At 38.0% G+C, this 143,580-nt stretch overlaps 3 protein-coding genes across 5 annotated transcripts; 1 reads left to right on the top strand and 2 right to left on the bottom strand.

The window, feature by feature from the left end:
• Nucleotides 1–7,600: 7,600 nt before the first annotated feature.
• mmp23bb (matrix metallopeptidase 23bb) lies at nt 7,601–18,795 on the top strand. The gene is made up of 8 exons (XM_067389654.1): nt 7,601–7,934; nt 10,532–10,674; nt 10,987–11,126; nt 11,251–11,418; nt 13,718–13,882; nt 14,121–14,231; nt 14,442–14,568; nt 17,164–18,795. Exons 1-8 carry the CDS (start codon nt 7,854–7,856, stop codon nt 17,357–17,359), a joined length of 1,131 nt encoding a protein of 376 aa, XP_067245755.1. The 5' UTR covers nt 7,601–7,853; the 3' UTR covers nt 17,360–18,795.
• A 1,464-nt stretch (nt 18,796–20,259) lies between these two features.
• Nucleotides 20,260–30,497, bottom strand: pcyt1ab (phosphate cytidylyltransferase 1A, choline b). Of its 2 annotated transcripts, none has more exons than XM_067389653.1 (9): nt 30,287–30,497; nt 27,768–27,868; nt 27,566–27,662; nt 27,372–27,485; nt 27,008–27,159; nt 23,988–24,066; nt 23,740–23,882; nt 23,452–23,640; nt 20,260–21,545 (listed from the first exon to the last, which is right to left on the bottom strand). In XM_067389653.1, exons 1-9 carry the CDS (start codon nt 30,348–30,350, stop codon nt 21,348–21,350), a joined length of 1,137 nt encoding a protein of 378 aa, XP_067245754.1. In that variant the 5' UTR covers nt 30,351–30,497; the 3' UTR covers nt 20,260–21,347. The 2 variants fall into 2 exon arrangements, with proteins under 2 accessions (XP_067245754.1, XP_067245753.1); XM_067389652.1 differs by having other exon boundaries at nt 20,266–21,545; nt 27,372–27,488.
• Nucleotides 30,498–35,778: 5,281 nt separating this feature from the next.
• LOC137022555 (spectrin beta chain, non-erythrocytic 4-like) lies at nt 35,779–128,089 on the bottom strand. 2 transcript variants are annotated; one of them, XM_067388945.1, is made up of 36 exons: nt 127,945–128,089; nt 126,872–127,023; nt 124,249–124,422; nt 117,181–117,272; nt 116,975–117,055; nt 116,765–116,880; nt 116,488–116,600; nt 116,217–116,404; nt 112,995–113,112; nt 111,474–111,632; nt 111,082–111,384; nt 109,935–110,085; nt 108,060–108,930; nt 105,210–105,347; nt 101,057–101,813; nt 98,006–98,208; nt 94,093–94,183; nt 82,758–82,904; nt 58,193–58,456; nt 55,791–56,015; nt 55,611–55,700; nt 52,448–52,726; nt 51,837–51,967; nt 51,358–51,562; nt 51,032–51,277; nt 47,797–47,931; nt 47,427–47,671; nt 45,158–45,332; nt 44,651–44,735; nt 44,371–44,567; nt 42,366–43,159; nt 39,178–39,238; nt 38,842–39,101; nt 37,796–37,966; nt 37,658–37,700; nt 35,779–36,169 (listed from the first exon to the last, which is right to left on the bottom strand). In XM_067388945.1, exons 1-36 carry the CDS (start codon nt 128,087–128,089, stop codon nt 35,936–35,938), a joined length of 7,839 nt encoding a protein of 2,612 aa, XP_067245046.1. In that variant the 3' UTR covers nt 35,779–35,935. The 2 variants fall into 2 exon arrangements, with proteins under 2 accessions (XP_067245046.1, XP_067245047.1); XM_067388946.1 differs by having other exon boundaries at nt 45,158–45,296.
• Between the last annotated feature and the right edge of the window lie 15,491 nt (nt 128,090–143,580).

Raw genomic sequence — 143,580 nt, 5'->3', positions numbered from 1 at the left:
TTGTCTTCATTTGGTAACTTTGTGATGTTGTCTTAATCCTAATAAAATGTGTAATCAATTACTCTTAGTGGAGTTGGTGTTTTTTTTTTTTTATATTATATGAATATTGTTTCATTTGTATGCCATTTTAAATAAGGTATTTAAGTCTTCTCTCAATCATTGTCGTGATTGACAATTAAGAATTCATCAAATGTTAGGTTTGTATCTACTCCACACTTTCTTTTTTCAGGATGTGAATCCATTAGAAATCTATGGAAGCTTTTTATCTCAAAATTCTAACTTTTTCTCAGAATTATAAGTTTATATCTCACAATTCTGACTTACTTTCTCAGAATTGAGATGTAAAAAAATTGCAAGTTATAAAGTCTAATTTCAGAGGGGAAAAAGACTGACATTATTTTTTAGAATTGCAAGTTTATATCTCAATTCTGACTTTCTAACTTGCAATTACGAGTTTAGATCACAATCCTAAGAAAATTCAGAATTGCAAGTTTATTTTGCAATTCTTATATCTCCCAATTCTAACTTAAACACAATTGCAACTATCATGCAATTTTAACGTTAGAACTCGCAATTACTAGTTTATATCACGATTCTAAGAAAAGTGTCAGAATTGCGAGTTTACATCTCACAATTCTGGCTTTTTTTCTCAGTTGTGAGTATAAGATCAGAATTGCATGATATAGTCATAATTGCGAGGAAAAAAGTCACAATTACCTTTTTTATTTTTGTTATTCAGTGGCAGAAACAAGCTTCTATATACAGTGGGTACGTAAAGTATTCAGACCCCCTTAAATTGTTAACTCTCTGTTATATTGCAGCCATTTGCTAAAATCATTTAAGTTCATTTTTTTCCTCATTAATGTACACACAGCACCCCATATTGACAGAAAAACATTTATTAAAAAAGAAAAACTGAAATATCACATGGTCCTAAGTATTCAGACCCTTTGCTCAGTATTTAGTAGAAGCACCCTTTTGATCTAATACAGCCATGAGTCTTTTTGGGAAAGATGCAACAAGTTTTTCACACCTAGATTTGGGGATCCTCTGCCATTCCTCCTTGCAGATCCTCTCCAGTTCTGTCAGGTTGGATGGTAAACGTTGGTGGACAGCCATTTTTAGGTCTCTCCAGAGATGCTCAATTTGGTTTAAGTCATGGCTCTGGCTGGGCCATTCAAGAACAGTCACGGAGTTGTTGTGAAGCCACTCCTTCGTTATTTTAGCTGTGTGCTTAGGGTCATTGTCTTGTTGGAAGGTAAACATTCGGCCCAGTCTGAGGTCCTGAGCACTCTGGAGAAGGTTTTATGTCCAGGATATCCCTGTACTTGGCTGCATTCATCTTTCCCTCGATTGCAACCAGTCGTCCTGTCCTTGCAGCTGAAAAACACCCCCACAGCATGATGCTGCCACCACCATGCTTCACTGTTGGGACTGTATTGGACAGGTGATGAGCAGTGCCTGGTTTTCTCCACACATACTGCTTATAATTAAGGCCAAAAGGTTCTATCTTGGTCTCATCAGACCAGAGAATCTTATTTTTCACCATCTTGGAGTCCTTCAGGTGTTTTTTAGCAAACTCCATGCAGGCTTTCATGTGTCTTGCACTGAGGAGAGGCTTCCGTCGGGACACTCTGCCATGAAGCCCCGACTGGTGGAGGGCTACAGTGATGGTTGACTTTTTACAACTTTCTCCCATCTCCCGACTGAATCTCTGGAGCTCAGCCACAGTGATCTTTGGGTTCTTCTTTACCTCTCTCACCAAGGCTCTTCTCCCCTGATAGCTCAGTTTGGCCGGACGGTCAGCTCTAGGAAGGGTTCTGGTCGTCCCAAACGTCTTCCATTTAAGGATTATGGAGGCCACTGTGCTCTTAGGAACCTTAAGTGCAGCAGAATTTTTTTTGTAACCTTGGCCAGATCTTTGCCTTGCCACAATTCTGTCTCTGAGCTCTTCAGGCAGTTCCTTTGACCTCATGATTCTCATTTGCTCTGACATGCACTGTGAGCTGTAAGGTCTTATATAGACAGGTGTGTGGCTTTCCTAATCAAGTCCAATCAGTGTAATCAAACACAGCTGGACTCAAATGAAGGTGTAGAACCATCTCAAGGATGATCAGAAGAAATGGACAGCACCTGAGTTAAATATGAGTGTCACAGCAAAGGGTCTGAATACTTAGAACAATGTGATATTTCAGTTTTTCTTTTTTAATAAATCTGCAAAAATGTCAACAATTCTGTGTTTTTCTGTCAATATGGGGTGCTGTGTGTACATTGAGGGAAAAAAATGAACTTAAATGATTTTAGCAAATGGCTACAATATAACAAAGAGTGAAAAATTTAAGGGGGTCTGAATACTTTCCGTACCCACTGTATCTGTGCAAATTAAGGAAAAAGACAGTTTGGAATGTTGACGAGCAACAAAAAAAAAAAAAAAGACTGTTTTTAGTTTTTCTAGTTCAGCAGGTCCCGATGCATCTGCAGACCTCTTTCTGAAAGTTTTATGGATGGGTATAAGTATTGATTTGTATTGGGTGCAATGTACTGTTCTACTCTAGATGCTTTTAATCAACTTTGCCAAAAATTTTCAGAAAGAGGTCTGCAGATGCATCTGGGCCTGCTGAACTATAAAACCTCCCAACGCTTGTTTGGAATGGCTAGTTCCAAGCATCTTTTTTTTTTGCTTTTCATCAACTTTGCCAAAATATTGAACATGTGAACACACAAGCTGCAAAGAATGTGTAGAACCTTGTGAATCGTTTAAGTTCTCAAGACATCTGTGTAGGAAAGTCGAATGACGTGGAAGCTACATCAACCACCCAAACCCTCAGCATGAGTGAGACTTGTGACTGAATAGCTTTCAGTATTTAATGGCTTTGTTTACGAGTAAAGGAGCTTTAGTCAAACATATCAAGAGTTATGTGTAGCATCAATCTGTTTGGATGGGTGGCACAGAGCAAACTGTTACTCAAAAAAATGATATTTTTGATCAAATAAATTCTGTTTTGGTGAGAACTTAAAATAACAGAACAATATTCCAGTAAAATGTCTATTAGGAATGCATACTTTTTGTTGTGTTCGTCGCATTGCTGGTGGTCTGAAGACGCGTTTTGTTGAACCGTTAAAGCTGGTTTGGAGCTCTTTTCCTGCAGTAGAGATGGGCAGAGTGTGTTTGTGTGGGAAGTCACTCATTAGTGCAAGTATTTAGGCTGACGTCATGGCCAATCATTAAGTGGGTGCAGGAGCCAGAGGACCTACTGATGGATCGATGGCCAATTAAACTCTCATCTCTCAGGGCCCCTGAAAGAGAATCTCCTGTCCTGCTACTCTTTTTCTCCTCCGTCCTTCCGTCTCCCTCTCCCTTTCTTTTTTGCTCTTTCCCAGAGTGAGTGACAGCGAAGGGTCAAGCAGCCCCCGGTTCCGCAGTCACCTGGAGTGCAGCCAAAGCCTGGGCCTCCAGCCAGATTCAAAACGACTCGCAAAAGATATGAGGCTGCCTTTCAGGTGCCCTTCTCCAAATCCATGTTTCTCTCGGCTTCAGGAATTCCATACTTTGTTAATACAGCGGTGTCGCTGCAGTTTGACTGAAACTGACTGAAAACCAACCGTCAGCTCACTGAGTAATGTAGAGCTGCAGCTTAAATTGAATTCTATAAAAACGTTTACATCGTAATTTTACTAGGTCATTTTTTTTGGAAAGCATAAGACCCCACCCTCCCTTCAGAGCACTCCAAAGCCACGCCTCCTTCAAAACACATGAACGCGTACAGCAAACAAAAGCGTTAAGAGAAACTGCGCTAAACTACCTCATGTCTCAAAGAACATAACATTACAATAAAAATGAACATAGACAACTTAAAGAGCACTGACCTGTACATAATGAACCGTTATGCTTTTATTACCTTAGAATCATCCATTTCTATCTACATACACTGCGGGTCCCCTTACATGGAAGTCGCAATTTGCACCGGCATGTTTCTACAGTAGCCCTAAACAGACAAACTGCTTTATAGTGCATGTTTCGTCACTTTGTTGTTGTTGTTCTTCTTTGTTGGTGTTTTTAGAGGCTGCTTGCATCGTCACTGCGTTGAATACGCACAAAGTAGTAGTAGTAGTAGTAGTTGTCTGGTTTATTAGAAGCTGAGACCGTTCTTTGTTAGAAGTAAGAAGAAACCTCATTGCTTGACTGGCTACTCTCTTCTGTCTCAGACGATGACATCTTTGTCCTGTGTCAGGCACAGTAGCTTCTCTATGTGCTTCGAAAGGGAGGGGTGAGCGCTGTTGATTGCAATTCACAACCACACCAGTAGATGGCGCTAAAATCACTGCACCTTTAAGGGCTTGTTTACGCCGAATGCATCTTTGCATCTAAAAAACACAAGATGCAGTGCTCAGGAACGGTTTTTAAAAAAACGCAGTACATGGCCTCCTCCGCCATGTTGCCATCGTATAAAACAATTACCATGCCAACTTGCTGCTGTAAACAGAAGCTTGCAACGCTTGCCCCGCCTCTGAGTTCTTCTGATTTGTTCACTGTAATGGAACTGACATTGATGAGAGGAGCTCTGTGTAAAAGTTGAACTTTACACTGCATCTTAAAAACACGGCACTCATGTGCGAGGTGCTGCAAAAGACATAAGACGTGAGCGTAAACGTCATACACATCCGTCTAGGGCGTGTTTACATAGAAAAACAATGGGAACGTAGCGCATTGGAATAGAAAACAGTTGCCACGCTAACTTGCTATTGTAAACAAAAGCTCACAACACTTGTCCCGCCTCCGAGTTCTTTTGATTGGTCCACTATTTTGGAACTGACATTGATGCGTGTAAAAGTCGAGATGCAAGCGTAACGGTCATACACATCTGTTTAGCGCATATTTACATAGAAAAACAATGGAAAAGTAGCGCATTGGAAAATGTGTTCTGCGTGAGCAGATTTTAACTCTGCATAGCATGAAACGCGCTGATCACGTGCACGAACAGGGTGCTCGAGGGTGTGTAAAAACATACCTTGACAGGCAGGTAGGACATCCTATCGTATCCCACGGACCGAGGGATATGATTGGATATGGTCCTACGCCTTCCACTGATGATATAAATACATACATTTATTGCCTCGTTTCCACTGAGCGGTACGGTTCGGTTCGGTACAGTTTGGTACAGTTCGGTACGGTTCGGTACGGTTCGGAACGGTACACCTTGATCAGGCTTGCGTTTCCACCACCAACAGTACCCTTACTTGATAGGCGTGGTGTAGCCGGAAAGTAGTGATTGCCGTCATTGTTGCGCGAAGAAGAAAACAACACGGTAAACAACAATGGAGGACGCCAACATTCGATGTTTCAGAATACCAAGGTCGCAAAGTTCAGATGTCCATGCAGCAGCACCTACCAGCAAGCGGAGGAGAAAACCCGTGTAATTTAAAAACTATTTTACTGTCATGAAATTTTTCAGGGGAGAATGTAGTTGTTTAAACCTAAAATCTGTGGTTTATTTATAAAGATAGCGCCTATTTGAAAATTTGATCTGACGTTGGAGTTGTGAGATCCAGGCGATCACCGGGCGCTCAGTGCTCCTGTACCCGGCCGAGAGCAGCTGCACCTCGGCTAATCCTTCTGACATTCGCCGTTGGCTCTGATGTCTCTGTAATGGTTAAAAACAAGATATCATTCATCTTGTGTATAACGGGCAATCTTTGGTCTCATGAATTTATAATTTGTTCTCAGACAAATCGTTTTTGCTGAGGTCAAAGCGAAGTTTTTAACTTTACCGTTGTAGTGCACTGTACGTTTGACTGAATTGTTTGCTTGTCTTTATTTCTTATTGTATAGCTTGTCATATTTTATACTTATACTTTTATAATGGTTATTATTGATAATTAAAACTGACTTTTAACAAAAAGGGAAGGTTGTTTTGTCTTATTTCATTTTATTATAGGCTACATTCAGTGAAGATATGTCCATATGCACATATTGCCTGAACCACACATTAATAGGTTTCATATTTTTTTTAAATAAAAACGAAAAGAGGCAGGGTTGTGTTTTATATTTTGTTTTGTTATATAGCCTACATGAAGTGAAGATAATTAATGCACGCGTTGCCTGAACAACATTTGTGTGTGGCGCCTCTTGTGTTGTCATTCCCCTTGTTGCACGCAAGTGACGATTCTCTGTCAACCAATCAACGTTCTGCAGAGTGTAGCTCCACCCTTTTGGTACGGTACTGTTGTGCTTGGTACCCCAACGAAAGGGTCCCAAAAAAGTGGTACGGTTCGGAATTAGGCTACCATTCACAACTTTTGACAATGGAAACGGCAAAAAGTGCGTACCGAACCGAACCGTACCGCTCAGTGGAACCGAGCCGTTAGACTACTTAACTTAGTGATTTTTTGAAGCAAATCACCTACCCTACCTTTAATGTGGAGCTGCTTTGAAACAGTCTGAACTGTATAAAGCACTATATAAATAAATGTAACTTGCTGTCTTCAGATTATGATTAAGTGTAGGACCTTACGTATATGTTGTAATTTGGTTTTAAAATATTAGATTAGCAATTTGCGGCTGAATGGGTGCCCAGCCTTTGTTTGGTAACTTTTGAATGCAGCGTCTACAAAAAGCTGCCTAGTGCATCTTGAATGTGAAGCCAAACAGCACTGAACAGCCTGTACACTGACCCTGCAGGTCGAAGAAATAAATCCATCATAAGCGACTGACTTCTTCTCTGAAAGACTGACTTCTCTCCATAGTGCTGTGAGAGTTAAAGTAAAGCTCTGTGAAAAAACCCAGGCTGTTCCTGAACCCTCTGAAGGTCAACCAGACTAATGAGGTTAGGGCTAGAGACTGAGGGCCATTTGGCCATGAATGCCATGTGTTATGCCAAAATCTGCAATTCCACACAATGGATTTTTAATGAGCGCAGCTTAAGCATGCTTAATTTGTGGCTCTTTCAAAACGCTCCCTTGCATGTTGACTTGGATTTCTAGCATGATTCCAGTGAAACTGCAGGAATGAGGACAGTCTTTTGGTGTTGAAAGTGAGGGAAGCTTTCCTACTTTGTCTTTCTAATGATTTATACCTCTTGCCAAATACTTTTTTTGTAGGCACATGAGGGGGAAAAACTGTTGTGACTTACTAGGGGTGTGGAGCGGGAAAACAAATCCCAATTATCGTTTCCATAGGGAAAATCAAGAGGAATTCACAGATTTTATGTATTTTGGCCAGTCAAAAAGACATTTATTTTTTGCCCTACAACTGAATTTTGCTGAAGAAATTACTTTATTTAAATTTTATGATTTTTATTTCATCTAATTGAATAGATTTTCCATTGGCGTGGTGACGTCACTCAGGTGACGTGATCTGAATATTGGCGTTCCCGAACTTGCAAAGCTGAAATTACCTATATATTATATAGATGTGAGGGGAAAATGTATGTTTTGTGCAAGACGAGAAAACAAGGCGCTAAGTCATATACATGTTTGCAGCATTTCAGATAATTATGTTAATGTGAGTGGATAAACAGAGGCTACACATGCTGGAGTAAAGGGAGGAGATGAGATCAGATTGGAGCAGGGCGGCGCTTTATGCTCCTGCGGGATCCTTCCTGCACCCCAGAGAGAGCGAAAGTTCAGAGCAAGAAGCAGAAGTGCACTAAATAAAGTCTGAACACATTCAACTGAAACATTCGCGCGAATCTGTCTGTCCGGAGGCGCGCGGACACATCTGTCTTCAGCACGGGTGCGCGCGCGTCTGGATGCGGTTAGTTCTGTGGACATACTTTCTTGCTCAAGAATTTATGGATGAAACACAAACCCAAAGTGGAAGGTAAAAAAGTGGAAGTTGTGTGTGTGATTTAAAGATGCGCTGGGTCCGTTTCTGTGCGCTTTTGCTGATGGTGCTGGATAACGCTGTGGCCGTGCCTGCGAGGACAAAACACACGGTAAGAGCGCAAGATCGTGTCAACTTGATATCATGATCTTTGCTTTTTGGTGTAGTCCTCATAAAATAACTGAAAGTGGAGAGCATAAGTGTAACACTGACATATGAAATGCCTGTATGTCATCAAAATGATTTTAAGCAACATTTACATGCATGCATTTTTATGCATGGAATATATTTACTTTTAAAAAATGCATTTGTCCCACAGAGGACTATTGAAGTGAATCAGAAAAAAATATCTTGGAAGAAATGGTTGTGCCTAAAAAATGCACTTTGCTTTGTTTAATATATATGGTGTAGGATTTACAAGCAATTTTCATTCAAAAAATTGCTTGCAAATGTAAAAAATAATTGCAAGTAACACATGAAATAGTATTTTCGTGCTCCAATAAAAAGTTTTATTTACAATTTCGAAAAAAACTGTCTTAATCTACAGTATGTTTGACCTAAAATCTTGATGATGTCACACACAAACGTGCATTCACTTGCATTTTTTTCTGGAGAGAGTTGTAAAATCTTTGCAAAGATCAAAAGGAGTTGGAAGAGAGAGAGGAGCAGTGTTGAAGGTCATGGGGGAGGGGGAGCGGGACCTTCACATATGGGTGACAGATATTCCAAACCTTTGGCTGCATGGAGCACTGACTACAGCTACTGATATGATGAGCAGCTAGAAGAACCCAAACACAGAACAGCTGAACATCTGAGCAGAATTAAGAAGCAGCTGTCATTAGCTCTGCTGATTATTATTTGCTTCTCTAAAAGTTCACGTCTGAGATTAGATTATGGAAAATAAGTACACTTTAGCACACTTTTTAAAAAAAGTACTTTAAAATAATATACTTAAGTTGCAACTGAATGTAATGTTTACAGACACTTAATTGGACACTTAAAGTTATTAGTTATGTACTTGAGTAACAATTGCTTCTATTGTCTTTATGGGTAAAGTGTTCAGCCTAAAGATCTTACAAGCATACAACGTGAATGTAATTTCTCTTGAAAGCTGTATATCATGTTTTAAAATATATTTACAATTACACATTTTAATGAAGTTGCAATTTATTAAATTTCTATTGTATTAACTTTTAAATCAAATAACAAACTACAGTTAAATTATAATCAAGTACTTTAGTATGTTAGTCAACACATCATAAAGTGTACTTCTAAACATGATAAAAGATTATTAAATGTACTTTAAAGTAAAACTTTTCATTTGACATTATTAGAAAGTGCATTTTTTAAAAGAGTATACTTAAGTGTGTTAAGTGGCCTTTTATTTCATTATATTATATGCAAATGGGCTGTTTATGAATAAGGTTTTTAAAAGTGTAAAAAAAAATGTAATAGAGATATCATTAATTTTGAAGTTTTGTTAAGTGTTAACAAAGAGATTATGTGGTTTTTTATAATCAATTAACACTGCTTTTGTCATTTTTTACAAGATGGGCAAAATTTGTCACCAAAATTTTCGGTATTACAGAATGACACTTTTGGTTATACCGAATGACGATATTTTCAAACAGTGCTAACAAGCTGTTATCTAGCTAGCTAGCAAAAGGACAATTAAACATTTTATATTTAGTACAAGTTTTTAAAACATCACAACGGATTTTGTAGCGGTTGTACTGAATGACCTGATGTTTCAGGACATGCATATGAGCAAGTGAAAACATGAATTTTTCAAATAGTTAAAAAGAGAGTTTCTTTGCTTTGCGTCCACGTGGTCCTTTGCAGGTGTCTGAATGATGTCACATCCTGTCACATGATACTGACCACATGACTTGATCCAAAATGGTCCCTTTATGTTGGTTACTCCGAATGACATCAATGAAATTCATTTTTCCGGACATTCTTTCTCATAACAAAGCAACGACTTTAATACCATTTTGCATTATGTTGATATTTGATGTTATAAAATCATGCCAGAATAAAAATATATACATTTATTACATTTAAAGATAAAAACAAATGAGATGGCTTTATTGGCCTATGGATGGTTAAACCAAATGACATTTTGACACTTCAGAATCTTTAAAATACCTTTATATGTAGCAAAATATAATTAAAACCTTTTATATACTTCTAAGATTTGAAGTGCTCTACAAGTGCACATTCAATACAATTAATCACACTTCTTTAATAGGGATAAACTCTCTGAGCACCTGGATGGAGATCTAGCTTCCTGCAGCGTTTCATTTGAACACTCTTGGTGTGTTCAAGTCATGTCGGAAAGATGGCATTTAAGAGCTGAACGCACATGAACGCCCAGTTTACACTGGCTTAATTAATTAATTAAATCAAAACACTCCTGATGCACGTTCTTTGTTCTTCATTTTCAAGAAGTAGAGTTAAAAAACCTTGCTATATTTTTGTTTAGTTAATTAAGAGAAGGTACATCACCATCTTGCTCCATCTTAAACGCACCTGACATCGTAAACACGACTTCCCAACTCGTCAATACGACTTGAACGCACCATCTCACCTGAAGATTAAACAGGTTATAACAGGGTTGGTGCTCAAATATCAAGAATCACCCCAAAAATATGATCAGAATTACTATATTTTAACAATGTACAAAATAAAACATCTTTTTCTGTCTAGGTGGCCAGTATTCAGTCGCATAAACCATGTGTGCAGGTACCGGCACCTGCGGACACGAGGTCTCATCGAGGTCCGGCCCGATCCAAGCGCTATGCCATCAACCCACTGGGATACAAGTGGGAGCATTTCAACGTCACTTACAAGTGAGAGAGACACACCAGGAAAATCAATAAAGACATTAATTTAATAATAGACTTTCTGGTGGAAAGCCTTTCTCTTAATGGCCATGGTTGGTGAATGCTTAAAGTGTGAACAGACAGATGCAGGAGGTTGACAAAAAAAAAAAAAAGTAATCTGGTGTTCAGATGATGATGGATATTTTGGGAGCAGCAGACTGATTTCAGGAGTGTTGGGTTTTTGTAAATGTGTTTTCTGATTGATAGCAGACACAAAGACCCTTTGAAAGCGTGTCATTGTTTTTGGCTGGAAGTAATTTACGCTTCTCTCTCTTAAAGGATCACAAAGTTCCCCAACACACTGAATAAAGATGATACCCGCAAAGCTATCAGCATCGCCTTCACGAAATGGAGTGATGTTTCTCCTCTGACTTTCACTGAAATCACCAACCCCAACAAAAGTGCTGACATCACTATAGGTAAATAAATCAGCAGGAAAAGAGCCAAAACATCAGGGCTGTGTACTTTGGCAGGCTGACAGATTACTTTCTGCAGTTTTTTAATCTCCCATTTTTGCATGAAACTCTCCTTTTTCTGAGACAGGTTTCTACACGTACAATCACACCGATTGTTGGTGGTCTCCGTTGCACCCGTGTTTTGACGGACTGAACGGTGAGCTGGCCCACGCCTTCCTTCCTCCACGTGGAGAGATCCACTTTGACAACCATGAATTCTGGATTCTGGGAAAGTCCCGCTTCAGCTGGAAACAAGGTGCTGATCTAATACATTTATTTATGAAAGTGGGTGGATGTGCTGCCCAGAATACAGATATCACTCTGCTTAATGATTGTTTTTAGAACTTTCAACTTTTGACAGATAGGTGGCGCTATAATGATTTAAAAAACAAAAAAAAATAGTGTTAATATGCAAAAGTGTTGTTGGTGCAACTTGCTTCCATTGACTCACTTTTGAGGTCCTTCAATTGTCTGACTTAAATCTGAATTCTGTCAATTTTTAGTGTGAAAAGTCAGTTTCAGACAAAAGATTATGGAAATGGAAAGCACCAGGTGATTTTGGGTAACACTTTATTTCAGTGGTCCACTTGATGGTAGACATTCTACTAACTATAAGTAACTTCTCAACTACATGTGAACTAACTCTCAGAGTATTAGTAGACTGTAGTGGACTGTTAGTTTAGGGTTAATGTTCAGGTTAGTAGAATAAATTGACATGTAGTCGCCAAATCACTTATAGTCAGTTTATCCCTTAAAACTCATCTTTGGTCACCAAAATAACAAATTTCCTTGAAAAAAAAAATGTATTCATGCCTTAAAATAGCTTGAATGTAACTCTGCACCCTTGCCTCATTTAGTATACACGGTTCTATGAATATGCAAATTAGCCCCACCTCCACTCACTCACTCACACCACCTCAGAGCTCCACTCATTGACGATCATACTTTGACTTGATTGGTTACAAGGTAGTTTGTGATGTCAGAAACACCAGTGATTTCAAACCATGTTTTTGAGACTGTTTTTGGTTTACTGCAGTTTTAAAGGGATAGTTCACCCAAAATTAAAATTCTGTCATCATTTACTCACCCTCATGTTGGTCCAAACCTGTACAAATTTCTTTGTTCTGCTGAACACATAGGAAGATATTTTGAAGAATGTGGGAAACTGTTTTGGGGCACCATTGACTTCCATCGTTTTTTGTTTTTTTTTTCTACTATGGAAGTCAATGGTGCCCCAAAACACCAGAAATTCTTCAAAATATCTTCATTCGTGTTCAAAGGACCAAAGAAATTTATACAGGTTTGGAACAACTTGAGGGTGAGTAAATGATGACAGAATTTTCATTTTTGGGTGAACTATCCCTTTAAGGAGAAAATACTCAGCAATGGTGTTGACTTATGAATTTGCACATAGTTTGTCCTAAAGCATATTAAAAACACAACACAGACGTATAAACAACATTAAAAAGGGTGACTTTAAGCAAACAGTCTACTAATACTCTAATGAGAGTTAATTGACATGTAGTTGCAAATTACTTATCGTTAGTAGAATGTCTAAAGTGGACCTTTGAAATAAAGTGTTACTGATTTTTGTTTCAAACCATATGGTTTGGTTTGAAATTTATTTCTAAAATGTACATACAAATTTGGACTGTAGATGGCGCTAGAGAGATTGAGATACTGAGGATTTCTCAGAACACTTTCAAGATGGCTGCCACAAACATTTTTTTAGCTTGAGCAGCCTTTTGTTAATGAGTTCACTTTAGTGATGGGAGAAACTAAGCTTTCACCTGAACCAGGTGCTTCGCAAAATGATTCACTGCTGGTCAAAATGTTGTAAATGCAGTGTAATCTTAGCCCAAATGTGTATAATGACACCTTTTACAAACCAACTGCAGATGTTTTCACGAAAGTGTTATCTATTAAACTTAATCTACAAATAAATAAATACCATTGAATATTAAGTTTTTGTAAAATGTGTGTTGTTGTATCAATGTGTAGCGCTTGTTTTGTGTAGGCTTGGTAAACTAGAATCAATTAAGTATCATTCTCCTTATTGTATTATACATGCATAAGTATTAAAAATCATAAAATAAAAAGGTGACCCAAGATACAAAATAGGTGTGCGTATTCAGAAAATGTATTTACAAAACGGCGCCACCTTTCAAGCAATTACATTGTGCCTGATGAAGACCTGACTGTTTTGTAAATAAATATGCTGTAATTTCACTGAAATCTTTTTTCAAGATAAGTTAAAACCAATAGACAATCAATGATCAATGTCAACTAGTGGCGAACCATTGAATTTTTGAAATGTTTTGAAACCACGCCTTGTTTGCTGAAATCATGTTTGATAGAAACTCTGAACCACTAACTCAAAACAGTAGATGTGTAAATGTTTCGAAGCTTCATGCAGCAGTGTTTTGAAAGCACCCATCACTAGTTCACGTTCAGTCTTAAATGTTAATCTCAAAAGTCACATATAAGTGAGAAACACTACATCCATTGTTCTTTCCATTTCCTCTTTGATTTGATGGCGTGTTGTCTCTGCACAGGTGTGTGGCTGAATGACCTGGTCCAGGTAGCTGCTCATGAAATCGGTCACGCTTTAGGCCTCTGGCATTCACAGGACCCTAATGCATTAATGCATCCCAATGCAACGTACACGGGTCAGCGGAACATCGCTCAGGATGATATCTGGGGCATCCAGCGCCTTTATGGTAAGCAAAATATAGGTGTTTGAAGATGCGATGAAATGGAAGTAGCGATTTCTTCCGTAACGTGATGTACATTGTGAGTGTAATGAGCTAATGAAAAAAAACGCTTAATTCTTTACATATGAGCACATTAAATAATAATAATTGTGTTACAGTGACAATGAATGAAAAACTCACTATTGAACATGTTCACATCTCTCTGGAGTTTTGGAGCTTACGCTCGTTTCTATCATCTGTTCAGGATGCTTAGACAAAAAGCGTGTGTGTGATCCTTGGGCCCGGTTGGGTTTCTGTGAGAGGAGACGGAGCTTCATGAAGAAAAACTGCCCGCAGCGGTGCGACCTGTGCTACGGTGAGACACTCAAAACATCCTCCTCCAACATCTCCTGCAGCGCTAACTTCCTATCCAAGTCCTTCCACTCACACACGATATTCTTCTTTATGCAGGTGGACAGACATTGTCAGCTGCTTTAGATAAACCATTATAAAGTAGATGTTAGTGAATATTATGGAGGAACAGACTCGTACAGATAACTCTTTAAAGTGCTTGTTTGCTCCTCAGAGCCTCTGGATGCCGTATCTACCCCGACCCCTCCTCCTGAAAATGTGAAGATCAAAATTGTGCCTCGTGGAAAAGTTGTGGGCTTCCGCTGTGGGACAAAAAATACCAGAGTGCCTCCAAAAGTCAGGTAGAGTATCCTGAACCCTATAAGCCTACTGGATCATATCTGATACGCAAAGATCTAAGGCCTCTAAATGATCAACATTTTGCTGAAAAACCTGTTGCACACAATGTACTACATGCCTTCTGTCGTCTAATATATGCATGTATCAAACGTGATCCGTCAGGGTTTTGAGGAACGTTTATTTGTTCATCTCTCAATCATCATAGTATTGCATTGTATTGGACAATAAAAACTACAGAGCTTTGATCATAAATCTAATCACTTAAATATCATCTTACTAAAACATTCTGTATTATTGTCGCAATTGCATGTTATAAAGTCAGAATTGTCCAAAAAACAGTTGCGTTATAAAGTCAGTATTGTGAGAAAAAAGTTTTCTTCTTCCCACTCCTTTTCAAGCTGATAAGATATCATTTATTTATAAGTGATCAGAGAAACATGTACCATACTTTGAAGATGTGTATGTATGTGTATGTATATATATGTATCTATATGTATATGTATGTGTGTATGTATATGCATATATATGTTCCTCCTTGTTACTTTAGGGAGGTGTATGTGTGTGTATGTGTATATGTATAGATATATCTATATATTTATCTTTGGATACATGCAACTTATTTTATTAAATGTATTTTTTTGTAATTGCGCAAAATAAACAAATAAAAAAATAAAATAAATAAAATAAAAAAAGTCAGAATTGCGAGGAAAAGTCAGAATTGCGAGAAAAATAAGTCAGAATTGGGAGATATAAAGTTGCAATTTCTAGAAAAAAGTCAATTAAAGTCAGTTAAAGCCAATTGCGAGGTTTTATCTCAATTATGACTTTACTTTTAGTTTATGACTTTTTTCTCAAAATTGCGAGATAACACAATTGTGAGATTTAAACTAGCAATTGCGAGTTATAAAGTCAGAATTATGAGATAAAAGTCAGAATCTGACTTTATAACGCAATTGCTAGTTTAAATCTCACAATTCTGAAAAAAAAAAGTCAGAATTTTGAGATAAAAATTGACAAAGGCTGTTTCTCAATATGCGTTCTTCAGCGATCTTGCGTCCTTGTGTTCTTGCTCTACGTCATCATCAACCGTCGAAGTTCATTCCAATACTCAAGAACGCAAGAACGGAGGACGCATGAAAGTACCCGGATGTTTTCTTGATATCGAGGATGCATCGAATGCAAACTTGAGGGAATCGAACCGTTAAAAATCCCAGAAGACGCTGCGGCGGTCGACGTACGGAAGCCTGTAAGCTTTGAAGTTCTCGGGAGATTCCAGCTACAAGCTCGCAAATACGTGACGGCTCGTGAAAGTAAACGGTTTGTTTTGCTTAATTTTAATAAAATGATAACCTGAAGAAAGCCTGCAGTATTTCTATTGACATATAAAAAAATTATCTTAACATTGACAAAGCATAACAGCCAAAGGCTACTCATTTTCATAAATACATGCGGTGAAATAAAAAGATAATTATATGAAAACAATTTCTATAATTATATGAAATATTTGAACAGGTTATGACATTTGTTTGTGATGTTATGTTGTATTTACTGTGCATTAGCCACTTATAATATGCTGGGACGGTCAGTTGGTCAGTTGAGCAACAAGATCGCAGCACATCTCAATTCTCAAATGATGCGTTCTCTGTCCTCGCGTCCTTCCGAGATCGTTCTTTCAAGGTCGCCTGGCAAGACCGGACTCCACGAGAACGCAAGTCCGTTCTCTGCGTTCTTGGAATTGAGAAACAGCTAAATACTTTTTTTTTAATTTAGTGGTGGAAAAAAGCTTCCATACCATATTCTCACTATATTACATTGTATGGGGTATAAAATATATGGGCCTCTGATGTATTAAAGGTTACTAAATTAAATGACACTCACCTCTCGGTCCCACTTTATATTAAGTGGCCTTAACCACTATGAACTTACATTTAAATTAATCATTTGATACAATGCACTTATTGTGTACATACATGTTTTTACATTGTACTTATATTTTAAAAACACCTGCATGTAATTACATCTGTAATTAATTTCTGTAATTACATTTATAATTACACTGTTGACCCATCCCTTAACCCTTACCCCTACCCTTAAACCTACCCATACCACCAAAGCTTTCCCTAACCTTATACCCGTATCCCAATTCAATAGCAGCAAAAGTGTTTTGCAATTCAATATGAACCCAATAAGTACATTGTACTTATTTTTTGATGTAAGTATATAGTAGTTAAAGCCACTTAATATAAAGTGGGACCCAACTCTTGTTGTTTTTAGAGTTTGTCTAAGGTTGAAGAAACTCTTCCATTTCATAAAAAAATAGGATTTATATGACTATTATTTCATGTCCTGCTTTACAAGATTAACTCCTAATGTACAGATCAAGGGATACATAAGAGAAAAAAGCTGTTATATAATTTTTTTTATTATTTAAATGATTTTTTCTTCTTATAATGTCAATCGTTTTTGTTTTTTTTCACCATTCTTGTGCAAATGTAGTCTTCTGTTGATACATTGATCCGTTTGATGTAATTAAGTTATGGAATGCGTCATATTTCAGGCTTAGTTTCAGCCAGTTTCTCTCTTTGGTCTTTCGGCAGCTGGTATAAGGACGGCGAGCAGCTGCTGACATCCATTCCTGGCTATATTGTAATTAAAGATCGGGACCTGCGGCTCGTGGCCAACGAATTCAACGAAGGCACGTACACCTGCCGCATCCATCGGCGCGGTAACGTGGTCTCTGCCAACTCCTGGGCCATCCGGCTGAAGCCAGAGCAGTCCTCCAACAACAGCTGATGGAGTGACTGAAGCTCGACATATTGACACTTGCTCTACCTCCAGGGATCAAGACCACTCAGACCCTTTTATCCTCCGCTGCAGCGCACACATCTCTGTTTGGCGGTCAGAGTCATAATGGACGACCTGCACAAGCAGTGGATCCTGACCTTCGTAACTCTAAGGTCCCATATTGTCCAAGAGAATATTTGGAAGGACCACCAAATGGATTTCCTGTTGTACTTCTGCTGCACAACGACAAAGGTGCTTGCTTTTTTTATTAACATGAATGGCACTTCTGAGGTATAATAAATAGTTTCATAGATGCTTAAAATTTGCCAATATAAACATTTTAGATCAATTGAGGGCAAAACAAATTTTGTTTGCAAGGGTACAATTTCATTCTCTGCAGTGAAAAAAGATCAGCAGTGCACGTGAAGTCCCTGATTTTTAGTAGTTTTAAGGGCTGTTCACACCAAGGACTATAACAATGTTTTAATAATCTTTCTAATTCTATGAGATTATGAAATTCCACACCACAGTGATAACGATAACGACACAAGTCAAACTCAAGTCAAGTCCAATGTATTTGTATAGCGCTTTTCACAAATACACATCGTTTCAAAGCAGCTTTACAGAAAATCATGATGTTAATGTTTATAATATCTTCATGCCTTGTATTCGCATTCAGCAGATTCCCAGCTAACAAGGAATGCTCTCAGAACTTTGGCTAATTTTCTGGCAAGGTTCTCTCAAAGATATGAACAAACATTATTCCAGTAACATTAATGTTCAAAATTATCTAGTCTTTAGAGGCCCCTTTTACAACATGTAATATAAGTCTCTTATAATATATGTTTCAGCTCAAAATACCCCACAGATAATTTTTTATAGCTTGTTAAATTTGCCCCTATTTGGGTGAGCAAAAACATGCTGTTTTTGTGTGTGTCCCTTTAAATGCAAATGAGCTGCTGCTCCCACCCCCTTTCCAGAAGAGGGCGGAGCTTTAACAGCTCAACAACAACAAAGCTGGAGAATCTCACGCAGGCAAAATGAGGATTGTCAGTAACGGTGTTCAGCCTTACATTGTTCAAACCGGAGTCGACACTGATGGAGAGACTCAGGAAGAAGTTACAACTTTTAGAATGAAACTGGACGTTTCAGCGATTAATTGATCCTCGTTTGTGAAGCAGTCCGCTGTAAAATGACGGCATGGCAACAACACTACTACAACAACTTTTCCTCTGTGAACAGCCTGTGAACTCTTCCTCTTCTCTAAAGCAGCCCAACATGGCCTCACCCCTTTGTTGTGTGTTCTCAGGGGCAGGATTTATGTAAATTTTAGGGTTAGTGATGTCAGAAACTCGTTGTAGTCCCTACCAGCCATTTGTTGTAGTCCTTAAAAAGTGATTTCTGTAAAAGAAAATATCTCCCTTTGCATTGAACTTTGAGCATCGTAACTGAGCATAAACAACATCGTAACACAGATGTTGTTTATGCTCAAACAGCAACATTACACACTAACTAAAGTTAAAAAAGTGAAATCATAATCAACCACCCCTTTAAATAGTGTTATTAAAAAAAAACATTAGCACAAAACATTTATACATCTTTCATGGAATGTTTTTTTTTTTTTTTCTTTAAATGTTTTACTTGGATGTTCATTCAACATTTTGCAAATGTAACTACTTGTTTTAGAATGTTTAGAGAACATTCAAAAGTAGCATTTCCATAATGTTTGCATTATGATAAAATAATGCAAACATTCGGATAACCAAGAAATTTAAAAAAAAAAATATTAAAAACAGGGCATTTTGAATGTTCAGAACATTCAGAAATAACGTTTTCATAACTTCATTGTTAATTTTTGTAACAATACAAGCAAAAAAGCAGGTGAGATTTGCTATATACTATATATCGTAATTGTACTGTGTGTATGTGGATAAAGTTAGATATAATAAAATAATTTATAACTTTATACAAAGAAACAATATAATTGGAATCATTCAGTTTTTTTTTCCAGCTGATGAATGATAAAAACTTTGACAGCCAATCAGAATCCATCTGACTTTAAAGAGCTGGAGCATTTAAAGCAGCAGATGACAAAACCGCAGAGCACTTACAAAATCCCGTTCAAGGAAAGTCTGTTCACTCAACGGCCATATTTGCAATGCCTCCAGGCAGCTGTTTTGGCCATTCAAGACCTATCTATTTGAATGGAGGAATCCTGAAATCTCAAACTGCTTGGCGAACTCACAATGAAATTACACATTCCAAATCAGCAACAAAATCTGACACGAACTGTCCCATAAATGTTTTTTTCTTATGATGTGTGTTGCAGTTTCTCCCATTCATAGCTAATAAGAGTGAACTGTCTTTCTGTATGTATAGTCATTCTTTGGCATTTGTAATTAACAGAATGTTGGCATGAATGCCATTATAGTTATCTTTCTTGGTGTGAATGGGCCTTTAACCTTCAATTTTATTATTATTATTTTAGTTTATTTCATTCACTCTATGAATAGGAGCCCTTCAGTTGAGAAGCACTTCGAGGCAGACATGGATCTGTGACTGACAGATATGAGAACTGTAGCTTATGAAACTTTTCTTACTATGTCATGGACTCATGAATGCCTTTCCCCAAGACATGATACATCTTACAAAGAGTTCAGACACGTGTCGTGAAGGGCCTGCCATCTACAGTAGGAAATGTGGCCTTGTTTACATGTGCTGCTTGATTCCTACTGTACACCTGGGGCGACTGAAGTGATGCAGCTGCTAGAACTAGTTATAGAATTTGGGAAGCAGAAATGTAACTGATGTTGACTGTATCTGATGTTATGCCCATTTAACTATTCAGAAATGAGAGGTTAATGTTAGGTTTTTTTAATCATTTTTTTCTAAAAGCTCACATTATTGGACATTAAAGGTTCATATTGTGTGTCTTCTTTCCCTGTAAATGAGTCACACCACAAGACAAATGTTGTATTCTTTCAATATGGTTTAGTGATTCACTGGCATTATTGTTCACAGTTCTTTTGATTCCCAATGATCATCTAAAACAAATCAAGTCTTAATGACGTTCCTGACAACAGTCATCTTGTTGTCTGCTGGCAAACATGTACAGTAATCCTACCGTCGTCTTCCTGTCCTACGCAAACATGTAAACAAACAGGTCCTCATAGCCTTTCGTGTTAACACTGTTCCTTCACTGGGCTTGGGTAATGTAAACATTCAGCAGGCAAGTCCTTTCCAAAAAGGCTGGGACCCGTGCCACAGAATAGCACAGGGTTTAAATGGAGGTGCCAGACGCTGTCACTGCCAGGCCACAAAATTATTACTTCACATCGGAGTCTGAGAGACAGTTCATATGAGGAGAAACCGCTAATGAACTTCAGCAGAAGCATAAAAAAGGACAGAAAGAAAAATGAATGTTCAAAACGTACGAGTGAAAAATAAAACTAGACTTTGAGACTAAATACAGTGAGAAATAACCATACAGAGACGACTGATCCCGGGATCTCTCCCTCATCCCGGAATTAGTCTCAAATTTGGCCCCTGTTCAAGTATGAAAAGATCTAGACAATGAAGGCAGGTGAGGGTGAGTTTTATGCACAACCGAGAATGAGATTATGCAGAAACAGACCAAAAAAAAAAGAGAAAAAGACGCACTAAAATGCATAATTATTCAAGGTCCAGGCTGAATACGAAATGTATCCAAGGAATAGGCCAACAATATGAAGCCTTTTGGTTTAGTGGTGTGTGGCAAATCTCTCTGAAGCGAGACGGAGACGTGGGATCAAAACCTTTAGAAAGTACGGGTGGAATAATTTGGTCACTATTGTGCATTTCGTAAACACTGGTTCAATGCATTTTCCTTATTCAAATAAATCTTAAGCTAGTCCATCCTTCATTTATATTCTTGGCTGTTCACAATGGCTTTAAGAAAGCATATAAAACACAAACGATGTGGAAAAACTCCAACAGCTGCTTTCTAGAAACACGCATCCTAGTCCTCCTCATCTTTGTCTGCGCCGCTGTGATGATGATGATGAGGAGGAGGCGAGAAGAATGGTGAAGAGGTGAAGAAGGGAAGACGGAAGGTGGGGGACGGAGAGCGCTCCTCACGTACGGGACTGCTGCTGGGGCTTTGTCTGGGACTGATGGCCTGTAACATCCGTCCTCTTCCCTCCTTCAACATGTGCTTCTGTTAGACACATAATACATGATATTAGAGAATTTTATCTGTGGACAGGAACATGTTTTAAGAAATAAGTGAAATGAAAATGTACTCGTATTTGTTAAAAAGCTTTTCTCCACTATAGCGCTTAAATTATATTCAAAAATGGTGTGTGACGTTGCTGCAGATATGACTCCAAATGTAATTAGCTCTTGTGGATTATCAGTAGATGACAACTCAAATTCTATTTGGGCTATTGTATGACTAGAGAAGATTTCTTTTTTTTTGGTCCTGTTTGGAGTAGTAAATAGTGCATCATAGGGCTGCAAGATGACTCGAATTAAAATCGAAATCCCGATATGGCTTAGTGTGATTATCAAAACACAAAGGCTGCACTTTATCTGAATAAATATCAGAGGCGTTGTGTTTTAGAGTGAAGCGCAGCACTGTGATCTTTTTTGGTTCAACCTTAATGTTATGAAGTGAAGAGAATACTCTTTGTGCACAAAAACAAAACGACTTAAGAGAAGAAATTGTTGAATAAAGTTATTTTGTTTTTGTGCACAAAAAGTATTCTCGTCGCTTCATAACATTAAAGGTGCCCTAGAATCAAAAATTGAATTTACCTTGGCATAGTTGAATAACAAGAGTTCAGTACATGGAAAAGACATACAGTGAGTCTCAAACTCCATTGTTTCCTCCTTCTTATATAAATCTCATTTGTTTAAAAGACATCCGAAGAACAGGTGAATCTCAACATAACAACGACTGTTACGTAACAGTCAGGATCATTAATATGTACGCCCCCAATATTTGCATATGCCAGCTCATGTTCAAGGCATTAGACAAGGGCAGCCAGTATTAACGTCTGGATCTGTGCACAGCTGAATCATCAGACTAGGTAAGCAAGCAAGAACAATAGCGAAAAATGGCAGATGGAGCAATAATAACTGACATGATCCATGATAACATGATATTTTTAGTGATATTTGTAAATTGTCTTTCTAAATGTTTCGTTAACATGTTGCTAATGTACTGTTAAATGTATTTAAAGCTATCATCATTTATTACTATATTCATGGAGACAAGAGCCGTCGCTATTTTCATTTTTAAACACTTGCAGTCTGTATAATTCATAAACACAACTTCATTCTTTATAAATCTCTCCAACAGTGTGTAATGTTAGCTTTAGCCATGGAGCACTATCAAACTCATTCAGAATCAAATGTAAATATCCAAACAAATACTATACTCGCATGATCCAACGCATGCATGCAGTATGCATGACAAACATCTTGTAAAGATCCATTTGAGGGTTATATTAGCTGTGTGAACTTTGTAAATGCACTGTATTATAGTCGAGAGCTCGGGGGGGCAGGGAGTGTGAGATTTAAAGGGGCCGCAGACTGAATCGGTGCATAGTTAATGATGCCCCAAAATAGGCAGTTAAAAAAATAAAAAAAAAATCTATGGGGTATTTTGAGCTAAAACTTCACAGACACATCCACCTTAGACTTCTATGACATCTTGTAAAAGTGTTACAACTGTTTGGTTACAGACATTCATCAAAATATCTTCTTTTGTGTTTAGCAGAAGAAAGAAATTCATATAGGTTTGGAACAACTTCAGGATGAGAAAATTACAGATTTTTCATTTTTGCCTAAACTATTGCTTTACGGCAGGGATTCTCAACTCTGGCCCTCGAGGTCCACTTTCCTACAGAGTTTTGCCCCGACCTTGATCAAAATCACCCATCTGTGACTTTCTAGCACTCCTGAAGACCTTGATTAGCTTGTTCAGGTGTGTTTGATTAGGGTTGGAGTTGATCTCTGCAGGAAAGTGGACCTCAAGAGTTGAGAAATCATGCTTTACATACTACTGTAAAACATCAATCTCTGTGATGTATGGAATAGCTGCACACATCCAGACTCACCAGCGCCCCATCAGGCCCGAACATCTGCAGGAAGTTCCCGATGAACTCGCGTGACTTCTCCTCCCATTTCTGAATGAGGTCGATACCCTTTTCCTCCACCTTCTGCACAAACTCTTTACTCTTTTCCTCCACATCTCGGACCTTCTGCTTCACCTTATCGACGTGCTCCTGAAGGTGGTACTTCTTCTCCTGGGAAAAAAGAGAAACAGAGTCAAGTTGCTTTCAGAAGAACTATTTCCTTTCAATGGCTTTAGTAAAAGATGTTAGTGTGTAGTCAAGCACACACACATTGATGAAGCTGACGTTCAGTTCTTTCGCAGTGTAGCCTCTCTGGAGGTTGCGGCGCACATAAACGTCATAGTCACGTACGATTCGTGTGATTATGTCGGATGTGGAGATGCCTTCTGTTCTCTGAGTTGGTGCGAACATACCTTAAAAAAAACAATTTCAAGAACAAATCTGGTGATTCTGTTGACAAATAAAAACTGATTTATTGTCTACCTTAACTGTATTATGCAGAAGTTTTTGATATCTACCTGCATCCTTTATATGTTTGTAAACATCATCACTTCCTGCTGAGATGTATGGAATGTCGTCATGGGCGACAAAGTCTATCTAGGGAGAACATGTCATCGTGTCAGTGTTTATTAAGACTATGGCTGCATCTGAAATTGCATACTTCCCTAGTATATAGTAGGTGAAAAACAGTATGTGACAAAAGAATTATTTCCGAATTCACAGTAAAGAGTAGGCAGAAAGTACCCAGATGACCTAAACATTATCCAGAAGCGCAGGTGTTTTCTTTGGGCCAAGGCTCATTTAAAATGGACTGTGTCAAAGTGGAAAACTGTTCTGTGGTCAGACGAATCAAAATTTGAAGTTCTTTTTGGAAGACAGAAACCCAAGTTGTTATCAGCGCTCAGTTCAGAAGCCTGCATCTCTGATGGTATGGGGTTGCATGAGTGCGTGTTGCATGGGCAGCTTACACATCTGGAAAGGCACCATCAATGCTGAAAGGTATATCCAAGTTCTAGAACAACATATGCTCCCATCCAGATGTCGTCTCTTTCAGGGAAGACCTTGCATTTTCCAACATGACAATGCCAGACCACATACTGCATCAATTACAATATCATGGCTGTGTAGAAGAAGGATCCGGGTATTGAAATGGCCAGCCTGCAGTCCAGATCTTTCACCCATAGAAAACATTTGGCGCATAATAAAGAGGAAGATGCGACAAAGAAGACCTAAGACAGTTGAGCAACTAGAAGCCTGTATTAGACAAGAATGGGACAACATTCCTATTCCTAAACTTGAGCAACTTGTCTCCTCAGTCCCCAGACGTTTTGCATACTGTTATAAAAAGAAGAGGGGATGCCACACAGTGGTAAACATGGCCTTGTCCCAACTTTTTTGAGATGTGTTGATGCCATGAAATTTAAAATCAACTTATGTTTCCCTTAAAATGATACATTTTCTCAATTTAAACATTTTATGTGTCATCTATGTTGTATTCTGAATAAAATATTGAAATTTGAATCTTCCACATCATTGCATTCTGTTTTTATTCACAATTTGTACAGTGTCCCAACATTTTTGGAATCGGGTTTGTAAGTACCTACTCAAGAGGGTATGCGATTTCGGACGCAGCCAATCTCTTTCCCACTGAGTTAGACAGTAATACTGAGCCACATACAAGTTAAAAAAATATTTATCTTAATGATTGGTAACGCTTTATTTTACAGTGCCGTAGTTACATGTTACTACATGTACTTACTATAGTAATAACAGTAAATTATGCATAATTACAGGTAACTAACTCTAAATCAAACCCTAACTGTAACTCTGTATATAGTAATACATGTAGTTAATTGATGATACTCATTACTTATGATTAATTACAATGTAACTATGGCACTAAAATAAAGTGTAACCTAACGATTTATTGTACTTTTGTTGTAAATTATTTTTAAATGTTAAAGAATAAGGTAACACTATTTTACACACTCCATGTTACACGATATGTGTACTTACTATGCATAATTACAAGCGACTAACCCTAAACCAAACCTAACTCTACCCCATAATAAGTAAATTTAGTTCATTAATATTACTCATTTCGGTAACACTTTATTTTAGTGTCATTGTTACATATGTTACATGTAGTTACTTAGTAATAACTATAAATTACGTATAATTAAATGCAACTAACCCTAAACCAAGTAGTAAGTACATGTAGTTACTTGATATTACTATGTACTTAAATGATTAGTTACAGTGTAACAAAGACTCCTTAAAATAAAGTGTAACCCACATTTGTTATCTGTGTAATCACACTGTAACAAGGACACATTCAAATAAAGTTTAGCCAAGGATAAAAGTTCTCTCAAACATGAAAATTCTGTCATTATTTACTCGCCCTTGTTTCGTTCCACACGTATAAATACGTGTATTTTTTCCTGTGAAACTCAAAAGGATTCAAATGGGTCATATGGATACTTTTTGGGGCATAAGAGGTAACACTTTACAATAAGATTCATTAGTTAACATGAACTAATAATGAATTGCACTTCTACAGTATTTATTAATCTTAGTTAGTTAATTTCAACATTTACTAATATTTGAAATATTATTAAAATCAAGAGTTGTATTTGTTAACATTAGTTAATGCATTGTGAAGTAACATGAACAAACTATGAACAAAAGTATTTTTATTAGCTAACACATCAGAACTTTTTCAATATTGTAACTGTTTGCTGCTAGGTCTCTTCTGGGAAGCCATGAACAAGTGTCTATAAGGTTTTTTTTACCTGATGTTGGATCAGTTCTATACATTGGTAGACATTTTTAAAGAAACATTTGTATAATATTATGAAGAGTTTAAGTTAATAGTCTCTTATTGGCCTGATTAACCAAGCTCTCCATAAAACAAAAAAAAAAAATTTACAATTTAATAAAATAACCCACATTTTACAGACACTTCATATTTAATGGTATTAGATGACTTGTTAATTGCATTTAATAGATTACTTTTTCAATAAAACATTTGACATTAGTTTGTCAAGGTGTATTTATGCATGTTTTGGTTGAGGTTTTGTTGCATTTACACCGTTCTGACCAGCAGGTGTCACCAGCGTGTGGCGTTTCGAGCGTTTTGAACAGTGAATCATTTTGTGAAGAAACTGGTCCAGTTAATTCAAACTTTCTCCCCCCACTACTTAACAGACGTGTTCCCTGTGAGTTGTTTTTGAATGGAAAATAACTGCAGAAAGATTCTTCACATGGTTGAGAAGGACATGAAGGCAAGTAAATAAAGAACACTTTTTCACTTTTTTGAGTGAACTATCCCTTTAACCCCAACATGTTAACAGTTACACACCTCACAATGTCATGTGGTAACCTTCATATTCATATTTGGAAGACGCTTTTCCCCAAAATGTTCAAGTTATATATGTTTGATCAATTGATGCATTCCCTGGAAATCAAACCCATGACCTTTGGCATTGCTGGTTGAGCCACAGGAATGGAAATACATCATTGCCATCTGGATACTCACTCTGTGCTCGGCCAGAAATTCAGGAGTCAGTGTCCACGGAGCGTTGCGGACCACCTCATCGACGTACCGACAGTGACTCACTGCGTCGTACCGTTCATCCTCGTTCATGACAGTGAAACCCTTAAATTTATGCGTCAAATCGTCGCTGCACACTGAAAGACAAACACATTACTGTAACACTTTACTCATTATTAGTTAATGCAATATATAATGTTAACTAATGGAACCTTTTCATAAAGTGTTACTTTTGTCATTCTGTTTGGTGACACTAGTGGCACAAATGAAACGAAGAGCTGATTTCCTGGTTGAATCACACTATTGCAGGGATGCACGTGACAAAAGACGGCCCTTTGGTGAAACTCACCGCCCACAATGAGATGGGTGTTGGGGAAAAGGCACTTGGCCTGCATCAAAGCACGAGCGTGTCCGGAATGGAACATGTCAAAGATCCCATCAGCATAGACGCGCACTGGACGGTCTTCTGAAAAGAGGAGGATTGAAGAAGAGAGAGGTCATACAGAGAACGTGTCAGTGTGGGTAAAACTGCTATTTACGCACCTGGAGTGCCACGACGGGCTTCTTCCATGCTAACACGAACGTATGGTGTTTTTGCAGCCACCAGCTCGTCAGAGAACGGTGCAGGTTCACTCAACCCCTGAAACACACACACACACACACCTCAAGACGAGTGTATCATTTGCACAGGAAATTATGTCATCGCACTCAATTGCCAACTGACAGCGACCTTCCCAACACTCACCAAAGTTCTCCGTGGAATTTTCCGGAAACACTCCCTGATCTCGCCATTCGACTCCTCTCTCTTCCTCTTCCTGCCGAGGCCTGAACTGTGCGCATCCATCCCTGCATAATTTTTTAAAATCTTTTATTTTATATTAGTGTTCTGAAATCATACAGACAAATTCAAGTATTTACTGAAAATCTTCCCAGCTACTTTTGATTTGTTTTAAGGAACTGGTAAAAATCGCAGTGCGATTTCATTTGGAAACAGCAGTAATTTAAACAGTAATTTCCCACGAGACAAGAAATATCCGTAAAGTGTGAATTAAATAAAAAAGGTGAATTATTAAATACATACATGCACATACATAAATAATCAGTTGAATTTTAACATGTTAAAGGGTTAGTTCACCCAAAAATTAAAATTCTGTCATTAATTACTCACCCTCATGTTGTTCCACACCTGTAAGACCTTCGTTCATCTTCAGAACACAAATTAAGATATTTTTAATAAAATCCGATGGCTCAGTGAGGCCTCCATTGACAGCAAGATAAATAACACTTTCAGATGCCCAGAAAGCTACTAAAGACATTTAAAACAGTTCATGTGACTACAGTTGTTAAACTTTAATATTATGAAGTGACGAGAATACATTTTGTGCACAAAAAAAAACAAAAAAAAAACGACTTTATTCAACAATATCTAGTGAGGGGCGATATCAAAACATTGCTTCATGAAGCTTTACGAATCTTTTGTTTCGAATCATTGGTTTGGAGCGTGAATCAAACTGCCATGTGAACTATTAAAATTTCGAAACACTTATGACGTAACAAAGCCTTGTTTACTGAAATCATGTGATTTTGGCAGTTTGATACGTGCTCCGAACCACTGATTCGAAACAAAAGATTGGTAAAGCTTCATGAAGCAATGTTTTGAAATCACCCATCACTAGATACTGTTGAATAAAGTTACGATTTTATTTTTTTGGGCACACAGAAAGTATTCTTATTGCTTCATAGCATTAAGGTTGAACCAGTGTAGTCACATGACCTGTTTTAAATATAATGTTAGAAGCTTTCTGGGCATTGAAATAGAAGATGATCTTGCTGGCCATGCAGGTCTCATTGAGCCATCAGATTTCATCAAAAATATCTTAATTTGTGTTCTGAAGATGAACGAAGGTGTGGAACGACATGAGGGTGAGCAATTAATGACAGAATTGTCATTTTTGGGTGAACCCTTTAAAATTGTGTGGTAAATATAGTGTGCAAAAGAATTGTTTTGTCATTAATATATATTACAAGTATTTATTAGGATAATAAATGTTTCATTTTAATCAGTAGAAATAATAAATATGCTCATTTACATTACCAAAGAGTGTTTATATTAGAGCAGGGTCTTGACAAATCACAAATCAAATCAATTTTAAATCAAAAGCTCTTGATTACATTTGATTCTGATTTCAATTCAAATTTATATTAATTCATTTCGATATAAATCAGGTAAAGTAGAATTTTAGATGTAAACCAAAGCTGTATTCTATACAGGGAATCATATCAGCTGGTACACTTCTTAAAACATAATATTTCAATTGCAATTTATTTTTTATATATAATAATCAACACTCAAATGAAAACTGATTTGTATACAAACATTACAATTGCACATAATAGTTTTTAGATCAACTTTTAATGACATAATTTTGTGTCTATGCCAATTCATTTTTGAAATATAAACAGTGAAGTTTAGGAACAAGTTGTATTTTCTGTAGTAATCGACAGTACAGTATGTCAACGATGCTGTCAAATGATTTTAACCAGGAATGTTCCTTTAATGATGGGTCAGTAGATACACATGGACAGTAAAGTGCTCGCCACGCTGACCCAGATCATCTAACATGATAATGATGATGATGATGTAGGACAGTGAGGGATGAGGCACTAGAGTGGAAAACAATCAATGTTTTCATTCCCCATTTCTTCCTTCTAAATTGCTCTATTGTTCACTTAAATGTCCTCAATATGTTCAGCTATAAACCTCAGACATGAATCCAGGGTTCCCATACCTCCGACCAATCCATTGTCCAGTCAACTGTAGACAATTACTGCATTTTTTTTTTTTTTTTTAATTAAGACTTTTAAAAATAATTTTAAAGTAACTGGACTCACAAATAGAGCAAATGTGCATTAACTGTGCATATTACTATGACTTTCTAGAGATTTGTTCATTTCTATTTTAAAATCCCCTGGACCTCAAAGTCTCTTTAAACTACTATGTTCAACTAACTTTAAAATAATTACTTTATTTTGATTAAAAAAACAACATAAACGTCAAATCAAAAACGCAGCAGATGCAACAAACTAACAGGAAAACAGTGTTACTGGACAGAAGTATCAGTATCTTAAGCGTATGAAAAGGACTTTTTCATCAATGCAGAGGAGAACAAACACAACTAACAGTATCACGTACATTTAAAGTCTTTCTCCAAGTAAGAAAGAGCATATTATATTAAAATATGATAAGAGATGTAAAGTACTAACCTCGATTCGGAAGCTGGTTTCCTCCTTCAGCGCTCCTTTCCTCAGTATCATGGGTTGAAGACATCACTTGGCTTATGAGCGCCTGAACAAGCCATTTCAGTTAGAAAGAGTTTATAGAGATGACACTCCATATGCTGCTGATATGACAGCTCTGCCTTCTCACTACATTAACAGCATCATCATCATCACTGCACTGTAACAACACGCACACTTCCGCTCATAAGTCACACTTCCGCTTTGAAACCACGACATCTAGAGGTCACTTACTGCAACAACCGCTAATAGAACTACAAAAAGCAGAGTCAGACCGATAATAACATACAGCTGCGTGATGGAGCCGACAGAATGCAGCTAGAATGCCTCTAAAATTCAAGATATTAGGGCAAATATGCTCCTGTATGAGTTTTTGTCTCATATTTATCATAACGAGTAACGAATATCACACGAGTGATGTTTTATCCTGCAGCATGAGTGCAAATGTGATATTGATTATACATCAGTTCAATAAATAAGAAGTTAATATTGTATATTTTGCACGCAATTACCTATAAAGCCAGAGCAGCACTATTGTGCGTCTTTGAGCAGCGCAACCATGTTTCGTTTCTGAATGAAAGCACGCTTTGAGCGAATCAGTCGGGTGAACCATTCAATGGCCCATTCACTCAAGAGAGTAATTTACTTCATTCCAGGATGAATCAGCTGTTTGAACGAATCGAATGAATGAATAACTCAATGACTTACTCGTTTAGACATTTACTGCCACCTATTGGCATGTTTAGTTTCTTATTTAGTGTATCATTTCATTAAAAAAAACCCGATTTGTTATATTTGGGGATAGTTTGCCCAAAAATGAAAATCCAGTTCATTTACATTTAGCCTACTCACTTTCATGTCATTTCAAACCTGTATGACTTTCTTCCTTTTCGTAAACATAAATATATATTTTTTAGAATGTTTTTGTCTGTAAATATATCTAAATTTACCAATTCAAATCAAACTCCCTTTAAGACAAGTCACTCGGCGGCCATCTTTGAAACGCCTCTCGGGCATCCTGGACATCATGCAATCTCTTTGAATGGGGAAACAAATTCTCCAAAACTGTTCGCCAACCTTACGATTAAATTTCATATTTGAAATCACCAATGAAATATAACAACAACCGGCTAATAAATTTAGTTTCTAAACGCTCGAATCATGACAAAAAAAAACTATTTTTCAGGCTGGATCAAGCTAATGCGCATGCGCAGACCTAAATGCGCGTCTCTTTGGAGGCGCGAGTCTGACTGTTTCTATAGAAACCGGTGATTCTAACGGCCGCTGAAGTGACGGGATGACTTTACCAGTCGGCGATTGGCTCTTATTTAGAAGGCGGGACTTATTCCGCCACAATACGAGTGGCACGTCTTGTGTTATTCTAGTCTTTGTTCAAATGCAGCTGAAAATAATCATGGCCGTAAAAGGTCATGTTTAATAAATTCTATGTTTAACCAAATAAAATATTTCTTTCTAAAACTACTTTTTGTAATGTCTATCTGATGCTGATCTCATTTAACACAATAATGACTTTAAATTATCTTTTGGGGGTAATTTCTCAGCCAAATTTAATGTGCGATTAATCTAATTAATCAATCGGAACATCATAAAATTAATTAGATAAAAAAAAATAATCAGTCGACAGCCTTAAATATAATATAATATAATATAATATAATATAATATAATATAATATAATATAATATAATATAATATAATATAATATAATATGCAACCTGCAAGCCTGCGACCTCGAATACCTTAATGCTTTTATAAAACGGTTACCACACAATACAAATATTAAAGCCAAAAATATGAAGCAATGTTCATGAAGTAAACTTTCACTAAAAGCCTTCCTTCCGCCGAAGAAAAATAGTCCCTGACCATGAATAGCAACAGAAGTTACATTATTACTCCATTAGATGGCGACAAATACTGTCTTTATGAGTGTGTCAGTCAGTAGCGAAGACTTTTACATTGAAAACACTGAATTGTTGTGAACACCGAACAAGACCAAACTGACAAATGCTTTGACTGGCGCTGTCAGTCACGGGAAAACCCCTTAACTGTTAAAAGGACAAGATAATACATAGGACATTTAAACAGATTTTTTATTATGAACATAGGACTGACCTGAAGGAAAATGATTCAATGAACAATAACAACTGAGAACATACAGTTTACGTTGCTAAGGGTGTTGTGTAGTGATACACAGAACGGTTGGGTGAAGCGGTCATAGCCGTGTTTTATCATGAATAAAACACTAGTGACCAATCAGAATCAAGGTCAGGAACTAACCGTTTTATAAAAAGTTATAAATATGGATATTTTTCTTATAAACACCCATCGCTTTGCTTCAGAAGGCCTTTATTAACCCACTGGAGTCGTATGGATTACTTTTATGATGGATGGATGTGCTTTTTTCTGCTTCAAAATCTCGTTACTATTCACTCCCATTATAAAGCTTGGAAGAGCCAGAGTATTTTTTAATATTACTCCGATTGTGTTTGACTCAAAGAAAAAAGTCATATACACCTAGGATGGCTTGAGGGCAAGTAAATTATGGGATAATTTTAATTTTTGGGCGAGCTAACCCTTTAACAAATTACTACATGCATAGTACTTGTAAAGCTGCATGATTATCATTAAAAGATGGCGATGAGTCGTTGAATCATTCATTTAACCCGATTAAATCGACTGCAATACTTTACATTTTGTCAGAACCTTTAGCAAATTGTTTTTTTGTTTTGTTTATGATTCTCAATTTATCCAGAATCGTGCAGCTCTAACTTGTAGCAAGGTCTTTACAAAGACATGAGGGTGCCAATAACAGAACAAATGAAAAATGAGACGTTTGACATATCACAAGCTGTATTTATCAAGGAATTAACTGTACAGAGTCAGTCAGGATCTGAATTATACAGCATTCATTCATTCACTGTTTCCATGTGTATTAGTGTCACCCTTGTACAGTGGCTGTGAGTGAGAATGACAGTGGTTTCATCATGCACAGCAGTACCATTACAGGGACAATGTTATTCATGCAACCTGAATTGCCCAGTTTCCTTTCAATTTCTTTCCTTTGAGCTTTGGAGAAAGAACCCCACTGATATTCAAAACTGATATTAAAACCCATAAAATGTTCTTATTTCACAGCAGAAAAAAAGAGCATTTTTTTTTTTTTTGTCTGTACAGAAGCGATTACAATTTGTACAGGTCATTGAGCTGCTGAGCTAAAACCAGTGGTGCTTAAGGGTCTGACACTACAGACAGGACAGGGGGAGTGAGATTCAGCCGTACCCACACATTTAAAGAAGATAAAAATATTACTATGATAGCTCATCTGCCAAAAAAAAAAACACATAACATGTGTGATACTTTATATATAAAAGTAATTAAAGAATGTTAAGAATATAAATATCATAATAAACCCCTAAAATATTAGAGCAGGTGCTGAAGTAGACAAATATTTTCTGCTGGGGTTGTGCTTTCTGTTGATTCAATGGATCAGATCCAACATTTTACAAACGTTTCCAAACCTGTACATCTCAACAGATTCATGTCCATCAACTGGTATGTGGTAGAAGCAGCAGGTATAAATGTAGTGTATGAATGAGAGTGTGAGTCGGGGGTCATTAGAGCAGAATTTTCGCAAGATATCTATAAATAAGTAGCTGAATTAATGCATTTTGTAGTAATGCTCGTCCCAGACCCTCAAGCACCAATCCTCTGCTCACAATAGCACTGTGCAATGGGGCAGTAATTTAGTGCAAAGGAAAAGTTGCATAAATTTTCTACTTGCAAGTGTATACATTATTTCCATTCGCCACCACGTTGGATACTTTATCTGCATACCCTCTGCCTGTATAAGTTATTCTATTGCATAAAAATAGGATTTTTTTGTTTTTTTTGTACCAAAAATTAGACTTGGAGAGAAAAACAAGGGCGTCAAAGGAAGAGAAATACAGACCCAGACACAGAAAACTCTTTAGATATATACAGTATACAATGCTTTGAGATTGTATAGAGAAATGAGAGCTGACAAGTGTATATTTCAAAGCAGGGACATTACAAAAGCATTTGCATGATGCTGTAAAGGAACAAACATTAACTTGCAGAGAGAAAACAACTTGTTGACTGAACAAAACTTCTCCTCCCTCTGGTTTACATTTCTAGGACCATTGCTTCTAACATTTTTTAGCCTTTTTTACATTTAAAGGACCACAGCTGACAGACTTTAGGACAATGAGGCACAAATATGATACCTGAAACCGTTACGTTTCCATTAAACATACTATGACATTTTAACCCTGTATGTTGCATGAAAAATCAGCTCATTTTCAACTGCAGTTTGTGCATGTGTATTGATGGACCTCAAAAGAACAAAATTAGATATGTGTCATCATTTGTCTAAAGCATATACCACTTTTCTTGCAATATACCTTGCATTTTTGCTAGCTATGGGCTTTCTATACTATTACCTGCAGAACTACACAATTCAAAGACGTATTTCACCCGGTTTCCGTCAATCAGGAAAGACGGTCACATAATAACATCTACATGGCATTCAGTTGTTATCTAACAAACATACATCACCATTTAAACGCCTGCATCCATTCAGTCCTCAGTGCAATGCTTGGAAATAATGTCGAGAGAAACATAATTTGTAGTGAAACTAAATGAGCTTCGGGAGTTTTACAAAACAATGTAAAAAGTTCTGTGCTTGGAAGACTTTTGAGTATAAATAAAATGATGTAAACCCGATCTCGCGTTCAGAATAGCTTGATGACGGATGCAATGCGTACATGCAGACACATACACAACTGATTTGGTCGTTATAAGAGCAAATGAACTCACACTCAACATTTAATGCATAATATGAGATTAATGATTGAGACTTGTACGAAACCAACAAACCCTAGAAATCAGATCTGAGAATACACACTCGCAGCAGATGAGCTGCTTCTCTTTATTTGAAACAAACCGTTCTTCATTTGAAAGTTAAACCTTGTAGGCATGCTCTGATATGTCATATGGCGTTCAAACATGTGGTCTACAAAGTGGCAAGACGAGAATCAAAATCGTGTGGAAGAGCCAATGAATACAAATCAACACATTAAATAGTATAAAAGAGCAAAACAACTTACAAATAAACAGACAAAACATGCTCTTCAGAAAAAAGACCAACCTTGAGAAAGAATTTGGCATATTTCCATTCTCTTCAGCGTGAGATTGTATAGAACTGATGTCGAGACGTACAATATACAAAGAGAAAGACGGGTACACATACATATGGGTCATCGTTTTCACAGACGGATTAGAAAATAATCTTCATGAGCTACTTTACTATAACATCTTTCTCTTTTATCCTCCATTTGCCTATGCTATCAGCACTTTGGCCCATATGGAGCTCCTGAATTGTCATAGTCCTCGGCAGCCACTAGAGGGCGCTCACTGACACGTGAGCTCCGTGCACCTCCGAGCTGCCTGATTCCATACTCAGCTGGACAGCAAGACATAAAGGGAGTTCACAGTGGCGCCTTCGTTTCCTGATTCCGTCAGAGCACTTTCCAGGATTTCCGAAGTCCTGGCTCCTGTCTCGCTGTTATCGGGAGCCTCATTTCTTCTTGCCTGTCTTTTTCTCAGGCTTTTCACCCTTGTCTGAACGCACTGATCCCCCGTCGGCTCGGTCTGACTTTTCGCCTCTTTCCGAACCGCCTGCCCTGCTGCCATCCCTGCGCGTTCCCTCGTCAGTAGATGAGGTAGTTGGATGGGTCTGCCCCCGTTTGGCCATCTCTTCATGCTCACTTATACTGGCGGTTATACTTGTGATCCAGATTTTCAGATCGTCCTGCAGGCCAAAGAGAGATTGAGGACTCAGAACATGTTTTCTCACCAAAAAAAGTTACCTGAATTGAATGAGTTACAACTCGAGACCTCCATAGAAAGCACAAAGTCCCTCAACCCTTGTGTTTTTCTTTATTAAATATTTAGTTGAATTTGATTACTGCTGTCAATAAGTAAGTAGTCCCTCCAACTGAAAGCAGCTTAACTTCCAGCTGGTCCAAGCTTGTCACTCAGGCCCTATTTCCACCTGGCATTAAGGTTTTGGTCGACGGGATCACAAGTGGAGGATGCTAAATACAAGTGTAAACAAAGCTTGTCCACTTTCAACCATTTCCAAAGGGTAGTCAAAAATGCATTCGACCGGATTGCTTTCGTAGTGTAAATGCTCACATGCTCACAAAAGACCACGTACTTATTTAATGCGTAAACATTATGGGAAGTGCGCTGGCCAGACAGAATTTAAACTTTGTCGGCTGAAGACCCAAGTTTGAAGATGAAAAATGTACCAAGCACAATGTTCTCTCACTATTCTTCATTTCTAACATGCATTCACTGTGTTTGCTGTGGTCAGAGCAGAAACGAAAGCTGCTGCTCTCTGTATATTTTTCTTCATCTCCGGTCATGTTCATATGTAAATTGCGTGAGCTTATTTCGTCTATTAGATCGAAAGATCTGAAAAAGCCCATACATTTACCTGCCCCTAGACCCTCCCCTTGAAGAAATCAGGACAGAAGTAGTTGAAAGTGGGCAAAAGAGACAGATTAAAACACCAGGTGCAAACGGGTATGCGTTTCCCTCTTCTACTTGCGATCCGATCAACCAAAATGCATCTTAAGCCACGTTTCCACCACAGGAACTTTCCCTAAGAACTAGGGACTTTGGGGTGGTACTCTGTGTGTTTTGACCACAGGAACCAAGATGAAGTTCTGGGTAAAAATTTACCCTTCTGAAAGTCCCTGCTCAAGAGGTAGCACCATTTTTAAAGGTTTGTTGTGGTGTGTGCAGTAAGAGTTGTTTGCTATTCGAATCAACAATGGAGTTTAAAAAATACGACAGATGGACCGACAATGAGGTTCAGGCTTTATTAGGAACTGGGCAGTCCTATGTCACCGGACTAATTTGCCTAATCTTCACGGTACTTTAGTCCGTGATGGAAACAGACAGCAACAGGTCTGGGTGAAAAAAAGTTCTTGGGACAAATTGTTCTGGGTAATTTCAGTAGAAACGCAGCTTTAATAGTAGGTGTAAACAGGGCCATATTCATTAGCTTTTCCAAGCTGCACTACTGGCTGGTTGGACTGGCTTGGCCAAGCTGGTAAACTACCTTAAAACAGCAACAGACCAGCTTCTACTGTATGCTCCAAAAGTGTACTTTGCAGAAAAGGTCTGCAGATCCCATCTAGGCCTGGTTATGACTAACCACTTAAATACATGATTTTTTCCCAAAAAAACAACAACATGTGAAACCAACTAGGATAATAAAGCAACTCACCTCATCTTTAGCATGGAACAGAAACTCACTTCCATCTTTAGTTCTAAAATTATAAAGCAAAATGAATGTTATGAAAAGTGAACACTACGCACATAGCCAATCTTTTTGGAAAAGCTAATAAAAAAACCAATGAAGTACTTAAGCGTGAAGACATTCTTCTTCTTTTTGTAACCATTGTTGATATCACAGGCACAGCGGCTCAGGTTGATAAGCGGCTCGTTGTTGTAAGGTGTGGTGGTGTTCTTCGCGTCCTTATAGAAGCCTAGCTCACCTTTATTCAGCACACAGTACAAGTTCACCCAAGATCTGCTGTAATGTGGGAAAGAAAACAAAAGATTTGGCCATCAGCAACCATCTGATACCATGTGCCCACTAGCTACTCACCTACCGAGTCTGGGATGGCCAGCCCATATGACTGAGCAAGACCAAACTGCTGCAGAGATCATTACAAGACCTTTAGACATAGATAGGCAGACCATGGCTTACCTTTGTAGAGAGGGAGAAGAACAGTCATCGGCAAAGAGAGCACAAAAAAGAAGAGAGATTTTGGTTAATGAGATATATACTGTGCTAGCATAAAAATGGCTTCAGTGGACAGGCAAATTATGTGCACATACATGCTACAAAAGAACAGACAGCCATTCTTTTGAGTTCTGTAAACTCCTCAAAGCAATGAATTGTTTTGTGACTTGTGCTGCAGAGGCGGCGTATCCAGTCTTGTACAAAATGGCTGAATAAAGCTGTGAAGGGTGAAGGCTTCATACCTTGCTAGCCATGGCTTCAGAAACCCAGCATCTGTTGGTCTTCTGACACAGCATCATCCACCAACCAGATTTTAGATGTTACCATGCAAGCAGTGCTAACAGCTAGCTATGTTCTGCCATTGCTGGATATGAAACTTGTAATCAGTAATGACAGCCAAACAGCTGCTCCTCAGTTTCATTTCAGGAAACATTTTAGGCTTGTAAAGCATTCAAGCATATCCCAGTTTGACTTGAATCTTGGTGAATGAAAATAAGAGCTGCCTTGTATTAACAAATGTTAGTGCTCTAAGCATCAGTACACAATGCTAATAACAACATTAGCATAGCTATGAATAACCAATCATACTGATTGGCATATTTGATTTAGCCATTTCCATGCTAATTCCATGCCATGTGCCCATCATTTCTAGAAAACCCCACCTGTTTGAACTCTTCTTCTGGCCATCAATGTCTATTTTGCGGAAGAGGAACCCTTCGTGCTGGGCCGTGTGGGTTGGTGGCAGGGGTACTGGTGGGCTGCTCTGGGCTGGCGCAGACCTCGAGCGTCGCGTTTCGCCAGCTGTTGTCTCCTTGGGTCGTGGTCTTCTTCTCGGTTTGGGTCTGTCGCGAGCCCTCGGCCGGTCAGGTCGAGAAGACTTCTCAGGAAGACCATTGGGTAGACGTGGAATCTCTCCTCGGGCCTGAAATATACAGCAATGTGCATGTGACATAAAATGTAGTTTAAAACAAAAGACAAACACTAGACTGTTCACACACCTGTGCTGCCTCTCTTTCCTGAAGCTGCTCCACAATCTCAGCTAGCGTGGACCTTTTTTCCCTGCCAACAAAAAAAGGGAAATCTGAGACCTGGAAATGCTATTTTGCATAAATAGAGAAAGTGCTGCATCAAAGGGAAGGCATTTACAATCGTTTTACTTCCTTAATGAGACATGTGAAACAGGATGTTCAACAAGACAATGTACACCAGGAGGTTATCATCTATTGTGAATTGATTGGATTAAGAGAAATACACGGTCAATGACTTAACACATGATTAAGGTATTTTTTGAACCTCTATTGCTGTGAACTGACTTGGTGACCAGCATGTCCCTTATGGAAAGAAAATATATTTCCCTATATATGAATGATCAATATAATACATGATTTAACAGTATATTTGAAAATATTCAGAAAAATATATTGCGTAAATATATTACAATATATTGAATAATGCATAAGGAATTGCCGCTTTTCATATATTGAAAAATATGTGATAATATATTTACTAATATATCATAATGTATGTACTTTTATATTCAGTAATATACTTCATGATATATAGATTTATATGTGATCAGATATGGTACTGCATGCATAATATATTGCAGATATATTTACTCATGCGGTATAAACATAAATATGGTAAAATATATTATGTAACACATTTCTTATATTTTATAATTATTTACATTTTAATTGTTTCATATTTTTAAGTTAGTAAGAGACTATCACTGTGCTATAGCGTGCACAGCTGCTACTCTTAACGGTGTTCAGCCAATCATAAACCTAACCACAGGCTCCACTCTTCAGCACAATGGTAACCCCAAAAACTCACACATACCAGAAAACCTTTTAAATTCCAAAAAACTAACAGATCTCCCCCTATATCAATATTGAGCAAAACACATGAAATAGCACTTAATTTTAACATTTATTCTCACTATTATAATACTTCTTTTTTAAAATCAAATCTTAGCTGTAACTTGATTTCAATAACGTTAACTGGAATTAAATTACTTCTTTTTACTATTGGCAAGATTGTAGAAAGGCTAAGAAGTAGGGGTGTGACGAGACAGTTAGCTCACAAGACAAGACAAGAAGACGAGACACGAGATTGAGTTCACAAGAACGAGACGATTTTTACACAGTAGTTTTAAGAAATCTAGAAAAATAGTCTGCAGGTGCATTTGAAATATTTAACTAATCATCTTGTAATGAATGTCATTTCAGATCTACTTTTTTGAGTATGAATTATCATGTGCAGTAAAAGACAACAATACTCAAGCACTGTAAAATGTTTTGCCAAATTCAACTGACTGGCTTTTCTCCTTTATAATTTCACATGACTCTCTTCAGACCTTAGAACTGTACATGATTTATGAGCTTCTACAACTTCTGACCTCCTAACTGAACTCCGTATAACAGTATAAATAAAAACAAATAACAAAGATTTTCCTAGTCTTTATTAAGTGCAAACAATACGTGCAACCATAATCAAAGTACTATCTCAATATGCAAATTCCAAATTTTTCTTCAAGCATGATACAGAGCTAAGAGATGGTAACAACTACACAGCCCAACCTAAGATAGCTTTCATATTGTGAGATATCTGGATGCATCAGGGAGCCGCTTTTGAATGCGGGGTATTGAAATCATGTTTGAATGCGTGTTCGCATTTTACTTTCGCTTTCAGGATCGCATGTACTCTGGGAATCGGGAGTGGTGGTGCTGAGTGTGCATTCTACAAGATCAGACTTTTGTCAGACGCTTAAGCCCGCAGTATACTTCAGCCGGCTGCACACCCTGTCCTCGCGCAGCCCAAATTTCGAGGCCGCGTGGACGGTGTGCGTGCAACAGCGCATGCGCAAGCAGGAAAGGAAAGTCCACTAGGTGGCAATACACACAATACTGACCACAGTGTGCAGTCGTCGAAGAAGAGTGTGTAAAGAACGATTCAAAAATAAGACAAGTAAACTCAAAAGCATGCCTTCATCGTTTTTGATTCCTGTTCTCTTGGTGTATCTTCTGAACTATGTTGCAATGGTGGCTGCACTATTTTTCTTCTCCAATCCTGCCTAGCGAATGTCCGGTTGTCTGGTAATAGTATAGAAAAAACTGCACTGCGCATGTGTCATCCGTGCACATCCTTGGTTTAGTATAGAGGGTATGCACGTGACGTCACCGTCGAGCGTTACGACTGCAGTCACGCCCACTAAGTGGCAAAAGACTGAACGGCAACGTTTGTTTTCAGCGTGAATGTCGCGAAAAACGCACAAAACACTTCCAAAACAGGAAAGAGCTTTTTGATTGACTGTACAAATAGCTTTGACACAAAACTTAAAAACTGCAGAAAGCAACAGAAAAATAACCAAATGGATCACTGAAATTCACAGAAACAGCAGGACTCCAGCAGAGAAACATGGATTTGCAGTTATCATTTTGTGTCAAATTGCTGGATTTTGAGGTAAAATCATACCGTATATATTGTATTGTTATATATTATGTTGACAAATCTTCAATTAAATATTTGCCATATATTCTGCATAATTTGGTGTTTTTAAATAAACAACACTGACAAAAACTATACTATAAAACTATATATGTTTTAAGGCTGGACAATATGACGATATAACATTGATATAAGTTATTACGCGGATTTAGACCTACCGATATTGGAGTTATATAAAATATTCACAGGGAGATTTGCTTTAAAATTACATCATGCGGATGGTGCACGAACGCGGACGGCTGAAGTATACCCCGGGCTTTAGGCTCTGTCGTGCAACGAATCAGTCATCACGTCACTTACTCTTGTCACGTGAACAGTGAACTCTGCTTCCGGCTGCACTACGTACAGTGCTGCAGCTTGTGATGTAATTGTAGTGACTATCCAACTGAATTAAATGGTTTTTATTTCTATAAAAAGCAAAGCAACAGTGTAGGCATAATGTAAATGTATTCTATCCTAATTTCACTCTCACACTCCATCACGGCAATATCACGATACAGCTTTTCACCTTGACAAGAAATCTTGTCACATTTTGATCTCGTCATACCCTACCAAGTAGCCTAAATCATTTTCTAATCTGGTTTGATTTGGATAATAACGGGTAAGATTAACTGATAGTCGGTGCATCCAAGGTGATGCTGAAAAGGTTTAAGGTGGTTTGTTTGCGGTCACTCACCCACCACCAGAGCGTCTGTCTGACTGCTCCCTGGCCTCATGCTCACTGCTCTCCTGTCTTTCCAGTCGATGTCTGTCCCTACGCCGCACCTCATGACCCTCCTGTTCACTAGATGTCTGCCTCTCCAGCCTCCTCTCTGCCCTCTCAGCTCGTTCCCTCCACACCTCCTGAGGCAGCTCGTCCCTCCTTGCTTGAATCAGTTGCTCTGTAGATAGTTGCCTCTCCAACCGCGACTCCCTCGGTGGGGGATGCTGCTCCACGAGAAGCTCTGAGCGACTGCTCCCGCTCCCTCCCACCACGCTGTTTAGCCGCTCCCTTCCTCCACCCGGCTCCTGAAGCACCACCTCTGCCATCACGTTCTCATGATACCTCTCCCTCTCTCTCTCCAGTAGGGGGTGGACCACCTCATGAATGTGTTCGATCTTCTGATGTGAGGTTTGAGCTTTGAATTCAGCTCGCAATTGGGTGACCTTATGCTCCATAGCAGTGCCCAGTCCTGCAGCCACACCAACAATCCCAGCATTCCTGGCTTCCTGAAGGCGATAAGTAGCAGCTCCATTCATGATGGGAGTGTAGTTGGCCACAGTAGAACCAAGTCTGCGGGCCACAGAAGAGGGAGAGGGCTGAGGGGTGATGCGCTCCAACCGGGCGTCACCCTGCTCATAAATGGTCTGTCTTATGATGGAGGAAGGGCTACTGCGAGCAGGAGAAGAGTCCTGAGGGTCCAAGAAAACTTTCCGCCCCAACAAAGGAGTTGGAGGAAGCTTACTCTGTTCTGCCTTTATCTTCTCTACCTAAACCATTAAACAAGAAAATTTGTTATACGCCCACAACTGAATTCTGTAAAATAATTGCAAAAAAGGACATTATGTTATACACATAATTCATTTCAAATTTTTTTGAGTTTCAGTAGGTAGACTATCGATGCATTTAAACCAGAGATGGGCAAACTCAGTCCTGAAGGGCCACTGTCCTGCAGACTTTTGCTCTAACCCTAATCAAACACGCCTGAAACAGCTAATCAATGTCTTTAAGATTACTAGAAGGCTACAGTCAGGTGAGTTATTATAAGGGTTGGAGCTAAACTCTGCAGGACAGTGGCCCTGCAGGACTGAGCTTCCCCATCCCTGGTTTAAACTAAGGTCAAATGAACGTTTTGTTAAAGTTTTTGACTTTAAATTGTTTAAGTTGAAAGTGACTGCCAGCTTCTTTTGCCTGACCACTGGAATGTCATGTTTAAAAACAAAATGGTATATATGCGTATATATGGTAAAATGGCATATATATGCGTATATATGCCACATATAGGCAAAATTGAGGTGCATATATGTGCATATATAGGAAATATAGGTCTCCTGTATTGCTTCTTCATATCCACATATAAGCCATATACATACAAGATATGTCTTCTATATAGCTAATGGCAGGATCTGGTCATTTTGTAGCTCATATCTCATTTTTGATGGTCATACATGATGCCTAGCTCATATTTTCTATTATCAAGGCAAAAACTAAGAATTAACGAAAAAATTATGCAAGAACTTATGTATGTGCGAACATGTGAAATTGGTCCCACATGGAAAAAACCTATATAAACATATATGTTTCAATATAGGTTTTGATATAGGTTTTTAATATATGTGACATATATAAAATTGGCCGTTTTCCTATATTATGTGTACATATATGTTTATATAGGTTTTTTCCATGTGGGATATACTGTTTGATATTGGTAAATTTTCTGAAGATGTGTGGATCTATTTTGTTGTTATGAATTTTGGCCAGGGGTGTCCAATCCTGCTCCTGCAGGGCCATTATTCTTGGAGTTCAGCTCCAATCCTAATCAAAAACACCTGAACGAGCTAATCAAGATCTTCAGGATTACTCAAAACTTCTAGCCACGTGTGTTTGGCCAGATTGGAGCTAAACTCAGTAAGACATTGACCCTCCAGGAGCAGAATTGGATGCCCCTGCCCCTTGGGTTTAGTTGGCTGGTTGCTGTTACCGTGGTAAGACGACGTAAAGAGCTAAAGCGCTCTTCCCATGTGGCAGCAGCTTTGCGGAAGGCTTCATGTCTGCGAATCAGCTGCTCAACCTCGTCCACACTGCCACCCAGTTCATTACTGCTTATGAAGGGTTCCTGAGCAGTGAGCCAGGCCTCTGCTACCACTGCTTCCTGAGCAAACTGATGCACCTCCAACACTGAGAAGACGCAGAAAGAGAGAGTGAGATGTTGGAAAGCGCATGACATTGATTACATGATGTTTGATCTCTATTTTACTAACTTTGCTGCAACTCTTCCCAATGTCTGTCCCATTTCTCAGTCAGTTCTTGCTGCTTGGCCAAAACCTTCTCCAGCTTTTCTTTGATCTGAAACATTCAACAATTCCATCATCAGGTACCGACAGAAGAGAGCTTGTAATATCATACAGCCATTCATCATCTCTTAGGCTGGAAACATCCCTTACACAAGTACAAAAACGTAGAAAAAAATGGTTGGCCAATGCACAACATACTCAACATGCTTTTTTGAGTTGCTGTGAAAGTAACAAACTGCTGTACTCAAGGGGGAATATACTCATTCAGGATGTATTAATCGTCAGGTAGCTACTTATAAACATGTCAAATTTAAATTTTTAAAAGAGAACTGACTGTAGAAGAAGAGTTTATGTTAATAGACACTTGAGAATGCAGTGGTCTGACAAATTTCGGATTGCAATTGAACATGCAAAGAGTATGTTTGGGCCTTGCAGTGATTTAAAAGTCACAAATGTGGCTGTTTTGTGCGTCACCTCTTCTGATGCAGGGTTACGGGCGGCCAGTAAAGTCTTGCCCATCTCGATACACTGTAGGACACTCTTGTTGCGGGCCTCCACCTCACTCTTGAGGCTCTGGTGATAGTTCATCAGGACCTCCACAGATGACACATCCCTGCAAGCACCAGAGAGCCCATATCCCATTAAAGCTCTGAGGAAAGAGCTGACAGTGAGAGGAGAGAGAGTTACTCGAGCAAGAATACATGGGTCAAGTCTGCCCACAGAAAGAAACAGCAACAGAAGGCCATTTTAATACGATGAAAAGTGGCTCCTGAGGTTTTGCAGTATAAGTTCTTTATTAAGACTTTCAATATATACAAAACCTAGATAAGCACTATAGCTGTGTTCCAAAACCCATTGAGCTGCCTCCTTAGACAGCATTTTAACAGCAAAAGCTGTTTCAGAAGACAGCAACATTATGCTGCCTTCTAAGATAAGGTCTTTTGGCAAAATACTTTCTAAGGCAACAACGCATGTACCCTTTGCAGAGAAGGCCATCCTAGAATGCATTACAACAAACTAAGTGGTGGAAAGATGGTAGATGAATCAAGAAATTTGTTGAATATAAATAGAATTCATGCAATACTGAGAATTATCAATAAAAAGTTATTTTTATCTAATTATTGTGTATTAGATAAGTTTATTTATATAGAACATTTCATACAAAATGGTTATTCAAAATGCTTTAGATAGAAAAGGAGTTAAAATAATAATAAAATAATTGCAACATATACATAAGAAATAAAAATATCATGCATGGGAAATAAAAGTAGCAATCGTATTTAAGTAAAGTCTGGCTGAATAACTAAGTTTGGGGCGCCCCTGCCTAAATGTAAGAGTCAAAGAGCTTTGGTTCATGAGACACACTAGTAGCAACTATATAGATAGTTAGCAACTTGCAATGTCAGACTCTTTTGGAATCAATTATTATTATTTTTTTTTTAAAATGAAAAGTGCCACTTGAAAAGCATATCAAATTCTCTTTGGTTAGGTTGTAGCCTAAGAAGGTAGTTGCCTATGTAGACAGTAGGGTTGCAAAGGGGCAGAAAATTTCTGGAAACTTTCCATGGGAAGTTAAGCTAGGGAATTTTGGAAATACTCCAAGTTTGAAACTTTACGGGAATTAAACAAAATTAATTGGAAATTTAAGGGTAATTTATGCAAACTGTATCATATACAAACATAAATATAAACATATTGTTTGGTCTTAAGCAAACATGCATGCAAACTCATATAAATTTAATGACATTTATGACTTTGATTTATTTGTGATTAGAACTTTAATCTATTCTTTCATTGAATAACAGAAAAGCATGAATGTTTTGCAAATGTACACAGCCTTTCCTTCTACATTGGCTGAGGTGAAATGCATCCACACGTCAGATGGCTCACGTGGCATTGTTCTGTAGAATAAGATTTAAAAAAAGCTTGTAAAAAACACTAATGCAATGCACAAATATATGAATAGTTAGGAAAATTCTGGAATGGTAAAAATATTTTACAATTGATGCTGGACAAATTAATAGAAATAGGCTAGATGAATAGATGAACACTCCTCAATCAGTATGCTAAAACTATAAAAATATATTTACCCTAGTAATATCATCAAAACTTACATGACTGGATGTAGTCCTTGGGCTCAATTGCAGAAGTGTGGCTTCAATAGTCCTGCTGTAGTGTGCAGGATTCTAGAAATTATCTGATCATGTGATGAAGGAATGCACAGTGCATGCAGGGGGTGTGGCCTCAATAGCCCTGCAGTAAGTATGTAGTATGCATGTGATTGAGGAATGAGCAGGCTAGAAATTTAACTGAATTTGCATTAAATCTGGTTGTTTTAACCAAGATTATACTGTAAAATTTTGCAAATTTTCACATTGATTCCCGTTAATTCCCACGGAAAGTTTCCAACTTTGAAAATTCCCGGAATTTTGCAACCCTAGTAGGCAGCAAAGCATCTCACTAAATTTTGTAACAGATCTATTGTGTTCTTAACAGAAATCCTAAACAGAGCTCTTAATAGATACTATCACACTTAATGGTAAAATGTGTAAATACTCTTGTGGTTCATGCACTTACCAACTTATCACTTATTTGTGCTCGTGGTATGATACCTATAGTACCCTCCAGCGGCCACAGAGGCTGCTCTCCAGCTGACCTGACGCAAACCTTCATGCATTATAAAGTTAAAGCACCTTATTGATTTCCTATAAGCAGAGAGCAGGTGTCCCAGCATGTGTCTTACCTTGGTTTCTCCCCAGTTCCTATCTGACAGATGATGCTGTCCATCCACATCAGCTGATCACGCACCATCCCAAAGAAACGTAGCTTGTCAGTCGCTGTGGTGATCTGCATTCGGCAGTCCTCACAGGATATGAGCAGCTCTTTCCATGCCTGCATCACTTCGTGTTCCTGCATGGCGATGGCTTCTGCTTTCTCGCCTGCGTAAACTGTTCGGAGCTGGGCTGCACTCTCCTGTAACTGTCTTACCTGAGGAAAACAACTCTTTTTGTAAAAATGGTGCCACTGTCATGAACCTTATTGTAGAGATCTATCCACAAACTTTAAATATAAAACTATTTGTAATTTGTATTCCTTGTGTTGCATTAGTTCACCTGTGCAACAAGTAGCTGAATATCATGTTCAAAAGTCTGCATGAGTCTCTGTAGAGTGCTGGTGTTTGAAGTGCCTCCTTGACAGGCACGGACCTCAGGTAACCTCCGCTGCTTATCCTCAATCTGTGCAAACACCTGAAACACGTACACACACAGACTTGTGTTATTCCACACATGCAGACACATTGTGTACAGCACATATACCTGCTCTTAATTATCCTGTACACACGAAACACAATAACACTCACAAACTGAGCCCCAACACCTGCAGAAGAAGGGCAAACATACCTCAGCATTATCCCACAAATGTCACTGTGATAAATTAAAATAAATACACAAAAAGCACCCCAGGACATCAAGGAGAACTAGGACTGTTACTCAACCAGTAATATAAAGTACACTGCCCATGCACATGCTTGCTCCTGCAAAAGTTGACTCCACAATAGCTGTTTCCATCCAACTATTGCAAATGTTGGGTTATCGCATAGAAAAAAAAAAAATGTTATGTGCTCAATTTAGGCGGATATTTTCTTATCGGATAAAAATGTTTTCTTTATTTTACAAAGGCACAACATTTTCTTGTTAGTGTGAGTTTACACAAATAAAAGTAGTAAACCCTTTACAGTTTTTGATGATGTATTACTCTTATGTGTATGACCAAAAATTATTTTTAAGTTGATTTAAAGGCACACTATGTAGATTTTCGCCGCTAGAGGTCAACTATTAAAAAAAAAAAGGCGTAGCTTGATGACGCTGAGTTTGTGTGTGGATTTATGGAAAATGTCTTCACCTCACAGCCGGTGGAAAAGAATCAGGACAGGACTCAGGCCGAGTGCTGTCGGAGCGAAACACTTTGTTAGCCACTTGACAAAATAGTGTTTTTCTCTGTTCCATTATCTAATAAAACACATAATATATTAAAGCTTCTTTGGGGTTTCCATGGTTTCTACAAGATAAAACCAAGGGTAAAGCAGGTATGACGTCACTGTTAGGCAACGCATGGTCCGTGTCCTGGTTAAAACTGCTTATTTCTCTGGATTTAAACATTCTTGGAAACATCTGGGATAATGTAAGTACACAAGTCAACAAAATAAATAAAACTGTTCTAGTGGTTTTTGGATATTTTAATCCAAAAATCGTACATATTGTGCCTTTAAGTTGATTTTTCAAAATTATTTTTAAGTATTTTAAGTTGTTTCCGCTGTTATCAGAAAAAATCCATGTCTTGCACGCTATACTTCCACACTCAGCACAAACATTTGGATATGAGCCTAATAATAGCGCACATTTATCTAGGTTAATGTTAGAGTGAGTGGTCATGTAAAGTGGTTACTACTTACTTGTTTTAAAATGATAAGCCATATTTGAGGTCGATGGATGATAGGTGAACATTTGGATATACTGCCAGACATAATTACCATGAAAACCCGCTGTTAACAATCTCTCCCTCACTGACTTCGCCAGAAGGGGTTTTTTTTTCCTGTGACTAATCAACTAATACAATTTTGGTCGACTAAACCTCTTCTACAAACCTGATTCCAAAAAAGTTGGGACACTACAAATTGTGAATAAAAAAGGAATGCAATAATTTACAAATCTCATAAACTTATATTTTATTCACAATAGAATATAGATAACATATCAAATGTTGAAAGTGAGACATTTTGAAATGTCATACCAAATATTGGCTCATTTTGGATTTCATGAGAGCTACACATTCCAAAAAAGTTGGGACAGGTAGCAATAAGAGGCTGGAAAAGTTAAATGTACATATAAGGAACAGCTGGAGGACCAATTTGCAACTTATTAGGTTGCAAATTGGCAACATGATTGGGTATAAAAAGAGCCTCTCAGAGTGGCAATGTCTCTCAGAAGTCAAGATGGGCAGAAGATCACCAATTCCCCCAATGCTGTGGTGAAAAATAGTTGAGAAATATCAGAAAGGAGTTTCTCAGAGAAAAATTGCAAAGAGTTTGAAGTTATCATCATCTACAGTGCATAATATCATCCAAAGATTCAGAGAATCCGGAACAATCTCTGTGCGTAAGGGTCAAGGCCGGAAAACCATACTGGATGCTCGTGATCTTCAGGCCCTTAGACGGCATTGCATCACATACAGGAATGCTACAGTAATGGAAATCACAACATGGGCTCAGGAATACTTCCAGAAAACACTGTCGGTGAACACAATCCACCGTGCCATTCACTGTTGCCAGCTAAAACTCTATAGGTCAAAAAAGAAGCCATATCTAAACATGATCCAGAAGCGCAGGCGTTTTCTCTGGGCCAAGGCTCATTTAAAATGGACTGTGGCAAAGTGGAAAACTGTTCTGTGGTCAGACGAATCAAAATTTGAAGTTCTTTTTGGAAGACTGGTACAGCATGTCATCCGGACTAAAGAGGACAAGGACAACCCAAGTTGTTATCAGCGCTCAGTTCAGAAGCCTGCATCTCTGATGGTATGGGGTTGCATGAGTGCGTGTGGCATGGGCAGCTTACACATCTGGAAAGGCACCATCAATGCTGAAAGGTATATCCAAGTTCTAGAACAACATATGCTCCCATCCAGACGTCGTCTCTCTCAGGGAAGACCTTGAATTTTCCAACATGACAATGCCAGACCACATACTGCATCAATTACAACATCATGGCTGCGTAGAAGAAGGATCCGGGTACCGAAATGGCCAGCCTGCAGTCCAGATCTTTCACCCATAGAAAACATTTGGAGCATCATAAAGAGGAAGATGCGACAAAGAAGACCTAAGACAGTTGAGCACCTAGAATCCTGTATTAGACAAGAATGGGACAACATTCCTATTCCTAAACTTGAGCAACTTGTCTCCTCAGTCCCCAGACGTTTGCAGACTGTTATAAAAAGAAGAGGGGATGCCACACAGTGGTAAACATGGCTTTGTCCCAACTTTTTTGAGATGTGTTGATGCCATGAAATTTAAAATCAACTCATTTTCCCCTAAAACGATACATTTTCTCAGTTTAAACATTTGATATGTCATCTATGTTGTATTCTGAATAAAATATTGAAATTTGAATCTTCCACATCATTGCATTCTGTTTTTATTCACAATTTGTACAGTGTCCCAACTTTTTTGGAATCGGGTTTGTAGTTGACTAACGATTACTCCTAGTTAAGTATGAGAAATAATCATAGTAACGACGTCCTTTGCAAATAACTAATTATAGACGCTCAAATTAATCAGTCTGCATTTCTACATACCTCTCGGCAGTCGGAGAAGAACTTGTGTAACTGGTGTGAAGCAGCGAGCATCTGTCCCCGTGTCTCCATCAGCTCTAGCAGATCCGCCCAGGCCTCGTTCACTCCATCCTTCCATTCAGCAATGGTGGCTGCATCCGCGTGGCCGTAATCTATGAGCTCATCAACCATCTGGTTGACAGCTGTGACCCTCTCCTGCCCCAGGCTCCCTGTCTCCGCTGCAAACTCTGTAAATTTCTCCTGCAGAATCTGAGGATCATGACAGGACAGAAGTCTTAAGAAACAGAAGAGCTACTGTTGATCACCTGGTGCAACGGTGTAAAACTGACCGTGACGTGCTCAAAGTCCTGTCCGAGTTCAGTGGAGCTGGCGATGACCTCCCTCTCCGCTATCCACTGCTCCAGTTCATCCACTTCCCTGTTGAGCTGAAAGAGCCAGTACTGCTGCTCCAGACGAGACTTCCTCTCCTCCACCAGGTCCTTCAGAGACACGTACAGCCTGTCGATCTGAGACTGACGCTTACTGATCTGCTCACTGAGGCACAAGCATACACACACATACTTGGATTTCATTCAAAGGAAAAAAAATCAGTGAAATCTGTTACTCTTGATAGGTTTTATCACTGGAATACAAATAATGTTTGATGGTAATGACATCTGTGATTACTCAAATGTGAAAAGCTAAAAGAGTGTTGTGTGTTTGTATGTTAGATTTGGTCAGCAAGTACATAGAAATACAGTTCTCTTTATAATGGCAGTCAAGGGATCTGTGCTTCTCTTTGACTGTAAGGCGACTGCTGGACATTTACCAGTCGGGATGTCCGAGCTCCAGCAGCTGTCTACACTGCTGAGAGAGCAGTCCGATGGTCTCAGCATAGTCCTCTATAGTCTGCTCCAGCGCCAGCTGTTTCTTCAGCAACTGCAGAGTGCTGGCTTCATCCTTAACAGAGAGAGGACACAGCTCAGATACATTCATCTTGCTCCTGTGTCATCATCTATAACATCACAGCAGCCCAGAAAACTACTGCAGGTGTACATGCCAGAAACTAAAGGTTCCTGAAAAACTGCACAGGTCTTAACATTGAGACATTGATTTTTCTTTCTGCTCGCCCAGTGGGAACAGTAGTTCAAATTTTGTACTTATCCTATACACCAATCAGTCATAACGTTATGAGCACTGACAGGTGAAGTTAATAACACTGATTATCTCTTCATCACGACAGCTGTTAGTGGGTGGGATATATATAACATTTTGTCCTCAAAGTTGATGTGTCAGAAGCAGGAAAAATGGACAAGCGTAAGAATTTTTTATTATTTATTTATTTGATACTATTTAATTTGAACGATATTTTAAGAATTATAGAAACATCATCCTAGTGTGGCTGTCTGGAGTCTCTCACCCCCACATGACCTCTCCTACCTTTCCCGTCTCCTCGTTCATCATGTGCAGTTCCTGCTCGCTGAGCCAGGCCTCCACCTCTCCCACATCAAAGTAGTACTGCTGAGCCTGGTACATGGCATCCAGCATGAGCTGCCGGCGCTCAGTCTCGGCCCACAGCACCTCCCACAGGTGATGGAGCTGCTCCATACCATCCCTGATGCTGTCTGCCTCTGGACTGCGGATGGATGCGATCACCCCTGCACGCTCCAGAACATCCTCCACACGCGCACGATGACCATGAAGCTCTTTCTGCAGACTCTGAGAGGAGATGACCATGAGAAACAGATTCAGTGAAATCCACATCGCTATATTTTTCTGTCGAGTGCTCAGAGGCAAAAATATCATGGGACGCTGGTGTCCCTTAATGCCAATTCACACCACACAAACACCAACAAATAAGTTAAACCATTGGATTTAGTGTTTTATGAAAAGTAACTGTCATGTTCACACTCTCCCAAAATACACCGACAAACGATGTTCAGTTGGGTGAAAACATACCCGACCAAAGCCAACAGACGCCGACAGGGGTAACACACTGATCTGACAAAACCCAACAAACGTGTTTGTTGGCGTTTGTCTGTGCGGTGTGAATTGGCCTTAATAACAGACGTTTTGAGTATCCTGACCTTCAGGACATCCTTGGTCAGGAGATTATGCTGTTTGACTAAAGTCTAGAATACACTACACATCAGAGCAGATTTTAAAACATACACTTGCCGACTTCGTAAATGGTACAAAGAAAAACTGGGCATCATAACACTAAACTACTGAGTACCACACAGTACCAGACAACAAAGGCCACCTGGTATTAAAGGTGTCGTAGAATGTGTTTTCAAAAGATATAATATAAGTCTAAGGTGTCCCCTGAATGTGTCTGTGAAGTTTCAGCTCAAAATACCCCATAGATTTTTTTTAATTAATTTTTTTAGTTGCCTATTTTGGGGCATCATTAAATATATGCCGATTCAGGCTGCGGCCCCTTTAAATTCTTGTGCTCCCCCCACCCCCCGAGCTCTCGACTAATAAAACAGTGCATAAACAAAGTTCACACAGCTAATATAACCCTCAAATGGATCTTTACAAAGTGTTCATCATGCAGCATGTCTAATCGCGTAAGTATAGTATTTATTTGGATGTTTACATTTGATATTGAATGAGTTTGATAGTGCTCCATGGCTAAAGCTAACATTACACACTGTTGGAGAGATTTATAAAGAATGAAGTTGTGTTTATGAATTATACAGACTGCAAGTGTTTAATAATGAAAATAACGTCATGAGTCTGATCTCCGTGAAGTAAGAAACGATGGTAACTTTAACCACATTTAACAGTACATTAGCAACATGCTAATGAAACATTTAGAAAGACAATTTACAAATATCACTAAAAATTTCATGGATCATGTCAGTTAATATTGGTCCATCTGCCATTTTTCGCTATTGTTCTTGCTTGCTTACCTAGTCTGATGATTCAGCTGTGCACAGATCCAGACGTTAATACTTGCTTGTGTAATGCCTTGAACATGAGCTGGCATATGCAAATATTGGGGGCGTACATATTAATGATCCTGACTGTTACGTTACAAAAGCAGCAGTCTTTTGTGGCTGTTCGAATGCATTGGACCACATGAGCGTTTACACTATGAAACCAATTCGGTCAAATGCGTTTTTGACTACCTCAGAGTGGTCAAAATTTAGTGTCATCCACTTGTGATTGCATTGAGAAAAGACTACTTAATACTAGGTGTAAACAAGGCCAAACTCACACAGAAACATGTGCCTCGTTACTTGAGCCACCTGATATTTAAATGCTTTTTGGTCAATAAAACGTAAAACATTTTGAGCCTGTGCATTTTTACCACTTCCAGAGGTAGCTGAAAACGCATTTGATTGCTTTTGTAGTGTAAACTCTCATGTAGTCGAATGTGTTTGAACAGTGCAAAAGACTGCCTACTGACCTAATGCGTAAACGTTATGCGAATCGCACTAGCCAGACGCGATTTAAACTTTGTCTAAACTTTGTGTGTTTTTCTGTCGTCTCTGGGCGCGTTCATATGTAAATTGCGCAAGCTTATTTGGTCAATTATATTGAAAGATCTGAAAAAAGCCACACATTTACCCGCCCATAGACCCTCCCCTGGAAGAAATCAGGACAGAAGTGGTTGAAAGTGGACAAAAGAGACAGACTGAAATTCCAGGTGTAAACGGGTATGTGCCTCCCTCGTCTACTTGTGATCCGTCCAACCAAGATGCATCTTAATACCAGGTGAAAACAGGGCCAAGGAGACATGAAAAATGAAAACAATGTGTTTTAAAATCAGCTTAAAATATCAAGCATGTTTGATCTCCGACGACTGCATGGAATCATAGTCTGAAGCTAAGAAATCTGACTCTGTGGCCATCATACACTATGCAATTTTTTGTGAAATCTGTCAACTTTGACCCTCTGACTTTTGATAACTAGGGCCCTATCATACACCCGGCGCAACGCAATGCCAGGTGTCGACACAAGTTTTTTTTGCTAGTTTCAGCCCGACTCAGTTATCATTTTCATGTCCAGTGCCACGTTGTTTAAATAGCAAATGCACACTTTTTTTTGGTCAATGACTGCGCCATTGACCAAAAAAACCTGGTCTAAAGTCAATGACGCAGTATTTTATTTTTTTGTTATTTAAAGGCCACTTTAGTAATATGCCCTATAGGCGGGTGCACAACACGCATACACTCTGCTTGGGAGACACGCAGCACACAAACATGCCAAATATTAAAAATAGAAGTGTTCAGTCTTTAGGCTTGCAAATTCTGCTATGTAAATAGCGAATCCGCCATGGTGCAAGCGCACCTGGCTTTTAAGACTAAGTACTACCCTTTTTGACCATGTGCATGGCTCGCCAACCATTTTTTCCATTGTTAAACTAGCAAAAGTGGATTCAGACATGCCATAAGTGCATCGGATCTCCATCCAATGCGCTTAGCCCGTTAAAACAGGGCACCTAGTGTTGAGTCCAGATTGAAAATTGGGGCAACAATCTGTTGTGTATTCCAGCCTCAAGTCAACCAGCTAGACCAGCACCAGACTAGCCTAAACCAGCATCATCTAAGCTGTTCTAAGTAAGATAGAGATTTTGATGTTGCTTGATTACTTGATTCTTCTTCATGAGTTGCTGTACAGCTTGTAAACTTGTCCCATGCTCCTGAGAAGTGGCCATTGGAAGACGCTCTTGTATCCACAACTGCGGACAAACACATACACGATATGTTGCGCGGCATATTGAAAATATCCAAATTAAAGCTAATGGTTGTAATGAGGTTGTTAAACTCACAATTTCATCCTCAAGGTCACGACCAACTTGGTGCACTTCTTTAGAGGCCAGCAGGATACGACGTCTCTCTTTCAGAGGCTCAATCAGCCGTACAATTCGTGTTTCCACACCGACTTGTTTCTCGGACACCTTTTCCATCACCTCCCCCTGCTGAGGGATGGAAGCCGCCTGGGCCTGCAGGTCTCCAACCTCTTTATACCACTGCTCCATATGACACTCCATCGTCTGTAAGCAAGAGAGTAGTGGAAGTGGAGTGAACATGATGAATGAGCAACGGTTGAGGTGCAGGACAGGAAACAAAGTCAGGAGAACAAAGTGGACATCCAAGAGAGAGGGACAGAGAAATACACAATTTAGCACAGTTAAACATTATGACAATACAGATAGTGGGAAAGAGGAGACGAAGAACACCAGAAAGACAAGACGAGACAGGAAGTGAGTTATGACATCATCATAAACTTTTCAAACTTCCAAAGAAAACGTGTTGGTTCGTTATAGTTAAAACGTGCTTGTAAAAAGTTTAAGTCATTGAAAATTGCAAACTAGGTATGATAGCAAAGATATCTTCAACACATATACTACGGTTCAAAAGTTTGGGTTCAGTAAGATTTTTTTTTTTTCTGGGGAAAGAAATTAATACTTTTAATCAGCAGGGATGGAATAAATTTAGTCTCTCAAAATCAAATTCAGTTCTCTTTCACAGCTTATTGCACTCGAATTGTCAAATACACACATTTATGTCAATAGTTCATGTAAACACAGTCGGTTATGTCTTAAGTGAACGTTTACAGTCGGGAAAGAAATCAGATGTGTGTCTATAGTATCTGTGCATTTGGTCTTATAGTGACAGCAGCGTAATACAGTAAACCTGCTGTCTGTCTGTCAAACAACAAAAGAAAAAAAGAAAATCACTCACTGCTCTTGACTGAATAACTTTTGTAGCTTTAATATGAATAAATGTAAATTTAATGCAGTGATTAGTCAGTTTCTGTATGGTTTTTAACTTGAATGCTACTGTTATATAGATCTAATGTAGGCCTACCTGAAAAACTTCAAGCTCTGTTTCATTTGTATCTTCGTTTTATTGTATTTGTCCTATTGTTTGTAATTTGCCTCAAAGATAACAAAGCTAAATTAAAAAATAACGAAAATAACTAATCATCCACCCCTAGTTTCAGGTGTTTTTGTTGGATGTTCTTGATGTTATGTGACATTTCAACATAATATTAATAATAGCACCATATTCAAATGATTTCTGAAGGATCATGTGACTGAAGACTGGAGTAACGATGCTGAAATTCAGCTTTACTATCACAGGAATAAAATATATTTTGTAAGATATATAAAAATTGTAATAATATTTACAATATTATTAGCTCATTTTGATCAAATAAATACAGCCTTTGTGAGGTTAAGACACTTCTTTTTAAAAAACATTAAAAAATTCTCACCGATCCCAAACTTCTGAGAAAGATCCACATGCCCCATTCGTTTAAGATGTTACATAAATTAAGACAGTGAAGTGAACTAGAGTAAATGACCAATCTAATCTATATCAAGGGCATTTCTCATAATTACTATAATGAGATTTAAACTTGTGGCCTATTATTGGAAACATACGATTATTATTGTCACTCTGAAATGAGAAGCAGCAATTCATTGAGTTATAGCACAGTTAACATCATACTAAAAGAGACTTCATGTATTGCATCCCTATAATTGTGAATTACAAGTATTTTAAAATATGCAACTGAACCTTAAAAAGAAAATAGAATTAGAATGACTATACTCAAAATGTTTAATTTTGACATGCACACTTACAGTAACCCTTACTGAATGCAAATGTTTCTTTAGTGACAATTTGAAAAATGCTGATGTATAAAAGGATAGGAAATATAACACAATAAAAACCACACACTCCCATACACACATATGATGCACATATGAAATATATGCTGGTGAAGATTGATGGGAATTTAAAGAGAGAAAAATGCAAACTGAAAGAAAGAGAGGGTGTGTGCAAATCAAGAAAGCGAAATGAAGATGCTACAATACCGCTGACGGTGATGTGGGTGGAGTGACGTGGGAACAGAGCTGAAACTGAACTCAGATCAGCTGAGAGCCATGGCATGCTGTCAGAGAGGAGAGCCACACCAGCGACATGAATTACACTCATACGGTGGACAGTGATGAGGCTCATATTACCAGTAAATGCAGCAGTGGAAAACAAAATAAAAGTCTTCAGCACAAGAATCAGAAGGAAATAAAGAGCAAATTAAAGGCATGTTGGAAACCAGCAATCTGATGAGCAAATTCTGGAGGAAACATCATCTTGATGCGCAAAGAGTTTCTAAACACTGAAAGCTGCTGACGCATGTGTCTGTAAAAGAAAGAGTCAAGACCTGTAGTTTCTTCAGCTGCTTGTTGACAGTGGTCAGGTCCTGGCCGTAGTCCACATGTGCCAGCTGTCCCTCAAGCTGCTCGAGGCGTTGGTCCAGGCTGGAGTAGCTCTGCACCAGCAGGTCGGCCCGGTTGGCCTCAAACAGCTGCCGGGCTTTGGCTTGGGTGGTGCTCTCCAGATCCTGCCAGCACTCACGGATCTCCTCCAGTTTCTTCTTCACCAGCGCGCTCAGCTCCGGCTTCTCCTGCATTAACCGCTGGCCCTCCTGAGAACACAGAGCGGAAGAGAGAACCATTAAGGCCCTGATATACTTCAAACAAAGTTCTTTTTCGTTCTTCGTTTAGGGGTAAAACGAAGTTCGAAATGAGTGAGCTGCGATACACTGTAAACGAACATCTGACACACTGCTGAGAGCGACGGTTAGATATGTAAATATGTGCCGTGCACTTTCTTCTTAAACACAGCAAAAATGAGAAAACAGCAAGAATTTATTATAGAAAGCATAAGAAGGGCGTCTGATCATAACCGCATGGGAATAGCACGAGCTCTGTAAAGTAGCACTCCAGTCACGTCACGTCTTCATAAAGCACTTTATTCAATAGATTGCTTAAAATCAAGCAGCTTTACAGTATCAAACATGAAAAACAGCGTTAGTGCCTCATTTTTTTTTTAAAGCAGCTATCCAGTATGTTTAATATTTTCACCAGCGGAGCTCTTACCTCGACAAACTCAAACACACAAAATGAATCAGAGACGCGTCCCACGCGAGAGAAGGCGGAGCCTCTGAGCACACCTCCTATTACGTTATCGTCGCGGACCAATGGTAGTACAAAGGTGTTTTGCAGCTGGAGCGAACTTTTCCTGAAAGTTCACTTTGGCAAGCCGTTTCGAACTTCCAAAAAGAACACTAAACGAACTTCGTTTTGGCGTGATTTTGTTCGAAATGACGTCACATCAGTTCATTCTTCGATTTCGTTTGAAGTATACGGGGGCCTTTAGTACTGAAAGGTGAAGACTGTTTCTGTTCCACTCGTGGCCACTGCAATTTGCCCCTATTTGGGTGTGAGCAAAAACACAGCGTTTTTGTGTGTGTCCCTTTAAATGCAAATGAGCTGCTGCTCCCGGCCCCCTTTCCAGAAGAGGGCGGAGCTTTAACAGCTCGTGCTTCGGTTACAACAAAGCTGGAGATCTGCCTACAAAATGAACATGTACAGCAAACTGGTCGAGTCATGAATCGAATCAAATCAATGAATCATTTTTAAAACAGTTCAAATAAACTGAAAGCTCAAATCACTCAAGACACGCAGCTCACGAAAGCCAACATGTTCTAACAAAGGAAAAGACTGAGAGTCTGAGAGATTAACTAGTCATTACCACATCACAGTAATCACAGCTCAGTTTAGCAGAGTGCTGAGGACTGTGATTCACACAAGTACAGTTGGCCGTGTCTGGACTTCAGCCTACCTAAAAGAAAACTGCACCTGCGTCACTTCAGATCAGCTCAGGACAGAGAGAGCTGATCTAACAATGAGAGCAGATGCTTCATCACAGACACACATAGATTAGAAAACTGCTGAAGTCTATTTGTTCTTAGACACTCATCTGTGCTCCACATTTAGCTTGAAAAGTTCGAACTATAGAAACAGAACACAGTTTTAAAGCAGGTACATCTGGCATGTAGACCTGTTACGGCATCTATCACTATTACTAGAAATGTGCTTTATTATATTGAACATACACTTATTGTGTACTGAAAGTGTTCACCCAAAAATGAAAATGATCCCATGATTTACTCACCCTCAAGCCATATTTGAATTTCTTCTTTCAGATTAACGCATAGGTATATTTAGATATATTTAAAAATATCCTGGATCTTCCAAGCTTTTTTAAATGATAGTGAATGGGGGAAGCTAGGGCTGGATGATATGGCCAAAATTTATATCACGATATAATTCTTAATTTCGGTCGATACGATATAATTCCGATATCAATATGAACTATATAATAGCCTCAGTAAAACTGTCAAGAACGGCCACAACGGATGTCTGTACCTACAAACGTCTGAAAAATGAATTTGCCAAATCTATGAAATCTCTTCCTATAAAATTATATAATATTTTAGAAATAAAAACAGTACAAATACATTTATGTTCAGCTTTTATTTGTATTTAGCCTTCATACAAACATAAAAATAAACATAAGACTCACTTACTTTAGTAATATTAATATCTTAAACATTAAACTATAACGTAGGCTGATTTTATTATTCTTAAAGCGTCATGAAACCCCAAAACACTTTTTTTGAGATGTAAACAGATATGTATAGGCTGCACATCATTGAAAACACAATGTTATTCATAAGTGAAAAATAGTTATTTTTGCATTTTTCAGAGCGATTTCATGTCGTCCTGTTTGAAAAGCTGAGTCGGAGCAACGTCACAAAATCTGACGTAGTCGTGTACTTTCGGCCCAAGTATGGGCATGGTCGAACATGCTGATGTAGACCATTTCGAGCGAATCTCGACATATATATTCATGACATAAAGCTCATTTAATCCAATCACTGCGCTGTAGTATGCATAAGATAATTGCAGTATTATGCATGAGGAAGCATCACTTCTCTCGGAAGTGGATTGTTTTGCTGTAATCTACCAGCACAAATGAAACATATGTTCGCATGAGATCGCATTACAGCGGAGAATTCAAATGTCACAAAAGTGCTGTTCATCACCTCTGCCTGCTCTAGCTGCGTTCAAATACGCAAGCCGTAGGCTGTTTACCTCAGCACAGCACGTGTGTGGTTTGTATTTTGCTCGCGATGCAGTCAGAACTGGAATTTGAATACGAACACATGAAAAATACGATTGTTTTTATGATGATACAGGCGGAACGCGCATATGCTCGGTTTCAGCGCGGAGCTCCGCGATGAGTTTAATAACACTAGCCACGTGACACATAGCTCATACAGAATAAAGTATCCGTGTTTACAGTTTTTATTTCACACATTCTCCTGCACCAAACATTAACCAGCACGGTGTAGTTATGCACACATATTTTCATCAAGTTGTGGAAACTCATTTAAAACTTGCAGCGTTCGCGTTTGATCTTCTTAGCGTACAACTGTTGAGCACTGGCTGCGTGTCTCTGTGGTGTACGTCATCACGCAAATAGCCAATCGCGTTCTGCTCTTTCTAACGGCTGCGCCTCAGTGATGCTGTAGCTGCGTTCCATTCGACAGCGTCCCTACGTAGTGTTCACTGCTCCCTACTCCCTGAGCACGGTATATCAGTTAAAGTGGACTTCCCTGGCAATAATCGTTCATTTGGAACGCCCTGCAAACGTCATCAAAGAAAGTCAACAACGGATATAACATAAATAAATATTATAATTTACTTTCGAATTTAAAATTGACTCTTAACAGATTTGAAGCTGTAACTGTCATGCCATATGAAAATAAATTCTCATTTGGTTAACTATCTTAATCCACCGTCTGGGTCTCATCTCATGCGCTTTCTTTTCCACGCGCAGCCGCATAGTAAATACTTCTGAGGTAAATAAAGTAAAATAAAAAATGAGAGCCTCAGCTGCTTTTCAACACTTTTACTTTGTCATGCCTATTCATACAATAAAATATGCAACACTCATCGCCATAACCTCATACTTTCGTTCGTATAATAACAAAATTTATGAATATTCAAAATTCAAACGTAAATTCTTCCATCAGTGAGCCGTTTAATAATTCTTTCAACGGCTCTGCTCCATCGTAGTTCTGACTGGTGGCGGTGCGCAATGACAGTTGGGTAATTTTACCTCTCTACTTCCTGTGAAGTGATGTATCGATGTTCCTCTATGCTTATTCCCTATGCCGTTTGCAGTGCCCTTCGAACTGAACACGTTCGCTCCCTTCAGAATGGAATCTCACTTAAGATGGCGAAATACCCTGTGAAGTCCACTTCGCAGTCCACTTACAGTTGAATGGAACGCATGTATATATCGAAATACCGGAAATGTGTTTAAGAATCATATCACCGTTATCGAAAAAAATTATATCGCGATATATATTGATATTGAATTATTGTCCAGCCCTAGGGGAAGCCCCTAAAAGCGCATCCATCCATCATAAAAAATAATCCGGCTCCAGGGGCTTAATAAAGACCTTCTGAAGCAAAGCGATTGGTTTTTGTAAGAAACGTATGGATCCATATTTAAAACTTTGTAAACAAAAATAACTAGTTTTCAACAGACAACCGTACTCACACTGCGCAAGTCAACTTGCGCCACGAGAATAACCCCTGACACGATGTATGACGCAGGATGTAGGAGTATCGTAAGCTCTTGAGGTTTAAACAAATATGGCTGGGCATCAAACTCAACTTTCTCTTCTCTTATATCGAAATCCTCCAACATTTCTCTTTAAAATATCTCATTTTAGACTTCTAATTCGTGAACTGTGTTTGTTTTGCTCTATCCTCTAAGCCAGTGGTTCCCAACCTGGAGTCTGCACCCCCCTTAGGGGGGAGCGAGAGTTTATATGCTTTGAGGTCAAACATGAATATGAAAAACCTTTTTATATTGTTTCTAACAATGCACCAAATGATAGGCTTTTTATCCGAAAATGTTGTCAATTAATTCATTTGATTCTATATGTGGTCTCTCAGCTTGTCGATCACATAAACCGATCACATTTTTATGATACAAAAGACGCGAGCTTGCACACCAGCTTTGAGTGTCATGAATGTGGCTCCCTCGGTCCCTCCTCCGGACCATCGGAGGGAGCCATCTCCGGAATACTGAACAGTTACCATTCGGACTACATTTCCCTTGGGCCCTCATTCCTGGGACTGATTGCACACACACCTGCAACACATCACATCCACACTACTTAAGACACACACACACACACTTACACCGCGAAGTCTTGATTTGCCGAGGTGATCATTACTGAGCGTTTTTCTGTGGACTGCTATCTGTTTTCGTCTGGACTGTTTATCTCTTGTGACCCATCGCCGCCTGCCCTGATTACTGCCTGTTTCCTGGACTGTGTTTGTGTTGCCGCCTGCCTTGATCTCTGCCTGTCCCTTGACTCTGTTTGTCTGCCGCCTGCCACGACCATTGCCTGTTCCTGTTTATGCCTCTGCCTTAGCCCTGTTCTGCTTTGTTGATTTTTCTAAATAAACGCTGCAAATGGATCCACACTCTGCCGACTCATCACTACAGAAGACTTCGCCGCACAGCGATCCAGCAGCTCTCCAGCAGATATCGTCTGAACTATCTGCCCAGGCCAACCAGCTGGCGGTGCATCAACACCAACTCACCCGCCTAACCTCCCTTACCGAAGAGCTGGTGAAGACGCTACAGGGCCTCCAATTCAGTCCCGCCGCAGCCGCCACGCCGCCGCCCTCTGCCGCCGCCGCTCCAGCCTTCGCGGCCTCTCCGGCAGTCAACCCACGCCTCGCGCTCCCGGAGAAATTCGACGGTAATCCTGCCAGATGCAAGGGATTCCTCCTACAATGCTCCTTGTTCATCAACCAACAGCCGTCTCTGTATCCCACCGAGTCCAGTCGGATAGCGTCTGTGTGTTCCCTGCTTTCTGGGAAAGCCTTGGATTGGGCCACCGCGGTGTGGCAGGATGGCGGATCCACATTCCCCACGTTCCAGGATTTCCTGCGGAGCTTCAAAGAAGTCTTCGAGCACCCCGAAGGAGGCAAGAGTGCGGGCGATCAACTACTCGCCCTCAGCCAAGGTAAACAAACAGCTGCCGAGTATGCACTGAACTTCCGCACGTTAGCCGCACAAACTAATTGGGTTGAAGACACTTTAAAACTGCTTTTCCGAAGGGGTCTGACACTAGAGTTACAAGCCGAGCTCGCTTGCCGAGATGAAGGAAGTTCGCTCAACGCGTTCATTGAACTCGCCATTCATATAGACAATCTGCTACGAACTCGACGCCCGAACCGCTTATCTACCCCCGTCAGTCCCGCTCCAGAGCCCATGCAACTCGGTTACACTCCTCTGCAACCCGAGGAGAGAGAGAGGAGACGGCAGCTTCATCTCTGTCTCTATTGCGGCCAGGCCGGCCACATTAAGATCAACTGCCCCGTACGGCCTCAAGCCTCCAGTTCCAAAGCGGTGAGTTCCATGCATCAGCTCAACCATTCTGCTAGCTGTTTTAAAATTCCCATCCAAATTACTGTCAATGGCAAACACATACTCACTGACGCCCTGCTAGATTCTGGAGCTGCTGGGAATTTTATATCAGAGACATTCATTAATGAACATGGCATCCCTCTAACAGACTGTAATTCCCTGTTAACAGTGGAGGCGCTAGATGGGAAACCCATCGGCGGAGGAAGAGTGGCTCACATCTCCGCCGAAGTTTTGCTGCAAATAGGAGCCCTTCACCACGAACGAATCCGATTTTATGTCATCCACTCGCCCAGCAACCCTGTAATCCTTGGTTTACCCTGGCTCAGAATGCATAACCCTCGTGTTTCCTGGAAGGACTGTCAAATTCTACAGTGGGACGCAAACTGTCATAAAAACTGTCTCAAACCAGTAACCCCGCTACCCATTCAAATTACTTCACTCCACGGCACAGATACTGAGAAACCCAACATTCCCGATGAGTACGCCGATCTGGCCGTGGTTTTCAGCAAGAACAAATCCACTGAGCTACCTCCACATCGCCCCAGTGACTGCGCTATAGACCTGCTGCCTGGCACCACGCCCCCCAAGGGCAGGATCTTTCCCCTATCACAACCCGAATCAGCAGCTATGAAAGCTTACATCGAGGAGGAGCTGGAGAAAGGATTTATCCGGCCATCCACCTCACCAGCCGCCTCTGGGTTCTTCTTTGTCAAAAAAAAGGATGGTGGTTTAAGACCCTGTATCGATTACCGAGGATTAAATGATATCACAGTCAAGTTCCAGTACCCTCTGCCTCTGGTTCCTCCAGCCCTTGAACAACTTCGTCAGGCGGCTTACTTCACCAAACTGGACCTTCGCTGCGCCTATAATCTGATTCGCATTCGTGAAGGAGACGAATGGAAAACCGCATTCTCCACCACCACTGGTCACTATGAGACTCTTGTCATGCCGTTCGGGCTGTCCAACAGTCCATCCGTCTTCCAGTCATTCATGAACGACATCTTCCGAGATATGCTCAACCGCTGGGTCATCATCTACATAGACGACATCCTGATTTATTCCAATTCCTACGAAGAACATGTCCAACACGTTCGGGCGGTCCTCCAAAGGTTAATCCAGCATCAACTATACGCCAAGGCAGAGAAATGCGAATTTCATCGAACCTCCACAACCTTCCTGGGCTACGTGATCAGCCGTGAGGGCGTGGCGATGGATGACAACAAGGTTAAAGCGGTTCTGGAATGGCCGCAACCTCGCACATTGAAGGAACTACAACGGTTCTTGGGGTTCGCCAACTTCTACAGGCGGTTCATACGAAACTTCAGCAGCGTTGCAGCCCCACTCACGTCTATGACCAAACGACAATCCTCCCGCCTCGCCTGGTCCCCCGAGGCAGTACAGGCCTTCCAGGAATTAAAAGAACGGTTCACCTCAGCTCCCATTCTCCACCATCCAGACCCCGAACTCCCTTTCATCGTAGAAGTGGATGCATCCAGCACGGGCATAGGGGCCGTGCTCTCCCAACGGCAAGGTGACCCCGGGAAAACGTACCCCTGTGCATTCTTCTCACGGAAGATGTCGGCAGCTGAACGTAATTACGACGTGGGCAACCGAGAACTGCTAGCCATGAAGGCGGCTCTAGAGGAGTGGCGACATTGGCTGGAAGGGGCTAAACATCCATTTACCATTCTCACGGATCACAAGAATCTGGAATACCTACGCTCCGCCAAACGTCTCAACCCACGACAAGCTAGGTGGGCTTTGTTCTTTACGCGGTTTCAATTCGTGGTGACATACAGACCAGGCTCGAAAAACACCAAGGCGGACGCGTTGTCTCGGCAACATGAGGAGGTGGAACGGACAGAGTGCACAGACAACATTATTCCTCACACCTTACTTATCGCTCCAGTTCAGTGGGATATCATTACAGAGATTACTCAGGCCAACGAACAGACCACACCCCCTTCGACATGCCCGCCAGACCGCACGTATGTTCCCGACCGGTTTCGTGACAGGCTGATTCATCATGTACATGACTTCCCTAGTTCCGGCCATCCGGGCATTACAGCCACTTTCAAGCTCCTGCAAAACCAGTTCTGGTGGGATTCCATGCTGGCCGACACCACTCACTTCATCTCCAACTGCTCACCCTGTCAGACTACCAAAGCCTCGCACCAAGCACCAGCGGGTTTGCTACAACCTTTGCCCATTCCTCAACGCCCATGGTCTCACATAGCCGTTGACTTCGTCACTGATCTCCCAGCATCCCAGGGCCACACTACCATCCTCACAGTCATTGACCACTTTTCTAAAGCATGCAGACTCATCCCCCTGGCCAAGTTACCCACAGCATTTGAAACCGCTGAGGTGCTTTGCAATTATGTGTTTCGATTCTATGGACTACCCGAGGATATTGTGTCAGACAGGGGACCCCAGTTTACTTCTCGAGTGTGGTCTGCGTTCTTCAAGAACCTCAATGTCAACGTTAGCCTCACCTCTGGGTACCATCCAGAATCCAATGGCCAAACTGAGCGCATGAATCAAGAATTAACTAGATTCCTACGCACTTATTGCCATCGCAACCAGAGTGACTGGAGCCGTTACCTGCTCTGGGCGGAGTACGCCCAAAACTCCCTGCAAAAACCTGCCACTAGCATCACACCCTTTCAATGTATCTTGGGCTTTCAACCTCCGTTATTCCCCTGGTCAGGAGAACCATCCAGCCTACCGTCTGTCAATGAGTGGATGCAAAGAAGCGAGGAGACTTGGGACCAAGCTCACCATCACCTCCAGCGTGCTGTAAGAAGACAGGAGATACAGGCTAACCGACGACGTCGTCCCAATCCTCAGTACACTGCGGGACAATGGGTATGGCTGTCCACTAGAGACCTCCGGCTAAGGCTTCCATGCAGAAAACTCAGTCCCAGGTTTGTTGGGCCCTTTCAAATTATTAAACAAATAACTCCAGTGTCATATCGTTTAGATTTGCCTTCTAATTACCGTGTGTCTCCTACTTTTCATGTTTCGCTGTTGAAACCCTCCAGGGGCCCGGGGGAGGAGCCGGAGGGAGCCGAAGCCCGCAACCCCCCACCCTTGATGGTCGAGGGCGAGGAAGCTTATCGCGTACGAGAGTTGATCGATTCCAGGCGCCGGGGTAGGAGACTGCAGTACCTGGTCGACTGGGAGGGGTTTGGCCCGGAGGAGCGATCCTGGGTCAATACGGATGATATCCTGGACCCGTCACTCATAGAGGAGTTTCATAGGACGCACCCGGAGAGACCGGCCCCGCGACCACGCGGTAGACCCCGGCGCCCGCGCCCTCGCGTCTGGAGCCGCTCACAGGGGGGGGGCTCTGTCATGAATGTGGCTCCCTCGGTCCCTCCTCCGGACCATCGGAGGGAGCCATCTCCGGAATACTGAACAGTTACCATTCGGACTACATTTCCCTTGGGCCCTCATTCCTGGGACTGATTGCACACACACCTGCAACACATCACATCCACACTACTTAAGACACACACACACACACTTACACCGCGAAGTCTTGATTTGCCGAGGTGATCATTACTGAGCGTTTTTCTGTGGACTGCTATCTGTTTTCATCTGGACTGTTTATCTCTTGTGACCCATCGCCGCCTGCCCTGATTACTGCCTGTTTCCTGGACTGTGTTTGTGTTGCCGCCTGCCTTGATCTCTGCCTGTCCCTTGACTCTGTTTGTCTGCCGTCTGCCACGACCATTGCCTGTTCCTGTTTATGCCTCTGCCTTAGCCCTGTTCTGCTTTGTTGATTTTTCTAAATAAACGCTGCAAATGGATCCACACTCTGCCGACTCATCACTACAGTGAGAGCCTCGGCAAAAATGAAAAGTCAGTAGCTGCTGGTGTGTATAACGCAGTGAAAACGTCAAAAAGTCTTACGGGTTTGGAACGACGTGAGGATGATTAATTAATGACAGAAATTTCATTTTTGGGTGAACTAACCCTTTAAAATCTGGCTTGTAATTCCCACCAGAACAATCTGGCAATCACACATGCTAAAAACCACTCAAAACCTCATATCGACCACATAGCAATGCCCTGGCAACACCCTAGCACAATGGCGGCAAATTTTGCATGGGCAAGGTCAAAGACCACACATGTTTTCTGTAGAAAATGTAAAAACCTCTTTATATCTCATCGTTTCTTTGTTTTTTTCCTCATTCATTACAAATACTCTTGTGCACAGGCAGTTTTTTGGAACATTTTTCCATATTACAGACAGTGCCAAGGTCTACAGAAGCTGGCATGAGCGCAGACTAAACACCTCACACACACATTATCCCTCCCCCACCTGATCTCCACACAGACCATGGGATCCTAAAACACACATGCACATACACAGACATGCAGCGTTCCTCCCCCAACACAGTGAACCATTATAACTCATCCTCTCTGTCAGGACTGGGTGAGGGGGAAGGGGGTTGGTACAGCGATACAGCAGTGACCATGGAAATGATGCCCATGAGCACAGGAGTCAGACCGGCTGCTTCCCACTCAAACACACACACACAAGCCGTCAGCCAATCAATGACATCACAGGCTATCTGAAGTGTGTGTGGAAAAACAAAGATGGAAGTATGTAGCTACGCACAATGAAGTGAAAAATACTGTGTATTTTTGAAACCATTTTCAATAAGGATTTGAATCTAATTGAATGCAACAATAACACAACAAGACTAAAACTGTATTATCTTGCAAAACATAATCTAATATTCTGTTTTAAAAGCATTTTTTACAGTGTATGCACAGCGTACAGTCAACAATATGTTAAAGCCTAATTACATAATATACAGAAAAATGAGCTAATTAATCCCTGGACCTTTTGTAAACCCTGGGTACAGACTCTGGATTAAGCAACGTTTTCACATTTGTCATTTTAAAAGAGGTTAGCACCTTTATGAGTCCTGCCTGAACTGCAGTGCTAAATTAAACTATGCTTATTTCATCACATATTCATGCATTTTTAAATATGTAAATGACAGCTTAACCCAGGATGATGACTGTGACAGACAAACACAGAATTTAGCTCACACAGACTTATATAATGAAAATAAAATATTAGTATTGCATTACAACAAATTAATTATGTTATTAGCCTACTACTTATCAACATGGAACCTTATTATGAGTCTGAGGTGATCACCTGAGATTCGCATCCAGTATAGACGCATGTAACAGCAGTGTCTGTCCACATTAGAAGTGCCCTTCAGTGATGTTGCATATGTGTAATCTGATGGGAGTCTGTGCCAGTCATGCATGTCACATTGCAACAGCTGCCGCAGTCTTTTTTTGATGTGAGAAGAGAGCTGGGAAATAGGACAAGTGATCTCTAAAGGTTACATTAGCTGTGGTATTAGAAATGGATTCACAAACATTTTTTATTGTTCTGTACGCCTGAAGATGAGGACAGAACAGAACAGACTGTATGGCTAAATCACATGTCCAGTCACATTTCACCCCAATGTAAAAGCATTACATAGAATAAGACATTTGCATTAAACATGAAGCCTTTTTATGACCATTAAGACTGTATTTTGACTTTAATTTCCTGATTAAAATTGCGAAGCATCTAAATGTTTTACTTTCGATTTCCACCTTTTTGTGTTTTTTGGAGTATGGGAAAGCAGCACGGCATCTGCACTAAAAATAAAGTTCCTTTATTGGCATTGATGATTCCATGAAGAACCTTTAATAACCATGGAACATTTCTACAGCATCTTTATAGTGGAAAAAAGTTCTTTAATAAAATGTTCTAAGAAAAATGGCTCTTTTAAGAACTGTTTACTGAGAGGTTCTTTGGGGCACAAAAAATGGTTCTTCTATGGCATCTCTGCGAAAACCCCCTAGTTTTAAAGGGATAGTTCACCCAAAAACGAAAATTCGGTTGTCATTTACTCACCCTCAAGTTGTTCCAAACCTGTATGAATTTTGCTGAACACAAAAGAAGATATTTTGAAGAACATTTGATGGACCCCACTGAATTCCATAGTATGAAAAAAAAAAAAAAGTCAACAGAGCCTATCAACTGTTTTGTTACCGACATTCTTCAAAATATCTTCTGTGTTTAGCAGAAGAAAGAAATTCATACAAGTTTGGAACAACTTGAGGGTGAGTAAATGATAACAGAATTTTCATTTTTGGATGAACCATCCCTTTGTGAGTGTGTGAGCTATAGAGACGAGGACTGTAGAGGTTTCGGTCTGCAGCAGAGCCGCTTCACACAACAGAGCTGGGTTAAAAATGGTGCTGCGTGAGGCTTTATGTAACATCTCTCTTGGTGACGGCATTACTTGTTCTCTGCCTCCTCAGGAATCTGGCCTGAGCTCTTCCAGCATGCACTGGATATACACATAGTCACATTGTTGACTTCTGTGTCACCGTGCTTTGACAAAACACTAAAGAGTGAACACTTGAGATAAGAGTTGGTGTGGGAGAAGTGGGTGGTAGGAGGAATAAGACATAATCTGTGTCTGAGTGTGTAATGAGTCACAATAGAGGACTCTTGAAGTTTCATCAAAGTGATATTGTCACTGTGATTTTGCATGTCCTTTCGAGCTGGCGGCAAAGTAAAATCAGATTATTGAAATGTTGGAAATTAATATGCAGAACACCAGCAAATCATGTGTATGTGAGTCCACAAGCAACCAATGATACACAACATTGAACTAGTGAGGTACCATATTGCTCTGGGAATTAGTTACCCCAGGCCCAGCTGTTAGCACGATTCCCAGAGGAGCAAACCATGATAAATACCCTCCGGGAAACAGTGTTTGGCAGAGGGCTGGAGATACATTATGCTAATATCAAAAAAATCCTTCAAGGATGTAAACAATCATTTAAGGACAAGTTTCAGAAATGGAGCAGGAATACTTGAAGTTAGATTAAGAACTTATAGGTATAGTTTCCAATTGATGACAATTTTAAATTTTGGGTAAACTGTCCCTTTAAGAGGGGCAAGGGGAAAAAAAATCTTATTTTGGTGTTATAACAATTCCTCTGTTTTTAATTTAAAACATATGTAGTTTAATAGTATGTTTTAGGCCTAGTTATGTTATTTTATGGGCAAGAGGTAATAAAATATTAATTTAGACTGACAGTTTGTCATTATGATATACTTAAATGGAAGTATTTAACAGAGACAGACAACAGTGTATATAGTTTATATTGTTTAGGGCTGTCACTAACGATTATTTTGGTAATCAAGTAATCGGTCGATTGTTTTGACAATCAATTGAGTGACCGGTCGATTATTTTGGCAATTAAACAAGTAATGGCATGATTATTCTGCCGATTAATCGAGTAATCAGGTGTTTATTTTGACGGTTAATCGAGTAATCGGTCAAATAGTTTGTCGATTAATCGAGTGATCGGCCGATTCTTTTGATGGTTAGTTGAGTAATCGGTTGATTATTTTGACAATTATCAAGTAATCCGACCTAAGCAAAGACCTAAGCCTTTAAAAATGACTTAAAATACATATATAATAACAATGAGCAATAAAATTTGGTTAAAATAAAGTATAAAAATGAGCAATCAAATGGTTTTATAAAACAACACTGTTAAAATACATAATATACATTATATAAAAAATCATCTCATGCACATTATGTATTAGTACAAATGCCTGCAGAGGGCGCCAATGGCCTGGTTTTGTTACACCTTACAGCAGATCAAATCCTTGTTTAATACTGGCCAAGTGACATTTAATTCAAATGTTTACTTTATCTTTAATATTTGGCCAATTCTGCTACACTGTAATTTCAAACATGCAAACTCAGAGGGCACTATGCTATAGTTTTTAAATGGTTTTAATACATTGTGCAGCATAAGAAAATGGTCTAATAATGCGGTTCATGGGTTCTTTGTCCGTGGAATGACAGCCCTAATATTGTAAAAAAAAAAAAAAAAAATGGTGCCGTCATGAATGTTAAAAATGCATCTGACAATCAAATCCCGAGTGCCAACATTGTCCCTTAACAGAGAACGTCATTTCAGGAAATATATATACATTATATTCTCAATATAACAAACATGAAAACCAGAGAGAACAAAGAAATGGAGGAGAAGGCTGTAAACAGAGAGAGAGATCACACTCACAGATCTTCCCTCAGGCTTTAAAACAAACAGGTCCAGGAAATTGTGTGGTTAATTGGACATGCTTACTAGATAAATCCCAATAACATAATGAGGTCATTTAATTATCTGCCATGATAAACACACCATCTTATGTGTTTTGAGTAAAGAAAAAATGTTTTTGTAACAAATAAACATCATAATCGCAATATTACTTCATATATTTCCTAGCTTTTTGAAGAAACATTTCTGTATATAGAGGATAACACTTGACAATAAGGTTCCATTTGTTAACATAAGTTAACTATACAAGGATGAACTAACTTATCTATGAAAAATACTTCTTAAGCATTTATTAATTTCAACATTTACTAATACATTATTAAATCATACGTTTTATCTGTTAATATTATTTAATGGACCTGAGCTATAACATGAACTAACAATGAACATTAATATTTTTATTAAGTAATGTTAACAAAGATTAATAAACACTTTAATAAAGTATTAATGCATTAACTACAGTTAACTAATGGATCTCTGTTTTGCAAAAAATAAAATGTGCTAGATTTGTTTTCTTGCACCAGCATTATTCCAGTTCATTCTGACCTGGAAGTGCATCTCATCACTTCCTGTAAACTACAAAAGAAAAAAAAAAGGATGTGTGAGGATGAGGTAGTACAAATGACCTTCACACATGGGAGCACTAGGGTTTAGGGGGGTGGGGGGTGAGGAAACTGTTACCTAGCAACAGATACTCCCCTTCCCTTCACTTCACTTGGCATGACTGCTCCATCTGACAGCTGCTGGGTTAGTGACACTGGAGCAGAACTAGTCAAAAAAGCATGTTTGTAATTATAACGCACGTGTCCATTACAAAGGGTAAAATTGCTGCACAACACAGTTTACTGGAAAATACAGACTAATGAGCAGAAGCTCTGGCTATGAGCATGTAAAGAAGATATTGCTTCAGAAGGTCAAGGTCAGGATTTTCATTAGATAATACATTAAATTTAATATCACATACCTCCAGAACACTTAGAATATACAGCATGTGTCGCATGGGATCGTTCTGTGATACTTTTGTGTCTTTTTGATGCTGGCTGTGATTACTGCCATTATATGGACGAACGCAAGCGGGACATTAAAGGTGCCCTAGATTGTTTTTTTACAAGATGTAATATAAGTCTAAGGTGTCCCCTGAATGTGTCTGTGAAGTTTCAGCTCAAAATACCCCATAGATTTTTTTTTATTAATTTTTTTAACTGCCTATTTTGGGGCATCATTAACTATGCACAGATTTTTTCAGCGTGGCCCCTTTAAGAGATGCGCTACCTCTGCCACACGAGCTCTGGACTCTATATTCATCGCATAAACAAAGTTCACACAGCTAATATAACCCTCAAATGGATCTTTACAAGATGTTCGTCATGCATGCTGTATGTATGCTTCGAATTATGTGAGTAAAGTATTTATTTAGATGGTTACGTTTGATTCTGTGTGAGTTTGAGGCTGTGCTCTGTGGCTAAAGCTAACATTACACACTGTTGGAGAGATTTATAAAGAATGAAGTTGTGTTTATGAATTATACAGACTGCACATGTCTAAAAATGAAAATAGCAACGACTCTCGTCTCCGTGAATACAGTAAGAAACGATAGCAACATGCTAATGAAACATTTAGAAAGACAATTTACAAATATCACTAAAAATATCATGATATCATGGATCATGTCAGTTATTATTGCTCCACCTGCCATTTTTCGCTGTTGTTCTTGCTTGCTTTCCTAGTCTGATGATTCAGCTGTGCACAGATCCAGACATTAATACTGCCTTTGCTTGTCTAATGCATCGAACAGGGGCTGGCGTTATGCAAATATTGGGGGCGGAGCCCCCGACTGTTACGTAACAGTCGGTGTTGTGTTGAGATCCGAGTGTTTTCCGAAAGTCTTTTAAACAAATGAGATTTACATAAAAAGGAGGAAACAATGGAGTTTGAAACTCACTGTATGTCATTTCCATGTACTGAACTCTTGTTATTTAACCATGCCAAGATAAATTCAATTTTTCATTCGAGGGCACCTTTAAAAAAAAATTAAAATCCTTTTGTGGTCCATAAAAGAAAAAAGGGCATACGGCATTAGAACAACACCAGGGTGAGTAATTTATGACTCATTTTTCATTTTAGAGTGAACTATCCCTTTCAGAACAGTTTTTTTCTTACATGCACATTCTTCGTAAAAGGCTTTTTTTCCCAACATAATTGCAATATAGTGAAAACCTCATGAAGTTTCTCAAAAGGAAAGAACACTATCCCAAAATGAAGGTCAGATTTATGCCCACTATCACTCAATACCACTAACTCAAAATTGTGTATGAACATGAAATGAATTGTAGATAATGGAAACTTAACAAAAGCAACTTCTCTGAGTATCCTAATTCAGAGGCATCAATGTGACTGACCATGAATTTGACATTTCTGCCTGTCCAAATGTCACACACTTCCACATGCATGAGGAAGTGTAGACCATATCATAATTTGATGTTTTATTTTCATATTACTATATTGGAGAAGGTAGGGATAACTGTAATGCAAAAATGTGACATTTCAGAGGTACATTTAAGTGCATCAATGCAACTGTGTCCTTAAACAGTGCATGAACTGGAAAAAATGTGCCAGTACTCTCTTGGACACGGTAGTGGTTCTGGCTTATTTGGTGTCCGAAATCAAACATCCCCCCTGCAAGTCTGTTCTGATTGGTTGATAACTTCTGGCAACCTTAAATCCAGGAGAGAGGAGAATTCTAGGGCCAGAGTCCGTATCTTATTTTGTAACACGAAATTTTCTTAGAATGTGTGAGACTTCCGATTTGTTTGCCACTATATAGAAAGTACCTGTCACATACAGCTGCCCGTGATTGAGCGATGAACATGGAAAAGTATTTTAAATGCTTAAAACAGCTTGTAACAAGTACATTTTGTACATGGCAGGTAAAATTAATTTTATATCAAAGCTAATTTATCCGATACTATACATGTAGGTGAATTTGTAATTTATAATTATTTTGGCCAAAGCTTAGCCATGAATTATTAAAATATGATATTGGATATGACCATAGCAAATGAACACTTCAGGCTGAATGAAAAGGGTTATGAAAAGAAAAATCTGTCCAAACAAAAGATTGATTTGATGTTTGTGAATACACCTGTGAATGCGTGAATCATTTAGAAAGCAGGTAAAGCAAGGTAAACCTGTCCAAACAGGCCAAATTCAGCAGAAAATACGAGCTTGGCACATGAATCCAGGGCGCTCTTATAAATATGTAGCCAGCACAGTTCAGCATATTTCTATTCCTGGTAACTAGTTTAAGGTTATATGACAGAGAAACGGGCCCCAGCATTCAGCTGTCTGCAGGAAATACTAGGTCAAGAAGAAGAGCAGAGAGAAATCTTCACACACACTATTCTCATATACTATCACACACTGTGGCTGGGCAATATCAAATATTTACAATATATTCATGATCATTTCACTGGCAATATCAAATTAATATTAAAGGCCACATACACATTGCAAGGTTTCAAGAGTGACAGCCACATTTAAATACAGGAGTGAATCCCTAAATTACAGCTGTGTGTGTGTACGTAACACAAATCACTCCCGAAATTGAGATGATTGACAGCATGGTAACCATAACAGAGTTCGGCCGTCTTGCGTATTTGGTATCCACTATTTTTGACTAAAGTAAAACTCCATTGAGCAAAGACTTGTTATTTTCTGCGATTTTAACTCAACCACCGTCTACTGAGGTGTTGTGTTTTTTATGTTTGTAAGGATGCTTCACTTGAAGTGTTGTCATTTCCACTTTATTATAAGCATTTTTGGACTTATTATTTGGGTTTGGTTCATAAAGCAATCAAGTTTATGGGGATTTTGAAGTGGGCATGATATTTTTGTCAAAATCGTGTGCACGTTTTACTATTTTGTTGCCTCGATTCGCTAAATCATCCGCACCATTTACTAATTCGTTCCCTCGATTCGCTAAATCATCCGCACCATTTACTAATTCGTTCCCTCGATTCGCTAAATCATCCGCACCATTTACTAATTCGTTCCCTCGATTCGCTAAATCATCCGCACCATTTACTAATTCGTTCCCTTGATTCGCTAAATCATCCGCACCATTTACTAATTCGTTCCCTCGATTCGCTAAATCGTGCGCAAGATTTAAGAATTCGTTCCCTTGATTCCCTAAATCATGCACACAATTTACTAATTTGTTTCCTCAATTTATAAATTGTGCTCATGGTTTAGCTAGTGCTGTAGTACTCGAGTCCGGCCTCGAGACGTTTTTCTGTTGTCTCGGACTCGGTGATATTTGCACTCGGACTTGTCTCGGACTTGGTCATTGGTCTCGCCACAAGTCCTAATTGGTCTCGACCGAGTCCAGTTTTTCAGTCTCACTTCTTACCGATTCCGAGCCGATCTTTTTTGTTACCAGCGGCACAGGCAGTAACGTCAGCTGCGCATTCTCGCTCTCTTCTCTCACGGTGAAGTGAAACCAGTGACACACACTCGCGCGGGCGCCTCCTCTCTCTCACTCGTCTCATTCGCTCCAGTTCCTGCAGGTTTCGTGCTCACACCGAAAGCGCGCGCACCACTGATCACGCGAATAAGCCACGCTTAGTCTCAAACAGAGACAGAAGTCAAACAGAGTCACAGTTACCAAAATGAGTGGCTTAATGCACTTAAAATATTAAATCCTTCCAAATTATGTCAAAATGCTCGTCTTGGCAATTATTCAGATAAACACAGTCAGTTTTGGATCATTAAATAACTAAGAGAACGCAACTCTTAAAGGGACAGCAGTCCAATATTCCTGCTGCTGTCTGACATGTTATTTAAAGAACAAAAGACAAAGAAAATCACTTTCTGCTCTTGACTGAATACGTTTTTAACTTTAATGGCAAGAATAAGTCTGTATTTAATATTTACAATAAAAAATACAGAAATTAAGGTAACCAACGTGGATGTGTTATTTTACATTTGATTACTTTAATTTCTGTAGTATTTCTTATCTAAATAAAAACCTACTTAACCTGAAAAATTTAGTTTCATTGCTCTCTATTCTATTGCATTTATTTGCTGTTTGGAATTTTTTTATTTGTTCTTATTTTATTACTGAGTTTTACTTTTTTTTATGAAAATAAAACTTTGTGTTGAAGAAAGGTAGATTTTTGTTTGTATATGCTGTCAATTATAGTTCTTAGAAAGAAAATCAGAATCGGCAAAAATAGGTATCGGCAGATCACACTATCCAAAAATCGGAAATCGGAATCAGCCAAGAAAATTGAAATCAGCGCATGTCTAGTTCAAACAAAAGCCACAGCAGAACTGCAATTCATATCGATGTTTTGTGAACAAATCTGTGGCTGTGTAAAAACCATGAGAGTCAATGATTCAATTACCCTTTCAAAAATACATCCACTTGTGTCGTTACTGAATGAATGAATGAATGAATGAATTGAATGTCTCGATGACTCACTCATTAAGACAGTGACTTACCGCCACCTACTGGCAGTTTTAGTTCAATTTAAAAGTATCACACATTGTAACATCATTGCTTATTTTTCTTTTGGACATTTTTAATTTAAAACATTGATTTATTTTATAAAGGTATTTATAGAGGTAAAAAAAAAAGCACTGTAATGCACAATCAGTTTAAAGGGAAAAATATTGTCCCTTAATGGAAAAGGTGTGATTGCAGCAGTCTAAGTGGAAAAGAAGGGGTATGCAGAACAATGTTAAATGCCTCAGGGTGTACGCGACTGTAAAATGTTTGGGAACCACAGTTGTAGAGAATTTAAAAACGTAATAATGCAAAAAATAATAATGCAAAATTATTATTTTAGAATCTAAGATATGCTCTAAGATATGTCTCTCACATCACATAAATTATCAATAGTTATGTACGAAGGTCTTGAAGAGGATTCTTTTTTTTTCTGTCTCTGTCTTGACTGTCTCATTTGGACTCGGACTTGACTTGGACTCGAACCTTTTGGACTTGGACTTGACTTGGACTCGACAAAGGTGGACTTGACTACAGCCCTAGGTTTAGCAAATCGAGGGAACAGATTAGTAAATCGTGTGCATGATTTAGCCTACTAGTTTTTTCCTGCATATCATGTGCAGGGCTCCGTGAAACTGTCTCGGACATCAATAGCGACTTTAATTTAGTCTTCATAAGCAAAAATAGAGTTAGCATTATGGTAGTAAATTCAAATCCTTTCTGTGAACGTAACGATTATATTCTGTTATGTTCTGTTTCGGCTTAGTTTAATTGGGCCTAATTTATCAATCTAACATAGAAACATGCACAGAAATCATCTTACGACAGGGTTCACGTGTGATTCATGAAACATTTGTATGCTGCCAATCCCATCGTGGGAATGATCGTACGTTGATAAATGTGGCAGGTGAAAACAATCGTCATTTAAATATCACAGCCCTAAAAATTCACGGTTTAGAAGCCTTGCTCCTAGAGTTTACGACATGGAAAACGTAACCTGGCCAAGAAGAGGAAGTAATCTCATGAAAGAGAGTAATTGCAAAAATGTAATGAATTTCTATAAATATTAAATACCGGTAAATAAAATGAAACATTTACAAACATTATAAATACTAAACATATAACCTAGGCTATTTTAGTTCCCCTCACTCCACAACAAATCCTTTAAATTTATCGGTAGGCTATTCAGACCAGAACAAGAATGAAAAATAAGTAGCTATTAAATTATACAACACATTAGGCTATAGCGGCTATAAATGTGTCCATATTCGCGATCTAACATTTGGTTGCTAAACTATTATTCATTATGTAAACAAGGCTTTGTACTTCACTCATGTTCCAATATTATTCACATAAAACATCATCCTTGAAAATGTGTCATTCAAGAAATAAAGAAAACAAATACGATGAACCTTCTGCCGTCTCAGCTGCATAAACAACACACTCCACAAACAAGTTCGCAGAAACTATTTGTGCATGTAAATCTAAACTCCTGGAGAAAAAAAATACATTTGTGGTATTTTTAATGGGTCACAGACACTTCTCTATTCTAATTGAATTGAATTTTAATTTGACATTTTAATCTTGTAGGAAAATAATCCTAATGAACAAAATGTTCCACCAGATTTGCTATGCTGCACACAAGTTCAACTCAAAAACTTGCGTACAAAAGCTGAGACCTGACGTGAGATTTGATCATAGCCACCGCTCACCTCCAATGCCAAGTTTTGCACGGAAACAACCGTACGGCCAATTTTCTGTTGTACATTCATTTCATAAATGAGGTACATTGTGTTTTAGTTCTGTTCCTGTTTGTCTGTGTGCCCTGTCATTTGACCTAGTTTCCCACTGTGTTAAATAAAGAGTCCTTTCACCTTTTGTCCAATTAATTAGCTCTTTTGTTCCTCTGTGTATTTACGTCCTGTCTTCATTCAGTTCTTTGTTCAGTGTCGTCAATGTTATAGTGTGCTGTAATATCTATTTCCATTGTTGAATCAGTTCAAACTGTCTATTTCAATGAAATCTGATTTAATCGTTGGTACCATATGCGTCATGACTAAAAAAAAGTTTACTGAAGTTGCCATGTGGCATTTTTAAAGGGGTCATGAACTGCATTATTTTATAATGTTTTCAGGGGTGCACTTAATAATGTTAGTATGATTTTTACATCAAAAATTGTCTTAATTTAGAAATAAAAGGCATTTTTCCTACCCTGATTTTAGCCCTCTGATTTGAACGCTGTTTTAAGGGGCGTGTCTGCTGTGAGACTTCAGTGTAAACACCCACTGCTGTGATTGGCTAAAATCTTTGCATATGAAATAGCATTATATGTGGAATTCTCTTGAAAACTTTTAGCATGTTTTTACTATTACAGCTCTCAAAGTTAACTAATTATGTAAAGTGTTGATTACATTTAGATCTATGGCATCATATTTAGATCGTGGCATGAAAGGTTGCAGTGATGAGCATGTAGCTGATCACAGACATGTTGAGCGCATTAAAGGGTTAGTTCACCCAAAAATGAAAATTATGTCATTAATGACTCACCCTCATGTCGTTCCAAACCCGTAAGACATCCGTTCATCTTCAGAACACAGTTTAGGATATTTTAGATTTAGTCCAAGAGCTTTCTGTCCCTCCATTGAAAATGTATGTACGGTGCACTGTCCATGTCCAGAAAGGTAATAAAAACATCATCAAAGTAGTCCATGTGGCATCAGTGGGTTAGTTAGAATTTTTTGAAGCATCGGAAATACATTTTGGCACTTTTACGTCGCCGTGGTTGTTTTTGGCGATTAGGACATCCGCGACATGCACACTTACGCATCATTTTAAAAAATATAGCAATACCAAAATACAAACAATGTAGAATAGCTTGAATACAGTGTTTGTCTCCCTCAGACTGTAAACGAAGCTCTGGCGCACCAGATAACACGTCAGCAGCGTCACTGCGGAGTCGTGAACCACACTCCGGAGCAGAAGGGGGCGGTAATGCACCAATAAACTGGATGTCAACTGCCGTAAAATAGGAAAAAAAGAAGAAGAAGCAGCGGAGTCGTGAACGCGGATTGACAACAGACCCGGAAGAGAATACAATGCTGAATAAAGTCGTAGTTTTTGTTATTTTTGGACCAAAATGTATTTTCGAAGCTTCAAAATGTCGCGGATGTCCTAATCGCCAAAAACAACCACGGCGACATATAAAAGGATTCAATGGAATCAATTCAATGGAAAGGATTCCGGAAGAGAAGACAATGCTGAATAAAGTCATAGTTTTTGTTATTTTTGGACCAAAATGTATTTTCGATGCTTCAACAAATTCTAAAAAAACCCACTGATGTCACATGGACTACTTTGATGATGTTTTTATTACCTTTCTGGACATGGACAGTATACCGTACATACATTTTCAATGGAGGGACAGAAAGCTCTCGGACTAAATCTAAAATATCTTAAACTGTGTTCTGAAGATGAACGGAGGTCTTACGGGTTTGGAACGACATGAGGGTGAGTCATTAATGACATCATTTTCATTTTTGGGTGAACTAACCCTTTAATGCAGTGACCTCGTCATTGTAACTCGATTTCTGTACACTACTGAATGCTTTCATCATAACTAACAGTGCAAACACAATGTAAATAAGATTCGTTGTTTCTAACGGGAGTTTTGGTGCGAGTCCAGAACACTCAAGCTGTTTGATTGACAGCTCCAGCAATTGTAAAGGGAGCGTTTTTTTGATCAGTTTCTATTTACAATTTAATCACAGTTTAAATAACAGATTATTTTCATCCTACTAAGAGAAACATTGTGAAGTTGACCATGTAGTCACTGGTTTGATTTACTGACAATAAGCAATGATTTAACCAAGAGACTGTCATGACTCAAAAATCACACACCCATATCATCTGTTCACTCAGTGTTTCCGATTCATACACATTTATGCAGACTAAAATGAGTAAAGGTGCCTGAATTGTTCTTGGTATCTCACACTTACTGACACGCACAACCTTAATCAACAACAACAAACACTAAGACTCTTATGCTCTGTTATTGCAGCTAATCACAGAATATAATGATTAACGGATTTGTGAGATGCCCATGATCATTCAAGATGGCCTTGGCAGCTGAAGACAGTCCATTCAATCCACCAGCAATGCCAATAAAACAGCGTAACTGACAGATTAAACAACATCCGTCTTTCAATCAGACATCAGGGCACGCCGAGCATCAGGGCTTTTATCTAAAATGCATTTCAGAAACACTTTCAGTTATAGAAGCTATAATATAAACTTCTCAACAAGCTAATTTGATGACCGTAGCACAAATGATGCAGGACTGGGACATTTATTGGCATCTAAAGGCTTAATGTGTATACAAACCCATAAAAATGACTCACAATAATTACTAAGCTAAACAATATAGAAAGTGCGTGCGCACCACTAAATATAACACCACGCGGATTTGCCCTTGCTAAATGCTATGCCATCTCTGCTATTACAGGCTCTGTTTCATATGAGTCCTTCACTAGAATGGAATATGAGTCAACAGAGAAAGATTTTCAGCTGAGTTGTGTTTTCATTTCAAGGTGCCCAATAGCATTTTTCAAGCCAAGTGAAGAAGGGCGCTGAGCATTCAAACACTTAATTATCTGACAGAGAAAATGCTTATATATTAAACAGTATCAAATACTATTAGCAAAGATAGTGAGCACAGCATAACCTTGAGAGCTGAACTTACGTTCTCGATCTTGTCCAGCCACTCCTTGTTCTGAGCAAGTTCTGCCATGAAGGTCTGATGTTTCAGCCACTTCTTATGAAGCTTCTGAGTCTCGTCGTGGGAGGTGTCGCGAGCCATTAGCATCTTTTCTGCCACCCAATCACCAATCTATGAAACACACAAAACCATAAACGCATTAGAGGAAACACACTCATAACTCGTGTCTCCAAAAAAATCAATTAATTTATTTATAGAAAAAACATTACAAATGGATTTCAGACTAACTTACATACACCTCGTCTATAATAAATGTTTTACATTTAATATTATAATATCAATATATTAACATTTGAAGAAAAATCTAATTCAGTGTGGTGTAACCAAAAAAGCATATTTGTTAAAAAAAAGTGTGTATATGTATATTGAAATGACCTTATTGAAATGCAAACATGTACAGTATGTGATCAGCACACCAAGCTTCCACCAAATCATTTAATTATAATATTACCACAACACACAAATCATTTAACCCAGTAAAACACTGTTAAACTACTTTTACAAAAGACTATGAAAATAATCTTCAAAAAGTTTCCCACGCACAAGTGATCCCAAACAGCGCTTCACTGTATTATTCATTCCTGTACAAACCACCAGTGTTGGGGAAAGTTACTTTTAAAAGTAATGCATTACAATATTGTGTTACTCCTTAAAAAAGTAACTAATTGCATGATTTTTTTATGAAAAAAATTCTTTACATTACTTTTGCGTTACTTTTTCACACCTGGGCTGGGTTTGCTTGTTTTTTAATCACAACAAAAAAGTTTTATTTTTAAGTTTTATAAGGCTCTTTCACACCAAAAGTGAAACGAATAAGCCTCAGGCTGAAGGAAGTGCATATTCACACCTGTACAGTAGAGGGCGCAGCTCAAACAAACCTTTCAGCTGTGCTGCCATTCTGGATTAAAGAAGAACACGATACAGGAGGAGGAAGTTCAACACTCTTATTTCTAAATCTAATCTAAAGTAATTTTTGCTTATTAGTATGGTTGAACTGGATCATTGAAGATCAGCAGCAAAGATATTGGTTAATAAAGTGAGATTAAATACATAAAGTATATTTGTGTCATTTAATATAGTTAATTATAACAGGTTTGCGTAAAATTCTGAGATTGTATTTCACTGTTTTTATTCATTTTGAGGAATACTGAATGTTTTCATGCAAGTGCGATGAGTAAATTCATATTCACATTTAGTCTAAAACTACAATAACCATCATGTTCACAAAATGCACACACCTCTGCACTTTATTTCTCTCAACATGAGGACAGGAGAGCTGTCAGTCAATAAAATGTGAAAAAGTAACTTAGATATTTTGTTGTAAATTGAAAAAGTAATGTGTTACTTTACTAGTTACTTGAAAAAGTAATCTGATTACATAACTCAAGTTAATTGTAATGCGTCACAAACCACAGTATATCGTATACCTTTTATTATATAATATAGTAGTTGACTTCCTGAAGTAAATCTTAAGCAGTGTCCTTTTGTGTGACATGCATTACTTCATCTAAAACTATTTTAAACAACATTTAATTATTATATTTGTACTTCTAAAAATTACTTGCAGGACTATTTAAGTGAAATGCAAAAACTGATTATCAAAATAGTGAAAAACAAGTCACAGTACCTAAAATACACACTTTACATACAATAACATCAGAAATGTATATACATATTTCATGATTATATATAAAAATAGGTTTTACAATATAAAAAAATATAAAAATAATGTTTTGGGAAAAAATTTTTTTTTATTTGAACTAGAGATACATTATTATGTCATGTTATAATTACCACCTGAATCAGGCTGTGGAGAATCTGTCACTCAAGTTCCCAAATCCACATTGTTCACTTTCAGCCCAGGTGAGCAGCAAAACACAACACACACGAGCAGTCCAAAAACTGTGCTGGATGAAATATTCAAGACATGTGCAGAGAACTCAGTGTGCACTATTTTTGGACCATCTGTATTAAATCCAGTGAAAACAAGAAGTGGTTTACATCTTAGCAAAAAACAAAGAAAATCCCCAAAAAAGTACAAGACTTGCAGTCTCGAGCCCGTGCAGAGGCCTGCCTGAGTTACAGCGAGGAGAGAAATGAGCCCAGTAGCAGTGATTATTGATGTTACAAACGCTGGCCACGGACAGAGAGAGAGAGAGAGAGAGAGAGAGAGAGAGAGTGAGCGTTGGAGAGTGCCAAGAGGGAGGATGTGGGGACCGTTTTTCCCTCCCCTCCTCCGAGCGATCCAGACACACTCTTCACCCCGTTTGTGCAGCGTCTTGCATCTCAAACAAATCCATATTGTTTTTTTTTCAGTCCGCGCCACCCTCTTTTCTCTCCTCCTCCTGTTTTGTAATATAAGCTTGACTCAATACTGCAGTGCCTCTTCTGCCTGAGCTGAAAGACCCGATTTCTCCCGCTGCAGCATCCACGATGAGAGAAAAGCATACGGGGAGACAGATAGACGGAAAGCGAGGAAGAGAGACGAGGAGGGAGGGGGAGAGAACCACATAGAGAGAGAAAGAGAGAGAGAGGGAGCCTACGTAGTTCCAAGCGTCACAAGGACAACACTAGGCTCTTTAAGCGGGCAGAGAAGCGAATACGTATGAGTGATTGAAACGGAGGGAAGGGAAACAGAGAACCAAAAATACCTCTGTCACATAATCTGTCAGATCACAACACTCTTAAAAATAAAGGTTGCAAAAGGAGATGTTCGTAGCAATGCCATAGAAGAACCATTTTTGGTTCCCCAAAGAACCTTTCAGTGAGCAGCTTATAAATGAACAATTTTTCTTAGTGTGAAGAACATTTTATCTAGAGAACCTTTTTTCACTATAAAGAACAATTTGTGGAATGCAAAGGTTCCATGGATGAATGATAAAGGTTCTTTATTGGCATCTATGGTTCCATTAAGAACCTTTAACATGGAACTTTTCCATTTATTTTAAAGGATTAGTTCACTTCAGAATTAAAATTTCCTGATAATTTACTCACCCCCATGTCATCCAAGATGTTTACGTCTTTCTTTCTTCAGTTGAAAAGAAATTAAGGTTTTTGAGGAAAACATTTCAGGATTTTTAGTGGACTTCAAAGGGCCTTACACAATCCCAGACGAGGAATAAGGGTCTTATCTAGCGAAACGATTGATCATTTTCTAAAAAAAAAAAAAGTATATTTAACCACAAATGTTCATCTTGCACTGCTCTGCGATGCGCCATGCATTACGTAATCATGTTGGAAAGATCACGTGCAGGGCTTGACATTAACACCCGCCAACCCGCCAAATGCAGGTAGATTTCAGCTGTGGCGGGTAAGACAGCCACTCTCGCTAGCCACTTTGGTGGGTTGAATATAATTTTAGCCTACAGCCTAATCAAAGGTAGTTGTAGCACAAAATTACAATCCGATCACAATCCGTTATCGATTAACTTGCAATTAGTGAAGGTGGGATCGGCAGAATCGCGTTGAATGACACACAACAGAAGCGCTCTGTCGCGCACGATCAGATCTCCTTTCCTTGCGCTTGAATAGTGAAGTACGTGCGCACACACATTTGTCAAAATGTCTCGCATGAATACAGTCGGTTATGGCTTAAATGGACGTAAACGGGTTGGTAAAAACTGGATATGTGTCAGTATATTACATACATGCATTCAGCAGCCCAAATAAATACCTGTCTGTCACTAATGTTAATCAAACAACAAAAGATGTTAAATAAATGTTAAATAAACCTACTGTATCTGAAAAAAAGAGTTTAGGCTATTTAATTTACTATTGTTTTTGTAATTTGCTAATTTGCTTCTTTGTTCTGTTTATATATCCTTTATAATAATAAAATTGATCATATTGTGGTCATATAACCCACCCGTACATACCAGCTGATATACCATGTAGCCCTAGGCTTGATTTAGTTGGCCAATCTGCATTTGAAAGTTTGAAAGGGTTTTAAATCTAGCAAATCAAGTAAAATGACTCGAAATCAAGTAATTTCAGCACGCCAAAGTCAACTTTAATCATATAAAATGTAATTTCCCAACAGCAAAATTGTGGCCAGTGAAAATTCTGAGTGGCTAGTGACTTTGGAAAACCACTAGCCACAGTGGCTGGTGAGCAAAAGAGTTAATGTCAAGCCCTGGTCATATGTGAAGTAGGCTGAAGTAGGACAAAAAACATCAAATTTTCTCCTCCAACTTCAAAATCATCCGACATCGCTGTTGTACCTTTTTTTGTAAAGTATGTTTGACTTTGCTTTTTAAACAATGGGTCGCTACTTCCACCTACATCACGCGTGACCTTTCCAACGTGATTACGTAATGCGTGGCGCATCACAGAGCAGTGCAAGATGAGAATTTGCAGTTAAAAAGTATATACATTTTTACTTTTTTTAGAAAATGACATTGTTTCGCTAGATAAGACCCTTATTCCTCGTCTGGGATCGTGTAGAGCTCTTTGAAGCAGCACTGAAACTGACATTTGGACCTTCAACCCGTTGAACCCCAGTGAAGTCCACTATAATGAGAAAAATCCTGGAATGTTTTCCTCAAAAACCTTAATTTCTTTTCGACTGAAGAAAGACATAAACATCTCTGATGACATGGGGGTGAGTAAATTATCAGGAAATTTTAATTCTGAAGTGAACTGATCCTTTAACAGCTGGTAGACGGCAGTTTAAAATCATTCATACTTTAGGACTAACTGTGCTTTTTAACCTCTCTCTAGTGAACACTACAGCGACCTCTGCCCTCATGAAGCACCCGGCGCTCTCACCCATAAAGACATTTAGGTCAATCATGGTTATTCCTCAAAGAGACCCTGGGGGGGAATGAAGCAATAAATCCAAGGAAGAGCAAGTGGCCATCCAGGGACACGGGAATTAATTATCCAGTAAACTGATGGTTAACTACACCACCAACAACAACACCAGAGAGACATTTAAACTACCAAAGACAATAATGTGATACTTCAGATCAGGAATCACCTCAAAAGAACAACAGAAGGCAATGTGTCACATAAGCTGTTTATAATAGCAGTTAATCGTACTATGGTTTCCTGTACAGTATGCAAATTTTTGGAGTATATGGAATGCCAAAGGGAAGACATATTTTTGTAGACCAAAACCTGGAAACTAGTTATCATTTTAGTGCTTCTGATTCCATCGTCCTGAAGTAAATGTTTTTTTTAAAAAAGGTTTTTTGTTTAAATGCCTGAATTAAGGTCTGTGTTGAACAAAAGCTCAAGATATTTCATATTTTATTCTACGACAAAGTACATTAGTAGCACCGCCTTTTGACTTTTTAAATTCTTTTACTTGTCTTGTAAAAGGCGGCTGCTAACAAGTGGCTAAATGGGACTCCAGAGGTTGTCTGAGGCATTAAACGTCATCAGCTGAACAGGTAAACTCATCTACTCACCATCCACTTTCACAGCCTCGTTATGTTTATAATCAGCTCTTGCAAACTATTCTAACTCAAACTTTCAGGAAAAAATTTTTTTGAATAAAGACTGAAAGAGTTAACAGAAGCTTAAAGGATTAGTTATCTTCAGAATTAAAATGTCCTGATAATTTACTCACCCCCATGTCATCCAAGATGGTCATGTCTTTCTTCAGTCGAAAAGAAATTAAGGTTTTTTAAGAAAACATTCCAGGATTTTTCTCCATATAGTGGACTTCACTGGGGTTCAACAGGTTGAAGGTCCAAATGTCAGTTTCAGTGCAGCTTCAAAGAGCTCTACATGATCTCAGACGAGGAATAAGAGTCTTATCTAGAGAAACGATTGGTAATTTTCTAAAAAAAATAAAAAACTATATAGTTTTCGCCCCACCGCGGTACTTCCGCCTACATCACGTGTGACCTTTCCAGCGTGATTACATCATGCGTGGCGCATTGCAGAGCTAGTGCAAGATGAGCATTTGTGGTTAAAAAGTATACAATTTACATACAATTTACTTCCAGTGATTGTATTTGAGCTTCAAAATCCATAAAAGTGTTTGTGAAGACATTATCATACGAACAAAACGTGTAAGAATCATAACCTTTTGTTGGTCACAGAGAATAACCTATTGCGTTTCTGTCGAGGGAATCAGGGTGATGCTAATTTCCAGGTTGGCCTACAAAAATTAAAATAAATCATTGCAGCACTCTATACTTGGCTGACTACCTTAGCAAAAACAAGTATTGCATCCCACAATGCAATGCGCTTGGTTTGACTATCCACATCCAGTGTGACAAATGAACTGGAATTAATGCCAGCTGTGATTTGTGACTTTTTTTTAAATTCATTTTGTGATTGGACTGCAAAGGGTTAAAGATGTTACACAAAACTGGATAAAAAATGCAACACAACAGTTTTATTTGTAGATGCCACTTGCTGAATTAAACATTCAGTGCAGTCTGGTTACAAGACAACAATGTAGTCCTGTTTAAAATGTTCACTGTTGCATAGCATGTTCTGTTTCAGATACTATTTTTAAAAAATAATCAGTAGTCATATTCAGTGTATTACTGCATTGACTGCAGTATGCAGTGCCAAAATCTGCCACTCTGTCACAATGTTCAAAGTGTTTAATGCATGCTGTGCCAGATACTGCCTACTATATAATATATATTATGCAAAGATAAACATTTCAAACAGTAGTAAGCTATCCAGTAAACAAACACAGTCACACGATCTCACTACGTTGCATGTTTCAGGGCTACTTTACACTAGTATTTACGAAGAATCAGAGAATGCTACAAATCTATTGATTTTGATGGGGATCTCAAAAATATAAACAGTTATTTACCATTTTTAACCCCCCCCCTTTTTTTTTTTTGAAATTCATAAAAGTTGTGTTCATTTGTGAAGATTATCACAATAATAATAATTAAAAAAAAAACAGTACAAGATGCATTGAATTGTGAGATACAATATTCAATTTAGTATGCTCTGGTTGTATAAGATTTTAGCAAGCATTTGGTTATTCAGATTTTCCATGCACACAGACAATTTGCATTCAGTATATACACACACTAGAAGTTCCCTCTTTTGCACCTCGCTTTTAAATCGCTAATTCAAAAATGAAATGCACCCCGAATTGGCGGTAATTTTAAAGCAAAAGTGAAATGCGCAAAGCCGCATGGGCATTCATAATGGTGCAGGGCAGATTGAGCATTTTCAATTCATTTTAAGTTGAGCTTCCATAGGAATGAACTGAAAACTCTCCGCGCCAGTAGACATACACTGTTATGAATGCCCATGCGGCTGTGCGCATTTTACTTTCACTTTCAAATTAGCGCCAATTCGGAGCAGCAATTGCTTGAATTGTGGGTTCATTATTATTCTTAATGAAAAACATATCTAGAAAAACAACTAATCCTTTGCAGGTTCCCTCTTAGCAATGGGTTTCAATCCAAAATACTACAAAAATCCAAAAATCTTCCGCCATCGACTTGTCAGTCAGCTCCTCACTCTCGTGATAAATGAGATCTGCCGCAGTTGGCAAGTGATGTAACCAGCTGAACACCGGTGACACTGTCAACACCGACTATCGCAGCAAGTACACACTGCATACACATATAACATGCATGCATAATTACTGCACAGCATACATAATGAACACTTTTCACACTGGTATACTGTATGAAGAAGAAGACACTATGCTGTTCATAAACAATATGGCATTGCATACTGTATACTTGATGTATGTCCACAGTACATAGGAGAAACTGATTCAATGCACTCTGATCGTGCTGTTCTCAGTCTCCACACGTGTTTGACAGCTCTTAGTGAAGGCAGAGATCTGTCCTCAGCCCTGCAGTGAACACAAACACACACACACACACACACACACACACACACACACACACACACACACACACACACACACACACACACACACACACACACACACACACACACACACACTCAACCCACACACTGCTGAAGTTCTCTCTCTCGACTGAATGAGTGATGAGGAGACCTGCTAAATAATTGAACATGAGAAAGGAAGAACAAGCACAGCCCAAATAAACCTTCAGGTTTGGGCCACACTGGAAGCCTTCTACTGTACAACTGCTTTCATTTACCCACAATGCTCAGCTATTCAGAATCATTCCAAAACACAAACAAGATGTCACATGTTAGGGTTGTGCGATTAATTGAATTTTTGTTTCCATTTTGTTTCTGACTTCCAACGATTATAAAAACACATGTATTGTGCCGCATTCTATTCCTAAACTAACCCTAATGGTGAAATACACACAAAAATATGTCAAAATGACGGGTATTCATGTAAACACTCTCAGTTATGTCTAATGTGAATGTAAACATTTGGGAAAGAAATTGTGTTAGTATATTAGATCTGTCTAAAAAACAAAAGTTCTCTTTATGTTTACACAGTCCCTGTCCCTGAAAGAGGACTCAGATCAGACACAGATTTTTGGTCCGCTTAAGTAGTAATGGGGTCTCAGACCTCTTTGTGTTCATACTGTTGCTTTTTAGATCTAGTCCAATTCAGTGGTTGATAGCTGACTCTATACAAAGTACCTTTAAGACAAGTCATTTCACTCGGCGGATATCTTTGAAACGCCTCTCGGGCATCCTGGGCATCCATGCAGCTCCCATCTCTTTGAATGGGGAAACATCAAATTCTCCAAAGCTGTTTGCCAAGCTTTCAATTAAATTTCATGAGCTGTCTCATAATTTTTTTTTCAAACGCTCGAATCATGACAAAAAAACTGTATTTTTTAGGCTGGATCAAGCTAATGCGCATGCGCAGACCTAAATGCGCGTCTCTTCTGCCTCATTTCTGGGGCGCACGTCTGACTGTTTCTATAGAAACCAGTACTTTTAACGGCCGCTGCAGTGACGTGATGACTTTACCGGTGGGCGATTGGCTCTTATTTTGAAGGTGGGACTTATTCCGCCATATTGCGCCTTACACGTTCTTCCATTCAAAACAATACGAGTGACGTGTCTTGTGTTATTCTATAGTCTTTGCTCTATACCATCCAAAATTTGATTCGCTTACATTGTCTCACTGTAACCAAGATTTGTATTTTTAAAGTAATTTTTTTATTTAATATTATTTATATTATTTTTAAAAAACAACATATGACTTAAGTACATATTTTGTTGTCATTTTATACTTTTATTGTCTTTGAAATATGATCAATGTACTGACAAGCATTTATTGTATATAAACTAAAATATTATGTGAAACTTAATTTTTATGTGAAACTTAATTTTATTTCTAATTTCATTTATATTGATGTCATTTATATTATAATGATGAAGTTACACTTTTAAAATACATTAATTTGAAATGTAATATGAAACAATACAGTTAAAATAATACTTAATAAGTACTTTACATGTGCTTTAATAATAATAATAATAATAATAATAATAACAATTCCTTACATTTACATAGCGCTTTTCTGGGTTCTCAAAGCGCTTTAAATACGGAAAAGGGAATCTCCTCAACCACCCCAATGTGCAGCATCCACCTGGATGATGCGACGACAGCCATATTGCGCCAGAACGCCCACCACACACCAGCTTATTGGTAGAGAGGAGACAGAGTGATGAAGCCAGTCAATGTATGGGGATGATTAGAAGGCCAATGGGCAAATTTGGCCAGGATGTCGGGGTTACACCCCTACTCTTTTCGAAGGACATCCCGGGATTTTTAACGACCACAGAGAGTCAGGACCTCGGTTTAACGTCTCATCCACGGACACTGGCTGGTTATGTACTTGCTCAAAAATTGATTTTTGAAAATTTTTAACCAAACAAAGTTACGGACTGCAGCTTTAACTGTGTTAAGAAACAATCGTGAAAGTCTACTCTCTTTAGTATGTTAGTCAACACATCAAATAAATGTGCACTTTAAATCATGAAAAAAGATGAATAAAACAATGTTTGAAAATGTACTTTAAAGTATTTTTAAGTATTACAAAGTGGTTAAAAGTGTACTTAAAGCTGCAGTTCTGTAAGTTTTGCCTCTATGTCGCCATCTCTGTTCAAAACCGGCAATTGCAGTTATTTGTGGAATTATCATCTTTACATGGGTTGTGCCCAAAAAAAAAGCATTACAATAAATCACGTTATCAATGTTGATTAAATCTAACGATCGCTTAGCTCATATCACATGAAAATGTGCAAATTATTATTATTATTGTTGTTATACTTTTTTCTCAAATTGTTAAAGTTAACAACATCAGCATTGCGTGGCTGTGTATTTAATAGTCTAATGTACAGTCTAATCTCTAATTGTCCATTTGTCATACCATACAATCCACCATCAAAATGATAAATTCATTATTGCTGCGAGAAAAGGCTATAAGTGATCCGTCACCTGCAGCATCCTCAAATAATATAGCCTACTAGCCCGGACTTGTTCTTTATGTCAACAGACGGGACGTATCGACGCAAAGACGAACGGCTGCATGCTTGAATTTCCAGTAGAAACCCACCAGTACCACTCGAATTATAAAACATTATTACAAGCTTACCGTTGTGAATCGGACTGTGGTAAGGAGATAGTTTTGAACACTGGCTGGTTATGTACTTGCTCAAAAATTGATTTCGGATAATTCTGGATAACTTTTATCCAAAAAAAGTTACCGACTGCAGCTTTAACTGTGTTAAGAAACAGTCACGAAAGTCTACTCTCTTTAAGTACACTTAAGTGGGATTTTTTTTTCTATTAATATTATATCATCTGTAAGTACAGCTTTTTAATATTCTTTTCAGATTTAAAACACACTCCAAGTGCACATTCAATAGAATTAAGTGCACTTCGTTCTCACAAGGGTCAGCAAAATTTCAACAATTTCTCCACACTGAAGTCTGTGCCAATCACAGTCAATATATCTGATGTTTAATATGCAAACACATGGAGCAGGATTTTGGACCAATGAAATGTCACTGTGGGCGGGATTACACAGAATGATGCCACTGTAATTAAAACCAAGTGAACATTAAAATGTCCTGTGGCTTGACTATCTCGACCAGTTAGAAAAACAAAAAAACATAAAACATATCACTATGACATTGCATTTGGTTAGGACACTCTGTAAGAGCATTATATTGTTATGCTACTTGCAAGAAATACTTTCTTTCTTTCAAAAACCTTTCATAAACCTGCACTGTGGTGCATCCACACTCGACTGTGCAAACTGATCATTTACTTACAGAGGCAAACATCTTTTTCGTTCAAAAATCATCTCTCACACAAGATTCACACATTTTTCTAAAGCAAAGGCAAAGTAAGAGACAGATTTTATTGTTTGTGCTCGGTTGGCACTCATCCTACCTCGTGGCAGTCTTGTAGAAACCTCTGGAGCTCCCACTGGTCATTGAGTTTATGAAGCCACTGCTTAGCGTGTTCACGGTTCTGGTTCCCTCTGTGAGTGGCACATAAATACAGAAACGATCAGAAACACTTTTATTATTTGTGCTAAACGAATAAGAAACTATTATCAATCAATTGTAACAGTGTTTTATAGCGGAGTCTCTGTTTAAAACAGAAGGTAGACTGTGCCGTAACAGATTCCATATACAAATGCGCTTCGAAATCCAATTTCACGCTTCTCACCGAGACTGCATTCAGATCAGTGACTGTGGATTCTCAGTGAGTTTCTTTGTTATGCCTCTATGGAAAAACATTTTAAATTCAATGCTGTCTATAGGAGCAGCTGCCTGGTCAATAATGGTGAAATGGAGGGCAGATACAGACGTCAGGTGGTGGGTCGTCTTAGAGGAACAACAGCACTGCTTTTACAATGAAAGAGCAACAAATGCTAAGTGATAACAGAATAGAGGTTTTGACATAAAGAAGAGTGAAAAACAGTTGAACATAATACAACAACTAGGTCATTTTCAAGAAATGGTGCCATTTCTGAATCATTTATGTCCCTATGACATACTATGGATTAGGGCTGGGCGATATGACCAAAAAAAAAAAATGATCACAATAAAAAATTTTCACATCAGTCGATATCAATAATTATCACGATTAATGTGAAATCTTTATTTCTTTCAAGTTTAAAGGCAGGTTTTGCTCCTGAGTGAAAAATGTGCTGTAGAAACCAGAGAGTAAAGGGTTAGTACACACCAAAAACATTTCTGTCATCATTTACTCACCTTCATGTCATTCCAAACCTGTAAGACTTTCGTTCATCTTTGCAACACAAATGAAGATATTTTTGATTAAATCTGAGAGCTTTCTGTCCCTCCATTAATAGCTACACAACTGACACTTTTTATGAACTCTCTGAAGCATCAGAGTTCGTAAAACTAATCCATGTAATTCGAGCGGTTTAGTCCAAATTTTCTGGAGACACGATCGCTTTATATGATTAACAGATTTAATTTAGGCTTTTATTCTCTTGTTAAAGCATCAAAGTGCGTCAGCTAACAATGGAGGGACAGAAATCTCTCATATTTCTGCAGAAAGATCTTCATTTGTGTTCCGAAGATGAGCGAAAGTCTTACGGGTTTGGAACGACAAGAGGGTGAGGAATTAATGACAAATTTTAATTTTTGGGTGAACTAACCATTTAATTGTGGTTTTCTCATTAGAACAAGACAAACACTTTACAAATTAATATTACATGTTTTGTCTCTTAGAAATGGGAGTTGGGCTTGAGTTGGGATTCAGATGTAAATTTATGTTCATTAACAGAAACAGTAACATCTGTAAAAATTGTAAAGAACTCATTTATAAAGGGTAAAATCCCCTTAAGGTCTTCCACAGTATTTGGATCATGTTAACCACAGGTAAAATCACACATTGTAACTCACTACTATGGTAAAAAAGTAACTATATTGTTTCTGTGGTAATTTGTTATTAAAAACAGTAGCCTAAAGACATATAGTATAATACAAATATACAAAAACTGCTATAGCTTAAAGGTGCCATTGAACGTTTTTTTACAAGATGTAATATAAGTCTAAGGTGTCCCCTGAATGTGTCTGTGAAGTTTCAGCTCAAAATACCCCATAGATTTGTTTTAATACATTTTTTAACTGCCTATTTTGGGGTATAATTAGAAATGCACCGATTCAGGCTGCGGCCCCTTTAATTGCTCACGCTCTCCGCCCCCTCCCGAGCTCTCGACTCTATCATTGCATAAACAAACTTCACACAGCTAATATAACCCTCAAAATGGATCTTTACAAAGTGTTCGTCATGCATACTGCACGCATACATTGGATTATGTGAGTATTGTATTTATTTGGATGTTTACATTTGATTCTGAATGAGTTTGATAGTATGCTCCGCGTGGCTAACAGCTAATGCTACACTGTTGGAGAGATTTATAAAGAATGAAGTTGTGTTTATGCATTATACAGACTGCAAGTGTTTAAAAATGAAAATAGCGACGGCTCTTGTCTCCGTGAATACAGTAAGAAACGATGGTAACTTTAACCACATTTAACAGTACATTAGCAACATGCTAACGAAACATTTAGAAAGACAATTTACAAATATCACTAAAAATATCATGTTATCATGGATCATGTCAGTTATTATTGCTCCATCTGCCATTTTTCGCTGTTGTTCTTGCTTGCTTACCTAGTCTGATGATTCAGCTGTGCACAGATCCAGACGTTAATACTGACTGCCCTTGTCTAATGCCTTGAACATGGACTGGCATATGCAAATATTGGGGGCGTACATATTAATGATCCCGACTGTTACGTTATAGTCGGTATTATGTTGAGATTTGCCCGTTCTTCGGAGGTCTTTTAAACAAATGAGATTTATATAAGGAGGAAACAATGGAGTTTGAGACTCACTGTATGTCATTTCCATGTACTGAACTCTTGTTATTTAACTATGCCCAGGTAAATTAAATTTTTAATTCTAGGGCACCTTTAATAAAAATTATTAGAGTAAATCCATGGTAAATGTTGGTGATTTGTGGATTGAAAAGCCTTATAACTATATTGCTGTGGCTCAGTGTTTCTCCTGTTTTCCGCGTGAGAATGTCAGTGCTGTTTCATCTGGCTTTAAACTAGTTGAAATCGCAACAAGGCATTTGATTTGTGGTTTGTATGGGAGAACTCTGCACCAAACTTGAACACTTTTCACTGGATCTCACAGCGCTGTTTACTGGTCATGTGATCGAGGCAGTCAGCAAGTAAACGCATTCACTCTAAGCTTACGCTGCGGTGTGTTTTGAGCAGAGCTCATAAATGGTCCGTTTGGCACGGTTCAAACAAGCATTTTGCCGTGTTTGCTGTTTAATGCTAATGTTTCTCATACGCAACAGAAATGGCAGTGCTTATCAGGAAAATTGGTATCCAATACTATTGGCACCAGTGCGACGGCCTGCAACATGCATGTGCAGCATTATTTGCATAGTGCATAAACATTATATTGCATTATTATAACACTGATCAAACTTTTGTTCTAATTTTATTGAGGGAAATATATTGCGATAATTATTGTTGTCGTTTTATCGTCCAGCCATACTACGATATAATTAACAGTATACTAAGTTTAGTCATCTTATTTGATAAAGTCAAAAAACAATGTTTTTATATGTGATGAAAAAGAAAAATGTTTTTTTCATCTGAAAATTCACCAATTTTTCTACTCATCACCATTTCGTTGTAATTTAAAAAAATGTAAAATGTAGATTAGATAGGATACACAAACAAAAATGGCATAATTTCCCAAATAAACATTAAAAGAATATATACTTAAATGCAAACCGAATGTCATGTTTTCGGACACTTTTAATTTGACAATATTACAAAATGCACTTTGGAAAAGTGTACTTAAGTGCGTTAAGAAACTGTATATAAAGTGTACTCCTTTTGAGTGCACGTTTGTGGCCTTTTATTTCATTAATGTTATATTATCTGCAAGTACAGCTTTTTAAAAATATACTTATAGGGACAGTTTTACCCCAAAACATTTAAATTATTTGTAAATACATATCTTTTAAAATAGAAATGTCATTGATTATTAATACATATTATGATTGGGAGAATCAACCATTGAAAAAAACATATTTATTGACCACTAATTCTAATATTGGAGGTTACTGGACTTGACCAGACATGGGAAATATGATTTCATAAATAAAGCACTAATGTTTTACAATGAAATAATAGAAAAATATCCTGGATGTTTCAGGCACAAATGGCACTGTTTCCTAAGAATGATCCAGCTCTACAGGGTTTAAATATCATTATAGGGGTTTAGTTGTGACCTGTTAGCAAGTAGATCCACTCTCTCTCTGATACGCTCTGAATAGATGTTGTTCTGACTGATGAGGCTCTCTCCCGCCTCTATGACGGCTTTAATGCGGTGCAGGTTGAGCTCCATGGTGGTGGTAAAGTCCTTGTGCTTTTTGATGGCTGCCTCCACAGTCTCCACTGTGGTTGGGAGCTCTACATGGGCCAACGCTGACTCCTGAGGAGAGGAGAGAAGGATAGGGTCAAATATACAGGAAGCATCTAAAATGAGGCCAGATCAATTACACTAAAAGCAAATCCATAATCATGGCAAATGGCAAGCCGTTGGTGGTACTGCAATAATAAACACTTTGAAACAATTTCAATGCTCCCATATCCTTCTGTAGCTATGTTTTCATCCAAAGCTGTAAATTTATAATGAACTTTCCAATGTGATTATGTAATGCGTGGTGCATCGCAGAGCAGTGCAGGACGAGCATTTACTTTTTTAAGAAAATGACCAATCGTTTAGCTAGATAAGACTCTTATTCCTCATCTGGGATCATGTAGAGCTCTTTGAAGCTGCACTGAAAATGACATTTGGACCTTCAACCCATTGAACTCCAGAGAAGTCTACTATATGGAGAAAAATCCTGGAATGTTTTCCTCAAAAACCTTCATTTCTTTTCAACCGAAGAAAGACATTAACATCTTGGATGACATGAGGGTGAGTAAATTATCAAGAAATTTTAATTATGAAGTGAACTAATCCTTTAAAACCATAATTGCAATCGGTTTAGTTGTCCTTACAGTGTTTTTGCATAGAAAGGTGAAGCTCAAACATTCTTAAGGAAAAGAAAAGAGGCCAATGAATGCCACTGCCATGTGTGTTTAGCGCAAACCAGTTCATGCTCGATGGCATGTATTAAAGTGTGGATTCAGATGGCTCTTATTCTGTGCCCGCTGGCGACAGTAAGCAACTCTGGGCTTTTAGCAAACCAGAATAGACACAGCTTCTAATATACACCCAGACGGGGTTGAGGAAATGCATGTCCTCTGACATTTAAACTGCATTTAATATATTTTTATGAAGTGATGACCCGACATAAAAAGCAGCAAATGTCTCAGAATAAGAACTGAGCAATGACCTTAAACTGCCCGGATGCCCCTGACATTTAAAAATGTGACCCCAAAAACATCAGTCAGATCAGTTCTTGTCTCCTAATGGTCAGCTATTTCTAATCCACAGAAAATAAAAGTCATACATGAAGCCCTTTAATATATCATTTGTTTCAGCAATGAGATCTAAAGGAGAGCAAATGAAGACATTTTTTAATTTTGATTTCACTTTTTTTTTCTTTTTTGCATTTGACTTTTCCCTCAGTTTTTCCTCATTTCCGAGGGTGAACTGGTTTACACTAAGCACAGATGGCAGTATTGAAACTTGCCATGTTGTGATCGCTCGTTCACCCCAGTTTCAGAAGTATCAAACTGTGCTCAGATTTGCCAAGATATCAAATTCTATTGTATAAAGTATGAGACTTCAAAAAATTCTCGTCAGAATACTAAATTACCTCCGTTAAATTTAATAAATTAAAATATATATATTGTATGAGAAACATTTTAGACAAATCTGGTAATTAAACTTAACTGTATTTAACCTCTCTTCTGTCCTGTCAATTTTCCAACAATTTGTTTAAAAGTTTGGAATAATTCCGATTTTTAAATGTTTTTTGAAAAAAAAGTCTCTTATGCTAACCAAGACTGCATTTATTTGATCAAAAATACAGCAACAGCAATATTGAGAAATGTTATTACAAATTAAAATAATTTCGGCCTGATTTTATTCAAAATGATGTCACATCTTCGGGGCCTTTATGATGGATGGATGCTCTTTTTTGGGTTTCAAAGTTTAGGGTACCACTCGCTCCTATTATAAAGCATGGAAGACCCAGAATATTTTTTAATATAACTCCGACTGTGTTTGTCTAAAAGAAGAAAGTCATATACACCTAGGATGGTTTGAGGATGAATAAAATTATTAGTGGGAAAATGTTAATTTTTGGGTGAACTATCCCTTTAAGACATTTATTCAGCAAGTACACATTAAAGGTGGTACAGAGGATGTTTTCGTCGACTGAGTTTTTGAGTTTTTCAAGTGAACGCCTCCCAAAACTCGTGCACGAGTGTTTGTTTACCACCGGCATTCGCTGTGTTGTTAAGCCGGGCACACATTTAATGACTAGCTAAAACATTCGGACTATGCTCAACATACAGCGATAGTTTCCTGCTCCTGAAGCAGATTTATGTACTTTCACATGGAATTTGAACACCGACTGTAATCACAGACTGAACGCAACTGGCTCTGACTGGACGCGTTTGAGCGCGATCAGTCATAAGTATCAATTTACATTCATAATCGGCCTTACAATCGTTAAGCCGCGCACACACTTAGTGGATTCATTATGTCGGACTCACCGCAGGTAACTCATAATCTGCAGTTGTTACTCCTGACAAAAACATTGCATGCAGCGCATGTAGAGTGTGGAAAGTTACTAGAGCGCGCAGCCGCGCACGTCTCTCACAAGGAACGTCATGGCAGTAATTGACAAGCCAGAGGGACAATCCGCGCACATCTCTCACAATGGCAGTGATTGACAAGCCAGAGGGCCAATCGTTTACACGATGATCGCGTAAACGATTGGCTGATGTTTTTAAGTCCCTACCTCGTGCGCAGATGATGTATATTAATATTATTCCTTTCAGTGCACCTAATAAATAGTCTTTTATCAGTTAGTAAAGACAGTTTCAAGTAATATTGCAAAAATGTATAAAACAAAACATCCTCTTTAGCACCTTTAAATGTGACAGTAAAGACATTTTTACTGTTACAAAAGATGTCTATTTCAAATAAATGCTCTTTTGAACATTCTGCACATCAAAGAATTCTGGAAAAAAATGTATCACCAAAAAAATTGTTAAGAAGCATAAATGAGACCTTTCAGATTTCTCAGCTATGAAAGAGTGGGAAAAAATCTCTAAATTTGAACAGTGTAACTGACATAAAGAGGTGTGAGGGGCTTCACCTGGTTATTGAGGAAAGCCTCAGCCTGCTTGACGTCCCTCAGGAAGAGATGGAAGATGTGAGCTTGCACCAACACCTCCCTCCTGCTCTCCCACATCTCCAGCAGCTTGTTCCAGCCCACATCCAGCTTGTGCAGCCACTGCTGCAGAGCTCCGTGAGGCAGCGGCGCTTCCTCGGACTCCAAAAGCTCATTCACAGCCTGCAGACGCTCGTAATCCTCTTCATACCTTCCGATCTCCTCCTTCAGCGCGGCGTGTTGGTTTATTAGCCGTTCTGCGTCCTCTAAAGCATTGGGAAGTTCATCGGAAGCAGCAGCTGTTTGAGTCTGCACCAACCAGGTGAGAAAGGAATCCAAGTCTTGGATGAACTGTTGCAAACGGCCAGCAACGGTTAAAGAGTCCTCGCAGCCTTGCAACGTACGCTTTAGTTCCTCCCACTCCACGCTGATGCCCTCAAAGGGAACCAGGATGTCCACGGCCTTGTCCGGATGGGATGTGGCAAGCTCTTCCGCATCCTCCTGAAGGCGAAGGAGCTTGGGCTCAAGAACTGCTAGAGCTCCCTCCATGGTGGAGAGACGGCGCTGCAGGGCCAGAACGCTGCCCAGGTCACTGCCCACATATTGCGTGGCATCTATGGCTTTCCGTTTGTCCTGAATCTGGGACTTGATTTCCGTGCATTCCAGCAAGTAGTTCTGGATGCGCAGGACTGAGTCCAGGTGATCTTTCTTCTGCTCGACCAGCTCAACGATGCGGTTCCACCTGTGATGTGCAAAAAGAAAACAATTTAGCCTGTTGTTAATTTGATCAATGAGTTTAAAGACTCTTTAAACACTGATCTTTGATATCTATGAGGTCATCAATACACTAGTACACTCCTAAATGCTTACATTAGCTTTTTTCATTCATAAGTGCATGTAAAATGTACAGCTTTTTTCTTCTGAGAAAATGGCCTCACAATATTGATTACTCAGTGTTCGCATCTATCTATCTATCTATCTATCTATCTATCTATCTATCTATCTATCTATCTATCTATCTATCTATCTATCTATCTATCTATCTATCTATCTATCTATACAGTATATATATATATATATATATATATATATATATATATATATATATATATATATATATATATATATATATATATATACACACACACACACTCTCACACACACACACACACACAGTCAAACCTAAATGTATTCAGACACCTTGAACATTTCATTCATTAATTCAGTTTATTCACTATAGTAAAAAAAAAAGGTAATAAAATCTGACAGGATCTCAGAGTTAAACTGTGTTAGAAAAAAATAATCTTAATTATGTCATATAACACTTAAGCAAAACATGGTCATGTCAAAGTGTCTGAATAATTTTTGGTTCTGAATTTTTATAAATTTTACTGGTAGTCCACTGTATGAAGAATTTTTGGGTATAATAGGTCACAGTTTACTTTATTTTGCTATCCTCACTTACATAAATGAAATATAGTGTCCTGCACCCACTAGTAAAAATATATCAAAAATATCTAAAATGTCTAAATAATTTTTGGTTTACTGTATATAATATAATATAATGTATATAATAAAATAAAATATAATAAAATCCAAAGGATTTTCATTCGCATTTAGCTTAACTTTATGTACTAAAATAACTAAAAAAAAAAAAAAAAAATGAAATAAAAATGACCAACTATTTTATATATACATTAAAAAACAACTAATAAAATGACAAAAAACACTACAAAATCACTCAAATTGAAACAAAAACAGAATGCAAAATTAAAAACTATTCAAAATATTGAAAAATAACTATACTGTAATAGTATCTCAATTATACTATAAAATTGCCCTATTAAATACTGTATAAAATGTACCTTATACATTGATTTAAAGTGCACTTTGTAATGATGTCAAATTAAAACGTTTTAGTACATTAAATCACTATGTTTTAGAGAATATTTTGTCCTGCTTTAAAGAAGTACACTTATTTTGGTGTTGATTAACATACTAAAGCACATGTAAAATACTTGATTATCATTTTCATTCACTGTAGTGTAATTTATTATACATTTAAAGTTAATATATTTTAAATGTACACTTCTTCATTACATATGTGTAATTAAAAATATAATTTTAATACATGATATGCAAGTTTCAATAGAAATTACATTACAGTAAATTTTAGCATACCATATTTTACCATAAATGCTTGTCAGCGCAAGGCAGTAATTATGAAATTACATGTTTTGATGTACTTAAATGCTACTTAAGTGGGTCCAAAAACACTCGTAAGTTTCACTAACTGCATTTCATATAAATTCAAACTCTAATATATTTTTGCTCAAATGTAAATGCAATTAAGTGTCAGAAAACATTATATTCAGTTCACACTTAAGTATATGCTTTTAAAGTACTTGTATTAAATGTATTCTAAAGTGTACTTCTTTTTCACAGGCGAATGTATTAATTCAGAACAGCTTTGCATACAAAATCTGTCCCAATATCCCATTGTTAAGTTCATATTTATATCATTCTGTTTCATTCCACTTGGCAATCTAGAGTATGGCTAGAATGACAGATAATAGAAATGACTCGTTTCCAGAAAACATGACTCAGTCTGAATCATTCTCAGTTTATGGGTAACACACACACAGATCAAGGACCCACCCACACAAACACACAAAAAACAGTCCAAGGGAGCACCACTGGGCCACAGTTCAAGACCGGAGACCCAACATCACAAATCAAACACACAGGAACTACAGAACACGCTTTCAATGAAACATTCTTTGAAATACACCGTGGCATTATATAATGAAGAACACAAAAACTGTGAATGTGTTTGTGTACGGCCCATAGTGCTCTGTTTTGAGCCGGGTCAGGCGCGCCTTGTATGTGGCAGTCAAAGCAGATGGCAGCACACTGAGAAAAGCTATTTATGCCAAGGTCGGTCTAAAACGGATCACTGGAGTTTTTCACACATACGTCACAGCTTGCCAGTTTCAGTGAAAGCTTGTGAAAGCAGCAGCCCATTTTCTAAAGACGCTCATGTAGAGCTGTGTGTTAAAAGTGATGAACAACAGCAGTATCAGAAACAGGCCTTTCTGGATGAAAAAATTTTTTTTAAAAATGGAAGCAAATAATAATCAGAATAATGAAACACTAGTAAAAGAAATTGGCCAGAGATATTTGAATAGAAAATTATGATGTTGAATAATTAATTTGCATTAAAGGGATAGTTCACCCAAAAATGAAAATTTGATGTTTATCTGCTTACCCCCAGCGCATCCAAGATGTAGGTGACTTTTTTTCTTCAGTCGAACGCAAATTATGATTTTTAACTGCAACCGCTGCCGTCTGTCAGTCAAATAATAGCAGTGATTGGGAACTTGAACAATAAGAGTCGAAAAAACTTCCATAGACAAATCCAAATGAAACCCTGCGGCTCGTGGCGGCACATTGATGTCCTAAGACACAAAACGATCGGTTTGTGCGAGAAACCGAACAGTATTTATATCATTTTTTTACCTCTAATACACCACTATGTCCAACTTCGTTCAGCTTCCTGTTAGTGAGGTCGGATCGCGCTCTGACAACGGAAGTCTCGCGCTCATTGAAGTATATAGGCGAGACATCACTTCCGTCACCAGAACGCGTTTTTTGACCTCACTAACAGGAAGCTGAACGAAGTTGGACATAGTGGTGTATTAGAGGTAAAAAATGATATAAATACTGTTCGGTTTCTCGCACAAACCGATCGTTTCGTGTCTTAGGACATTAATGTGTCGTCACGAGCCGCAGGGTTTAATTTGGATTTGTCTATGGAAGTTTTTTCGACTCTTATTGTTCAAGTTCCCAATCACTGCTATTATTTGACTGACAGACGGCAGCGGTTGCAGTTAAAAATCATAATTTGCGTTCGACTGAAGAAAAAAAGTCACCTACATCTTGGATGCCCTGGAGGTAAGCAGATAAACATCAAATTTTCATTTTTGGGTGAACTATCCCTTTAATAAATAGTGCATTTTTGGTTCGAGTCCAACTGTTCCCACCCACTTTTTAGCAGCTTTGGTTATGGGTGTATTTGACATTAAAACCGAGCCTAATGTTATACGTCACACAAACTGTACATGTGATGTGGAGTTACCTGCTGTTTAAGTGATCTTGACAGCCTCTGACTTCAGTGGAACTGGGGTGACCGCTGTCTAAAAGCTGCTGGACGATCTGATTAACATCTAGGATCCTTCCCATCAGGCTGTTCATCTCCTGGTCCAAGCTCTCAAACCTAAAATGCAGAGAAATTACTTCACAGATATAGATTGATTAATAAAGAATGATTTTCACACGATTCCTTGCACAATACTATGTTATGATGACCACAGAACACTTTCACCAGAGAGCATGATTTGTAAACTAATACATGTTGATGTTTGCATCACATAATCAGCTCCATGGTATGGCTTTTCCAACGTAGTAAATTTGCTGGTACAGCACTGCACTTGTGACATGCATCAATTGGGTACAAGTCCCCTGAAATGTGAGTCACAATAAAAGAGCTAAAAGACATGTTGAAGCCTGATAACATGGCATCAAATGCGTTTTTATTTCACATTTGCTTTTGTTAACACTATCAGTTACATTCAGGGCAGTGTTTAAAATAGGTGCTGGGTTTTTCAAAGAGCATTAATCTTTTAGTGCCACTCACCGGATATTTCTTTTCTGAACTGCTGTGATACGTACAACAACCAACATAATAAAACGTTTCCAGATTCACATTCATCTGTGTCGGATCAAACTGAACGCACATTTAGTGATACTCACTGGACATTTCACTTCGAAAGTGTCAAGAAACATGAAAAAAATGTAATATAATTTGCAGAAACGTCACCACCAAAGGCTGCTCAAAAAGTCGCTAGACGATGTTATGCGCATATTCTTGACGTCATCACCCTCGTATTTGCATTCTGCCTAATATCGGCACTTTGCATCTGTTTTCTCTCCAAATCTGTGCTCACATACTGTATTTTAAAATGCCCCTATTATGCTTTTTTGAATATTACCTTTCATGCAGTGTGTAAAATAGCGGTCACATCCTGTTTCATACCTACAGTATGCAACAAAGTAACACATTTGCATAATAAAAGCCCATGGTCTTCACTGGCTGCCCGTGAACGAGGTCTAAACTTTGGTTTGTGTTGTCGACATGTCGATAAGTCATGTTTTCAGTGGACTGGCGTTAGAATTAATATTGGATAATTGACGCCATCATTTGTATAAATGTGTATCATGAAAAATCCAGAGCTGATATAAATTCAGATATGGTAATGAGCGTTTTTTTTTTCCCGACGCACGCTGTAAATGGCAGACCAATCACAACAGACTGGGCCATCTGACCAATCAGATCAGAGGAAGCTCTCGTAAAGGAGGGGTTATGGGAGACTGAATCCTTGAACAAACCATTTTCAGACTCTTTGAGAAATGAGGTGATGTGCAGTGTATATTATGAGAAAATGAATGTTTTTTAACCTGTAAAACACATGTAAACCTATTGTAGGAGAACTCCAAAACATAAAAGGGGTTTTTTAATATAATACATACATAGCTGAATGTCTAATAAAGCTGTTCTCGTTTATATATTTTATGTCATTTTTATAAGTATACATGTTAACTAGCAGTCCAAAAAGTTGCTAAATTTGTTGCTAGGTGCTTTTTTGAAGAAAAAAAAAGTCACTAATGGGGTCTGAATGAAAATTCGCTAAATTTAGTGACAAAGTCGGTAAGTTGGCAACACTGGCCGCTGTCATTCGGATCAAAAGTTGTTATCATGGTGTCTTAAATAATTATAACCTTCATTTATTACACTCTAAAAAATGCTGGGTTAAAAACAACCCAAGTTGGGTTGAAAATGGACAAACCCAGCAATTGGGTTGTTTTAACCCAGCGGTAGAGTTAAATGTTTGCCCAACCTGCTGGGTAGTTTTATTTAACTCAACTATTGTTTAAAAATTACTGTATTGCTTAATTAAAATTAACCCAAAGTATGTTGGAAATGAACATTTATTAATGTTCAATGAATAATTATTAAACAATAAACATTTATTAAATTGCTTATTAATACGTTTATATTAATAAACTATTAAACTATTAAAATTATATTAATAAAATATTAAAGCTTATTAATAAACATTCACCTTTTGTCTATTATTGTTGCCTCTAATTGCATCTGGTTTTTAATTTCCCAACTATTTTGGGTTCATTTTAAGCTAGCCATATAGCAATTTTTAAACAATAGTTGGTTTAAATAAAACTGCCCAGCATGTTGGGCAAACATTTAACCCAACCGCTGGGTTAAAACAACCCAATCGCTGTGTTTGTCCATTTTCAACCCAACTTGGGTTGTTTTTAACCCAGCATTTTTTGTACATTAAGTACACAAACAACATGCTTGATATATAAAATGAATGCCTATGTATTACATAATAAAACAAACTGGAATCAGATATTGGAAGCAAAAACATACCTAATATAATATAATGTAATATAAGTTAAGCTAGCAGGCTAATCGGGTAGGTAGATGTAAGCTATGCTAGTACATGAGCCAACTTAAAAAAACAGTAAGAACGAGAAATGCTTGATTTTACAACCTATAGCTTCAGTTATATACTAGTATATGAACCTTGTAGATTAAAAGACATTAATGTTCATTATAATGCATTTAAATGATATAAATCATAATGTGATTTTGCAGGAATTATAATCAGGCACTAAAAATACTACCCATTAAAAGTCAGTTTGGGATCACCAATGGGATCACTTGGGTTCCTAAAGGAGACCCGATTCCAGGGGGGACTCAATTTCTCCCCACAGGCAAGTTTTTCCAATGAGCCTGAGTTGCAAAAATGGCTCACAGAAGTGAAAGTATGCGTTTGTTATCTAATGCAGTAACATTCATTAACATTTTTTGGGGTCAGTGTAGACAAGCAACACCTGCTCCTACCTGTGTGCGATCACCTCCACGTCCTCTAGTCTCTCAGGAACCTCTATTTGGTTCAGCCACTGCTCTTTCTCATCGATCCACACCTCGCAGGCGTTCACCTCACTAAACATGCGATACACAGCCAGCGCGTCATGCAGCCACTGCTGCCGCAACACGGCAACTTCCGCCACCTCTGTGTAGAGCTGCTCCGTCTCTGACATGCGTGCTCGCACCTCATCCAGCTCCCGATAATACAACGGCAGCGCAACCATGTGTTTCCGAAGGCCCACCACTTGTACACGGTGTTTATCAATACTCTCTCGGACACCTCTGTGCTTTTTAAGAAGAGATTGCGTGGAGTACTCATCATGTCCGAAGTCCTCGCTAGAAACAAGCCGGTAAGTGTCCTGTAGCCAAGCTAGAAGATCGTCCGTCTCTGTGCTGAACTGAAAAAAGTCCAGCGCCTCCTGTAGGTTACACAGCCTCTGTGCAGCCTGGTCCTCCAGTCTCTTCCACTCGGCCTTGGCCTCCATTAGTCTCTCTTGTATTCCTGCAGTACCGAAGCTCTTCTGGGTGAGGATCTGCTTGCCCTTCTTCATGGTCTGCTGAAGTAGCGCCCGCCTCGCCAACAGCTCTCCAGCTAAAGTTTTGTGCTTCTGCAGCAGTCGCAGGACGCTGCTCAGGTCTTTTCCGCAGCTCTGCGTGGCCAAGATGGATGTCTTCTCGCGGATCCAAGCCTCCGATTCCTCCACCTCCTGGAAAAAGGCCCAAAGCTCACGTGAATCCTCCAGCTCCAAGCGGCGCTTTGCAGCCAGCTGCTTTAATTCTTCTAGGCAGGTGTTGACATGGTTGACCCGGTTACAAATTACCTGAGGGTCACACGGCTGGTAACCTGAGCAAGAGACAGACAGAAGAAGAAAGGGTGCATTTCACTGTATGAGATAAAAAAAAAAATGACTTGTGATTGACTTATAAGCTCCATTAAGAAAGTGTTACATATGTTTTTATGAATTTATAGATTATACATATAGTGGGTGGATATATTAGGCAGCAAGTGAACATTTTGTCCTCAAAGTTGATGTGTTAGAAGCAGGAAAAATGGGCAAGCGTAAGAATTTGAGTGAGTTTGACAAGGACCAAATTGTGATGGCTAGATGACTGGGTCAGAGCATCTCCAAAACTGCAGCTCTTGTGGGGTGTTCCCGGTCTGCAGTGGTCGGTATCTATCAAAAGTGCTCCAAGGAAGGAACAGTGGTGAACCGGCGACAGGGTCATGGGCGGCCAAGGCTCATTGATGCGAAGGCTGGTCCGTGTGGTCCGATCCAACAGACGAGCTACTGTAGCTCAAACTGCTCAAGAAGTGAATGCTGGTTCTGATAGAATACACAGTGCATCACATGGATGGCAAATATATAATGTATACCAAGATTTAGAGTGTTCTTCAGAATTCCAGAAAGCTCTCAACAGACCTAGAAAGTTCCAGAAAGTTCTAAACAGCTTTCGGAAGTGCTACTTACTTATAAGCAGTAGGGTTTGTTATATGGTTGTTCCAGTTTTTTATCTCTTTTTTGAACTAGGACATTAGGGCATTTTTCATTGTTTTTAAGCAAAACTTAATCGATTTTTATTTACAGGAAATCTTTTATTTGAAAAATAGTCAAAAAGTTCTAACCCTAGTGTATACGGAATAGACAGCAACCCAACAGCCCTCTTGTGGAGCATTATGCAAGTTCCTCATGTCCTACTATTTTACACACTCTACCCTGCAGAGGTCTCTGGACATCTCAGTGAAAACAGATCCAGAAACCTTTATATCACAATCCTCCATCAAGTCTTGACCCCAGACAGTGTCTCTGAATCTATAGTCATCAAGCTACTCTTTTAAGATGCACTCACCTTCAATGGTAGTGAATTTGAGAGCTGCAGTGTTGAGGGTTTGAACTCTCTCTGCCTGTATAGAGATGTCAGCCTCCTGTAAACTTTGTTTCTGGAGCATGTCCTCCACCTCAAGAAGATGTTTACCGTAGTCCTTAGATAGCAGTTTAACCTGGAGCGAGAATATAGCACTTTGGTCAAGAGATGTGAGTTTGATTGTGTCACCATGACTACTGCTGTTTATGTTTTAAAGGGGTGGTTGATTATGATTTCACTTTTTTAACTTTAGTTAGTGTGTAATGTTGCTGTTAGAGTACAAACAATGTCTGCAAAGTTACAACGCTCAAAGTTCAATGCAAAGGGAGATATTTAAAGAATTCGCTGTTGAAGGACTTCAACAAACGGCTGGTAGGGACTACAACGAGCTTCTTCTCAGGTTTGTGACATCACTAACCCCAAAATTTACATAAACCCCGCCCCCGAGAACACACAGTGAAGGGGTCAAGGCCATGTTGGTCTGCTTTAGAGAAGAGGAAGAGTTGTTGTAGTAGAGTGTTGTTACTATGCCGTCATTTTACATAGGAGTGGACTTTACGCCAAAACACTGCTTCAGGAAGCATCGGAGCACAAATGAATCAGTGTGTCGAATCATGATTCAGATCGCGTGTCAAACCGCCAAACTGCTGAAATCACGTGACTTTGGCACTCTGAACTGCTGATTCGACACAAAAGATTCATAACGCTCCGAAGCTTCATGAAGCAGTGTTTTGAAATCGGCCATCACTATATAAGTCGTTATTTCGTTTTTTTTTGGCACACCAAAAATATTCACGTGACTTAACAATATTAATATTGAACCACTGCACTCACATGAACTGATTTAAATATGTTTTTAGTACATTAATGGATCTTGAGAGAGGAAATGTATCTCAAAAATATCTTGATTTGTGTTCTGAAGATGAACGAAGGTCTTACGGGTGTGGAACAGCATGATGGTGAGTAACAAATGACATTATTTTCATTTTTGGGTGAACTAACCCTTTAATACAGGACAGTGGCATAAACATAGAATTAGATTTTGATTATACTGTCTTGATGTAAAAAGGCGAAGTTTGTTTTTCATGTTTTTTTAATCACAAATCAACTAAAATTGATGCAGTCAACCCACTTGCATCTCCTCCATCCAATCGATCATGTAGACCATCTCTTGGAAGGTCTTCTGCAGGGCGAGGTTCTTCTCCAGACGGGCTTTACGTCCCACCACTAGCTCCTTCAGGAGAGTCCACTGGCCGAGGATGTTTTCTTTGCGTGCCGAGATGCGACGGATGTCATAATATCCTTCTGACTCCATCTCCGTCGCCAGCTCCACCACGACACTGATGCGCTCTTCGTATGACAAGATGTCTGCTTCGATCGCCTCGTGTTTCTTCATGGCAGCTTCTACCGCTGGCAGGTCATAGCCGAAGTTATCCTGAGAAAAACGCAGCACCCGATTAAGTCAAAATTTGACCAGTTTTATCTTATACAGTACACAACTTTTATTTTTTCCATTCTCCAAACCTGTGAGACGAGACGCTGGTTTTCGTTTAGCCAAGCTTGCCTCATGGTGGTTTTATGATCGAACCGTTGAGCAAGAAGTTCTAGCTTTTCCTGACGAATCAGCTCTTTTCTAAGAGCCACGCCCCTCTCGTGCTCCGCCTTCTCTAGTCTCTCCCACGCCTTTCATGAGACAAACAAAATATAAGGATTATTCTGTGGGACAATGTCAAAAATTATATAATTTTATCAAATTTTAATTATATCAAAATTAAAAATCTAAAATGTGAATAGCTAACAATAAAATAACAATAAGTTCCATTAATAATTTTAACAAAAATGATAATATTATACAAAAAATTCAAATAATTAAGATGTTTTTGGAAGAAGTCTTTTATGCTCACCAAGGCTGCATTTATTTGATTAAAATACAGTAAAACAGAAGAAAGTAATACTTTAATTCAGCAAGATTTAAAGGCAAAAAAAAAGGCATTTATAATGTTACAAAAGATTTCAATTTCAAAGTAATGCTGTTTGTTTTTAAATTTCTATTCATTAAAGAAAAAATGAATCACAGATTCCAGAAAAATATTAAGCAGCAAAAAAAAAACGTATATACTTATTTATATATTTTCACTTGTTTCCACCACTAAATAAAAAAAGGTAATTGCGACTTTTTATCTCACAATTCTGACTTTTTTCTCGCAATTGCAAGTTTTTTTCACAAAATTCTAACTCTTTTTCTTAGAATTGTGAGATATAAACTCTTAAATGCGTCTTATAAAGTCAGAATTAAAAGATATAAACTCGCAATGCTGACTTTTTTCTAGCAATTGCGAGTTTTTTTCACAAAATTCTAACTCTTTTTCTTAGAATTGTGAGATATAAACTCTTAAATGCATCTTATAAAGTCAGAATTAAAAGATATAAACTCGCAATTCTGACTTTTTTTCTCATAATTTTCTCAGAATTGTGAGTTTATATCTTGCAATTCTGACTTTATAACATGCAATTGCAAGTTATAAAGTCAGAATTATGGCACATAAACTCTTTTCCCTCACAATTGGACATTATAATACGCAATTGCAAGTTTATATCTAACAATTCTGGCTTTATATTATGCAATTCTGACTTTATAAATCGCTATTCTGACTTTATAATCTCGCTATTCTGACTTTACTTCACGCAGTTCTGACTTTATAACTTGCAATTCTGACTTTATAACTTGCAAGTCTGACTTTATATCTCGCAATTCTGACATTAAAACTCGCAATTCTGACTTTGTATAACACAATTCTGACTTTATTATACGCAGTTCTCACTTTATAACTCACAATTTTGAGTTTATATCTCGCAAAAAAAGTAAAAAGTCAGAATTATGAGATAAAAACTGCAAATTGTGAGATAAAAAGTCAGAATTGTGAGATACAAAGTCGCAATTACCTTTTTTTTATTTCATGCCAGAAACAAACTTCCATAGCCCTGCTTTAGTTATACAAAATACAGATTTTGTAACCAGTTGAAAATCAGTTTCACTAAGCGTACCTTATTGATGTCTGAGATAAGTTTCCCGTCATGAGGCACATATGGCTTCTGATTGTTAGCTCTGAGCTTACTTTGGATGGTGAAAAGCAGCACCTCCAGGTTCCCTTTCTCCTGGAATCTGGCAAAACACCAATCCACACCATAAATAACCACACAAACTGCACTATATCTGTCATACAAATCCCTTTCCTAAGACGCCCTGAGCGTTTCCATTAAAAACTGCACAGATACTTGCCACATAACAAACTGTATGTGACTATCAATGTACGGCAACTTCGGTCAGTAGATGTTAAACAACTTGCATTACTCGCATTGAAAGTAACAGCTCTCCCAAGTTTCAGCACATTCCCTGATTGCGATGTCCAAAACGGACTAATGTAATTAACTCAGAGCTTTAGAAACATGATGACGCACAGAGTAAAGGCATCCAATAAACATTAGCACATCAGCTGAGGGAAGTTTTGATGTTCAAATGCAAATGTCTGATTCTAAAAGGGAGTTCAGACGGACAGTCTGCGACCAGAAATCATTCAATTTCATCAAGAGTTGTTTGTACACGATATGAATATGCAAACACTTTCTTGACAGAACGTTAAGCAGCAAGAAAAATGACGGTAATACAGACTATGTGTGGTCAGACATTGAATAACTAAGGTTAATGGCCAATAACCAGCAGTACCCTTGTGAAAAAGAAGTGCACTTTACTTTATTTTGGAAGAGTACTTATTACGGAAATAATATACTTTAAAAGAATATACTTAAGTATGAACTAAATGTATTGTCTTCGGACACTTAATTGCACATAATTTACAATTAAATTTAAATTTATATTAAATGCAATTAGTTGAAATTAAGAGTGCTTTTTTTACACACTTAACCCTTGTGCGGTCTTCGTTTGGGAAGTACACTCAGGGTCTTCGGGGTCTCCACAGACCCCAGGCAACAAAATGCAATTTTGTAACAAAATACTTGTTTTTTTAAAAAACATTTAATTTTACTCTGTTTATTAATGTTTTTACTCCATGTTTGTACAGTTTTTGGAGGATTTATCATATTTTTTAAATTTATATAAATAAATTAAAAAATATTTTTTTAAAATAGGTTTTTATACAAAAACAGCTTTTTATGTAAAATTCACTTTATAAAAGACCCACATTTCTAAATTTCATTCATGGGGATAACATGGATAATTTGACATGGTTTAGTGTAAGATTTTTGCCCATCTTTTGGAAAATGCAGTTTTAAAAGTAAAAAAACTATCATTTTTACCAGTAGATGGCTGCAGAGCTCCACTATATGCTATGTGCTATTTGAATGACTGAAAGACATCTTTTCATAAGTTTTTTTCAGTTGGATTCATATCTAAATATTATGAAATCACAATTATAACAATAAAGGGTACTTTTTGTCAAAGTTTAGTATTTTTTGTAATGAAAAAAAATAGTTTTTCAATATTGTTACATTATGATGAGACTCCACTGTGAAAATGGACAAAATTCATCCTCAAAATCAACATTTTGGAAAAATTAATTTTTTTCAGTACAAAAAATGCTAAACTTTGACAAAAAGTATTTTTTATTGTTATAATTGTGATTTCATAACATTTAGATATGAATCCAACAAAAAAACTTATGAAAAGATGTCTTTCAGTCAGTCAGATAGCACATAGCAAATAGTGGAGCTCTGCAGCCGTCTACTGGTAAAAGTGATTTTTTTTTACTTTTAAAACGGCATTTTCCAAAAGATGGGCAAAAATCTCACACTAAACCATGTCAAATTATCCATGTTATCCCCATGAATGAAAGTTAGAAATGTGGGTCTTTTATAAAGTGAATTTTACATAAAAAGCTGTTTTTATAAAAATATTAATTCATTTATTTATTTATATAAATTTAAAAGATACAAGAAATCCTCCAAAAACTGCACAAATATGAAGTAAAAACATTAATAAACAGAGTAAAATTACATTTCTTTTTTAAAAAGCAGTTATTTTATAACAAAATTACATTTTATTGCCTGGGGTCTGTGGAGACCCCGAAGACCCTGAGTGTGACCCTTTTCTTTACACTAACATAAAAACAAGATATCACTCCGATTTTTTTTTTCTTTGTAGATCTAGAAAGTGTTAACAACGGTACAAAGTTTCATGTCATTTGGACAAAGAGAATATTTTTTTTATTTGAGCAAACGTCGTTTGGGGTCTGTGCAGACCCCAAAGACCCTATAAGGGTTAAGTACGACTTAAGTACATCTTTATATTATCTTCTTTAATTACATCTTATCTCTTATCTTCTTATTTAATTGCATCTTTAATTACTTTTATTGTCTTTGAAGTAAGTGTACTGCCAAATGTACCGTAAACAAACATTTACGGTAACTACTTTCATGTAACTTTTATTGAAACTTCTATATCATGTATTTAAATATTTTTGTACTTGCACATTTGCAATGATAAATTTGCAGTTTTGTTCACATTAAATATATTAACTCAATATCAAATAACACACTACAGTTAAAATGATAATACATGTGCTTTAGTATGTTAGTCAACACATCAAAATAAGTGTACTCATTTAAAGCACAACAAAGGATTACTAAAGCAAGGGTTTAAAATGTACTTGAAAGTGAAATTTTTAATTTGACAATTATAAAATGTGGTAACACTTTATTTTAGGGTCTTTTAACTATCTGCTTATTAACTGCATATTACTAGAATATTAGCTGTTTATTAGTACTTATTAAGCACATATTCATGCCTTATTCTACATTATTAATCCTACCCAATACCTAAACTTAACAACTACCTTACTAACTATTAATAAGCAGTAAATTAGGAGTTTATTGAGGGAAAAGTCATAGTGAATAGTGAACATATGTTACCCAAAATGCATTTTTAAGAAACAGTCGTGAAAGTGTACTTTCTTTAAGTACACTTAAGTGGCCTTTTATTTCATTAATATTATATTAGCTGCAAGTTCGTTTTTTTTTAAATATACATTTAACATTTGAAGTACACTACCAGTGCACATTCAATACAATTAAGCACACTTCTTTTCACAAGGGTAGGCACACCTTCGGCCAACATTACAGTAACTGGTACCCTTAAATGGTAGTGTAAGAAAGGGCTGAAAGAACCAGATGATTTACAGTCATAGTTTGTCATATTTTCCTGGTAGTTATGGATCGTCTGCCAACACCTCTGTTTCATTTATTCTCTCTTACTTGATAGGCTTCTCAATGGTGCAGTAGGTGGTAAAGGCTTGAAGCTGTTGCTGAACACCCGATAGCGAGTTTGCAAACTTCTGGTTGCTAATGATGCTTATGGTTCTCTCAATCCACTCTAACAGGTCGGACGCTAAAGCCTCGTAGCGCCGAATTATCTTCTCAGCTTCTATAGCATTGTCCAGCACCTAAAAAAAAGTGTTAAGAGAAAAAAAGTGTGCATGTATCCGATAAAAGGTAATAATGCTAAATGTGCACAGAAACCTCCTACCTTTCCAATTCTCTTCCCTTCCACAATAAGTGCCTTCATTTTGGAGAAGTAATGATAGTAGGAGACTACATAAGTGATGATGGACTTCTCATCTGGATTTTCTGTGTTTACATCTGGATGGCAGAAAATGGTTTCGAGTGATCAAATGAAGCATAAAATGTGCAGCTGCTTAGCTGAATCAATACAGCAACAAATATCAAATCTGTGCCTGAACTGTGGTATTTAAAGGTTCACATTGTATCAACTGAATTTATTGAGAGTAAATGACGTTTGTTACCCTCAGGGTCTAGTAGTTTGGTGAGTCCGAGACTCTGTTCAGCTATGTTAAAGGCTTGCTGGAGGTTGTGTGTTGCATTTGATCTGGTCAACTTGTGAAATTCAATTAAATCAGGCCTGTGAAACATACAAACAGAAATCAACTCTTTGTAAAAATAAAGCAAAGTCAGTATGATGTACGAGGTGAGTGTGTGTCTGTCTGACCGCTAACCTGTGCCTGTGAATAAGAGCATTGAAAGCCAGGCCGTCCCTCCAGCAGGTGGTGAAGTTGTGAATGTTGACCTCAGGGTACCTGGAGAAAAGCACAGGAAACACATAACAGCATCATGAAGGACATCTCATGTATAAGAAAATCATGTTTTGTTCTACGAAGGCTATATGTAAGGATTGTGTCTGGGTTGTTTGTGAGATAGTTACCCTGCTGTTTTCATCTGACACCACAGAAGTAGGGCATCTTTAGCTGAGCGTGTCTCTCTGTTGTCCTCGGTCTCAATCTTAATCACCTGAATCTGTGAAGCATGAGAAACAACAATGAAAACTTACTGTATTCTGAAATGCACAGATATTAAAAGATTGTGTGCTCTTTAAAAGACCAAATACTGGCCTTATAATACATGTCTTTAACATGTCTGTTGGGATCATGAAGCTGAAAAACTTCATATTCATATTGAATCGAAAGAACTGATAGTACATCAAGATCTGAAGCTTTTTGAAAATAGGTCACATCTTGGCCTGTTCACAGTGATTTTTGACCGAGAAATATAAGAGTGTAACCTTTTTTCGAAGTTGTAACAGTAAAATCATGCACATCTGTTGGTATTTTAGGTCATATAGATATTATTTAAATCGTATTTATTTGTAGATTTCTTTATTTTACCATCATTCGTATAAACAAATGCGTAAACTTCACTAAAATAAATGTCTACACTTCTGTAAGTTGAAACTTAAAGAAAATGTATCATGTATTTGGGTCAGACTGCTGCCATTTGGTGAAAAAAGAAAAATAGAATGAGTTCATATCAGGTAAAAATCATGTTATGACATTATGGCCAGTTTCAGTAGTTAGCAAAAGTGTCCTATTTAGTCCTATTTATTTTGTCCTATTTTTAGATTTAAAGCTTAGAAAATATCCATGTCGATATTTATTTAGATATTATCCAACTTTTATTTGTCAAAGTTTGGTGTATATATATATATATATATATATATATATATATATATATATATATATATATATATATATATATATACAGGTGCTGGTCATATAATTATAATATCGTGAAAAAGTTCATTTTTTTATTGTAAATTATTTTTAAAAATGAAACTTTCATATATTCTAGATTCCCTACATGTAAAGTAAAACATTTCAAAAGTTTTTTTTTTTTTTTTTTTTAATTTTTTTAAAAGTCCAAAATCCTGTATCTCAAAATATTAGAATATTTCCTAATATCAATCAAAATATGGATTTTCAGAACAGAAAAGTTCAAGTTCTTTAAAGTATGTTCATTTGTGCACTCAATACTTGGTCGGCAGCACATATTACAGCAAATGACTTGCTCTAGCACAAATTACAGCACCAGTGAAGTGTGGCATGGAAGTGATCAGCCTGTGGCACTGCTGAGGCATACTGAGCCTTCAGATCATCTGTATATTGTTGGATCGACTGTTTCTCATCTTTCTCTTGAAAATATCCCATAGATTCAGGGGTCAGGCATGTTGGCTGGCCAATAAAACACAGTAATATCATGGTCAGCAACTTGGAAGTGGTTTTCGCACTGTGGGCAGGTGCTAAAGTCCTGCTGGAAAAGGAAATCAGCATCTCCATAAAGCTTGTCAGCAGATGGAAGCATAAAGTGCTCCAAAATCTCCTGGAAGATGGCTGCATTGACTTTGCACTTGATAAAACACAATGGACCAACAACAGCAGACGTCACGGCCCCCCCAAATCATTACCAACTTCAGAAACTTCCCACTAGACTTCAAGCAGCTTGGATTCTCTGCCTCTCCAGTCTTGCTTCAGACTCTGGGACCATGATTTCAACATGAAATGCAAAATGTACTTTTATCTGAAGAGGACTTTCGACCACTGTTCAGTGTCCAGTTCTTTTTCTCCTTAGCCCAGGTAAGATGCTTCTGATGTTGTTTCTGTTTCAGAAGTGGCTTGGTAGTCTTTTCCTGAAGATGTCTGAGTGTGGTGACTCTTGATGCGCTGACTCCGGCTTCATTTGTGAAGCTCTCCCAAGTGTCTGAATCGGCTTTACTTGACAGTATTCTCAAGCTTGTGGTCATCCCTGTTGCTTGTGCTCCTTTGCCTACCCAATTTCTTCCTTCTAGTCAACTTTGCATTTAATATGCTTTGATACATCACTCTGTAAACAGCCACCACATTCAGTAATGACCATCTGTGACTTACTCTCTTTGTGGAGGATGTCAATGATTGTCTCCTGGACCATGGCCATGTCAGCAGTCTTCCCCATTAGTGTGGTTTCAAAGAACAAGAGATACCCAGAATTTATACTGTAGGGATGGTCATTTAATGAAACTCTTTACATTTAATGTAAATATTCTAATATTTTGAGATACTGCAATTTGGACTTTCATGAGCTGTACGCTCTAATCAACAAATTAAAAAAAAAACCTCTGTTTTACTTTACATGTAGGGAATCTAGTATAAATGAAAGTTTCATTTTTTTAAATAATTTACAATAAAAACTTTTTCACGATATTCTAATTATATGAATGTATATATATGTTATATAATATAAATATATGTTATATATATATCTATAAATATATGTTATATATAAATAAAAATATATGTTTTAAATAATTTTGAAGTGTAATTTTTGGAAGTCATATACTCCCATTCATTTCAGGCTCTCTCTGTAAGAGTGTGTGTTCATTCAAAATTGTGGCTGATATATATAGATTTTATTCAACACATATTTCTTTAAAAATGCTCAGCGTTAGTACCTTTCCCATTTATTTCCTATTGTCAGTTAAATTAAACGGAAATACACAGTCTGTGACTTTATGACATCGAATGATGTCAGGTTAAGCTTCTTTAAATTGCATATCTTAAAAAATGTCACCCTGTCCCCGTTTTGAACCACTCAGAAACAATTTTTATTATTTTTTTATTAAGCTTATAAGGGTTTTTATAGATTTATATATTAGAAAATGGTGTTTGGCAGAGGAAAAGTTGCCACCATTGTGACTCTGATATTCTCAAAAATTGTGGTGAAATTTGCAGCATTTTTTATGTTGTTTTGCAGTGAAAACCCACCAATAATCTTTGTTAGCGAAGATAATTACCTGTAAATATTTAGCACCACTTTATTTCGATGGTCCACTTTAGACATTCTACCATAAGTAACTTTGCAACTACATGTTAACAACCAGTCATTAGAGTATCAGTAGACTGTCTGCTTAATATCTGCTAAGACTTTATTTTTTAATGCTCCCCAACAGACATTCGACTGACTATAAGTAACTTTGCAAGTACATGTCAACTTATTCTACTAACCCGAACCCTAACCTAGTCTACTACAGTCTACTAACACTCTAAAGAAAGTTAGTTGACATGTAGTTGCAAAGTTACTTACAGTTAGAAGAATGTCTAAAGTGGGCCACTGAAATAAAGTGTAACCAAATATGTTTGTAATTACTAATAATTTGTAATTACAGATATCATCTGTGTTCCTTACAATATTAGTGGTTTGTACAAATCTATAACCCTAGGAATGAGCAATAATAAAACTGTAGTTTGTCTTAAGTAGCACTAACTAGTCATACATTGTTTACTGTATTTAATGTGATTGCATTAGCCTAGTGTGTGTTGCTTACTAACTGGTCTGTTCTGTTATCAGCACACATCATACTGTGTTTAGTGTCATCTCATCATCACATATGAAAGCAACTGCACCAATTTTTTTACACTGAAATGATACATACTAATGAGTAGCACAAGGACATTCTTTCACAATAGCATGCCTTATAGTGTGGCATATGTGAACCTTCTCTCTCTCTCTCACACACACACACACACACTAAACACATTTGTGAAAGCACATTATAAAACTATAGTGTCTCCTGAGTGCCCCAAGATCATTCGTCATATTGAATTTCTCGCAGCATGCAGTCAATACATGATCAATATCTACAACCTCAAAGAACAGCACAGCAAAAGTATGTATTTCAGTTTTGTTTCCCAGTAAAAATGTCCAAACATCCTTAAAACAAGATACATTTACTTGAAAAGCAACACTAGGTTAGATAAGAAGACTTTTCCTCAAATAATAAATCTTGAATTAACTTTATTTTCTTGCACTTTTGGGTGAGACATCAATTTAACAAAAACATACAGAGCTTCATGCTTAAAACAAGAGTAGCTAAGAAGCAAAATACGAAGGGAAGAAAGGAAGTGTAAACAGACTTATAATGAATAATACACAACAAGAGAAAGCAAATGTGAAACCTTCATCAATCTATACAGCGTAGTTTAAGTTGAGAAATATATTTCTACATCTGTAACACTTCTGGTCCACAAGATAGTTTTAGCCTTACTGCTTTCCCATCTGCCCTCTTCCTAATTCCTCTCTCTCTCTCTCTCTGTTCGGCTGCTGCAGTGTTAGGCCTTACCTGCTGACTGAGCAGAGTGAACTCCAACAGAGATGGGGAGGGTAGAAAAGGAGATAAATAGGGGAGCGGGGAGATGTTCCGGCATATATGGAGACAAGATATAAAGAGGAATATCAGGGAGGCGGGAGAATGAACGAGAGAGAGAGAGAGAGGAAGAGGAAAAATCAAGAAAGGACAAGAGGTGAGCGCGAACGACAGCCCCACCCCGTGATCTCTATGGCACGCTTGGTGGATCGAGTGACACTCCACCTCTCTCAGTCCCTGCATCCAGAAATCTCCACAGCATCAACTTACTGGGCTGCAGTCGAACGGCATTCTGGGTAACCTGCCACTGCTTTACTGACAAAGCCAAGAGATGACAGACAATACAAACCCAGAGCTGCTCTGCACTTTGTAGTTACAGAGCTCTTTAAAATATTCAGGATAGGAGAAAGATAAGAAGATCCTAGTTTACCTTCTGAAAAAAGTACACTTTAGCATACTTATTATGGAAATAATATACTTTAAAAGAATATATTTAAGTGTGCACTGTTTTCAGACATTTCATTGCATGTAATACAATTAAATGAAAATGTATTATAGTTTAAAATTATATTAAATGCAATTCATTCAACTTAAGTGTGCTTTTTTTGAACCACTCAAGTAGGACTTAAAGGGTTAGTTCACCCAAAAATGAAAATTATCCCATCATTTATTCACCCTCAAGCCATTGAAGATGTACGTGGCTTTCTTCTTTCAGACGGAGTTATATTAAATAATGTCCTGGGCTGGATTTCCCGGAACCTTCTTAACTCTACGTCGTTCTTAAATTATACCTTAAGATGTACCTTAATGTTAATACGTGTTTCCCGAAACGTTCTTAGTTAAGTATAACTTTTTTAAGTCATACTTCCGTAAGGTTGGTCTGGACCACTCTTAGCTATACCTTATCACTGTTGTCAGTCAATACGAATATAATTCTGAAGCTGTAATACACCCAGTGTTCGATTAGGATTAGGGCAAAGAATAAAATGCAAAGATTCACTGCTAAATTCAAATGTGCTTTAGCGCTAATCCAGAGACAGACGCTCATCGCTTGTCATGTATCACAACAATTCAGTGTTTTTAACCTCATCAGGTTTATTTTAGGTTTCATACATTTAAATACACATTTGAATTAAGTAGGCTACTGCATAAAAAAGACATTTTTAGTTTGTTAAAATCATATTCCATACACTGATGTCTACGGAAGCTGCAACAATAACCCTTTCAATTATATAATTTGACGAAGTGTTTTATTAATATCAGATACACATTGTGTATGAAACAATAAGGTTTACTCTATTCTTCTCTCAGTTCACGGGCCACATACTTTTATGTATTTCGGGGAAGCTTTCTTAAATCCGACAGCTCTGAATTGCCGTGCAAACTAACCACGCAACAAAACACTTTCACTTCCACGTATTTTACAATTGGAATATATCATAAAATTCATGATATAGTTAACAAGTTTGTGAATATTTTGAATAAAAAAAGGAACAAACGATATAAACACGATACCTACATGTCTGTCAGCTGCATGACGCGTCTTCAAGGAATTAAAACTTTGTTCTAAATATCGGTCTTAAACTCACACTGATGGGGGCTCCACGCCCCCAGAATATAGATAAATTACAATATAGATTTAGTTTACAGTTTGGATTACTTTTATAACATCCCATGAGTCCTGATAAATGCAATTTCTACTTCTGAAGTGCTTCTTTTTATAAAGAACACTGATTTCTCACATAAAGCAGCCCCTGTATAGAGTGAATTATCGATTCTCGAACCATCGATATCAACCAGTTCAGCACCGCCGCCATGGACAGCATCTGGTAACGTCACACTTAAGAAGATATACCTTAAGCAACCTCCTAAGGGATAGTTCGGGGAACACGTCTAGAAACGGTATATCTTCAGTTAAGTCTTCATAGTGCGCTAAGAGACAACGTTATCGGGAAATCCAGCCCTGGCTCTTCCAAGCTTTATAATAGCAGTAAATAGAGGATGAGATTTTGTAGCCCAAAAAAAGAGCATCCATCATAAAAGATATCCACACTGCTCCAAGGGGTTAATAAAGGCCTTCTGAAGTGAAACGATGCGTTTGTGTAAGAAAAATATTGGATCAGATCTTGGCAGAGTAAAGGGATAGTTCAACCAATAATGAAAATTGTATCATTCATAAACCCTCATGCCGGTCCAAACCACAAAAAAAGAACTTTAGCAGACTGCCCAAGCTCTTTTTTTTAACATAATGACAGCATACAGAGACCAAGGGCTGCAAAACGAAAAAATAAAAAATACAGAAAAACACCATCAAAGTAGTTAATATGACTTATGTGCTATATAAACGTTTGCAGCTGCAAAGAGGGCACTTGCAAGCATCCTTCTGAAATTTAAAATGAGAAATTGGTCACCCTATGTTCTTGTGGAGTTCACCATCACACGCCTACTGCGGCCATTGTGGGTACACATGTATCATTTGGGACAGAGCCTTTGGCTCTATAGTATTTTGCCAACTCCACTGCTATCTATCAGTACGTAATGTAGGTATTGACAATCAACCATACAGCCACACCGGCACCACACAGACAGAGATCACACACTCAACAGGGGACATAAAGGGCAGACAGGGATCAGACACCCCCACAGATCAAAAGATGCCCACCTCTTTACAGATCAGACCGCATCAGATCACATAAATCCAGCACTAGCACAAGACGACCCAAAGTTCAGTAGACAGAGCTTTCTCTTAAAGTCAAATTATATGTTGGTCTCAGTCTCAATAAACCCAAAGGAGTCTGAAGAAATCCAAGCAAATCTTACCTGGAAGCGAAGGATGATGGTCCAGATGAGGCCGAGAGTGAGGCGGTGGTTTCCATCAACTATATCATGAGAACCAACATTTTCTAGGTGAACCCTCTGTTCTTTGAGGAACTGAAGAGCCTTATCCACATTCTCCAAACAGTGAATCCTCATCCTGCCTCTCGTGGGCCGAGGCTTAAAACAAGAACAGATCAAACACGTGAGCATGAAACTTCCCATATTCATCCCTCGAAAGGCAGTTCATAAAGCATAGCACAGATGCTAAATCAGGGATATTATTGTTAACTAAAAATAAAACAGTTTTGGTAATTGAAATAAAGCTTAAATAAAATAGAATATAAATATTAAACAAAAATTATAAATGTTGTAATGGCAACTAACTGAATTAAGTTTAAGTTGAGGCACTAAAATTACTAACAAGAAAATAAATAAAAACTAAAACTGAAATAAATTAAATCAAAATGACAAAAGCACATGAAAGCACAAAATTATTAAAAATTAAAACTAAAATTGAAAATAAAGCTAAAAGCTAATTACAAAATATTGATAAAAACTATAATAGTATATAAATTAGGGCTGTTACTAACAATTATTCTGGTAATCAAGTAATCGGACGATTATTTTGATGATTAATCGGAAAATTTTGGTGGTAATAAAATAAGTAAACATTTGCCTTTGAAATGACTTAAAATACATACACTGATCAGGCATAACATTATGACCACCTTCCTAATATTGTGTTGGTCTGCCTTTTGCTGCCAAAACAGCCCTGACCCGTCGAGGCATGGACTCGTCTAGACCCCTGAAGGTGTGCTGTGGTATCTGACACCAAGATGTTAGCAGCAGATCCTTTAAGCCCTGTAAGTAAAGGTCGAGCCTCCATGGATCTGACTTGTTTGTTCAGCACATCCCACAGATGCTCGACTGGATTGAGATCTGGGGAATTTGGAGGCCAAGTCAACACCTCAAACTCGTTGTTGTGCTCCTCAAACCATTTTTGCTTTGTGGCCTTCCTGCTGAAAGAGGCCACAGCCACCAGGGAATATTGTTTCCATGAAAGGATGTACATGTTCTGCAGCAATGCTTAGGTAGGTGATACGTGTCAAAGTAACATCCACATGGATGGCAAGACCCAAGGTTTCCCAGCAGAACATTGCCTAAAGCATCACACTGCATCAGTTCTGATGCTCACGTGTCCACTGTTGGCTCTTTCAGCGGTGGACAGGGGTCAGCATGGACACCCTGACTGATCTGCAGCTATGCAGCTCCATACGCAACAAACTGATGCACTGTGTATTCTGACACCTTTCTATCAGAACCAGCATTCACTTCTTGAGCAGTTTGAGCTACAGTAGCTCATCTGTTGGATCGGACCACACGGGCCAGCCTTCGTTCCCCACGTGCATCACTGAGCCATGGCCACCCATGACCCTGTCGCCGGTTCACCACTGTTCCTTCCTTGGAGCACTTTTTATAGATACCGACCACTGCAGACTGGGAACACCCACAAGAGCTGCAGTTTTGGAGATGATCTGACCCAGTCATCTAGCCATCACAATTTGGCCCTTGTCAAACTCGCTCAAATCCTTACACTTGCCCATTTTTCCTGCTTCTAACACATCAACTTGCTGCCTAATATATCCACCCAGTAATTCCTCACAGCACATGCCAAAGCTGCTCTATTGGATTGAGATCTGGAGACTGTGAGGTCATTTGAGTAGTAAACTCATTGTCATGTTAAAGAAACCAGTTTGAGATGATTTGAGCTTTGTGACATGTGCGTTATCCTGCTGGAAGTATCCATCAGAAGATGTGTACACTGTGGTCATAGAGGGATGGACATGTTCGGCAACAATACTCAGGTAGGCTGTGGCGTTTAAACGATGCTCAATTGATATTAAGGGGCCCAAAGTGTGCCAAGAAAACCATCACACCACCAGCAGCCTGAACCACTGAAACAAGGCAGGATGGATCCATCGTGTCGTTTACGCCAAATTCTGACCTTACCATGAATGTTTCACCAGAAATCGAGAATCATCAGTCTAGGAAATGTTTTGTTGCCTCAGTTTGATGTTCTTAGCTGACAGGAGTGAAACTGGCATGGTCTTCTGCTGCTGTAGCCCATGTGCTTCTAGTTTCGACGTGTTGTGCATTCAGAGATGCTCTTCTGCATTCTCCTTGACCTCTGGCATCAACAAGGCATTTTCACTCACAGAACTGCCACTCACTGGATATTTTCTCTTTTTCAAACCATTTTACAGAGTAAACCCTAGAGATGGCTGTGTGTGAAAATCCCAGTGTAGATCAGCAGTTTCTGAAATATTCAGACCAGCCCATCTGGTACCAACAACCATGCTCAGTTTGAACTTCAGCAGATCATCTTGACCATGTTTACATGCATTGAGTTGACATGTGATTGGCTGATTAGATATTTGCATTAATGTGCAGTTGAAAATGTGTACCTACTAAAGTGGCTGATGAGTGTAAGTCACAATAGAGAAGAAAAGACTAACGCAACTTCTGTCTCATGCCAGCTTTAGAAAGTCAAAAGCTTTGGGTGGAAGATTGTTCAACTGGTGTTTTCTGTGGCAGCGTTTTTATGACCATTAAACAGAGAACTCACCAGCATCTCTCCTGACAGCACCTCCAGCAGTCTGATGAGCATGTAGCCGTCTCTCAGGTCATTATACAAGTCAGAGATACGACAGGACACGCGGGCCAAGTGAGAGTTCACCCACTTAGTAAAGGTTTTCTTCTGCACTGCGTCCCTCTCATCTGGTAGGATGACAGAAAGACACAAACAAAAATGTACATGTTTATATTTAGGTTACACAATATCGGTATTAGAGTTTTTTCATTTATCAATCAATATTGTATATTTATTAGTATATGATAAAAGGTCCTCTTAAAAAAAAAAACGCTTTCTAATCTAGTTGGCTAATAAAGCTTGCATTGTATATTACGAATATTGTTGGCTCTTTGACAAATTGCCTTTGTAAAAAGCATCTGCTAAATGCATGAAAGTAAATATAAATATCAGAAATGAGAAATTAATGATCAGGTAGCATTAGCATTACATTTAGTATTAGTTAGAATTTCCATATGTATAAGGGAGCATAACTAATATATACTCTACCATTAAAAAGTTTAGATTGAAATATTTTTTTCGTGTTTTTGAAAGAATCTCTTCTGCTCACCAGTGCTGAATTTATTTGATCAAAAACAAAGTAAAACAGAAATTTTGTGAAATATTATTATTATTATTATTAAATTATAATTTTATAATTGGAATACATTTTAAAAAGTAATTAACTCATGTGATCAAAGCTGAATTTTCAGCATCATTACTCCAGTCTTCAGTGTCACATGATCCTTCAGAAATCATTCTAATATGCTGATTTGCTGCTCAAAAAAACTTTGTTTTAATATAAATGTCAATGATAAACAATTGTGCTGCAAACTGTAATCATTTTTTTTCAGGATTCTTTGATGACTATAAAGTTCAAAAGAACAGCATTTATTGGAAATAGAAATCGTTTGAAACATTATAAATGCCTTTATTTTTGAATAAACTTGCTGAATAAAAGTATTAAGTTCTAGCAAAAATCTTACTGACACCAAACGTTTTAATGGTAGAGTATATTTGCTCAAAGTATAGACACACGCAGCCACAGAACTAGAAGATCTTCCATGTACCTGCTAGTGCTTTGATGCGGGAGCACTCAAATAGTTTGGCACTGGTGGTCTCTGTTTCCCAGAATCCTGTGCTTGCAGGCCTGTTGTTGTTGTTGAGCTGTCTCTGGGCCTCAGCATTGTCCAGGTCTGTTGAGGCATTGGCCATCGCGCCTGCTTCCTCAAGCAGCCCTGCATATAGTGTAGTAAAAGTCAGTATCCACAGTACCAGCTAAACAGCAAAGCCAAACACATACACACACAAACCTAGCAGAATCCAAAAAATAAAATAAAATACGATGGAAGTCAATGAGGCCCATCAACTCTTTGGTTACTGACCTTCTGCAAAATATCTTCTTTTGTGTTCAGCAGAAGAAAGAAATTCATTCAGGCTTGGAACAACTTGAATGATGAATTTTTGTGTGAACTATCTCTTTAAGATACACATTTAGATACACACCAATTCCTGTATAAGGAGGCAGGGCACTCACAGACAAATCAATAAGAGAAATGGCAACTCAACATGGCAGCTAACTTCTGTAACTTCGGCTTTAGCCAAATGCATTTTTAACACTTTATTACATTTACTGTCAGATTATTTTGGCTGATTTGTCATGTTTGGTTTAAATGTAAATTTGGCAAGCAGTTTTGGAGATTTCAGTCTTTTCCGTTCAAGTAGAAAATAGCTGTAGTAGTATCATTACCAAGATGACCGCCAGGTGAACTAACATCCCTTAAAGGGATAGTTCAGCTCAAAATTTAAAGGTGCCGTAGAACGTCTTTTTAAAAGGTGTAATATAAGTCTCTGGTGTCCCGTGAATGTGTCTGTGAAGTTTCAGCTCAAAGTACCCCATAGATTTTTTTTAAATTAATTTTTTTATCTGCCAATTTTGGGGCATCATTAAATATGCGCCGATTCAGGCTGCGCGGCCCCTTTAAATTCTCCTGCTCCCCCGCCCCCGGAGCTCGCGCTTGCCTTAAACAGCATAAACAAAGTTCACACAGCTAATATAACCCTCAAGATGGATCTTTACAAAGTGTTCATCATGCAACATGTCTAATCGCGTAAGTATTGTATTTATTTGGATGATTACACTTGATTCTGAATGAGTTTGATAGTGCTCCGTGGCTAACGGCTAATGCTACACTGTTGGAGAGATTTATAAAGAATTAAGTTGTGTTTATGAATTATACAGACTGCAAGTGTTTAAAAATGAAAATAGCGACAGCTCTTTTCAGTCTCCGTGAATACAGTAAGAAACGATGGTAACTTTAACCACATTTAACAGTACATTAGCAACATGATAATGAAACATTTAGAAAAACAATTTACAAATATCACTAAAAATATCATGATATCATGTCATTTATTATTGCTCCATCTGCCATTTTTCGCTGTTGTCCTTGCTTGCTTACCTAGTCTGATGATTCAGCTGTGCACAGATCCAGACATTAATACTGGCTTGTCTAATGCCTTGAACATGAGCTGGCATATGCAAATACTAGGGTCATACATATTAATGATCCAGACTGTTACGTAACAGTCAGTGTTATGTTGAGATTCACCTGTTCTTCTGAGGTCTTTTAAACAAATGAGATTTATATAAGAAGGAGGTAAACAATGGAGTTTGAGACTCACTGTATGTCATTTCCAAGTACTGAACTCTTGTTATTTAACTATGCCAAGATAAATTCAATTTTTAATTCTAGGGCACCATCGTTTACTCACCCTCATGTTGTTCCAAACCCATAAGTCAACCAAAGGCTAATTTTATGTTGCTTCTTACATATTTCTTGACAGTTTCAAAGTGAAATGTCCAGTGAGTGGCGCTAGAAGCAATCCGAAACAGATGAACTAAATCTGGAAACATTTTATTACGCTGGTTGTTGTTCATAGTGCAGCAGCTTCCAAATGAGAAGTGCCATTAAAAGGTTAATGCTTATATTAAGTAGCCTACCACCTACAGCTCTTTTATGGTGACTTGTGTTTCTTGTACCCAAGCGTATCACAAGTGCAATGTTATACCAGTTCAGCTACCAAGAAAGTTTTCTGTCAGAAAAGCCATACATAAATGAATGAAGCTGTTTATGTGATGCAAACATCAAAATGTATTACAAATCATGCACTAAGGTGTTTTGTGGTCAAAATATAGCATTGTATAAACGAACCATGTGAAAGACTTTAACAATCAATAATGTGCCCCTGTATAGCATGTTATCCATGAGAATATGTGAATAAAGGGCTAAATCAAATCTGTTCATCATATAAAGCAATCGTGTCACTTCAGAAAGACTGGATGAAACAACTCAATTTATATGGTTAGTTTTACTAACCCTTTAAAGGGACTTTGAACACATAAAGATACACAAAGTTAAAGTTTCACAAAAAATACCACCAACAGCAAAACAGCACCTAAATTTAAATGAGTGTTGCAATGTTTAATGTGAAAATGGTTTTAGGTGGTTAAAGGTCACATATTGTGTGTGCACTTTATACTCTAAGTATCTATCTAGTCTCTATTAAACAAATTAAGATTAGGAAAAATGCTCATTTTGTGTTATTTTAGTCACTTCAAGTAGTTGTGAGGTAGTGATGGATGGATAAATATAAGATAAAAGATCAGACAGCCTAAAATAGTCTTATAATTTTAAGTCTCACTTATGGCTCAAAACCCTGTCAGTGTAAGGTAAGGTCTATGTGTGTTGTGCAAGCTATCTTAACAGGTGTTTTGAGTCAGATTTGTTAGCCTACTATGTTGTCTATTGTAGCACAGAAACTCTGTACTGACTATTCAGCATCCAGGATCAGAACGATTTGTTGTACGAGACAGATATTCCTTTGAAACCACAACAAATAACTGTTCCAGTTCCCCTCAAGCTGATGTACAGTAGCTTCATGAGAAGATGACGTCAAGCGACCTTTTTACAGGAATACAGAACAACTGGGTCAATTCACCTACTCTCACCACCAATATGAGAGAGCAGCCCTTTTTTCTTCAGCATCTTGATAAGTGAATTTAGTATGAATGAATTTCTAATAGATTTGGGAGGCTAATCCTTCACCCCATCCCCCTTCCAGAACCCTTTCCACTGGCTGCCGGTGAACAACCAGACCATTGGTGTGCCGTGTCTGTCACATGTGCAATTTCATGAATTTCTATCCATACAGTCACTGTTCTCATGGTTCTAAACAAACACAGAGACTCTTTGACAGGTGTGATCTGCTCTTTTTCCTCATATGTTCATTGAGATGTCAGTCATTATTGTCTTGAGTGAATGCAGCACAAAAGTGCAGAGCGCTCCCATCCCCCAGCTTTCATAAACCCAAAATCTCACTGGCCCCCATCCCCCATAATAACACACACACACACACACACACGCACACAATGTGGGTTGTTTTTCAACACCCTGCTGACAGATATTCCAAATGGCACATCAAGAAATAAGCAGAATTTGTTGTGAATTTATGCCATTTTTATTTTAAATATATTTAAATGTGGGATTTATTAATTTTTTTAAACCCTCCTAATGTTTAAATAGACATATGACTCATATATGGACGTGTTTCAAATGTTTCACAGGTGGCCTCATTTCTAATGGGGAGGTACAGTTTACAGGCCATGTGTTTTATGCAAAACAGAATTCATCTCTTTTAGGCACGTTGACATTTTCCCTTTTGTAAAATTCACAAAAACAATCCACTCAGTCCATTCTTTTGAAACTTCATTTGATTTATGAATGTATTAATAACACAAATATACCCAAAATAGACCTGGCAAAAATCATTTTTAGAACAAACAGTTGAAATGAAAATCCTCAAATACTCTGTACCATAAAGCAAGCTGCAGGAAAGGGCATTGAGATCACCCAAGAGTTATTTGAAAAGGAATGACGGGTAGATACCCAATATAGTTTCAAAGGAATGGGTGAGAGACATATGAACGTTTTCTTATCACATTAAACAAATTCTTTGGGAATTAGGCCAATCACTGGAGTCTGACCATTGGAGAGTTGTTACGGTGAGCTGCAGCAGATAACCCAAGAAAGACTTGTGACGCAAGAAGAAGATCAAACTAACTTAGAATGAATACCAGGAAGAACAAAGCACTACACGCTTAAACGTAACGTTAACACTAGACAAAGAACTAAGGAAAACGAAGGGCTTAATTAACATGACAGGGAACAGGTGTGTAACACATTAACAACCATGGAAACTACCAATGACAGCGAACTCAGGCAAAAGACCCCGATATACTTCAAACAAAGTTCTTTTTCATTCTTCGTTTAGGGGTAAAAAGAAGTTTGAAATGCGTGAGCTGCGATATGCTGTAATCGAACATCTGACACACTGCTGAGAGCGACGGTTAGATGAATATGTAAATCATCACGGACCAATGGTGGCATGAAGATGTTTTCCTGAAAGTTCACTTTGGCAAGCCTTTTCGAACTTCCAAAAAGAACACAAAACGAACTTCATTCTGGCCTGATTTTGTTCGAAATTACGTCACATCAGTTCGTTCTTCGAATTCGTTTGAAGTATATCGGGGCCTAAAGAGTAACAAAACCAACCTAAAGCCCTGTATACTTTGTTTTTTTAGTGTACGCACATAGTTGAACGCACAGCCTTGCAAAGCCTACTTCACTTGACTCTCATGCGTACACAGGCGTTCAACGCATGCGCAGTTGTGAATAATCTCTCACCAAGAGTTACAACTAGGGCTGCACGATTTATCGCGATAAAATCGCACGCGATATGGCAAAGGCTGCGATTATTTAATGCGTGGCTTGTCAGAGCTTTACGGCTCTGTGATCAGTAGTAAATGCTTCTCCATCTGAAAGCCAGAGGGTGCTCTTGTGCAGAAACTCAAAATATGCCCTGCAGCAGAAGAAGATAACACGCATCATATCGCTGTAGCTGAATAAACAGAAGATTGAAATGCTTTAAATAATTAAACATGACAAATAAACACACGACTGCCTTATTCTGTGTAAGAAGCCACATCATTTCACAGAAGAATGCTCAACTGTCGTTATTAAGTGAGTGTGGAATAAAAACATGTTATTAAATGTTGTCTTTTGTTGGACAAGATGTTAATAAATGCTTGTGTCTGAAAAGAAATTTGACGCATGTGGCTTTTTCAAATGTACATTATAAGCGACTCAAACTCGCAGTGCTTTCAGATGGATTAGCATTTGGAGCCATACTTCACTGACAAACTGCGCATAAAAAAGTAACCGCAGCCTTTGCGATTTCATAATCGCACTAAGAATCGCGTTTAAGCGATAATCGCGTTCAAGTTCAATGTTATTTTTCATATCGTGCAGCCCTAGTTACAACCCATGTAAATGTATTTGTAGAGTTGTCAAAAGTACCAATTTCGGTACCTTTTCGTTACTGAAATTTTAAAAATGTGACGCCTTGAGCGCTGTTGAGCGGATTCGAAAACACCTCTGATTGGCCATTGTTTTCACGTCTCATCGGATATGTCTGTGATTGGCTTCAATGATCTGCTCCTGCTTTCAAAACGCTTTTAAATTCAAACACTTCCATGTGGTTTCAAGCGCTGCCATGCGTTTATCATTGTAATCACAGATATATCCGATGAACACATCAGCACGATTTGTACTGAAGTTGGTACTTGACAACTATATTTGTATTCTTTCATGTTAGAGTTGTACAAATGAGGGTACCTTCTAACCTCTTCACACAATCTCTTGTCTATGTAGGCCTCCATTGTCCCTGTAGCTTGCATACGTTCATGTCCATTCTGTTTATGCAGGTTTTCTTCGACTACCTTGTGAATCAATGCCCCAAGAGCACGGTTGCCACCTTGTGGATAAAATAATTACTGCAAAAAAAATTAAATGAGCATGTGCAACCTTTACAAAAATCCACCGATGTATGTACAGTATTAGGGGTGTAAGAAAATATCGATACACGTGAATATCGCGATATTATGTTTGGCGATACTGTATCGATTCTCAAAAACACTGTATCAATATTTATTTATTTATTTACATTCAAGGTTCGTGGGTTTGTGTTCGTTTAAACCACAGACTGTTTAAGACCCAACCGCTAGATGTCAGCGTTATCTCAGAACGTAAACTGACACGTGGCCGGAGAAGCGCGAGTTGCATCAATAGCATTACCATTAGCAAACCCAGCTCACAAGACGATATTATTCCGCTCCTGTGGCATACAGAGCTGAAGTGTGGACTCATTTTGGTTTCAACTACAAAGAACCCACTAAGGAGATCGACAAGAGTCAGTTGTTTGCAAAATATGACATGTTAAAATTTAATCTGAGAGCTCATTTAATATCCCGACGTGATCCACGCTACTGAGAGGCATTTAGATAGAATATGTAGTAACGTTATGTACTGCACTGTACTGTTTTCCTCTCAGTAACAAAATGTAAAGCATAAAGAAACAGCATAAAGAAAGCATCTGATCATAGCAATGTGAATATGTTTGCATCAGCTCAGTTCAGTACTTCAGTGAAGTCACGCTTATTTAAATAGAACTTTATGCATTAGACCGCTTTAAAGCAAGCAGCTTTACAGTATTAAATATAAAACAGACAGACATTCAGTCATGAAATGACTATGCACTAGTTGTTAAATAATTTAGAAATTAAAAAATGTTATACCTTTAAAACATATACACCTAAAGAATCCTGGAGTACTTTACTATTTTCCCTTAAGATTGCACAAAATTGTGATTAGTGACATACATGCAAATAATACTTTATTCATTAAATAAAATAAAGTTGTCTGTAAGGTTTTATGCATATGGTGGCGTGTTCATGACCATTTTTTCTAAAATCGCATCCTTTTTCTAAAAAAAACAAGAAATATATAGCAATATAACAAGCAATATATTGCCTTTCTTACAGTATCGCAATATATCACAATATATCGTATCGTAACCCCTGCATCGTGATATGTATCGTATTGCCAGATTCTTGGCAATACACAGCCCTATACAGTATGCACGTACTCTTCTGATGACCGTCGCATACACATAAAAATTGAAGTATACTTTGGGCTTAAGGGGCCGTTTACTTGACCACGTTTTCAACTACTTTGAAAACTTTGTATGCGTTTTGGCTTTTCATTTCCACAACAACAGCATGGGGGCCTGAAAAAGCTAATTTCTGAAAACGGGTTTTAAACTGCAAGTTTTTGAAAACGATACTGTTATCGTTTCCGTGTAGACTACAAAAACGCAAATTTTGACTCGAATTCCTGCCAGAAGATATTCCGTCTTGCCTGGTATCCAAAACCAGTCAGCAGCCTTTAGAGTTTTGTTTAATACCCAACACCTGTTAACAGCAAGTCTGGTCTGGTACCCAAAATGAGTGTTTTGTCTGGTACCAAAACTATATTAACAGTCTTCTATCAGCCAAGATGTTGACTGAGAAGAGCAGAAAGCAGGAGGCGAAGTGATGGTTATGAAATGAGCAGAGTTGGTTTATTGAATAAGCTTAGTTGTGTATGTTTCAATGCTCAAACTTTGTCTGACCAGCACAAATACAAAATATTGGTTATACCAAACTGCATCACTAAAACATCCCAATAACCCCTTGAAATGGTGATATTTCTCTTATCTCTTATTCATGAAGACAAGCATTCCACATTCTATGAAACCCCACAATCATTAGATTAAACAGCAATAGAAAGGAAATAATAAGTAAATTAAAATAGAAAATGACAAATGAATAATAATAAAATGATTAATAAATGATTATGAATAAATGATAAATCAAATGACAACTACATAAATGACTACTAATTATTATAAAATGAAAATCATATAAAAACAAAGAAAATAAAACACAGATGTATGGTTGCTCTCTTAAAATAACACACACAGGTTGCTTTTGAGAATCCTTCAGCAGCCTTATTTGATTAAATGTGGGATGACAGACAACCAAGCACATCAGAGAGAAACCCTGTCTGTAACATACAACTTCTGTAGGAATCCCATTCCCCACATATCCATATTCACTAGTTTGCACTTACATATGATCAGATAAGGTATGGAATATGCGTATTTGGTGTGCTGTCGGGGGAGAGGGCTCCAAGCTCTGAATTTGGCCCAAACCTAGAGAACCCCACACCCCCCATCTCTGGCTGGGATAAGAATAATCAAGAGTGAGGAGTTGGGGTAGAGAAGGGATGCTGGAACCGAGGTGAGTTGGCTCTCTATATATGCCTCCTCACGTGCTGATTGGTTAGATCATGACTGTCTGAACGTGCTCCTCCCGAACCTTTTTCTTAATAAAACATCATTTATGACATAAAAGTTATTCCATCAGTTCCATCAGCAAAGTCCATAAGTGTCAATTTCCAAATGGTTTGACAAAAATAATTTTGCTTCCTTCTATGTTGATATATATATCCTATATATCCTACTGAAACAGGAAGCTGGGGCGGGGCTTATCAAAATAGCAAATAGTGTTTAGTGTGCTTTACATCGTGTCAAAAGCATGATCAGATATGATCCCATTGCCCTTTTTATACAGCCATGTAGCCTTTAGTTTACATCACAACGTAGCAAAACCTCACTTTACAGCTGGAGCTCTGGATGAACACAATGAAGACACTTTTAAAATAAAAAATTCCAGCCATTTCCTTTGCAATCAGTTGATGGCTGAGAGACAAAATAATGTTTGAGAACTGACAGAATTTAAAGGGGATCTATAAATCCCCCTTTACAATATGTCCCCAGAATGTGTCTGTGAAGTTTTAGCTCAAAATACCCCACAGATCATTTATTATAGATTGTCAAATTTGCCCCTATTTGGGTGTGAGCAAAAACACACAGATTTGTGTGTGTCCCTTTAAATGCAAATGAGCTGCATTTAAAGGGACACCCCCCCCCCCCCCACACACCCTTAGCAGAAGAGGGTGGAGCTTTAAAAACTCGTGCTTCGGTTGTTCAACAACAACAAAGCTTGAGAATCTCACACAGCCAAAACGATGATTGTCAGTAACGGTGTTCAGCCTTACAAACCGGAGTCGACACTGATGGAGAGACTCAGGAAGAAGTTACAACTTTTAGAATGAAACTGGACGTTTCTGAATGGTTAGTGGATTAATGTATGTAGTTGCTGTGAAGCAGTCTGGCGTAAAATGACAGGATGGCAACAACACTCTTCAACCTCTCCCATGCATGTATTTACTTTAACTTTTCAAAAAGCATTAGTTATTTGTAATTTTCTGTGATTAAAAGTATCAAAATATCATGTGGTGCGACCATCCAGCCATAACTTCTGTCTTTGAAATTACAAATTCATTTTCTGCACTATTTGGCATGATTTCCAACATGTTTTGTAATCCTGTACAAAATAGCAAAGCATTTGTATTTATATTCCCATCATAATATACAAACAAACTTTGTCCGATGATGTCCATTTTATTAAATATCATGTGGAGCGACCATCAAAAAACCATCAAAAAACAAAAATGTTTTTACTGTCACTTTTGATCAGTCTAGGCCTAATGTGTCTTTGATGAATTAAAGTATTAATTAATTTCAACTTAAATGAAATGGTGCACTTATGTTTGCGATGTGATTTTTTTAATATAAAAAAATGCTTATAACATTTTTGTGCTCATGAAAATTCTGGTTCAAATCAATTTTTTGTATAAAATGTATTGTTTATTGATCTCTTTAAATAGATTTTTAATGATATTTAAGGTCTTCATGTCCTTTGGAGCGACCACACATCATGTGGTGCGACCAATAATAACAATAACTGTATTAAATTAAAAAATAAAATATCTAATTTCTGTGGCTGAAATATGAATCACTGATACAGTATGCTTAAGTGAATAGTATTTTTAAAACATTTTTATCAGTTTTATGCAATTTTCAGGGAAAATAAGTCTGTTAACTACATTTAAGAGGGCAACTCTGAAGTTATAGAACAAAAAATTCTTTATAGAATCTCAAAAGAACTGCAAATATTTCTAAACACTTTAATTACTGAGAACTTGTAAAAAAATGTTTAGCATAAATCATGGTCGCACCACATGACATTTTTTAAGGCTATGGCCAAATCATCTAGATACAAAAACACTAAAATCACTTAATTTAAAATTTTAATATTAATTTATGAGTAAACAACATTCTTAATGTTGGAACAATTGCCATAGATATTATTATTTTTTGTATTTTAAAATTGGCCTATCGAAAATCCTTATTTGTCATTGACACATCTCCCTTTGCATTGAACTTTGAGCGTTGTAACTTTGCAGATGTTGTTTATGCTCAAACAGCAACATTACACACTAACTAAAGTTAAAAAAGTGAAATCATAATCAACCATCCTTTAATTGTAGGCTGATTTACGTACGCTCCAGAGAGCCTCTCTTTCTTTCTATGACACATGAAACGAATGCTTATACAATGTTCAGGATATTTGCTGAAGGAGCGATTCTGAACTGCAATGTCAATTTACATATACATCTAAACGTCGATCTCAGCAGTGTGAATGGCGTCTGGATGTTCTTTAACTGTAGTTGAAATAAGTTACTTTATTTAATTAGTATTATATTATCTTTAAGTACAGTTTTTAAAAATTATAATATTAAGATTTGAAGTACACTACAAGTGCACATTTAATACAATACAAGGTTTCACATATTAATAATAGATTAAAACACACAAATTAAGATACACTCTCAGAAAAAAAAAAAGGTACAAAAACTGTCAAATAAGTACAAAACTGTACAAATAAGTACAAAATATGCATCCTTAGGGGGTAAATAAGGTATAAAAGTGTACCGCCCCAGTGACAGCTTTTGAATCTGTTTTCTGATAGTGTATGAAACAAATTTGCAATGTATCTTTTACACAAACTCTGTATCAGATAACATTGGGTATAATGTACCCAGGGTTTCCTTTCCCACTTCTCTGATACTACTAACAATTTGACCTCGTGTCAGGCTCTCTTGTCCTCACTGAGCCTATCGGGGCTTTATTCCTCCCCAGCACCTGGTGTCCATGGACATGACAGACTGCAGGATCTAACTGACATGTGTTTCTCCCTGACAAACAAACACAGCTGTGAGAGAAGCACGAGACTTCAGGCGTTCACACATTCACAATTAACTCCACTCCTCGCAAGCAGTCTCAAGAAGAATCAGACACAATCGCACTACACACACACACACAGTGAGCACATTTGATTCAGGTCATTTATCTTCTGAGCTTTAAGGCAAAATCAGTAGAGTTCTGGTTGATCTACCGAGTAGATGTGTCGAAAAGGCCTGTTTGTCTTTGGAGGTAGGTAAATCAAGGAGCTGAAGCCTTTATTCTACTGCTGTTCCTTGCAGAGTATTGCTCATTATTATACAGCTTCGGCTGTGCTCTGGACCTTCCTCAGTGTAGTGGCCAGTCGATAAATCTCTCCTTCTCTTACAGCGCTGACAAACATAAACTCTGCTCAGGCACCTCCTTAGAGATGCACAATTTCACCAAGAAATGATGTAGAGACAATGATGTAATCAAAAGGACACACAAAATAAACACCTGACCATGACTCCCACACCGAAAAAATGAAACGATTGGTCAATATATTGATCTAATCAAGGTTTCTGTTTTAAACCTGTTTTGTTCAGTGTCTAAAAGCAAGTAAAACTCCAAATAGAAAAAATTTAAAGAAACAATTCGGTTAAATAGTATTTTCTCTTGATATTATGACTTTTAATGTGCAGAATACTGGCTAGCTTTACTGATTGCAGAAAATATTGTGGGTTTATTCATTTTTCTGGTGTTTTTTTTTGTACAAAATATGAAAAATATGATGCATATTTTAAAAAGACATCACAATTGAGGTCTTTATTTATATTAATATTATATTATTTATATTAAGTATATTATTTATATAAACTAAACTTAATTAAAAATTGACTAACAAAATGTTTTTACACTAAAAAAAATCTCAGAAAATCTCTTTTTCATTTGTTGCTTTTTTGAGTGTAACTTACATCCCAAAAGTTTAGGGTTTAATTTTGTCAATTCAAATACATTGGACAAATCAGTTGGATAAACACAGTAAAATAAGTTTAGTTTACTGAAATCAAAAAAAAAAAAAAAAAAAAAAAAATATATATATATATATATATATATATATATATATTTAATATTATATATATATATATATATATATATATATATATGTTGTAATTTTTTTCCTATTATTTATACCTAATTTAGATTTTGTTTATAGTGAAATTTGAGAAAATAAATATGTTGTTTTATTAATATTAAAGGCGTCATGACATGAGAAATCTAATTTGCCTTGATCTTTTGGCATATAAAAGTGGGAAAGTGGGCCGGGAGCAGCAGCTCATTTGCATTTAAAGGGACACACACAAAGATTTTGTTTTTTTGCTTACCTCCAAATAGGGGCAAAATTGACAAGCTATAATATATGATCTGTGGGGTATTTTGAGCTGAAACTTCACAGACACCCAGAATTACATCTTGTGAAAAGGGCTTTATAGGTCCCCTTTAAAGAAGTTCTGGATCATGTCGGAGGATTATATGTTTGTTCAGAGCATTTTGCTTTGTCAGCGAGGCACAGTGTAATGGAGAATTCGCAAAGATGAAGCAGCCAACAGTACTGGATCTGACAGCAGCAGCATCGCAAACCACAAGTTAAATGATTTCATAATGCTTTGTCTGTAAATTATGGTTTTATATAGATGTTTTTTAAAAGACTTACTCACTTGCAATAGCGAGTGGGTGTTGATACTCATTCCTATGCAATGACGTTAACCAATCATAACAGTGACCGTTTACTGACACGCCTTAAAGCAGCCGCCCCTTAAAAATGGATCATTTCAGACAGAGGGTCAGAATGAGGGTTGAAATTAATAGTTTATTTTGTGTGTGTGTGTGTGTGTGTGTGTGTTTGCAAATAACATTATTAACATTATAAATCAACCTCATATTAACATATTAAAATAATTTTAAAAAATCCATGTCTAGATCCCATTAAATATATATTTGGCTGTAATAAATTGTAATAAAAAGTTGGTCCAAACAAAGTATATTTTTTTTCAGTGCATATAATCTGCGCTGACAAAAAGCACTGCAGATTCTTTCTGGACGTGCTTATAATTAATTAGCTCTTTTTAATTTATCAAAGCAGCAGGTATCATCCACCCTGTCTCCTCACTGTCAATATATAAGCATAATAGGATAAATCTGCATAGACATCATCAAGACATCATGTCCCTAAATCAGTTTCCAGATTTGAAACAGAGGGACAGAGGGGCTGGACGAGGATAATCTGATGGAAGAATCTGCCTCGACAAGAACAGCGATTGCCCTTTAAAAAGGACATTCTACATTCAGATATAGATCAGGAGCTGGTGCTTCTTCCAAGACTGTAAGGTTGCTTTCAGGGGAATAAAAAAGTGATCCAGTCCTCAAAGAGACGAGGAGGACCTGAGGGAGATCATGCCATGCTGCATTAACATGACGGCCGTCACTCCCTGGGCAGAGGACTTCTCTCTCTCTATGCTTGCTGCCACCTTCCTTCATCTCTTGATCGAATTGATAAGTAAATATAGACATCTTGTTGAATTTGTTCGACTGAAAAATCTGCTTGGGGATCAGTAGAACTGGACTACACTGGATATATACACAAATCAGTGTATCTTTGACTAGAATTTCAGAAACCCAATATGATTTGATTGATTTTAAAAGACAACACATTAGAAGGTGCAACAGTGAACACTAGAACACTACAGACAGCATTAGTCCTATGACGTCACACTATACCACCGTACTCACAGTTCAAACATTTGTAACAAAATCCATTGCTAATAAAGCCTTCAATCTCTTGTCACTGTGAAAGACATATACATACACCTCTTATTTTAAAAAAGTATGCATTTGCATCAATCCAGCTGGATTTAGGAGTATAAAAACCATAGACTGTAAAAAAATATGGACGTAGTGTCCGTGACGTCACCCATAGAGTTCTGAACAGCAGTTTTGACCAAGCGGCAACCTCCCCCTGTTTCTCGTGAAGCCAATACGGAAGTGAATTAAACTGCAATTCATCGACTGGCCGCTAGGGACAGGCTGCAGAAGTGAGCAGAATCTCATTGACCATCATGTTAAATTAGTCAAGTTTACAGCAGAAAAAAACATGTTTACAGTCTGGTTCATATTGTGGTTTTGGTCTATACTGCGAATTTTGCCCTTCATGACAACTCTGAGGGGGGTGAATTTTTTTATAGCTCATCTGTTTAAATTATATTAAGCCTTAAAGTTCTGCATAATTAAGGGCGTGGTCACTTGAGTGACAGGTATGCCGCTGCTGTCTGTGAGCCGTCATGTTACCTCAGCAGCTCATTTCAGCCACTGAATTTGGCATCTCAGTCGTATTTGTGCTTTTTTCTTGATTATTTTATACAATATATGGCTTGCTGCATACTCGAGACAGATGTCAGTCTGTGTACATGTGCTCGCATGGGCAAACGAAGTTGGAGCCCATGCGACTTGTTGCTGAAACCACGCCCGCCCTAGCTATCTATCTTACATACTATCTAAAATATTAATAAAGATAGCAATATCATTAGAAAGTAGGCTACTAAAGGATTACTGTCAATCTACGGTGATTTTTTTACGATAACGTTACAGATGCTCCAACACCAATAGGCTAATTAATTTGTGTGGGGTGTGCAAATAACACAAATCAAATGGGACTTCATACCTTTATAATGAAATAGAGATCGCGAGATGAATCCAATCCATGGCACTTGGGTAAAAAAAAATATATATATATATGTACCAGATGTATATCTCTCAAATGTTCTCTCAAACTAATTAGCACGTATCCAAAGTATAATTTTTCAAAATAGTGCAGCAGTTTTAGCTACAATATCCAAGCAGTGCTGTCGGAGTTGTATATCCTCCTGGTATTGTCATTGTAGTAAATCTCAGGAACAAAACTTTTAGCCAGTGCCACGACGATCCAACAACGTGTGTTCCGCATGCGAGCACATGTACACAGACTGACATCTGTCTCGAGTATGCAGCAAGCCATATATTGTATAAAATAATCCAGAAAAAAAGGCACAAATACGGCTGAGATGCCAAATTCAGCGGCTGAAATGAGCTGCTGAGGTAACATGACGGCTCACAGACAGCAGCGGCATACCTGTCACTCAAGTGACCACGCCCTTAATTATGCAGAACTTTAAGGCTTGATATAATTTAAACAAATGAGCTATAAAAAAATTCACCCCCCTCAGAGTTGTCATGAAGGGCAAAATTCGCAGTATAGACCAAAACCACAATATGAACCAGACTGTAAACATGTTTTTTTCTGCTGTAAACTTGGCTAATTTAACATGATGGTCAATGAGATTCTGCTCACTTCTGCAGCCTGTCCCTAGGGGTCAGGCGATGAATTGCAGTTTAATTCACTTCCGTATTGGCTTCACGAGAAACAGGGGGAGGTTGCCGCTTGATAAAAACAAGTGCTTGTTGCAAAGAACCAAATTATAGCTCTGTAGCAAAGTTGTGCATCAACTAATCTAAATCAAATTACTATTAGAAATTCACAGACTAAATGAATATACATTGTTTGCAGTTAACATATATAATGACATATATATGTCCTGACA

This window comes from Chanodichthys erythropterus, chromosome 7 (genome assembly GCF_024489055.1).
Source record: "Chanodichthys erythropterus isolate Z2021 chromosome 7, ASM2448905v1, whole genome shotgun sequence".
Lineage (NCBI taxonomy): Eukaryota > Metazoa > Chordata > Actinopteri > Cypriniformes > Xenocyprididae > Chanodichthys > Chanodichthys erythropterus.
The sequence above is the reverse complement of the archived record's forward strand: the minus strand, read 5'-3'. Positions and strand labels throughout refer to the sequence as shown.

What these genes read in the sequence shown, in the direction of transcription:
- mmp23bb (XM_067389654.1), top strand. Translation starts at nt 7,854, where the DNA reads ATGCGCTGGGTCCGTTTCTGTGCGCTTTTGCTGATGGTGCTGGATAAC. An exon ending in GGGCATCCAGCGCCTTTATG is followed by an intron (nt 13,883 to 14,120) that starts GTAAGCAAAATA and finishes TCATCTGTTCAG; the next exon opens with GATGCTTAGACAAAAAGCGT. An exon ending in AGAGTGCCTCCAAAAGTCAG is followed by an intron (nt 14,569 to 17,163) that starts GTAGAGTATCCT and finishes GTCTTTCGGCAG; the next exon opens with CTGGTATAAGGACGGCGAGC.
- pcyt1ab (XM_067389652.1), bottom strand. Translation starts at nt 30,350, where the DNA reads ATGTCTTCAACCCATGATACTGAGGAAAGGAGCGCTGAAGGAGGAAAC. An exon ending in AGCCCGTCGTGGCACTCCAG is followed by an intron (nt 27,489 to 27,565) that starts GTGCGTAAATAG and finishes TCCTCTTTTCAG; the next exon opens with AAGACCGTCCAGTGCGCGTC. An exon ending in TGAACGTCAGCTTCATCAAT is followed by an intron (nt 23,641 to 23,739) that starts GTGTGTGTGCTT and finishes CTTTTTTCCCAG; the next exon opens with GAGAAGAAGTACCACCTTCA.
- LOC137022555 (XM_067388945.1), bottom strand. Translation starts at nt 128,089, where the DNA reads ATGGCCAATGCCTCAACAGACCTGGACAATGCTGAGGCCCAGAGACAG. An exon ending in CAAGATCACTTAAACAGCAG is followed by an intron (nt 101,814 to 105,209) that starts GTAACTCCACAT and finishes TGCACATCACAG; the next exon opens with GTGGAACCGCATCGTTGAGC. An exon ending in CTTTACGTCGTCTTACCACG is followed by an intron (nt 43,160 to 44,370) that starts GTAACAGCAACC and finishes TTAATGGTTTAG; the next exon opens with GTAGAGAAGATAAAGGCAGA.